This window comes from Chelon labrosus, assembly GCF_963514085.1.
Source record: "Chelon labrosus genome assembly, chromosome: 18".
Lineage (NCBI taxonomy): Eukaryota > Metazoa > Chordata > Actinopteri > Mugiliformes > Mugilidae > Chelon > Chelon labrosus.
Window position 1 is genome coordinate 11,277,611 of NC_140351.1, and position 124,027 is coordinate 11,401,637.

Consider the following 124,027-nt stretch of genomic DNA (forward strand, 5'->3'; position numbering starts at 1 on the left):
ATGAATGAATGAATGAATGAATGAATGTTGTGGAAGGACCTGAAGCAAACAGTTCATGTGATGAAACCAACTTAGGACTGAAACAATTCTGTATCGAGAAAAATGTCCTGCAGACGACTGATCAGCAGTTACCGGAAACGTTTAGTTGCTGTTATTTACACTGGCCAGCCACACCAGATACTAAAAACAAGGGTACACTTACTTTTGCCAGTCACAGATATGGACAGATGATTAATTTTCTTGAAATGAAAAAATAAAATAAATGCACAACTATGATATTTACGTTTCTTTTTTAAAAAAAACAGGGTTCTCTTTGTCTACTGTCAGGACTTATGTTAAATCCGCTGATGTTTTGATTAATTTTTATGCAGAAACTAAATAAATTCTGAGAGATGCAAAAAACTTTAAGCAGCGCTGTATAGCCTGATAAACAGTCGCATCTTTTGCTCTAGTCTCACTTTCAAGGCTGAGCACCTCCGTCACGGTGCAGGTGCAGCTGTATATCACCCCCCTCTTGTCGCTGTAATCACAGTTCAAATTTGTCCAGAAATGTCAGACGGTGGAAACCAATATCTCGCTCCCTGCATCAGAGCTGGCTCAGCAGCCAATACAACAGCTCTTCTATTTGATTTGTTAGAGCTGCAGGAATAAATCTGGGCCTCGTTTACAACATAAAACTATCTCACATATGGAATTAAAATCACACAGGTACTTCGTCTTATTTACGAATCTTTATCTTTTTATTGCATGTGAAACATTCAAAGTGTGCTCACAGGTATCCGCACGTTAGGAGTAGGTTGTCGGGAATCATGTCCTCTTTAAGAAAAAAAAAAAAAAAGAAAGAAAATTACAACATTTCTTCTTGAATAATGTGAAGCGACGTAATGACCAGGCTCGCTGGGCCCAAAGCCAAAACCCAGTCTGGCTGAGAGGCTCGCTGTCGTCGGTTCATTACATTCGTTTTGAGCCAGCAGCGGTGGGGGGAGGGAAACGCGATAGTCCTGCTGGGATCTCTTCTCTGGTGGCGATACAGTGATTCTTGCATAAATTTCACAGCTACCATCATCACCATCATCATCATCATCATCATCATCAGTGCATCGGCCCTGCAGCACAGTGGTCATCTTGAGAGTGAAGTTACAGAGAGTGAGGGACACATTCAAACATACAATATTGCACAATCCAGTGAGTATACACAGCTGTGAACTCTGGCATACTTTCACCACAACACACACACACACACAGCAGTAACCTTGACTGGCTTGTTTCGTGTGCGCGAGGAGAAGATTTCAGTGCATCATAAAAGCTGAAGAGATTTCTGAGCAAACCTACACTTTATCAGATTAGATTACTAATAATTAGCGCTTTCTGACCCCGAGTTGTACATAATGTCGTATTTCCTGGAACAGGCATGTCATTTTTTCAAACAGCCTCTGGTGGCCAAACGTGAATATAAAGCGTTGTAAATTAAACAGTAACACAAACAACGAGGGGTCCTGATAAATGGAAAAACCAGAGGAGGCAGATGAGGACTTATTGCTCTTCACCACGGCCAAAAGTCAAAACACAAACCATTTGTTTTAAAGTGTGTGGGTTAGGTCTGTTTCACCCGTGAGAGTTAACCTGATCTGTGTCCAGAATCCCTCTCTCTATTTTCTTTATGATGCAGAATACTTATCTTTATAGATTCAGTATGCATTCGTATGTCCAGGTTCTGACTTTGTCCAGTAAATTTGCACAGCGTAGCAAAGAAAAAGTACAGCATAGTGGTATTTCTGTTGCTGTGATATAAAACTTGAGGGTTTCACTGCAAAGTCCGTATTAATTACGGAATTAAAATCGTAAAAGTTGCTGTTCCTGGATTTTCTTTCTCTTAAAAAACAAATAAATAAATAAAATAAAATGTTTTCTGCTCTTTGGTCACAGTCAGTTTGAGTAGGTTTTGGTTTCCGTAAAGATGCTTTGTGTTCTGTCTGATTCCTAATCTACAGCTCCAGTGATTTTAAATGATACATGTGAAACAGAAACTCCTTAACAAAGCAACATTTTCACAAAAACGTAATTTCTCTCTCTGCAGATTCAACAAAGAGCTCACAAGTATCAGATTTTTCTGCTTATCTTTGGTGCCACAAACATTTGTCTACAGATTCTGGTCCAGCCAGTGGATGTAGTTGTTCATGCTCCTCTGTCCGACTCTTGACATCATTGGCAGGAACGCGAATACCATGCAGCCATGGAAACCGTCCTCGTAGTGGTCGCTGGTCACTGTGACACCAGCGTCCTGCAGGCGCCTGGCATACATCAGCCCGTCGTCCCTCAGCACGTCGAACTCACAAGTCATCACATACGCTTTAGGCGTCCTACCCAGAGCCTCCTGCTCTGCCAGCAGCGGTGCCGCCCTCACGTCCATCAGCCCTGGCACCTTGTCCAACACGCCAGGCGATCCCGTTTGTTTAACAACCGGCTGGAAGTGCTTCCTGCGTTCGGCCGGCAGCCAAGCCGTCCAGTCCAGGTTGGAGCGCGTCTTATCGCCGATGGCCGACTGGTCCAGAGAGCTGTGGTTGTTAGCGAGCAGCAGGGGCTCCAGGGAGGGGTCGGCGCCCAGGTACTGCAGCCAGAAACGGGCCATGATAGGCCGGTAGAGAATGGGCACGGCCTGGTTCTGCTGGTAGGACGGGGTGTAGAAGTCGAGCGCCTGCAGCACGGGGTAGATCAACGCCTGCGCCTTGAACTTCACTTTCACAGAGTCGTCTGAGGCGAGCTGTGGACACAAACACTTTTAACAGTTTTAAAGTGAACCTGCAACAGCATCTTTAGGCTGATTCTGATCATGTTCTGTTTTTTGTTGGTTGGCAACGTGGTGACACGTGTGAAATTCTTCAAATATCCTCTTTAAACTTCCTTGTTTTCATTCAGTGTTTGACTCAGAACTGAAACTCAAACTGCTGCCATCAGTTTGTGACTGAATTAACAGCCGATGTCAGACAGATTGGTGCTTCTTCCTAAGAGCAGGGCGCGGCTGATTAAACCAGGCTGAAGTGCTACAAACAGAATTCTAATACCAGCTTATGCACTAGCCTTATTAAGCTCTTAATTAGGCTGTGTAGCTCAAGAGACTATCGGGATCTGCTGTGCATGCTGCAGCCTGAAGAGCAGTTTGATTTCCCTAAAAGAGCAGATACAGAAAGCAGATGTGGCTAATTCACCCCCAGGCAGGAGACACTGAATGAAAACACCTCTCTTCATGCATTTAGATGACGAATTAACTCTACAGACTGTGGTTGCGTTTGTTTTTTTCGTACCCTCTGCGCCACGGCAGCGGCCAGGTTGCCCCCAGCGCTGTCTCCGGACACGCACACTCTCTCTGGATCGATGCTGTAGCGCTCTAAAACCTGGGCGGACAGGAAGGCCCGCGACGCCGCCAACGCATCGTGGTATTGATCTGGGAACACCGCCCCCGGAGCCAGACGGTAACTGTGGCAACGGGAAATAACGCCAGTTAGTGACAAAGTGACACGAGAGCACTAAGATAAAAAAACAAGGCACACAGGTTTGGGTTCACATAAATAACAAGTTAGAGGTACATTTATAATCACTCCTCTCCTAAATTTGTGTTTCTTGAAAAAAATAGTCTTATCACACTGAGTCCGTTTGAGTTGTAAATTCTAAACTTTTTATTATAAAAATTAAATAAATTTAATTTGCCCTCTCAAACTTACTCCACAGACATGATGACAGCGTCCAGATCCTCCGCCATTTTCCTACACAGGAGGTCATAGGAGCGCATCCCTGTGAAGCAAATAAACAGTAACAGATATGTCAGTCTCAGCGTTAATTAATTTTATACAAAGTTATGAATGCATCTTAAATATTTTAATTTGTGTAAACACAATAAAATGATTTTTAAAGCCTTAAAGCTATTTAAACTTGACTGAAGCCAAATAAAAGACACTCGACACTCAGACACTCGAAGGCGTCACTCACGTCCACTGGCGAGAGCCCACCCTCCACCGTGGAAATAAATGACTCCTCTCTTCAGCTTCTTCCCCCCCTTCGGCTGAAACACTCGGGTGGGCACGCCTCCCAGCGTGGAGTCCGTCACGTGGATGGCGGGGCAGGAGCGGGCCTCAATCACCTCCACCCAGGATACCACCCGGTTCAGCAGGTGGACGCGATGGCACATGCCCAGGGCATGAGCCACGTCACTCTGGAAAGATGAATGAAACTGTTAGAAGGACTCATTTAAGTTGTGTTGTTTAAGTTGTGGAAAAACAAACAGCAGCAGGGCGTGGAAACCTGTCTTATGCACTGAGGGCAGATGAAAACTCGTCGCACTGCATTTACGCATATGATTATAAGATTTGTGTGTGAACTGCTGTTGTGAGCAACTTAAGTTGAAACTAACATGACAGTTAGAGACAGCTTCATCACATGTTCCTGTATCAGAGAAGTACAGGTTAAAGAACGTTCAGCTGCAGGGTTAAAGGTCCTCCTCATGTCATATAGTCACCTGTGATAAACCATAAGGATTTTACACCTGTTGTATATGGAGGTCGTGATTTTAAAACTTTACTCCATATATTTGCGTAATTATTTTATATTCCAATCATTTCTAGTACAGCATGGTATACTATAAAACCTGATACCAATATATACTGTATATAAATATATTATTCTCTCAATATATACTACTCTATAGTGTTGAATACTACATTCAATGCTGTATTATTAGATAGAATACTGCACTGCAGCGTACATGTACAATATAGTATAGTATAGTATGTATATACTATACTATACTATACTATACTATACTATATTGTACTGTACAGTATAGTATGCTATACTATACTTGTTCAAGTAGTACATGAGTAGTAGTACATGTACTATATTATACTACACTAAACTGTAGTATAATAGTTTATTTACAGAACCACAATATAATAAACTTTATTAAATGAGCAGTGCCCTAAAGTACTGTATTGTATAGTGCAGTACAATATAGTATAGTGATGATGTGTCAGTAAGTTGTAGTACACAAAATAATCTATCTGCTATTTTAATAATTACTTGAGTTCTGTCCATAACCCTGCCATCATCATTTATATTCATTTATTCATCGTGACATGATGCTGTGCTCATATTATCTGTCGTTTAAATTGTCTCAAGTATCTGTTGCACATGTTTTTTCAGCCTGACAGCTCTCATCAACCTGTCCTCCTCTGCTCTCCTGTCGGTGCATCTCTTCGTCTCTCACCGCCTGCATGAAGCTCCTGAAAAGCGCATCCAGTAGCATCAGCTTCCACGGTTCGCACACCCCGCTCGGCAGCGGCAGGTAGACGTAGTAAGCGGCCGCCGACAGCAGCACGGCTCCGGCCAAACGGAGCCTCATCGCGGCAGAGTTGTACCTGCCTGGGAGGATACCGTTCACACGAGTACACACTCCCCCGGTGCAAAGCGGTCGGTGGGTCTGCCAGAGATCGACGAAACACGGAGGAATGACCCCAATTTCAAAATAAAAGCCTGTAGGGAAGTTTGTATACATCTTTTGACAACGCTGGAACGGGCTGTATCTTATTTTGAAACTTGATTTTAGGAAGTAGATTAAGGATTTCGTAACGTCGTTGCTCAAGGGAAATGTAGTCCATGTGGACAATAACACAAACGTCAATATAATCACAATCAATATACTACTACAAGCAATACTGATAACGAGACACAACATTTAAGCAACGTTTTTATTTTTATTTACGGAAAATATAATTTTCTGTACAGAAAATATACAATATGTATTGTATATAAAATATTAAATTAGAAAATATAGAAATATTACATTAAATCCAATTATTATTATTAGCTATTATTTTTTTTTAAGAAAATAAAAATCAGTCATTCCCCAGTTGTCTGTTTGATTAATTTGTGTCAACTTAAAATATCTAGAAAATACCAGGGAATTAATTTGAGAATTAAACAAGTTACACAACAGAAAACAATAATGATGACAAGGATGTTTACTGAACAAGTGATCCCCCTGATCATGTTCTGCTAAGTGGCCTTCATTACTACTTTTAGTAGCCAAGCTGCTGTACTGGCATTCTTGATTGCATCAGTTGAACCTTGTAGTTCTTTTTGTGAAAGACTCAGATCAGTCTTTCCAAGGCTGTAGAGGTCTTCTGTTGGATAATTATCCACCTGTCTCTTCAATCAGTCACAGCTGTGTCTACTTCAGTGAGAAGGATGAAAAGAGCTTCAGAGGGACTGTTTGCTAGTGAGTTTGGTGCTTTCTGTGGCAGAAGCCATGGGGTTTCTCTTGAGGTAAGTTTTTATTTTTTTTGTTTAGTTCAATAGTTTTAAATAAAATATTAAATCAGACAGTAACACTCATGTCATGTTTAGATGGTTGCTGTTTTCCTTGCTAGCTGTTGGAGAGCCTTTAGCTGATGGTAAGTTTTCTCAGATTAATCAACTTTTCTGGTTGTATGTATTGACTAACTTATTTGCACTGAAGCATACGGTATTGGATCAGCTGAGAAACCTGAGGATGAAGATGTGCTTCGTTACCAACCAGAGTCAAGCAGCTATGGTAGAAATTCATTTTCACGGAGCACTTGGCCACACTATCCTGATAATTCGAACTTAAATGTGAATGAGGCAAGTAGACTGAATGCACCACTGTCAATTGGAAGCTAAACTGATTTTCAACAAGTTGTGCTCAAACCCCACAGGAGGAGCAGCAGCCTCAGCAGTCCAGCTACGTGCCCCGTCCTCTGCAGCCCCAGCAGCCCCAGCAGCAGCAGCAGCCCGGCTACGTGTCCCCGCCGAAGCAGCCCCAGCAGCAGCAGCCCGGCTACGTGTCCCCTCCGCTGCAGCCCAAGCAGCAGCCCGGCTACGTGTCCCCTCCGCTGCAGCCCAAGCAGCAGCCCGGCTACGTGTCCCCTCCGCTGCAGCCCCAGCAGCAGCAGCCCCAGCAGCAGCTCGGCTACGTGTCCCCTCCGCTGCAGCCCCAGCAGCAGCTCGGCTACGTGTCCCCTCCGCTGCAGCCCAAGCAGCAGCCCCAGCAGCAGCCCGGCTACGTGTCCCCTCCGCTGCAGCCCAAGCAGCAGCCCGGCTACGTGTCCCCTCCGCTGCAGCCCAAGCAGCAGCCCGGCTACGTGTCCCCTCCGCTGCAGCCCAAGCAGCAGCCCGGCTACGTGTCCCCTCCGCTGCAGCCCAAGCAGCAGCCCCAGCAGCAGCTCGGCTACGTGTCCCCTCCGCTGCAGCCCAAGCAGCAGCCCCAGCAGCAGCTCGGCTACGTGTCCCCTCCGCTGCAGCCCCAGCAGCAGCTCGGCTACGTTTCCCCTCCGCTGCAGCCCAAGCAGCAGCCCCAGCAGCAGCTCGGCTACGTGTCCCCTCCGCTGCAGCCCCAGCAGCAGCTCGGCTACGTGTCCCCTCCGCTGCAGCCCCAGCAGCAGCTCGGCTACGTGTCCCCTCCGCTGCAGCCCAAGCAGCAGCTCGGCTACGTGTCCCCTCCGCTGCAGCCCAAGCAGCAGCCCGGCTACGTGTCCCCTCCGCTGCAGCCCAAGCAGCAGCTCGGCTACGTGTCCCCTCCGCTGCAGCCCAAGCAGCAGCCCCAGCAGCAGCCCGGCTACGTGTCCCCTCCGCTGCAGCCCAAGCAGCAGCCCGGCTACGTGTCCCCTCCGCTGCAGCCCAAGCAGCAGCCCGGCTACGTGTCCCCTCCGCTGCAGCCCAAGCAGCAGCCCGGCTACGTGTCCCCTCCGCTGCAGCCCAAGCAGCAGCCCCAGCAGCAGCTCGGCTACGTGTCCCCTCCGCTGCAGCCCCAGCAGCAGCTCGGCTACGTGTCCCCTCCGCTGCAGCCCCAGCAGCAGCTCGGCTACGTGTCCCCTCCGCTGCAGCCCCAGCAGCAGCTCGGCTACGTGTCCCCTCCGCTGCAGCCCCAGCAGCAGCAGCCCCAGCAGCAGCTCGGCTACGTGTCCCCTCCGCTGCAGCCCCAGCAGCAGCAGCCCCAGCAGCAGCTCGGCTACGTGTCCCCTCCGCTGCAGCCCCAGCAGCAGCTCGGCTACGTGTCCCCTCCGAAGCAGCCCCAGCAGCAGCTCGGCTACGTGTCCCCTCCGCTGCTGCAGCAGCAGCAGCCCGGCTACGTGTCCCCTCCGCTGCTGCAGCAGCAGCAGCCCGGCTACGTGTCCCCTCCGAAGCAGCCCCAGCAGCAGCAGCTCGGCTACGTGTCCCCTCCGAAGCAGCCCCAGCCCCAGCAGCCCCAGCAGCTCGGCTACGTGTCCCCTCCGAAGCAGCCCCAGCAGCTCGGCTACGTGTCCCCTCCGAAGCAGCCCCAGCAGCTCGGCTACGTGTCCCCTCCGAAGCAGCCCCAGCAGCTCGGCTACGTGTCCCCTCCGAAGCAGCCCCAGCAGCAGCAGCCCGGCTACGTGTCCCCTCCGCTGCAGCCCCAGCAGCAGCTCGGCTACGTGTCCCCTCCGCTGCAGCCCCAGCAGCAGCTCGGCTACGTGTCCCCTCCGCTGCAGCCCCAGCAGCAGCTCGGCTACGTGTCCCCACCGAAGCAGCCTCAGCAGCCCAGCTATGTTCCCCTGAGGCAGCCCAGCTATGTGCCCCATCCTCAGCAGCCTGGACAGCCTCGCTACGTGCCCCCAAGGTGGCCCCTGCAGCCCAGGTATCGACCCAAGTTCGCCAGGAGGCCCCAGCAGCCTGGCTTTGTGCCCAAGCGGCTACACATGCCCAGCTATGCAGCCAAACGGTTTAAGCAACACAGATTTAGGCCCCAGGCTGTTGCCAAGCAGCCAAATTATTTGCCCAAGATGCCACGCTACCACCCCAAGAGGGTGTAGAACAGTCCAAGCCTCATATAGGTAAGCTGTTATGATTGGCACATTGACATGGTGAGTTTTCAGTGTTTCTAACATCAATTGACAGTGCTGTGCTATGCAGATACTATGTAATCCATGTTTTCTCTTTCAGGCACTGCGGTGTTTACGACTGGCTGCTTTCAGCTAAACCTTTGTATTGACGGAAATAAATATTTTATGCCATCAACACTTGACTGTTCTTTTTAGAAACAATTTGGTGTTCAGTTTGTCCTAAAACCACTGATCTGTGTATCTCGGTTTACAGTATCATCAAAGTTTATCCACTGTGAGGCAGTTGGTTTAAACTTTCACTTATCTGAAAGGGCCTGTTGATTGGTGTAATGCAAAGTTATTCATTACTGCTAGCTTACCATGAAGAACTAGAAGTAGACTGCATTACAAGAAAGATTTGTTATAATGCAATCAACTCTGCTTAAAAAAAAAAAAAAAAAAAAAAGGCTACTACCTACCCTTCCGCCCATGAGGTTTACCGGGGGTTTGAGTAGTGCATGCAGGGAGTGACTGGATATCAAAATGGCTTCTGTGGATGCAAAATTATAGCATGTCTCAAAGGAGGTTTTGCAACCAAAATGCAGCTCCAGATAATTGAGATTTTGTGTGTGCACTTGCAAATGACAGGTAATTTTGGCTGTTTTTTATTAAGGAAACTCTGTGGGTGTGAAACTCCAAAGGGGTCTTTTATTGACCCAATACTCCTGCAATTAAAAGATGGGGAAGTGAGGAGGAAACACGGAGGAATGACCCCAATTTCAAAATAAAAGCCTGTAGGGAAGTTTGTATACATCTTTTGACGACGCTGGAACGGGCTGTATCTTATTTTGAAACTTGATTTTAGGAAGTAGATTAAGGATTTCGTAATGTCGTTGCTCAAGGGAAATGTAGTCCATGTGGACAATAACACAAACGTCAATATACTACTACAAGCAATACTGATAATGAGACACAACATTTAAGCAACGTTTTTATTTTTATTTACGGAAAATATAATTTTCTTTACAGAAAATATACAATATGTATTGTATATAAAATATTAAATTAGAAAATATAGAAATATTACGTTAAATCCAATTATTATTATTAGCTATTTTTTTTTTAAGAAAATAAAAATCAGTCATTCCCCAGGGGGGTATTCCAGAAAGCAGGTTTACTGGCTTAACTGGATATGTAAACCCAGAGTTAGCGGTAAACCTGGGATTTCGGTTCCAGAACGCTCAAAAATGATCAGGCTATGTATAGTAACATAGGCTCTGAACTTAACCTGGTAGGGGTAGGTTTTGTTCAGGTTATGTTCGGGTATTTAAGTGCACGTTCAGCCAGACCGCTGTTTCCACACTTGTCACACAATTGACATTGAAGCACAAATCATTGGGGCTATTCACCGTGAGAGGGTGATGAGACCACGACTTAATATCCTTTCTTTTCCTGATGAGTTTTTGCCAGAGCACTACTGTTTTTCTGCGGAATCTTTAATATATTTAAACAACATTCTCCATCCCCACATTTCGAACGTTACGCATCGTGGATTCGCTCATCGTAATTGTTGCGCGTGCGGGCTCCACCACTCCACCTCCACCTACAACTGAGAAGTTCATAAATTGGTCATTTTCGAACTTGCAAGGCTACACAAATTAGACATAAGTGATTTGGGCGTAGGCCTATTAGGGAAAATACATTGCACTTGTTAATTTTGCTCCTCCTGGGAGGTTGAGGGCTCCGATGACGTGCCCTCAGGAATCCCCTCCATCATCGGACGCCCTCGATTGATACTGATCGCCAACTCCTCCACAGGGGTGAGGGGGGACACCGCTGGCCCAGAACCGGTCTTCCTCTCCTCTGCTTTCTTCCTATTGGCTTTGAAATGAATGTAACTTGTTGCAATATGGCAATTCAAGAATATAATACTGGATAAGTGATGTCTAAGATGATGTACCCAGATATATCTTACCAACTTGGACAATGTTTTTATATTTTGTTTTGACCTGCGGCCACGTTCTCTTGAGGGCAGTCGGGTTACATCTAATTAAAAATAATACAATATATGACAAGGTAGTCTATAGTATAAGAAAGTCTCATACAAAGCAGTTAATATGTAGCCTAATATCTACTGAATTATTGTGCTTCTGACACATTAATGTGCTATAGCCTACTAAACTTACGCATTTACGCGGTCGGCAATTCTCTGCCAAGCAAGGTCTCGTTCCTTGGCAGACGCGCAAGTATTGCTTTTTTTCGTGATTATCGCTCTTTCCTCCTCGTACGCCTCGAGCAGAACTTGCTGCTCCGCTTCAGAAAAATAGGCTGCTCTGCGCTTTGCCATTTTTACTCATGGTTTCGACTCTCAATAGATGATGCCTTTATAACTTCGCCTTGATCGCGCACAACTCTAGGTTAAACAATCCGGGGTTGATTGAACTGATTGCTAACCGGTGTTTTGGAACCGACAGCTCGGGTTTAGTCGCCTCAGGTTCAGACAACCCAGAGGTTAAGTTTTATCTCAGTGTTTGTTAAACCTGCTTTCTGGAATACCCCCCTGTTGTCTGTTTGATTAATTTGTGTAAACTTAAAATATCTAGAAAATACCAGGGAATTAATTTGAGAATTAAACAATTTACACAACAGAAAACAATAATGATGACAAGGATGTTTACTGAACAAGTGATCCCCCTGATCATGTTCTGCTAAGTGGCCTTCATTACTACTTTTAGTAGCCAAGCTGCTGTACTGGCATTCTTGATTGCATCAGTTGAACCTTGTAGTTCTTTTTGTGAAAGACTCAGATCAGTCTTTCCAAGGCTGTAGAGGTCTTCTGTTGGATAATTAACCACCTGTCTCTTCAATCAGTCACAGCTGTGTCTACTTCAGTGAGAAGGATGAAAAGAGCTTCAGAGGGACTGTTTGCTAGTGAGTTTGGTGCTTTCTGTGGCAGAAGCCATGGGGTTTCTCTTGAGGTAAGTTTTTATTTTTTTTGTTTAGTTCAATAGTTTTAAATAAAATATTAAATCAGACAGTAACACTCATGTCATGTTTAGATGGTTGCTGTTTTCCTTGCTAGCTGTTGGAGAGCCTTTAGCTGATGGTAAGTTTTCTCAGATTAATCAACTTTTCTGGTTGTATGTATTGACTAACTTATTTGCACTGAAGCATACGGTATTGGATCAGCTGAGAAACCTGAGGATGAAGATGTGCTTCGTTACCAACCAGAGTCAAGCAGCTATGGTAGAAATTCATTTTCATGGAGCACTTGGCCACGCTATCCTGATAATTCAAACTTAAATGTGAATGAGGCAAGTAGACTGAATGCACCACTGTCAATTGGAAGCTAAACTGATTTTCAACAAGTTGTGCTCAAACCCCACAGGAGCAGCAACCTCAGCAGTCCAGCTACGTGCCCCGTCCTCTGCAGGCTCTGCAACCCCAGCAGCCCGGCTACGTGTCCCCTCCGCTGCAGCCCCAGCAGCAGCCCGGCTACGTGTCCCCTCCGCTGCAGCCCCAGCAGCAGCCCGGCTACGTGTCCCCTCCGCTGCAGCCCCAGCAGCAGCCCGGCTACGTGTCCCCTCCGCTGCAGCCCCAGCAGCCCCAGCAGCAGCTAGGCTACGTGTCCCCTCCGCTGCAGCCCCAGCAGCCCCAGCAGCAGCTCGGCTACGTGTCCCCTCCGCTGCAGCCCCAGCAGCCCCAGCAGCAGCTCGGCTACGTGTCCCCACCGAAGCAGCTCGGCTACGTGTCCCCTCCGAAGCAGCCCCAGCAGCCCCAGCAGCAGCTCGGCTACGTGTCCCCTCCGCTGCAGCCCCAGCAGCCCCAGCAGCAGCTCGGCTACGTGTCCCCACCGAAGCAGCTCGGCTACGTGTCCCCTCCGAAGCAGCCCCAGCAGCCCCAGCAGCAGCTCGGCTACGTGTCCCCTCCGAAGCAGCCCCAGCAGCCCCAGCAGCAGCTAGGCTACGTGTCCCCTCCGAAGCAGCCCCAGCAGCAGCTAGGCTACGTGTCCCCTCCGAAGCAGCCCCAGCAGCAGCTTGGCTACGTGTCCCCTCCGAAGCAGCCCCAGCAGCAGCTTGGCTACGTGTCCCCTCCGAAGCAGCCCCAGCAGCAGCTTGGCTACATGTCCCCTCCGAAGAAGCCCCAGCAGCAGCTCGGCTACGTGTCCCCTCCGCTGCAGCCCCAGCAGCCCCAGCAGCAGCTCGGCTACGTGTCCCCTCCGCTGCAGCCCCAGCAGCCCCAGCAGCAGCTCGGCTACGTGTCCCCTCCGCTGCAGCCCCAGCAGCAGCTCGGCTACGTGTCCCCTCCGCTGCAGCCCCAGCAGCAGCTCGGCTACGTGTCCCCACCGAAGCAGCCCCAGCAGCCCCAGCAGCAGCTCGGCTACGTGTCCCCTCCGAAGCAGCCCCAGCAGCCCCAGCAGCAGCTCGGCTACGTGTCCCCTCCGAAGCAGCCCCAGCAGCAGCTCGGCTACGTGTCCCCTCCGAAGCAGCCCCAGCAGCAGCTCGGCTACGTGTCCCCTCCGAAGCAGCCCCAGCAGCAGCTCGGCTACGTGTCCCCTCGTAAGCAGCCCCAGCAGCCCCAGCAGCAGCTCGGCTACGTGTCCCCTCCGAAGCAGCCCCAGCAGCAGCTCGGCTACGTGTCCCCTCCGAAGCAGCCCCAGCAGCAGCTCGGCTACGTGTCCCCTCCGCTGCAGCCCCAGCAGCAGCTCGGCTACGTGTCCCCACCGAAGCAGCCTCAGCAGCCCAGCTATGTTCCCCTGAGGCAGCCCAGCTATGTGCCCCATCCTCAGCAGCCTGGACAGCCTCGCTACGTGCCCCCAAGGTGGCCCCTGCAGCCCAGGTATCGACCCAAGTTCGCCAGGAGGCCCCAGCAGCCTGGCTTTGTGCCCAAGCGGCTACACATGCCCAGCTATGCAGCCAAACGGTTTAAGCAACACAGATTTAGGCCCCAGGCTGTTGCCAAGCAGCCAAATTATTTGCCCAAGATGCCACGCTACCACCCCAAGAGGGTGTAGAACAGTCCAAGCCTCATATAGGTAAGCTGTTATGATTGGCACATTGACATGGTGAGTTTTCAGTGTTTCTAACATCAATTGACAGTGCTGTGCTATGCAGATACTATGTAATCCATGTTTTCTCTTTCAGGCACTGCGGTGTTTACGACTGGCTGCTTTCAGCTAAACCTTTGTATTGACGGAAATAAATATTTTATGCCATCAACACTTGACTGTTCTTTTTAGAAACAATTTGGTGTTCAGTTTGTCCTAAAACCACTGATCTGTGTATCTCGGTTTACAGTGTCATGAAAGTTTATCCACTGTGAGGCAGTTGGTTTAAACTTTCACTTATCTGAAAGGGCCTGTTGATTGGTGTAATGCAAAGTTATTCACTACTGCTAGCTTACCATGAAGAACTAGAAGTAGACTGCATTACAAGAAAGATTTGTTATAATGCAATCAACTGTGCTTAAAAAAAAAAAAAAAAAAAAAAGCTACTACCTACCCTTCCGCCCATGAGGTTTACCGGGGGTTTGAGTAGTACATGCAGGGAGTGACTGGATATCAAAATGGCTTCTGTGGATGCAAAATTACAGCATGTCTCAAAGGATGTTTTGCAACCAAAATGCAGCTCCAGATAATTGAGATTTTGTGTGTGCACTTGCAAATGACAGGTAATTTTGGCTGTTTTTTTATTAAGGAACCTCTGTGGGTGTGAAACTCCAAAGGGGTCTTTTATTGACCCAATACTTCTGCAATTAAAAGATGAGGAAGTGAGGGTGGGGTGTAATGTCTTCAAGAAGACTCATCCAACTTGTTTTTGTTTTTTCCAAGAAGTATATATATTTAAATTTTTTTTTTTTTTTTTTTTTTGTGACCTGGATTACCAGCCCCCAGAAAAGAGTGTTACATTTAAAATGGAAACTGAGTTAAAATTTTTATTTTTTCCTCGTCATTTGCACGTTTCCTGATCTGACCTCTACGACCTCCACACCGCTTGGGGCGCACTACTTTACAACTTAAACACAATGGAACGGGCGAAGAAATGATTGGCAGGTTGCTGCTCCAATCAGATTACAGTATCTCGACATCCCAGCCAATCAGATGATCACATTCCGCTCTTGTAGGCGGAACCAGAAATAGCCACTGAACGCTTTTTTTTTTTATTGAGCTGTCAAGTGGAGCTGTTACTCGAAACAGATCTTTTGTCGGCTCTTTAAAACCTCCGTGAACAGTTATATTGAAAACCTTTGGTTAAATATTTGCTTCTTGGAGCTACGTTATCATTTTGTTGCCATATTTATCATCAGGTAAGGTTGAATGCCTCTCTGCTTGGTTAGCTTGTATGCTAATGCTAATACAGCCGGCTAGCAGCTCATTCAGCTATAGGCTGCTTAATGAGGAGACGTTTATATCTTCTTTTTCGGATAAATGTAGCGCTTCTGGTGGCGACAGCTTGTTCTTATATTTGTCAAACGCTTCATTGTTCTTTATATATGTCGCTGAGGTTAAATAATTTTGAAAAAAAAAAATCCCGTTGTTTCCTTGCAGCAGTCGTCATGGGTGAGGTGGAGCTGTCCTGTCGGGCTTTTGTGAAGATGTACCTGCACGCCTGCCTGTTTCCGCGGTGCAGCATCAACGGGCTGCTGCTGTCTTCAAGCCCGGCAGGTGGCGCTGTCTGCGTCACCGACTGCGTGCCGCTGCTGCACACGCACCTGTCCCTGGCCCCAATCACTCAGCTGGCCCTCACACAGGTATGCACAGGTCCAGCTTGATCAAAGATTTGTCCTCTGATTGAGCCACTGTCTCCTAATCTTCCACCACATTTTAAAGGTAAAGACTGTACTTCATACTCCCCTGCATCCAGCTTTATGTACCAATTAAAATTTAAAATTAAAGCGCATAAATCAGGCTGCAAAACTGAAACACATTATTCATGATTAAACCAAAGTTGCACTGACTTTTTGGCTGGAATGAAAGCCCCCAAAAATCACAACACATGTCCAGTTCCTGACTCCATTTCGCCTCTTTTCCTTCCTTGGATCACCTTTGATAGGTACCAATCATTGCAGACTAGGATCCCCACCATAGGAGCTGCTTTTTTTGGAAATGAAGTCTCTCAAATCCTTCAACTTGTCAATTTTTCCTGCGTCCAACATCACATTTTAGGACTAAATGTTCACTTGCTGCCTAATATATTCCACTCACTGAAAGAAGCTATGATAACTAGGTCATAATGTTATGGCTTATCAGTGTAATTTGCGCTATTATTAGTTTGTAAACACTTGAGACATTAAGACAACATGAAGACTGAATGCAGGAACCAGTGACTTTACTCTTTCACCTGAAGAAGGAGCTGGTTGTAGAAGGATAGAGCATGCTGGTAGTGAAAAAATACATCTGTCAAAATATCAGAGACTTGAATCACTAACATTTCAAACAGCCACAAAATATTTACTTTAGCAGAAACAACCTTTACTCTTGCTGGTTGTAATTTGCTTGTTATTTGCCTGTCCTCCTCTTCCTCCTCTCTCAGGTGGATGTGTGGTGTTCACAGACTCAGCAGAGGATAGTCGGATACTATCAAGCCAACGCCTGCGTATCAGACAACAGGCCAGTTTCCAGATTGTGCACATATATCGCACACTTTCCTGAAACGTTACAGTTTGTCCTTATTTATAAAATGTTTTTCGCTCTGCAGCCCGACACCGTGTGCGCTGAAGATAGCCGATAAGATTTCTGAGCAGTTTGACAATGCGGTTTTGTTAATGGTAAGAATAAGAGAAATAAAACTGTCTGCTTTACCTGTACAGTCATTGTAAAATACTCTTTAAGTTTACATTGTTGGCAAGCAATAAATAAAAGGACTGATTATGCTGTCAGTTTAATAAATGAGTTTCTCGGTTTTCACAGCTCGACGGCAGTAAGATGTCTCCAGACTATCGGGTTCCTCCCATTGTGATGTACGAGCGCAAAGATTCAAGATGGACACTCAAAGACAAACACACGTAAGAGCCACACCATATCTGATAACAGGTCTCCGTGTCAGATCAGTCTAACATCAGTAACCTAACGGCGAAGAGGATACATTAAAAGAGACGTGCGTTAAAAACTACTGCCCGAGGACTGTCAGTGTCACATTTTGATAAGACTTCTTCAAAGTGTTTGTTTGCAGGTAGTGTTTCTAGTACACCAACTAATTTTTACAACAACATAAGGTGCATCACCCAGAAAAAAAATCCCTCAATATTCACTGTAAATGTGTAAAAAATCCGGCAAATAACAATATCCTTGATACCCCGAGTGAGGGTAATTTTTCTGTGCCTATAGCGGTTGTTTTTGTGCAATCCCTTAGGGCTGAGTGATACCTGAACTAGAGACCCTTATTTCTGGAATCTGTTCCATTATAATGACACTGTGGGTGTTTTATTTTTAATTTTGAGGTCACATAAACATAGTAAACATTATCTGCTCAAAGACAAACACACATTAGAGCCACACCATGTCTGATGACAGGTCTCCGTGTCAGATTAGACGATTATAAAGTCATAAATTCATGATGTATCGAAAAACAAACAATAATACTTGCTGACTCTGAAAAGCCTTAAAAAGGAGGACAGTATCTTGAAGCGAATCGCTGACTCGGAAAGCACTGAGAAATACGAAGATATTCCCTCTGATGATCTAATCTTCGCATCATGTCTCTTTTTTTGTCCCTTTCTGAACATCTTTTATAACAAAAGCTTAAACAGTTTGATCTGCAACCTCTATAACAGTCAATGAGATGACACCAGTATTGCGGTATAATATTCTTGCCCCACACTCAAAATGTCCTCCAGCTATGAAGATATGTGGTCTGCTTTGGGATGTCCTGGCTGCTGGGACCAGAGCAGCAGATTGTAGTGGCCTCAGGCCCCCAGAGAAAGTCCCATCATCTGGCTCCTTGCATGCTACAGTATGTATGCTGGCGTCAACAGCCAAGCATCACCACAGATTAACATCTACCTATCGGAGCCAACTCTCTCTGTCTGCAAACCACTGTGTGCATCAAAGAAACAAACGTCGGTCCAAATAACAAGAATACAGAAACTCTTAAATTTGATCCCTGATTTAAAAAGAAATACCAGACACATCCTTGTTGGAAGTTGGAAGCAGCAATAATATTCCATCAGTTTTTATGAAGTTGTATTGATCAGAATTTTAAATTTAAGACTTCATTTGGTCCTCCTAAACTTAAATGTATGAAGACTGCAAAACTATTAATTGGAGGTATATTATTTCCATGTTTGTTTGTTTTTTTATGTACAGTGCTTGAATTTTTTTCCAGTGCAAATATGTAATCATGATTAATTTAAAATTGTCTCATAAATCCTTACACAACCCTGACCCAGTCCTCTTTCCTCTGTCCTGTTCAGGATAATGCTGAGACAGTGGGAGGAGACACGGGCGATAGCCAGCCAGATGCTGGAGTCGGGCGATCACGCGCTATTGGTGGACTTTGACAGCCACTTGGATGACATAACGAAGGACTGGACCAATCAGAAACTGAACACCAAGATAGCAGAGCTGGCCTCGCCGGCCAACGGGAACATCTAGACCGAGAAGTAGCTTTAGTTTGTACTCGAGCCCAGATTTATTTATGTCCTGACCTAACGTCCTCATAATGTGATTTTTTTTTCTTCCCTTTTTTATATATAACCCGACAGAGACACAAGCACCACAAAGGGTTTAGGAAGAAGTTTTATTATCTCGACTAAACAAAGACAAACATGCATAAATAACAAAATATTTACATCTTGATAGATCTCTCTTGTCTTCCACTCCCTCCCCCCCGTCAGAGTGTGCCTTTTGGTCCAGCCCTGCTGATTTAAAGGACAAATCCACCTGAAAATCACCTTCACTACTATACACTACACTACTATATCAAAATGTTTTTTTTTTTTGTTTTTTTTTTGTAACCGTTTTGTCTTTTTATTATGTTTTACTATTACTAGCAAGCAACAGAGGGTAAACAAATACAGCCGAAACTGTCTACAATATAAACGTCCTGTGGTAAATATGAATTTGTTGAAGCTCAGATTGTTTGGTTCCTTTCCGAGTGTCGGGTTGACAACCGTAAGTAGCATATAAATATATATATTGCATTGAAATAACATTCTGTAATCGGATTATTAATGTATTTGTCAAGACTACATTCATACAGTAAACATCTTCTCAAAGGAGCGAGTATAATTATGACAAACCTGAACTTTAGTTTTTTTATAACCTTATACCAGTGAACACAAAATAGATTAAAGTGACCTGAAACATTTAAGGTGCTAAATGTGAACTATAAAGTGACTTTGTACTTCTATGCTTAATCTTCATAACATGATAAACTACTACTGCAGAAACCCGTCTACACTAAAACCAGACATTCAGAGCTTCATCAAACTCTTATTTACTGCTAGATGTTTCTACTGTTAATGTGGGCTGTTTTGTTCTTTGCCAAATTCAACGCTAAACTCAAATACTGTGCAGGATTATTGGACACATTCCAGGGAGATGTGGACACGCTCGTGTAATTTAGACTAGTTTCCGATGTACTAAAATCAAATGTCTCTGTCGCGTGATTTCTAAAGAAGATGGATTTTTCCTTTAATTTCCCTGACTGATCACGACAACAAACCTGCCGCAGGCTGCTGCATCCTGCCACGCCAAGAGTATGAAACTTTTTAATCTATTAAAAGACAACTAATAACCTACATTGTTCTATGTCTAACATCAATAATCTAACAGCGAGGAGGATACATTAAAAGAGACGTGCGTGGAAAAACTTACTGCTGCTTTTCTGCTGAACTATTTTAGACTATTCTTGTCTATATTCCTCTATTATGTGGTTAAGTTGGGATTTACACAGTACTGTAATAGACACATATTAGTCATCACTTGATCAGAGCTCCGTTTCCAAACTGTTAAGCTTGTGAACAGAAAAAAACTCTAGTAACCCTCTTAATCTACATCCCAACCTTCCACAGGTTGGGAACCAAAAAAAAAAATAAAAAAAGCCACAGTCCGAGGACTGTGCCAACGTCACATTTTGATAAGACTTCTTCAAAGTGTTCGTTTGCATTTAGTGTTTCCAGTACACCAACAAATTTTTACAACAACAAGGTGCATCACCCAGAAAAAATCCCTCGATATTCACTGTAAATGTGTAAAAAGTCCTACATCGAATACACAAGCAAATAACTCTTTACGCTAAAAAATCCTAAAGAGTGAGGGTCATTTTTCTTGTTGTTTTTGTGCAATCCCTTAGGGCAGAGTGATACCCGAACTAGAGACTCTTATTTCTGGAATCTGTTCCATTATAATGACACTGTGGGTGGTTTTAATTTTGAGGTCACATAAACATAGTGATAATTAATGATAAATATGTTGATGTACGGCGCAGCTGCCTTTTATCTGCTATCTTCTAAGTTAAACTGGAGGAAGTCTTTTATTTTTGGAGTGACGCCCCCTCAAAGTGCTCCCAGAGTCCCACAGGTGGTCATCTCGGAGGTCGGCGAAGGCACCGTCACCAGGTTCAGGGTTATTTCTCCCAGTGGAGACTGGCTGGCCAGAGACTGGAGGATGGAGATGGACTCAAAGATGGACTGAGCGTTCTGGACCTGCTGTTCTGCCCACGGCAGAGTAATCTGAAGAGCAGACAGCAGACAAGGTAGTTTTACTACTTACTTGTGTTTAAGGGGTGCGTTCACGACCACTCCAGCCTGAAAGTATAGTTCAGGGTCCAGTCTGAACACTGAAACAAGTTTGTTTTTATGAATTCTGTTCACGCCGGCCATAATCTACTGTCGAGATTTGTTATTTAAGAGTTTATTTGAAGCTAAAACGTTTTATTTTTAAGGTTGTGACACACCAAGCCGATGATAGTTTGTTTTTGTTGTCGTCTGGACCGTTGCCACGGAGCAAACCTCTGTTGGCAACATTGATGGTGTTGAGTTGGCAGCAAAAAATGTGTCAGACTGACTGGTTGATCAGCTTTTAGAGCCAGTGCGGAATCGGAGAAACTGAAGTGACGCAGTAAACAAAACGACAAAGGACACACAGAAGGATCTTCTCATTTTTCTTCTTCATCTCATCTGAACATTGAATACAAACACACATATTTACACAAACAACATGATCATCTAGAATTAGCTGTAGACCAAGTGATCAGCATGAATCAGGAGAGGCCAGCGCTGTACGACGGTTTGAAGCTCTTCCTAGTTTTCTAGCCTCCCAGCTGACGTTAGCTCTTCCTGTTTCCTGCTGGCCGTTGGCCGTGGTCTTTGTGGTGTGTTCGAGCCAACTGTTCAGGAGGTGACAACCAGCCACCTTCAGTGCCGGTAGTTCTTTGTTATCAGTTTGGTGTGTCTGCACCTTAAAGAATAAAATTACCTGTTTTAACTTGAGGCTGGAGCTCAAGAGGGCATATTGTCCAAAGACACAAAACTTTTTGTACTATTTTGTACTATTTTATACTAGAATTAAATAAAATAATAGTTTAAAGGTAAAATATCACTATTGCATTTGGAATTTATGTGAATTAAGCATGGAAAATAACATGGCTGCTGTTTTTTTATTAAGGCATTCAGCTCAAACTATTATATGTAACAGAAAATGGAAAAAATCAAAGGTGGTTTAAAACTGAAAAGTACATATAACATCTTTTTAATGCTGATATTTTCAGGCTTTATAGATTTTACTTGCAGCCACAAACATCTTCATCAAGAGGTAAACATCACTTGTAAAATGAGCAAACTGCTGTGAGTAACTGTGCAGGCAAAACTGATGCCACCAAATTTTAATCTCAAAGCTCATTCTCACATCATTTGAGAGGTAATTTAATAAAAACATCTGCTGTCAGAAGAGGATTTTTTAAAAAGAATCTGGAAGGAGACTCCCAGTTAGTTTCTTGAACTGAAACACGTGACTGAGGTGCTAAGTATGTCGTTTTTTTCTTTACCTGAACAATGATCAGCTTTCTGGTCGGGTCCTCCGTGCTACTCAGTTCTTCTCCGAAGCAAAGAGTGAAGCCGGACTGAGGAGGCTCGCCGCCGTTCGAACGGAAGTGTTCCATCTCTGGATGTGAAGAGAGAAGAGAATAGTAAGTAGAATACACAGTGAAGCCAAAGCTTTACTTTTGCATTGATTATACACTACCTGGCCAAAAAACAAAAAAAAAGTCGCCACCTGGATTTAACTGAGCAAATGCATACGAGCCTCCTTTTGGATAATTAATGCATGGGCGGTTATCTTTCAGCTGGCAACAAGTTATTTAACCCCAACTGATGCAATGAGAAGTTTCTCATTTCTTAACCAACCATGTTGAAAGACACACCCTGTGGTCGTGGGAAAGATGTTAGTCTGTTTGAGAAGCGTCAAATGATTGGCATGCATCGAGCAGAGGAAACGTCTAAGGAGATTGAAGACACTACTAAAATCGGGTTAAGAGCTGTCCATTATTAAAAACTGGAAGGATAGTGGGGAACCATCGTCTTCCAGGAAGAAATGTGGTTGGAAAAAACAAGAGAGGCAGATGAAGTGATGCACCCATCATGCCTAGTGTCTACTGTACAAGCCTGTGGGGGCAGTGCTATGATCTGGGGTTGCTGCAGTTGGTCAGGTCTAGGTTCAGCAACACCTGAATATACTGAATGACCAGGTTACTTGTTTCTCCACAAAACTGAAAATGTTATCATTTGATTTCTCTGTCGTTTTGTCATTTTAGAGATTAAACGAAACGTGGAATTAAACCTAAAACATAGTGACTTATTGCTCCAGGCTTCCACTACAGTAAACTTCTTTTTAATTCTGTTTTAGACAATAAATGTTAACGTGGTCCCACGACGAAGCACATCGCGGTTTAATTCCCTGCCAGATGATGAACTTTTATTTTCTTTTACAATCTTCTACAGATGTAAAAGTGGATGTAAACTAGATTTTAAATTCACGTGTCTTGATAATTCTTTACGACTGTTATCTTTGCAGCGTAGCTCAAAACCGCCAGAGTTGCTGACTCACGCTGCTTGAAGGTGTCTTTGCTGAAGAGCAGCACCGGTTCAGTGTTCCTCTCCATCTTGTTCAGGTCCGGCGTGGTCGTGTGTGGCCCCGTCCAGAAGACCCGCCCCTGGCAGAACCTCTTGCCGTAAATTCCCTGCGGCGTGGAGGTTAGCACGACTCCTTTCTCCATGAAAGGGAGCAGGGTGTTCAAGGCCTGCAGCTCAGGGGTGGCTGGAAACGTGGAGGGTGGCTCTGGCAGCGGGATGCGTGGAAACCTCCCTTTCATCGCGGCCGGTGTCGGTGGGACGAGAGAAGAAGGAAGGTACGTTATCCGGACATCGGTGCCGTGGATTTGACGTCTGAGGACTTCCTTTCCTAAATAGTGAACTGCCACATTGAAGGAGTCCTGGACTGTAGAGACAGAAACAGAAACGGGAGGATTAAAACCTGAAGAGCAGAAAGTTTAGGTTAAAGAGTCAAAAAGATGACACAGACTAAACGTTCTAACAAGAAGTTGAAAAGTCATTCTGCTTATCTAGGCTACTGTACTCTCCAAACAACAACCTGCTTATCTGTAAAAGTGTTTTTATTACCTCTTGCAGGAGCAGGGACGCTCTCCTCGATCCGCACGTCCAACCTTATCTCATCGACTGCTGCAGAGAAAGGTGAGGAAGATAAGATGAGCTGGCTGGTTTAGAATAATGTCTCAGGTTTGTTTTGTCGGCTGATATCCGAACAGAAGACGAAGCAAGGACTCAGGTCATGCAGGACATTGTAGTTTTTTTTTTTTTTTATATTCTTGAGTAAAAGGTCGTTGAGATTTCTCCTCAAATTGTAAAAACCCAAGTATTTATTACTACACTTAAATATAAGTATGCATCACTGCTGTCTGCTTTACTTCCTGTGTCTGAAGTATGAGTCAGGAACATGTGAAAACAGACTCTTTAATAATAGCAACGTCTTTGTTTCCTGTTTTGATGATGTCATAGAAACATAAAAACTTGGTCTTTAAACTAAGTGAATAAACCTAAATCCCAGTTAGAAGCATAATCACCCCAAGTGCTGTCAAACTCACTGTCTGTCTGTATGATGGTGGTGCAGTGAACGGGTTCTTCTGTCTGGACTGGGTTGTCGCTGCGCAGCACAGCATCTTCAACGCACTGAGAATGAAGAAATCAGTGACTTTAGAGATAAACATGCAAAGCAAACCTTTAGATTTTTATGTGCTGTGAATGGACACCAAGGGGAACTGCTGTTTATGTCTGGCATAAAATACGATCGTTTACTCATCCATATAACTTCGGTGTCATTTGGAGTCGTTCGTCAGATATTTAGATCCGCGTATATCCATATAGTGGGAGTGACTGGGGCACCGAAACACAGCCTCTAAATAACGCATTATCTGCCTACGAAACCCGTTCATTTCACCAATATATAGATAACAGGTAACTCCGGACTCAACGGGGAATAGAACTAGCATATCATAACAAAATATTGGTGAAATGAACGAGTTTCGCAGCAGATATTGCGTTATTTAGAGGCAGCGTTTCGGTGCCCCAGTCACTTCCACTATATGGATATACGCAGATGTAAATATCTGATGAACGACACCAAATAAGTAAACAATCGTATTTAATGCCAGAAATAAGGTCTAGGTTGTAAAAAAAAAACAGTAGTTAACAAGTGTAGGAAGCAGTGTTGCCAGATCATGCGCAAAAGCCGGTAAAAAATAAATAAAAAATGGCAAAACGCACTCAAAACTGCCCGAGATATTAGATCAATACTTAGTTTAATACTTTATACACCCATATTGGTTACTCTGTTGTACACCTTGCATTAATATCCGTTCTGGGGAATCTAATCACAAGTGACCAGCTTAAAGTACAGGTGTGAACACACCCAGGACGCATTTGAGAGATCTCATTCCTTTGGTAGTGTGAGTCCTCAGTCGAATTACATGCTCAGTGGAGTTCATTCAGAAGAACTTACCCAACTACTATTAGAAGTGATGTTTGTTCATTAGTAATGAAAGCCTTTTAAAATATTCTATCTTCGTAGCTGTTAACCAACTAAATAATAATTAACATTAAAGTATTTAATATGAGTACACTGTGTGTGCTTCTGTCACTAAAAAAAACACGTACCGGCATCTGGTTAACTATTGATGCCATCCCGTTTGTTTGAAGAGCAGGGCGGAGTTTAGTTTTGTATTTCCTCAATCACCTGTGTCTTTATTTACCTTTATTACTGAAGATTGCAACGCGTATGGAAACTTTCAGGGTTGGTGTTATAATGCGTCTTTTGTGCAGGTTTCTAAACTAACTAACTTACGTCAGCGTGGAGATCAGTGAAATAATAACTTTATGTGCGGCCCAAGCCTTGATGCACACACAACAAACAGCTGATCATGGTTCTTTAGCAGTGGTAGTGATCCGTTAGAGACGGCCTGCGCCCCAGATAATAGTGTTTATTTACATACAGAGTGTGAAACAGCGATCGGATCTGGAGAGCTGGCCGAGGCACATTTTAACGCCAGGTGTGAACACAGGTACTTAAAGCTGCTTGTTGAATGATTGGATTCCAGGTAAGGTCTGAATAAGGCCAAAGTTTGACTGAGAATTACTGTCACACTTATTGGATCTTTTCCTCTCAGTATAAAACTGTAAAGTCTATTTAGCTTCTTCAGCCCTAGTGGAGAAAACAACAAAGTTTGGCCTAAAGGTGACTCCATGCCGCTATAAACTCACCAGCTGAGAGCTGACCTCCTCTGTCTTTATCCGTTTGTCCTGGCAGCCATCATCACTATCCGACTCACTGCTCTTCCTCCTCCTCTTCGACCTCCTGGGGGCTTTTTCTCTGCACTTCTTCTCCGGCACCGCGACCCCTAAACACACAGCAGGAACCCCATTAAATCACCTCAAAACATTCCAGAAACTAAATGGTAAATGATCAACGAGGCAGGACGAACGTGAACAAACAACTGCTTTTACTTGTCCTAGTTGCTAAATTGACATTGGCTGAACGTTTTGACCCAGCTGGAGCTAAAGGCCCGCCGTTCCAAAAGCAAGTCACTTGATCTGCTCTTTCCCTCTTTGTCCTTTTTCTGTTTAAACAATTTGGTGAATTTCCAGTTTGGTTTAGAGTCAGAAAACTGACGCAACTATTTAAAATGCTAAAGAACAAAGAACTCATTCATTTTAAATTCAATTTATTTCAATAATTCCCTCGGGTAATAGTTCTCACAGCAAGAAGGTTCTGGGTTCTGTCTCTCTGTGTTAGCCCTGAGACAGACTGGCGACCTGTCCAGGGCGTACCCCGCCTCTCGCCCAGTGAGAGCTGGGATAGGCTCTAGCAGACCCCGCGACCCTTCGCAGGAACAAGCGGTTACAGAAGATGAACGAATGAAGACTGCACATATTGGATTAATGTCTTTTAATAGTGTAAAAACACTCTCTTTAATATTGTTCCATTGGTTTTAAGTGTATTAAAATGTGACGTGGTAGAAAACTCGAACCATGGAGGCTTTTATTTTATAGCAGGACTGCTGCTGCTGATTCTGACTTATCAGAATATTTCTGAGCGTCTGTTGAGTCTTCCTCAGAGATAAGAGTGTCAGAAATTGTCATTAATCCTAAATAGGCTGAATAATCCAGCTCATGTTTTCCACAGATAGAGCCACAAACGAACCAAAAGAGTTGTAAAATGAAGTCGGTAGATTCTCCATCTTTGGCTTTTGGACTAAAAAAACTATTTTACAGAACAGATCTCCTTCATGTTTATTACTGAGCTTGTAGATGGTGATGGTAGTGGTGGCGAACTGCATTATATTGAAAAGTGTTCCTCATATTTTGCCACCTGCACCCCAAACATAAAACCGTTCTGACGATGTCAACACTATAAAGTATATCTCATTGACACGTCAATAAAGTCTTAATCAATGATTGAAATACCCAGTAACAGCAGCCATCCTATCAGTCTAAATCCACCCCACCTACCAACGTTTTAAACACAACAAACGATTGTGAAACAGTTCTGTGGTCAACACCCTTACCGACCGCATCCTTCATTTACATGATATACAGTATGTTGTGTATGCCAGGGTTCATCTGTTTGACCTAAGGAAGAATCAGGATGTAGTTTTCAACCTGTTCCCATGTATGAGAAGAAAAGCAGTGAATCCAGGGAATATTTTGGCACTTTTCTTTTAGTTTTATTTAAAAGTGACTGCAGGCTGTTGCAGTTTCAGCTCTAATTGAGTTCAAATGAAGACGGTTCTGTAAAAAGTGTATAAAAAATGCAGAAATTCAATCTAATACCAAATATATGAAGGAAAACAGTGAATCCAGAGGATGTTTGGTCATTTTTCTTTGATCTTTCTATAAAATTGACTGAAAACTGTTTCATTTCAACTCTGATGACGTTAAAGTGAATCCGTTTCTGTTCGTATAAGTTAGTTTAATCTTTAACATGTTTAAAGATATATCTTTTACAAAACATCTTTATTCAAATTAGAGAAAACAAGCAAATTTCTTTTACATGACTCCATCCTTCATTTACATGCTAAATGTAATGTGTGTGTGCCAGAGTTCATCCGTCTGACCTGAAAGCTAAATATAAACTGAAACAAACTTAAGAATCAGGATTTAGTTTGGCGTAAGGCTGTGATGGCGGCAGATTCGTCATTTGTTTAGTCTAAAAAAGCATAAATTCAACCTGCTACCACAAACAAGGAGGAAACCAGAGGATCCAGAGAATATTTCACAAAACTAGCCTTTGACTTGTCTCCATTTATTTTTAAATTAGCAAATTACAAGCAAATTTCTCCTTCTACGTGACTGCACCCTTCATTTACATGCTATATGTTGTATACATGTGCCAGAGTTCATCCGTTTGACCTGAAGAAGAACAGAGTCTGACTCTGTGATTGTGTCTAGGGCTGATTTTAACACAACTTCACCAGCCGTGTTCATTTCAGTAAGTAACTCGTACGCCTTTACATTTATATGAGTTGTTTTGTCACATTAATTGGAGAACAAATCCTCGCGTTTGTGATGCCGGAATAGTTTCAGCACTAGTTTGTGTCATTTTGCTACCAATAGAAAGAACTGAGAACCCAGTTTCATACCTACATTGACGTCAAAAAGTTCCAGATTTCTGACATATCTGAGATAAACGAACGCCTCTTTTCTTTCTGGCTTAAAAAACACGACATTTGCTTCTTTCTAACTTTGTTGTTGTAGTTATAACCACTTATTTTTATGTCCATCAGTGGTTAAAACTGTTTATTCTCTACCATAAGCCTAGAAATAAAATGAACCTTTGATTCAGAATGACTCTCGTAAAGTTCCTTAGAGCTAACCAGGGTGCGCTGAGTGCAGGGTGGGTTTGTTTAGTCTCACCTTGCTCGCTGATGGGGACCAGGCGGTACACCTTGTACGGCTCTGAGATGTCCAGCTGTGCTCGTTCCATCACCTCCTCAAATTCCGGGCTCTTGTTGAGGGCACAACGCAGACGGGTCTTCCAGGAGGCCGGGTTGTCTTGACCCCCGTCCGACAGCTTCCCCTTGAACTCGGCCCACGCCTGCGGAGGACAGTGTTGTCGATTCAGAGAGACAGTTTTTCTTTAACGTGCAGCTTTAATGTGCAGCCAGGAGGTGTGTCTCTACCTTGAATATGGCGGCGTCCTCGTCTTTGCGGAAGTCCTGCTTCCCTGCGTGTTTCCAAGGGATGCGGAACATAGTTTTGGCGTCGTCGTCCCACACCAGGCCCGGATATTTTCCGCTGCTCACCTGAAACGCACCAAAAAAGTTTGTCTATGTGAAGCTCTGAGATGATAAACGATTCTTGTGCCCTGGCTTTCTACTACAGATGATACTCGGGGCTTCTCATCATGCATGTTTTTGAGGCCAAAACACATTTAATACATTTGTTTGTGACACTATAATTAAAACATTGCTCAGTAATAAGAGAGAAAACACTTGGTGTTTGGTTTGCTGCAGCTCATCAACTGATTTGAAGTGTATTTGCAACTAATTTTGATCATTTTGAACTTTTTCTTGGAAAGAACAACAACATTTGGGTGTTCCAGTTTGGCTTTTTAGCTTCTACCTAAACCATGTTATTGGGCTACATTCATTTGTACATGTTATGACATATAAATACATTTAAAAGTCTTATTTAACCAGTTTATATAGTAATTTAAACATAGTTGTACTGAAGAATGTACATTATGTAGAGTTCAGTACAAATGGCCTGCAGTAAAAGGCAGAAGAATAACAATGAACTTTTATTTTTGCAGCATACCCTTCCCCTTTTGCAGCATAAACTTCCGGTTGTTGTCATTTTTAGTACAGTAATTTACAGTGGAGCCTATTTTTCCTCTCTTTCTCTTTTCCTTTCCTACTCCCCCCCTCCCTCCCCTTTTCTCTCACCCTATTTCACCCTTACACACACACACACATACACACACCTGCTCCACGATCCAGGACCGCAGTCTGCGAGTGGAGCGCATTCTCCCTGCTGCCATGGCTCCTTTTAAAAAAAAAAAAGACTGACACAAACAACCTTCATTACAGATTTACAACTCCTCCTTCCAGGCACATGTATTAAAAACGATTAAAAGGTGGACCAATAACAATGTTAAAAAATGAACTATAACGGTTTTACTAAAACTTTTAGTTTTAGTACGAATTATGTCTCACGAGGCGTGTGTGCAGCTTCAGCTCAAGAGAAATTAATCTGAGGCCACGCAAACGAAGATAGAACTCTATCCTTAAATCGGCTGTTTTGTAAACGGAGTCTGGTAGAGGAACAAACTCCATAACAGCAAAGTTACACACACACACAAAAAAATTCCAAGCTATGCAAACATCCGCTGCCTCCTGTTATATTTATAAGTTAATCAAATATAGACGCTAAGGTGTTAAATTAAGGAAGTAGATTTAAGTTTCGTTTACCTCGGTTGTGTTTCCTCCGCGGTGGCTGCGGACTGACGGTGTGACTGTCTCCGCTCTCCGTCTGTGCGCTCAGGACTGTGTAGCCGCTCCTTTTACAAGAAATCACGTGACTTCACAGAAACAACCGGTCAGCTGACCACCAGGGGGCGACAATGGACGCACACCCTCCAAAAATAAAACACACACATATATATTATATAGACTCTAACTTCTTTAAATATTATTCTTGATTCTTGATTAAATCAGCGTCCATTTAATAAGACTAAATTGTAAATATCCAACTGTAACGTGCAGACAATATACTGTAAAACAAAATAATGTTATTCTGCTGTTATTATTATTGGGCGAGGTGGTTAGCACTGATGCCTCACAGCGAGAAGGTCCCGGGTTCGAATCCATGGTGCGACTGGGGCCTTTCTGTGTGGAGTTTGCATGTTCTCCCTGTGTCTGCGTGGGTTCTCTCCGGGTACTCCGGCTTCCTCCCACCATCCAAAGACATGCTCATTAGGTTAGTTGGTGATTCTAAATTGGTCGTAGGTCGGTGTGCATGTGAGTGTGAATGGTTGTCTGTCTCTCTGTGTTAGCCCTGCGATAGACTGGCGACCTGTCCAGGGTGTACCCCCGCCTCTTGCCCGATGACAGCTGGGATAGGCAACCCTTAACAGGAATAAACGGTTACAGAAGATGAATGAATGAATGTTATTATTATGAATGAATATTATTCATTCATTCATCTTCTAAGCAATCTTCTATACCCGCTATATATATTCTATACCTTCTATATCCTGTTAAGGGTCGCGGGGGTCTGCTGGAGCGGGCGAGAGGCGGGGGTACACCCTGGACAGGTCGCCAGTCCATCGCAGGGCCAACACAGAGAGACAGACAACCACTCACACCAATTTAGAATCACCAATTAACCTAATGAGCATGGGGGGGGGGCCGGAGTACCTGGAAAGAACCCACGCAGACACAGGGAGAACATGCAAACTCTACACAGGCTCATGGATTCGAACCGGTGACCTTCTCGCTGTGAGGCATCAGTGCTAACCACCTCGGCACTGTGCTGCCCCTTGAATGTTGTTGTTGTTGTTGTTATTAACTGGATTTTATGCCTTATCCTGGATTTCTTTATGTTTAAAAAAACAAAATCCAAACCCATTTATATATTAAATGTATTTAAAGGTCTAGTTTCCCTTGCACCATATTCCTTTCAATATAACAATTTAGTTATACTGAAATAAAAACTTTAAACTTTTTGTTATTGTAACTTATTGGTGTGTAGACGGACACAGACTTGTAACCTCAATGAGACTTTTCTTGTTAAATATAGAACAAATAAAATATTTCCTCCTAAAAATATGGCGATTTTAAAGGTGATGCTCGTCTTTCTTTTCCTTCAAGCAAAACTACAAATAACATAGATGTATAAATGGTAAAGGCTTGCATAAAATTCTTGCGTTTAATTCCAAGTGTTTTTGTAACTAGAAAAGCTGTAAAAAGAAAAAGTATTTGTATATATATTAATACGTTACTTAAGCCTTATTCAGTGTGAAAGTACATATTAATAATAAATCTGAATTTAAAAGCGTAGAAGGATTAACTCAAGTCATGCGCCTGTTCTGAATAATCCCCTTATATTCTGCTTTAAGAAAGCCCGTTGATTCACAGATCTTGCGTCATCTGCTTACGTAATTGTGAGAGTCCTTTAACTTCTCGTAAACCTGGTCGCTGTGTTTGCGGGCGGCTTGGGTTACGCTCAAAATTTGACTAAATGAAAATGAGTTTCCCAAAATTTATTAGTAAAATGTGTCACGACTCTACTTAAGAGCTTGCTGATGTCCTAATTAATTCATAAACGCTTCATTATTCCCCCGAAAGACAGAATTAAATCCACATATCTTTTAAAATAGACATTTATTGATGTTTCAACTTGATTTACCCGGTGTACACAAAGATAAACGTGATTAGTTGGTGTTCATATATTTATACAATTCTATACTGAAATAAACCCACATTCTTCATTTGAGTTCAGGAGGTGAATCAAAACGTTCAGATCCTTCACATTACAAATCGTCTCCTCTGAGAGTTCAACGTTTGCGTCACTGTGACTTTAAGGCACACAACATTAGATAAACATCTTAAGCAATCAGACAGATGCTTCTTTACAGACCCCCTCTAAGAGATCAACTGATCATCTTTACGATTTGTGTAGGGGAAAAAAACAAAAAAACTGAGAACAGAGAAAAACAAAGCACCAAAAAAAAATGTCTCTAAACACAAACCAGACACAACAGCTTAAAGCCGTCACAACAATTTAATTTTCCTCTTGTGGTTTGGCACTCAGATGGAACGTAATTATCCTGCAGATGATTCACACCGGCTTGAAAACAGCAGAGGAATTTAGATCAATATTTATTTTTGTTTTTTAATCAAGGTGCTCTCCTTCCTGGATGATTTCCAGATTTTGGGCAGATTCCTGGGACGTCTTATTTGTTTCGAGGAACTTTTTCTCCAAGCGGAACCTCCATCAGTTTCTGTGAGGGGAAAAGAACGTAAAGAACAAACGTCAAGTTCAGGATTGTAAAGAAAAAAAAATGTTTGGTGTATATATATGTGTACAGGTCCATAAAACTCATACCATCAGACTACAGAACTTATTTTCCCCCCCAAGGCCACCCAGTCGCTCACACGATAAAACCCAACGGGATAATTAAAACGTCCTGTGCAATATATTTAAAATTTATTATGGTCTTACTCATCTTGGTCTAGTCAGTGGATGGGATTGTTTGTGAGTACCATTACACTGCTGTAACGGGTATTTTGCAGTTTCGTTGTATAATAAAAGCTTCTCTAGTTCATTTTTATATGAACGCAGATTCCCACCTTGAGCATCCGAGCATAGTAAGGCTCGTCCTCCTCGGCCTCTCCTCTCTGCGTGTTCACCTGGTACCTCTCACAGGCTCGAATCAGATCGTTGGGCTCGTAGAGCAGAGCGGGATCCAGGGAGTGAGCGTTTATCAGACTCACCAGGTACTCCTTGTAGTGCTTCCTACGCAAACAAACACACACACACACACACACACACACACCGCAGCGTAAGAAGTGAGCCAACTTGTCTAAATGTGATTCTTTTTCTAGCTGCTTGTTGAGACATAGTAGCGGCTCTGTTTGTGATCTCCACAAACCCCTGAGGGAGAAATCTGTTTCGATTAAATGCTCTACTGTGTTAAGCAGCTGCACCGAGCAGCTGCAAGACTGAAAACAAACAGCTAAACAATAATTAGAAGCTCTGTAAAACCACGGGCAGCTGATTCAACCGATGACTCTTTGTAGGTTCATCTGAATAACAATAATCTAGTCATCTTCAAGTGTAGACCGACCTGATAAGTCACTTGATGTACACGGATTCAAGTATTTAATCTCAATTAATCACCCCATCGTCCTTAATTAAACGTACATTAATGGCACTTTTTTTTAAAATTTCTGTTAATACTGACCATTTAATATTGAGTGTCGGCTAATCTGAGTCCTAGATCATGTGTGCGATTGTATTAAGGCCAATAAATAGGGCTGTCAAAGTTAATGTGGTGTTGAGAGTTACAGATTATATGTCCCGAATCTGTACCAACAGGGCAAAATAACCTGATGAGGAAAGAGTAAGCAAGTTTCTGGAGAAAATGCAGACCAAATCAAGAACCTGACTCTTTCCTATGAGTTGGCGAGGTTGAAGCACCGAGTTGCATTTCCCTTAAGAGCTGATAGAGGACAAAATTAGTGGTGAAGTGAGCTGATAATGTTTCTGCTTCCCCAGTGTGTGAGAATAAAATGCAGCTTTATTTAAAAAAAAAAAAAAAAAAAAAGCAGTACTTCGTGGAGATGAAACATTAAACACCGATACGTTTGTGTACTTCACTCACTCGCAGAGTCCGGCTTGTCCCGGCTGTGTTTTGATGCCGCACGGTGAATCGATCTGCTGGCCTCCTTCATCTTTCTGCTCCATCACACCACACGTGTCTGCAACAGAAAACATTTTTTTTTTTTTTTAAATTAATCAGTTTGGCTTTAATACAGGAAATAAAAACAGACTCAAAAATCATTTCACAAACCATAAAAAAAATATATATCAGCCCAGAGGAAATAAATACTCGATAAAAGAGTGCAGATCTTATAAAAGGTTGTTTTTTTAAAAGAACAATTTAATCTTCTTTAACTCCAGATACTTTATTGTCAGTGTACAGCAGGATTATGAATGACACACTATTCTATTCAGCACTGTTTTGTTTTATGTCTTGGGTAACAATATTTACGACGACTGCACTTCAGGTTCTGCTTGCTTTCCACAGCGTTACTGCTGCTTCCATCACTTCCTGATTTCTCAAACAACGTTTGTGTGTTAACAGCCCTAATTAGAACGCATTTGTTTTCACTAATAAAATAAAAATAATAAATCATTTAACCTTTAATTGTCCCGCAAAGGGGAAATTGCAGTTCCTGCTGTTTGACCCATCCATTTGTTCACACAGTAGTGTATACAGTTGGACAGCAGCCTGTAAGGATTGCGCCCGGGGAGCAATTTAAGGTTAGATGCTTGATCAGGGCACCTCAGCCAAGCTGCACCTCTAACCACTACTTCACAACTCCCATTAGTGTACCTAATAAAGTGGCATGCGAGTGTAGTCCTTCACTAATCTGATATCCTCAACCTAATGATGTTGGAGCAAGCCTACAACAAGGATGTAAACTCTGGGGCAAGAAAGAGTGAGTCTTTATATTTTTAGTTTTACCATTCTGAGTTCCATCAGAAGCGTCTGTGTTGTAGTCCACTGCACTCCTCTGAGGATCAAACCAACAAATACAATTTTAATTCACTTTTTTTTTTTTAAAGATTCGATTTACAATTAAATTACATTACAACACGCCACATACATTTATCCACTGTTGTATTCATTTAGACATGATATTTCAGAGCTTAGCTTAGATTTCAGCCACTAGAAACAATTCAAGCTGATGCTGTATCAAAGTGGGATCACGTCACCACTAAATAATGATCTGTTTGCTGTTGACCTTAAACAGAGAGTTCATTATACAACTTTGGTCTTATTTTCCTCTCGTGCAAGTACTTGATGACAAGGCCATGCGACCACATCCTCTTTTCCTTATCATTAATATCAGGTTTGTCATTCCACTGACTGTCGGACAATTTCCGACTATACAAGAGCCACTTTACCTGCAGCAGCGCCTGTAGCTTTTGAGGCTCCCAGTCTCTGAGATAGAAGAGACAGTCTCGAGGGTGGTGAGCGTGCAGGCCGGGGTAAGTGCACTGAGGAACTTTACATACAGTCTGCAAGAGAGAACAAAAAATAAATACAAACACATGAGGACAAGCATGTGTTAGCGACATCTGGAGTCCACAAACAAGCTCTTATCGTACCTACTGAGGATGCTTAGTATGTGGAAAGTTTTCCCACAATCAATACACATGGTTTAGATGCTGCTTTTACCTATAACCTAAGTATTGAGATATGTCAGTTCTGTGGCATCCTTGTGTTCTGTTCTGTATTTGAGGGCCAGACATACAGCTGAAAGGAGTCAACCATGCGACCTCCAGTAGATAAGAAGTATAAAACAGAGCCACACTGTGTGTTCTTTGGTCATTAGCCACTCTCAATGCTTCTGTGCCGTGAGTCCATCTGCAAATGTTGAATCAGACACACAGAAAGACCAGCATCTTCCTATTTCTAACAGAAATTTTACGACAGCATTTACTACTACTGCTCCCACGTCTCTGACTGGGACTGCTGTTGCATCTCTAGGATTGCATGTTTTGTTCTGTCTGTTGCTCTTTGTGGTCTGTGTTGACATGTGCTGCTGTTGTGCCTCGTGCTGCTGACCTTTTTGGCCAGGTCACCCTTGTGAAAGAGATCTTGATCTCAATGGGCTTTTATCTGGTTAAATAAAGGTTAAATAAAAAAAAATAAATAAAATTTAGAGCAGGTATTTTTCAGAAAACCTGGAAGCCAGCCTGACTTTTGATCTGAAGCATCTCTGTCGGGAACTAAATGTGCTCCAGCAAAGATCTGGGGCGGCTGTGGCTCAGCAGGTAGAGCGGGTTGTCCACGAACCAGGGGGTTAGCGGTTCGATCCCCGGAATGTGCCACATGCCGAAGTGTGCTCGAGCAAGACAATGAACCCCCAGTTGCTCTCAGTGCGTGTTGAATGGTGTGTGCTTGTGTGAGCAAATGGGTAGATGTGTCTGTGACTGCAAAGTTCTTTGAGTACCAAGGCCATTTACCATCTGACAGTCCAATTTTATTGGTTTAAAACACGTTACCAGACTCAACCTCTGATAAGAAGTGAGTCAAAACTGTAATAAGTAAGTAGTGACTCTGAAAACAAATGTTGCTCATTCCAACACTGTTGGCAACACTGTTATTTGCAAACGGCATAAAGAAAAGTGCTTGGCTTCTTCAGCTTCGACTTGGTGACAACCGAGCTCTCACCTTGTGGTAGGGGTTGTTGCAGCCGCTGCAGAACTCGTACCTGCACTGAGAGCAGCTGAAGTGCATGCAGCCACCTTTCGTCAGAGCGTACTGGAACCTGCAGTGAGGACAGGCTGCGGGACGACACCACATACTGGTAAATACATTCAGTCCAAATGTTATATTAAAAAAAAAAAAAAAAAAACCTGTCTGTAGCACAGAAACGTAAAAGAAAATGTCCAATGCCATTTCTTGCATGGGTTAGCACCATCTTCAAATCTCTAACAATCCCTCTAACGAATAGAGACAAATCGACGTACAAGAAGTTTGGCAGTAATTGTCCAATTAGTTTGGGTATTGTATTATTAGACCATTTTAATGTTGAACTGGTCAAAATAAAGAAAACTGTCAGTCTCTTTATACTTTTGTAATATAATTCAACCTTTTCTAAAAGCTCTTAAAGTTTCAGTTTTTGCTGAAATTGTGGGAAAAGGTGACAATTTTATTTTTGACATTATTTGGATTCCTAATAACGAACTCTGATAAATAAATGCACCACTGTGTTGCTCAATGAGGGCTTCAGCAGCATAACATTAACACCGCTCTGGGTGGAGCTGCCGGTAAAAACACTCATGTTTTTTGGGTGAAGTTTATGGCGAGCCTCACTGATGCCGTGGTCGCTCAGGTAGCCGGCCAAACCCTGTCTCTGGTACTCGGGGTCGTTGTCCCTCTTCCACTGTTGGAACTGCTCACAGGTCACGTCCTGGTGCTGAGGCTCCCACTGGAGCCAGAGAGAGACAGAGAGAGCGTTAATCAACGGACTGAAGAGCTGCCAGAGCTTCAAGGCTGAAACTCCCTCTGACCTGGGCGACTCCCACACATGATGGAAAACAGTAACAGAGATTGTACTCACAGGTTTCTTGCACTGGGCACAAAAACTCTTGCGGCAAGACATGCAGGTGACCTTCAGCTGGTCTCCATCGTTGATAAACCCGGAAGTGCACTGAGGAAGGTAGAAATTGGAGCCATATAAACAATCGTCAACGCTTCCCCCTCTATATTCACACCAAGAACAGCTCAAAATAACCAACTAACCAAAGGGAAGTGAGTACGGAAGCATGGTGTGCAGGTGGAGGAGGAAATCAGATCATCAGAGCTGATTAAGTAGAAATTTTTAATTGCGTCAAACTCACATGACAACACCACAGGAACTTGGGGTCTTTCATGAGAGCGTGCTCGGTCAGCTTTTTGTGGAACAGGTCGTAAACGTCAGGGTCCAGGCAGTCCCGCAGCTGGAGAGACAAAACCAAATACGTTACGACCAAGAACCATGTAAATTAAGCTGCTTTTTACAGTTTCAGTAATATCACAAAACACTCATTCAAAAGTTTGATGTCGGTTAATTAGTGTCAGCACAAATTGAAGTTAATTTTATTCCCTCTTTCTTGTTACCGGCTGAAATTTTCAGTTTTTCTATCTAAATAACAAATAACCTTTTTCCATTGTTCAGCAAAATCTTAATTTAAATGACCTGCTGCATTTTGGGGATACTGATCTTTCAAATCAGATTTTTTTTAAACCCAGACCTAGTTTGTAGTACTACTGAGTTGTACTGTGTTGCACCGACACGTTCCTAATATTCTGACAACCTCATTTTAGTTTCCTAAATAACAAACCGTCGTACAGAGCTGTCCTCTCTTGAATCACGCTGATCAGCTGGTCCATATTTTATTTACTCTAGATGAACACGCTGAAAATATTTGTGGCTCTGAATGTTCAGTTTGTTGTATTGTTTACTTTTGTCACTTCCTGTTTCTCTTGTCCTCTCTTGTCGCACAACCAATCAGAGTGACGTTCCTAGCATGTAGCGGTATTAGCACGTTGAAGGTTGCCCTTCGCGTTTCCTCTGGCCCCCAGCTCACCTGTATGTCCAGCGTGGAGAAGTAGCTGTCCAGCTGTTCGGGGTCGTTGATGTCGGGTTCGCCGCAGACGGGACACACCATGTCCCTGATGTGCTTGTCTCTCACAGCAATGGTGAAGTGCTGCCTGAAGCACTCGTGGCACACCGAGCACTGGCAGGACGTCAGCGACTGCATCTGGAGGGGAAGAGAAACTGGATTTAACAGCTGTGCATTAAAGGCTAACAAACTCTGCAAGTCCTCTCTGAATAAGAAGTACATATTAAAATCCAAATCACGCGCCACCTACATTTGCTCATTTTTACTTATATTTAAAATAAACTAATCCTACTTTTGTTTGTTTGTTTTTGAATGTTCACTAGGTTTTTCTGGGAGACATGTTTCCGTTCTACCCTCCCGTCTGGCTCAGATCTGTTTGGTTTCACCTTGAAGTTGATTCCTACCCTCCTACATAAAACTTTCTGCTATGTTTGAGTAGGAGGGATCCTTCCTCTGTAGCTCTTCTTGACATTTCTCACATTTTTTTTTCCTCAGTCATGGTTGAATTTTTTTATTTTTTTATTATCCTATTGCTTTACATATTTAATTTGTGTTCAGTAAGTTTAAATATGACATATACCTAGAGAAAAGGGAAGAACATTTTAAAATCATGATGGTGGACGGTCCAACGCTCTCCTGGACGACCCACCTTGCTGCGGGGGAAGATGCTCAGACAGATGGGACACTCGTTGTTGAGGAGACGCCGGATGAAATCCCTGTCATGAGACTCCTTCACGGCTTGCACCACATCCTCCAGCGTGTAAGTGACGTCCGGCTCTTGGAGCAACGACAAGACGAGCTCGCACCGCCCCCAGCTGGGCAGGTCGTGCAGCGCCAGCAGCCGCCTGCACATCCTCTGAGGGGAGCAAACGGGGACAAGATGATGGGAATGAAAACAAAACACGCCCAATAATGTTCCGGGATTATTTGTTCTCGTCGTGCCCACATCAGCACGCTAAGCCCTCAGGTGTATTTCCTGTCTGACCTGTTTGTCCGGGTGTTTGGGATCAATCGGAGCCTCGAGCTGGTCGGTCCAGATATGCTGGTGGAAGGGCTCCAGGAGGGGGCGCTGCAGCAGAGACAAAGCCCCCTTCACCTCACCTCCGCTCTGCCGCAGGGCCTCCTCACACTTAGCCACGTCACGGAAGCCCAGGGAGTACAGCTCCCTCATCTGGGGACAAGAGACAGACGTTAAATGTCCACCTGCCGACATCAGACTTTCAGAATCAGACAATGAGTGAATACTACAACCACAAAGCCAAGCCAGTAAAAACAAGTCACAGACAAAGAATAGAGCTTTTGAGCCTAAACAGGATTTTTTAAGGGGAGTTCTTGAGTTTGAGCAACTTGATACAGAATTTAAATAATTGGGAGATATATTTGAACTTGAAATTTACTCAGTGAAATTGCCTTGGTTTCACTTGTATCAGCTACCGTCACCTCAGTGCTTCCTCTGGGGTTTGCAAAGTGACAACTGATACTGATGTTGATTCTGCTCCTGGCTTCCTGACTTAAGCAGACTGATAAATCCAGTGCACCAATGATCCTGCACACTAATCGTCTGCAGAAAATCATAATTTGCCATCAAAATTCCTGAAAACCAGAGAGGTAGTCTCTTAATGTCTTGCTTTGACCAATCATCGGAACACAAAAATGTTTAGTGTACCATCAGAAAATGCAGAAAATCCTCACAATTTCAAGGTTTAAACTAGGGAACGTATAATATCTACTAGCTGCTGCACATATTGTACATTGCATTACACATAGATGCATTTTATAATCCTACTTTTATTTCATAGGGATAAAAATGTCTCCTGACAGCCTGAAATCACATCTAGACAAGCTGGAAGAGAGAGGAAGAAAGTCCTTACCCTGATTTGTCGGTCTCTCAGCAGCTGCTTCACGGCCCTGTCGGTGTCTCCTCCCGCCGCCAACCAGGCCAGCTTGGCTTCAGCCCTGGACAGCTTGATGCCGTCGCCCGCGGCGTTCGGACCGCTCAGCTCCGGCTCCTGTCCGTCTCCCTCCACCATTTGCAGCATCCCAACATTCCCCGTTTTGTAGTTTAGCTGGACAGAGGCGGCCATGGCGCAGATTTCGTCCAGCAGGTGCGGCAGCTCTGAAGTCAGCCAGTCGCAGGGGTTGCTGCCTCCACACATGCCCAGAGCTGCGTACACCTCCTCCGGGCTGACGCCTCGCTTTTCTGCTTCCTGGGAATAAGAGACACCATGTGTCTTCACTTCATAGCCTTTTAAAGCTGTAATAGTCGATTTGTTTGAATAAAAACTGGCAAAAATACCAAATATTTTCCAGGTTAAGCTTTTGAGTTGTGAGGATTTGCTGCATTTTTGTCTTGAGTGAACGTAAACTGAATATTTTTTGGCATTTAAACAAGCAGATTAATAAAAAATAGCTTAGTTGGAGCACTATCTCCTGCAGGTGAAGGGTTAATCTGGTGTTTAAATTAAGCAGATGACTTGGCTAATTTAACTAAGGAAGAAGAAACAGAAAGAGAAAGAAGAAAAAAAGAACAAGACGAAGAAACAGAAAGAGAAAGAAGAAGAAAGAAGATAAAGAAAGGAGGAGAAAGATTAGTAAGTGAAATAGATGCTGGAACTTCATGGAGAGTTTTGAACAGTTGGTTGAGCAAATAAAAGGACATTTTCTGATGAATGAGTATTTTACTTCTACAATCAGTTTCTTAAATCACAAGGAAAAGCTTTGGCGTGCGGCTGAATGAAATTCTCGTCCTACTCTTATCTGGTGGATGAGAGCCAGTCCGTCCTCCCTCATCGTATTCTGCCTCTTCAGCTCCAGGTTGACTCTGGGCTTCGGCTGCGGCTTTGGACCCGGCTGCAGTGGATCTTTGGCGCTGGGCGGCGTCTGCTGCAGGGACTGAGGCAGAGAAACTCCAGCCGTGTCTTTGCATTGGTTGCCGCACATCTCACACACTGTCGAGGGTTTTTTGTTGACGTAGGTGCAGAACTGGCAAGTCCACTGTAGACGGACGGAAAATAAAAGAATAGGTTCGGGTTAGTCAAAAAAAAAAAAAAGTCGTAAAAGTTTACAGGCTTCAATTATAAGAGAAAGAAACGTGGAATTTTAAACTACAGATAATTGAGCTACAGTAAATTTTGTTTTACAAAGGATCAGTAATGTTTCATCATGTCTTCTGTGTCTCTGAGGTAGCTCATAGAAATACCATTATTGCTACTGTCTTTAAACTACATGTCAGATTATCATGCACTGACTCATTTAATGCATCCTTAAAATGTCTCACAGTGGGAAACATACTCATCAGAATTGCTTCTTGAAGAGGAATGGGGGAAATGAAGAAGAAGATGGAGGAGAAAGAAAAAGAACCGGAGGAAAAAGAAGGAAGGAGGAGGATGAGATGGGGAAGGAAGAAGAAGAAAGACGAGGGAGAAAGAGGAAGGAAGAAAAATATGTTAAAAAAAAAAGTTAGGAGGAATAACAAGCACACCAGAGGAGGATGGAGGAGGAGAGGGAGGAAAGTGGAAGAAGATTGAAGACAAGGAAGAAGGAGAAGGAAGAAAAGAAGAAGAAAGAGGATGAAGTAGGAGGAGGAGGAGGAAGGGGGGTGGAAGAAGATGGAAGACGAAGAAGGAGAAAGAAAAAAAACAAGGAATGCAGAGCTTCTAATGCAAAGCTATTCCTCCTAGATTATCCAAGAGACATCTATCTAGACACAGATTATTCTGTTAAGAGCTGAAAACTAAACTGAACCCTTCCAAAAACATAATCCAATCCTGATTTACTTATTTTATTTGTCTTAACTGCAGCTACAGAGCTAATGTAAGTAACTGCAATGGCTCTTAAAGAAAGTACACACGAATAAAAGTATTCAGTGTGTTTGTAATCCGACAAACCTGTTCTCCGGAGGCAGACGGAGACGTGGGGCTGGTCGCCACCGGGGCAAGCGGTGGGCGAGTGGCAAGACGGGGGCGTTCACACACCTCACAGAGGATGCTGCTGCCTTGATTCACAACTGTGCAGCTCTTACACTGCCACTCTGAGAGAGCAAACACAACTCATATAAACTCCTCCACACAGTAAACAAATCACCTTCATTGGATCATTTATTATTTGTACAAAATTCATCTAAAAACTTCTTTATCTGCTGTGACTTTGCTTCGAAAACAAGTTGCATAGATAAGGTCAACTACAAATTCTCACCTGAGTTTGGTGACGTGGGAATTGACACAGGGCTTTCTTGAGCGGAGGATGCAGGTGTGGCGAGTCGAGGGCGTTCACAGGTTGTGCAGAGAGCGGCTCGCATTTGGTTCATCGTAGTGCAATAAGTGCACTCCCAGGGGGACAGAACTGGACTGAAGGACGAAAGGAAAGCAAAACCTTTAAAACTTTCTGGAGGAAACAACTAGTCTTGCATCTGGTTAAATAACAATTCACGACTCCCCTTTTAATCCAACCTGTGGCCATCTTTACGAATAAAGAACGAGCTCCTCACCTGGGCGTTTTGACTGGCGTGATGGTGGTTCTGCTGTGTCCTTTGCGGTCAGGGTGAGAGTGGAAGAGCCTGTCGCAGTTCAGACACAACCTCTGGGAGCAGGTGGAGCACAGAGCGTGGACAGCGGAGATGCCACAGATGCTGCAGCTGTCTGCAAGAACACACAAGAAGTAAAAACCTCCCCAGTGGCAACAAAAACAATCCGCTTTCCACTGTTGTGTTGTGATTTAGGCACACCTGGCTGGGTTTTCTGTATTTTGTCTCTCTTGTGATTGGCTCTGGAGGGGTGGCGGTGAAGGATGTCATCACATGCGTCGCAGAAAGGCTGGTAGTCACAGGAAGGGCAGTTCAGAGTCGAAGCGCTGCCACACAAGTTACAAACACTTTCTGCAGGAGAGACTTGAGACAAAGAAAAGAAAAACACACAGGCCCTGGTCATACATTGCATTATCATCTGTCCTGGGTGATCTAATCACACCAGCTTAAAGTATTGGTGTGAACACATCCAGGATCTGGTCTCAGACCACATATGACCTCATTCCTTTGGTAGTGTGAATACACAAGGAGTCCTGGGTCCAGAGATTGTTCTGTCACTGCTTCAAACGGCACAGAAGTAAACTTACGGTGAAACTTCCAGGGTTCAGTTATGATCTGAACTTGTCTTTAAAACAACCAACATCAAGGCAGAGATTAATACATAAATTATGACTTAACGTGTGTGAGAGACCTCACAACCGGTTCCAAAATATGCATCACCTCCCCCAAGTCATGACAGTTTGTCGAAGAAAACTGCTGCAGAAAACGGATTCATCTCCAGGTGTTTCTATTAACGTTGGCTGAGGCATGTTGTCAGATGTGTCAGCAGCTCACCTGATGTCAGGGCCCCGGGGGCGGGAACAGGTTCGGCTGAAAGAGGTGGGATCTGTGGTTTGTCAGGGAGCTTCTCTTCTCCAGGCAAGGCAGAGTCAGTCACAAGCGTACTCTGGAGAAAAGAGAAACGAGGTCGACACTTCGAATCGCAGCCAGCTCAAGACGAATGAAGGAGCAACATTTACAGATATGTTTCATTTTCTACTGTGGATCCACTTTTCCCCACATTCATCAACACAAACTCATGTGAACAGCTGATCTCTATTAATTAGTGAACAAATCCTGAAATGTGCGTACAGACCTGCGGGATGACAAATGGGATGATATCTTTGAAGTGTTCTACGTGGGGATGGGTGCCCTAAACAAACAAAGATATAAGAAATGGAAAACGGTGAATACTTCACAGGGAAACAAGCCACACACAGATGACAGGGGTAAATACACACCTTTACTATCATGTCCACCTCCGTGCGTAAGGTCATGACTTCAAGCGTGATCGCGGCAACTTTTTCGGAATCTGGTTCGGTGACCTCATCGGGGAAACTGAGGCCGTCTATCTGTTGGTTGGTGTAGCCGTAGAGATACAGGACTCTCCGGCCTCCCTGTGGAGGAAAACCACGCTTTAAGCGATTTGTTCTCAACTGATCTCATCGTCACAAAACTCTTCCTTGAGTTGCTCATCTTTGCTCACCTTGATGGCATCCACCGTGGTTCTGAAGACGGGGTTGTTGTGCTTGACGCTCCTCCAGTATCTGGGTCGGGTGGGGCAAGTCAGGTTACATCCATACTTCTCCAGGATGCTAAAGGCCTTGACCAGTCGACTCAGACAGTCCATAACCTGAGGCAGAGATGATGTCGCCAAGTTATCATTCAGTAAATAACATTCAGGGGTTTTAATAAATAAAAGAAGCAAACTAGCGTCTCCGGGCTTTCTGAGAGAGGACTTCACCTCCTGTCTGTTGCGACCCGTCGTGTTCTCCCTCAGGACGGCCTCTGCTGTGAGGTGAAGGTACTTCTCCGACAGGGGCAGAGGTATGGCGGCCATCGTCTGGACTTCAGCCTTCACAGCCTGGGCCGAACCAGAGGCGGAGAGGAGCGACTGGGCTCTCTTCCTCACCTCCTCCATCTGCTCAGACGCGGAGCTGCTGCTCATGGCTGTCAGAAAAAAACAAAAACAAATAAGGAAGAAGACAATGTCGACCTTTATTTTAATAATGGTAATGCTGTTCTGTTGGACTAAATAAATACTTGATATTGTGTATGAATTAAAAGATGTCAAGGAGCACCAACATATTTATATAGAGAGGAAAACTTCTACACACTTTAAAAAAGTTACAGACGACCTTTAAAGTTATGTTTCTGACTAATAGAAAGCAAGCCTCAATCAATCTTATCTACTGGGATCAATTAAATAGTTAATTATTCTCTAATGAACTATTTATAAAAGTAAAAACGCTGATGGCAGTTTCCCCAGAGGCAAAGCTGATGTTTTGATGGAAAACAGTCCCTGAATTCATCTTTACAACTTATGAAAACTAGAAACAAATACGAAAGATTTTCCCATAAAACTTATTAGCAGACACTACTAAATCAACATGTGATTAAATACGTTTTAAAGCATATATGCTAGTGTTTAGTTTGTGTGTGAAATAATCCAGTTATTCAGGAGTGCTCAGCCAATGCTTTCAAGCAACAAACTATAAATTCTGCTAACTGGGAAAGTCCAGGCTAATCATAGCTGCACTAGTAATCAGCTGACAATCAGATCACCACCAGACATCACTCCCACTCACCGCTTAATAACATTAAACCCGATTCTAACCGGAGACATCGGTGGCATTTACCGGCAGACTTTTTTTTAAAAAAAAGTCTGAAACATTAAGCTAGCTAGTCAACAACATTTCACGGCAGTTGAAACCGAAACTTTTACAGATTTACAACCAAAGCCATATACCTGCTGAGCTAAGTTACCGCCTTCGCTGCTTGGGCTTCTTTTACCGGTTGTGTTGTCCTCTCGCGTCCCGGAAGAATGTCGTTACGCTGACGTTAATAAAAATTAACATTTGTTTAAGTGAAATGAGCAAGTTAAGAGTCTCACCTGCGGATGATCTGCTACCGTCTGAAGCTAGCTTAAAAAGCCGGAACTACTGTTTGACGTTAGCACTTCCGGTACAACTTCCGGCCTAATGTTCGTGCTTCAAAATAAAATACCAACAGAAAAACTACAGGAGCACACTTTTCTTTTCTTTTTAAGAAAAGCAGTCGTCATTCCTCCTCCTCTTAACGATCTACTCCTAATATACTTTCAGAGTTTAAATTATGAGAGTTTTTGTTGTAAAGCATTATTTGGATATCGTCCAAAGTTACAGTCATTAAAAAAATAAATAAAAAATGAACAAGAAAACATGCAGTCATTGTGTTTTAGATATTACTTGTAAGGAAACTGAAACTAAGTATGTGTTTTTATTAAATTATAAATACCACTGACCACAAGAGGCCCACTGGACTGTTATCTTCTTGAAATGTTATCATGCATTTTTATTTTATGAAATTACATCTGAGCCTGAAATAGAGGCTATTTTTCTTTGTTTTAAATTAAATATTGATAAAATAAAATATGATTGTATGTTTATAGTATGCTGTTTGGGATATATATTACTAACGTATTGATAGTAGAATAAACTAAGCCAAACTAAAATAAACAACACTAAAAGCTACCTTGATTGTATATTTTGTATATTACTGAAATAATCACAGTAAATTCGATAAAGATGTTTATATAGGTCATATAGGACATTAAGACATTTCAGCCATTACGAGTAAGGGTACAGTATGCTATACTAAGTTGAACTTTGAACAAGTCAGAATTTAATTATAAATTCCTGACGTTGAAATTTTGCTATAGGTCAGAAAATCAGTACAGATATAGATAATACACAATATAATGCAGATCCTGTGGCATTTATGTATTTAAAAGGCTTACCATCAAAGTAATTGTTCGAACATTAAAGTCTTGTCGCACTACTTTCAGCGGAGGAGGGAGACAGTGGGAGGCGCAAGCTGCATCACCCGATCTCAAACCGAAACTAAACCGAATGAGGAAATAGGAAAGCCACACCAGCTCGACTTGTTGTCCCCGTGCTGCAGCCGTGTTCGTCTGAGTCCATTTAAAAACCCGACGAATATATTTATTATTTATTATAACATCATCTAAAGGGTGATAAGTTTGCGCAGTCATGTCAAAGGCATCGACCCTGAAAATCAGCACGGCGAGCGCAGGCAAGGTAAGTCCGTGTGCAGGTAGAGCAGATCCTCTCTGGTCGGGGCAGACTCAAAGAAAGGCTCTGGAAGTCTTTAGACCGAATTTTATACGGGTTGAGTTTTAAACGTCGAGAGCAAACATGTTAAAAACAGTCGGTTATAAGCGTTAGAGGACCGGAAAGTCCCCTTATGAAAACGAAAGTGAATCCAAAATGTTTTTACAAACGTGAGTCAGCGGCTTTAATGCTCCAAAACTTAATTTTCTTTGTTTTTTTTCTTTTGCAGGTGGCAAACTTCCGCCAGTCTCTGTACAGCGAGGTTTGTTGAGTTTATTCTTTATTGTTATGAATGGCTCTTTATTGAAATGAATCTTTAAATATATATTTTTTTCTTCTGCGTTTTATGGATCCAGGCAGAGAACCTGTTCTCCAATTACATCCCTCTGAAGATCATCCAGCTGGACGCTCTGCTCAGGGTACAGCCTTTAACATCAAGGTGACCTTTGACCTGTCGTTTCTGATCTTCATCCTTCTCATCCTTTTCTTTTCTTTTTTTTTATTCCAGAATGAATCCTTCAGCATCACAGACATGTCTTCGCTGCAGGCTCCTCTGGAGATCCCCATCCCTGACCCTCCGACCCCTGAGGACGAGGTGAGACTGTCTGACTGATTTACTCAGGCAGATCGATCCCTAACTGACTATTATCGCCTTCAGATTTGATGCTCCACAGCCTGCAACTCTTTGATTTTTTAATGTAAAGTTTTTTTTAACACAAATCTTATCTTCCAGGAAATGGAGACTGACAAGAACGAGGACGACGAGAAGAAAAAGAAGAAAGGTGACGCCTTTTTAAAAGCTGCAACATGCAACATGTGACGTCTGAGAGTATAAAACTAAAGCTCCTGCTCTCTTCTGTGATCCTCAGCTCCAAAATGCGGCTTCATCAAGGGGAATGAGAAGATTATGAAGCTTCTAGAGATGGTGAAGCCAGAGATAGTCGGTCTGCGAGAGACCATCATTGTTGTGAGTAAACCACAGTCGCTCCGGAGGCTGTTTACTGTTCTAAGACATTGAATTAAGTTCATACTGAAGCTGAACTTTTTAAAAATGATGTTGGATGTTTTGCTGTGTAGGTGTCCTGCTGGATTCAGCATCTCATTCCAAAAATAGAAGATGGAAATGACTTTGGAGTTGCCATCCAGGTTCACTTCTTCTTCTGTTCTTTCAATTTATTTTTTTAATGCATTACGTAAAGCCCCAGTGCTAATTAAGTACTTTCTTCTCTTAACAACAGGAGAAAATCCTAGAGAGAATCGCTGCAGTAAAGACCAAAGTCGACGGCTTTCAGACCAACATCAACAAGTAGGTTGGGTGTAAATGCGTTAGTGGTCTTTTTAGGGATTTTTAGACTCTTTCCAGCATCTCTGACCATCTCTGTTTCAACATCTAGGTACTTTTCAGAGAGGGGGGACGCTGTGGCCAAAGCCTCCAAAGATACACATGTGGTGAGTGATCACAGATCTTAGCGGATTTATCTGGTGAACTTATAGATTTTATTTAAGCCGAGAAGAATTCAAAACCTACAATAAATGTGTCCAGATTGTTTTTATCTCATTTATTACTGTTAGGCTGACTGACGGTAGTCCACAACAAATGTTTATTTCTGAGTCATGCTGCTAAAAACGCCATCTTTTTAAAGTAGGAGTGAAAGTAGGAAACCCAGGAAATATTCAGAAACCAATTCACTGGTGTTGGTTTTGGCTGTGAGAAACTATAGAATAATATGAGCCTCAAACCTTCGATAACAGGATTACAGATTTAACTTTGCTCCCTCTTGCCCTCAGATGGACTACCGCTCGCTTGTCCACGAGAAGGACGAGACCATCTTCTCTGAGATCAGGGTGATCGTTCTCGACATCCGCGGCTTCTATGTAAGTTAAAAATTCTGAGTAAAAGGTCCTCCAGTGCAAGACAAAGCCTTGTATTTAAATATTTACTAAACTACGTAAAGTTTCTGTATTATTTCTGATGGATTGAATATGTGAGCAGCTTTCTTTAAGTTGTAGCTGCTACAAGAGGATCTGCTTCAATTCTAAAAGTCTGTTAAAGGTTGTTCTTCTTAAATTCAATTAAAGAGATCTGAACATTTCAACTTTTTTTTTTTTATCCTTTAGGCTGAGCTTTACGACATCATCAGCAAAAATCTGGAGAAGGTGACCAACCCGAAAGGAGAGGAGAAGCCCTCCATGTACTGAAGCTGGAAAAGGAGGAGATGTTCTTGAGGCACCACTGGAACAGATTCATAAATCCTCGGCTGTATTGATCATCAGGTCAATTCAACACCAATCAACTCTCTCTGTTCAGCCGCGCTGCATGTGCGCCAGCCATAAAACATAAAAAAAATAAATGTTTGAATCTTAGAATCTCCTACTCAATAAACCTAGAGAAGCTCATCACTGCTGGTGTATTAACACTTTAAATTCTGTACCAACGTTTGCACTAAGTTGTTTGTCAATGAGTGAATAAAGAAAGACTTTTTTTTTTTTCAGTTTGTGTGAGATTCTCATTTATTCGTAACAAAAACAGCTTTTTGTCATGTGAGACATGTGATACACTTATCAAACAGTCTGATTACAAAAATATTTTCCTCCGTCATGGTAAGGAGGGAAAACTAATAACAGTAATTACATAATAAACAAAGGAACACAAACACAGAACAAGAAAAGGCATGAATCGACAACAAAAAAACACCTCTTCTTCTAGTGTCTTATACCTCTGGTCCTTCTCCTCCAGGGATGAGCTGCAGGAGAGAAAATATTTTAATATAAGTTACCCTGTGAAGATTTGAAAACATCTGTAAGACGTCACATGAAGCTGCTGCCACTCAGAAGGAAAATCATCCTTGTTTTCATACCATGGTGATGTTATTGCCATTGAGGAGGATCTGGTCCAGTTTGGTTATCCTTCGTCCCTCTGGTGTGATTTCACTGGAGCACAGATAAATAATGAAGAGTTAAGATAATTCAATTTTATTTATATACCGTCAATAACAGTACAAATTGTCTCAAGACGCTTTATAAAGTCTGGCATGAAACCCCCAGAGCAAGCCTGAAGGCTGAAAAACTCCCTTTTAACAGGAAGAAAGCAGAACCCAGCTCATATGCAGGGACCCATCTGCCTAAGGCCGGGCGGGTAGAGACAGAAAAGAGAGAGAAGAGAGAGGATAGGAAGAACGAGGTAAACATACATCTGACTAAAAGCGTACATGAGAATCTGATGATGATACGAATAAGGGCATAAACCGAGCAACAGTCCAGAGGGGCAGGAGTTTGACTGTAGGATAAAGATGCGGTACTTTAACTCTCCTCAAAACAAACACATCCAGGTAGTGCTGGAGGGACTGGGGCATGGTGGGAGGCTTCTCCCATATCGCTTGGGACAGACCTAAAATTGTAGATTATCGGAAAGGACTTTGTCTTTAAGTTAGATCCTAAATTCCAGAGTGTACTGGGAATTATTCCTGAAGAGCAGATAGATAATGATTTAAGGTTACTGGTTGAAAGTCCTACTTTTCAAATCATCACAGTCTCCTGGCATAAACTCCAGGCCTCCAGCATAGCGCAACAGAGAGAAAGAAAAGTTTAAAATATTTTTAAAGAATTATTTAATGGAGCAAATTAAAAGCCTGTACCTTGTTATTTATTTATTCTAGTATTAAATTATGTTGCAAATGGATCACATCAGTTTTCTGTGTGATTTCAGTTTTATTATCTTGTTTTCATTTGTCCGTGGAAAGAATAAATAAATAGGACAAGATAAAACTGAGCAATGAGCTAAAAACAATAATAAAACACTTAATAAACTGATAAATAATTAAGTTTAAAAAAGATGCACTTACAATTCTGTCACGTCCTCCAGGACCATGTCTGTAACTCTGAGTTAAGGATCAGATGAGAAATAAACAATACAATGATGCAGTACATTAAACAGGAGACGCTTTTAAAGAGAGGATACTGACGAAGTCATCGAAACCAAGCAGGGTGCCGACAATTTCTTTGTCGGTTTTCATGACGATGTGAATTCGTGAGCCGATGCATTTGTCCACGAGCTCTGCAAAAAGAAAGAGAAATTACACATTCACGTATTTAAGGTTTTAAGTTCTTAATTTATCAAATTCTCCGTTTCCTACTTTCATACTAAGATTTAATGTTTTGTAGACTGCCCTGATCATTAGGGACTTCTTGTATTTTCCCTTGATCGACTAATCATAGCAGTTTTATTATATACTGTGTTATGAAAGAGAAAATAATTATTTTATTTTCTTATTAGGTAAATAGTTTAAAAATTTTAGGTGTACTAGAATATTTAATTAATTTAATAAAATAATACTCACAGGTACCATTAGAGATTGATAAACAAAGAAAACTAGAGTTAAGTCGAATAAAATCAATTATATATTGTAATGTATAAATTAAACGGTCGTTTAAAGTATATATTATTAAAAATATATGTCTAATTTTGCCCCCCAAAAATAACAATATTCAGATGAAAAGGAAGAAATGATTGAACATAAAGAAGCTGGACTCAGAGAATAATAATCATAGTTTCTGATTGATTTATTATAAATAAATAAATAAATAGTTGTTTCTATGGATCAACGGCTCAATTTAGCTCTGATAATTGCTTCTATTTTAATTTTTTTCAGCAAGAACAGCAGGAAAAAGTTTGTATTCAGCAAACCTGAGGAAGACATGCTGAGCAGCCGCATCTTGTAACGTTAGCTAGCTACCTGCCAGCATGATGCTAACGCTATTTAGCAAAACATCGCTAACACTAACAGTTTTATCTGCTGCAGCTCAAACTCCAACCACCACACTGTGGCTTTTGATGCTGCACATTCTACACTATCTTAAACAGAAACGTAACGAAATTCAAAAATTACAAACCAAGCGGGAGCAGCTGTGACGGGTTTGTTGCTGGAGTAGCCGCCATGTTCAGTCAAAAAGACTTCCTGTGCAGTCAGAAACAATCGATAAAAGAACTTGAGTCGCCAGACTAAAGCAGTCAAATCGGAGTCAAACCTCGAACTGCACCAGTAAAATATAAATTTGCCGTGTATATTAGTAATTGACCGTGTTTCTATCGGGTAAACACAACACTCAATTTACTCAATTCATCTAACAGAACTGTGTGAAATGATTAAAGTATGTTATTCCGTTTAAATCCATAAGATGGCGCCGGTTATGCGGCTCGTTACCATGACGTAATTCTTTGAGTGTAACAAAGAGAAAAACGTCAAGGTCAAGATAATTCCCCACCAGCGATCCTGTACTATTTCTATTCATGCCACTTTCTTAAGAGAATATTGTTTTAATTTGTACTTAATTTATTTGATAGATGTAAATACAATTTACTGTACAACACACCCCCACTAAATACAAGTATATGCATTGATATAATATATAGAAATAGCTTTATCTGGGCTAAAAACAACATTTTTGCAGGATACATATTAATTCAGTAATAATTCCATGGAATAACATAACAAAACAATGACAGAGGTAATTCTGTCTAATAAGTACTATGACTTTTGATATGTAAGTGCTGGAGTTTAATAAAATACGGTTTCTAGAAACAGATCACTTCCTTACAAAGCCAAAACAATTAAATTAACAACAATAAAAGTGTATTTTAGTGCATTTTTTCCATGATCTTCATTTAAGAAGAAAGCATTCCCACTTACAGTTAGTATGTGCTAAATTATGTACTTTTTCCAGTCCAGTGTATTTTTTAAAAAAAACAATTGTGATTCCCCAACAGTTTAGTGATAGTTTATTATGATACGAACAATAATAATCAACTTAAAACATAATGAGGGGGACAAAAAGTAAAAATAGATAAATGAGGGATGCTAAAAACGTAATAGTTTACTTTAGCAGATAAGCAGTTAGGTGATTCTTGCGAATTGCAAGCGATTTTATTTGATTAAACTTACTTAATATTATATATTTAAATGTATTTAATTATTAATTCAAATGTGCCACAATAACATGGTTTGTTTGTTGATACGGCTTTAAGAATCAACTTGAAAGCTAAAGCTAAACTTGTGCTAATCTGTCAGTAAACCGTTTTAAAGCTAGTCTAATGCGGAAGTACGTAGCAGGGAATGCTCTCGCTCCGCTCGTACGTGCTCCGGCGCAGCGGGACCGAAGCGGAAGAGAAAAATCATCTCTGCTGCTGCTTGTCTGTCGGTCTCTGTCATCGATTCAGGGGCTAACAGATCGGCTCTGGTCGCTGTGTTTACAAAAACAACACCGGACGGCTGCAACGCAAGGGGGGGAATGGAGTCTCGCGGTAGAGACGAAGTGAAAGGGCCGGTGCTGCACATCGTGGTGGTTGGATTTCACCACAAAAAGGGCTGTCAGGTACGTGAACCCCTGCTCCATGCTAACACCGGCTAACTGCTAACTGGCTCTTATTATTGAACTCATATAAAGACACATTCCCACTACACGTTTTCTTTGAATGGAGCATTATCATGCAGCCGATTGGAAGTATTTTTTTGTATTTTACCTGCACACTGTCTATAGAATAATAATAACGATTATAACAATAATAATAGCAATAGTAATAATAATAACAACAGTGAGAATGATAGTAAAGATTGTCCTGGGAGTGGGTTAGAGACTGACATCAGCTGTTTGCTTTGGCCTCCCAGGGTTATGTAACATGTTCTCTGCTGCCAACTTGGACATCTTTCCACTTCTGTGTATTCAACAGCAGTGCTTTTCATGACAGGCTGCAGCTTCATTGTCCCAGTTTGTATCTGTGTGCAGGTGAAGAGTGAAACATTTACCCAATTAAATCAGTCAGTGCATGGGAAGAAAAATATCAGCAACTGCTCATGTTGTTTTTCAAGCAAAACTAGTGAGGAAATGTTAAATATGAGACTATTTGCTCCTTTGTTGTCGCATATTATTATGTGCTGAGCACTTTAAGGGGAAGATATTCATCTTATTGCAATTTGCATCACCCTGAAAAGCTAAACCTAAGTCTTCCCTGACCTTTTTAGCTACGTTACTCCCTAAAATAAAGACATTTCTGCCGGCAGCCCCTATCTGCAGGTTGTGTTTTTCTGCAAGGTGACTTTCTGTTTGTACGAAGCAGGCATCAGTTTTATATACTGCACTTGCATTAATAAAAGGCAACATTTATTTAGTGCAGGTATGTGTTTTTTTAAAAGGTGAAAGCAAAACAGAGATGCCTCATATTTCCGAGCGCAAATGTGAGAGTTTAGCGTCTTTTTCTAAGTTGGAGATTCTCTAGTAGATGTGCCAGAGAGTTTTGTTTTATGTTTTGTTTTCGAAGAGATAAAAACCATCTGCAAAACATGTCTTTGAAGTTTTTGTACATGTTCTCAGATGGTAAATGTGTACATGAGCAGCCTATGAGATGTTTGCTTCAATGAACTCAAGTCTAAAAGTTCATTTGTCTACAAATCAGAGCCAGATTTAGATACCTGACAGACAAAACAGATCCCCACTCTTGTCACATCAGCTCCACCTGCAGCTAAAAACTCAACCGCTCTTGAGACTTTGTCTGTTTAAACCTGTTCTGCAAAGATGAACTCGCTCACATGACGACCTTTTGCCTCTTGCGCAACAAGAGCTGCGTTTAACACTTGCTAATTAGTTAAATTATCTCATTCTTCTTCTGCTGCTGCTGCTGCTGCTTTAGAATGTATTAAATGTACGAGCTGGCAGCCACAAGACCAAACAGCACTCCCCCTTGTTGTCTCTGCTCTCCATCTGTTTTTAATTCTGTGGCCTTTCAAGCAGCTGCTCTGCCCGGCGGAAGATAAAACAGCAGTTTTTTGATGCAAAGATGAGACTGAAGCTCTAACAAAGCACACAGTGTACGGCCTTTGTGGGCCTGGAAATGGGCCTGTCGCCTCTGGTGGTGGAGGTTATCTGATAGGGGTCAGCGATCTCCTGCTGGGCATCAGAAGACTGTTTTCCTGGCTCTTTAATCCGTCTGCCTGCTTCTCTGTCGACCGCCTTCCTCCTCTCATTCACCTGCTGACCATCTGCTTCTCTGGCCGGATGGAAAACACTTTTGTCCTCATGTGTGTTTCAGCATTTTTTACTGGAAACATAATTCATGGATGCAGCAGAATACAAAAAAACATTATATTAAAATAATCAAAGGTTGTGACACACCAAGCGGTGGAGTTTGACTATGAATTGGACAAAGTATTGCACAGATATTATATAATGAGTAAGAAAAAACTCCCAAACTATAGCACAGAATGAAATTATAAGATTATAATTAAGAACATTTCTATGATACAGACAGAGTATACCTATGGTCTTTTAGGTGTTGAAGAAAAACACTCTGAAAGAGTCAAATATTATGTCACGATCAAATTCCAACAAGCGCAGGAAGTTTAATTTAAGTTCTTCCTACCTGGCCTTCGTCAAGATAGTTGGAATGACATGTGGCAAGGCTAGGCCAAGATCCAAAAAAAACAAAAATTATTCAAACAGGCTTGATGCTGGAGGACCATTTTAAATTTGTCATAATGCCAGAAGATATTGATATGGATTGGGGACTGATAAGTGTTTAAAATCCAGACATTGACCACAAAACTGCAATATTATAAATACTAAATATCCTGGAAACAATGGACACGTGTCTCAACAAAGACCGTTTTTTTCCTTCCTGATTATATCGTTAAAGATAAAACCAGAAGTGTCACTTCACCTCTACTCACGGATGTGTTTTTATTGCGAGCATCACCTGTGACAGGTGAGGAGCAGCTCCTTCGCCCCGAGGCAGTTCCCTCTGCAGGAGTCAGTCATTGTCGCCGGGCCTGTGTGGCGTTCAGGACCAGCAGGTTTCAGGTTAATCTTGTCAGAGGCTCTTAACGTCCGCTGCTAGCATGAGGCTCGGCTTTGAGGCAGAACTTCACGGTTTTAATCAGGCTGCTTTGTTGTCGGGTTTTTGTGGTGAATGAAGAACTGAAAAGGGGATGTTTGGGCTGCGTAATTTTGCAAAACAGACTTTTAAAACTTTGCCTTTAGGTTGGAAAGTTTCAGTTTTTGGACCGTAGACGACAGAAGATTCCTGAGCTGTTTTAAGTGTGGCTGGAGGAAAAACAAATAACAGCTCACTGTTCTTCAAAAAGCAACAAACAGGTTCTGTTGGAATTGAAAGGGAAATCCATTTATTTGGTATTTTGTAATCAGTCCCCGTAGATCTCTATGTTGAAATCTCTAACTTTACAGCGCACGTTTACAGTCTGGTACAAAAACAGTTATGGTTTCTCCAGCTAAATTCTACATTTTCATATCACTCACCTGTTTAAATTATATCAAGGCTTAAAGTTATGCACAGTTAAGGGCGTGGGCGCTTTTATTTATTTTAGCTAGCTGTGTTCCTCCGCTTCACTGTTCCTGAATTAACTGGACGTTAAATGGAGACAGGCTATGCCAAGGTGGCGCTGTCCGGTGCCACCCACACTGAGCTTCAAAACCTATTTTTTAGGAAATAAGTGGTAACAAAGCATTTGGATTTCATTATGGGGTGCGTTTCAACCGATACAGAGAGAAAAAAAATACCTCTGCATACAATTAGATAGTCCCACAACCAATCAGAGCTATTTATTTGTAAACTAAGTCAACTCCAGAGCACTCACATGACTATGTCACTGTTATTCTTCTGTCCAGTGTTTCATAAAACCCACCCAAAGTATTTGATTGGCCCCGCGGAAGCATTTGCTGGAGCATAATCAGTTCCCAACAGAGTCTCCAGATCAACTGCGGTGAAATTAATCTGGCCTCCTGGCTAAAAATCAGACACAGCTGACCCTACTTTGATTGATCAGGTAGCATCTGCCTCTCTTCGTGGCTTCATTGTCTTACAACCAGAGCCTTCTTGAGGATGTTTCTGCTTCCTCATTGTGTTCTTGGCGGCTTTGTTGCTCGCCAACTTGGCTCAATGCTTTGTTAGAGTGAACCTCGATGGGCTTTCACCCTCCAGTCACGCATCTAGCAGCCCATGACCACAAAGTTTGTTTTACTTCCATTTATATTCCGGTTTCTGGGCAGATTTCAGCTCACTGTATTTAACGCCGGCGAGTCTAATAACCTGAAACGCGGAGGGGAAATGTTCTGAAAGTTAAAGGAGAGTTGTGAGGCTTCATCTTTTCTCTCCTCAGGTTGAATTCTCATACCCGCCGCTGTTGCCACACGAGGGTCATGACAGCAACCTGCTGCCAGAGGAGTGGAAGTACCTCCCTTTCCTGGCTCTTCCTGACGGAGCCCACAACTACCAAGAGGGTACGTTACATCTACGCAACATCTGTGTAACTAAATTGAAAAATAGTTTGCACGAGTCCTGAAGACAAAGAAAACCATATTAAATTAATTGAAACAGGAATAATATACTTGTGCATTTATTTATTTATTGCATACTGGTGAGTTGCAATAATAAGTTTTGTTTCCAGTATCTGGTGTGACCCCCTTGTGCAGCAGTAACGGCAACTTAACATTTCCGGTAACTGCTAATCAGTCGTCTACAGAAGCTTTGAGGAGTTTTAACCTGTTCCTCATACATAAATGTTAATAAATTAAATCATTTGCTGAATAATTTCAGACCCTATCATTGAAATGTCTTAAAAAAATGCAAACTTTCATACGAGGAACCTGCAGAAAGTCAAACGTATTAAAAGAATTGAAAACCGTTCTTGTTTTTAATATTAGACCGAGTATCCAGGCTGAACTGGGTGAGTTATAGTGTGCTGACTTGTGTGTTGTGTCTGCTGTCATGTGACGGTCCTGTGGTTCACATCCTGAACCACATCCAGACTTTCAGCTCTAAAGCTCCACCCATCAGCTCTACAGTTACAACACAGAACAGGACTCTCAGACTTTCAGCTGCTCAACTCAGTTTCAGCAGAAGGTTTTGATTCAAAACGCAGCGCTTCTTGTCTCAATTTTACATTTATGATCATGGGAAAACCTTCGCTTTTGTGTCCTGTCCTGATTAAAAGATAACACTGGTGACCGACTCCCTCTGCTCTGCAGCTCGTAAAACCAACAGACACACTGATATGACTGGGTGTTGTTTGCAGAGGAATACAATAGAAGCTTATTCTACTGTTAACACTGAAACAAATACTGTCACGGATAAAGAGAATTATTCATGGCAAAGAAAAAGGGAAAGGTTTCTTTGCTAACTGCACATATAGCATGTTTGAAAGTGTCTGTAGGGATGTGTGTGTCTGTCTAAACAATACAAAACTTACAGAGAAGATAAAAATAGTTTGGAAATTTTAAATGTTTTCTTGGTGAAAATCCAGGAGGTCAGCAGTTTCAGGGATAATCAACCCAACCTGTCTGCCACCAGCAAGTTACTGGATACGCTTACATTGCTTACACTGGGCAAAGAAGATGAAGTGAATATGGTGAAGAAGGAAAAGATAAAGACGTAGATGAAGAAGAAGAAGACATAGAAGACGACAATGAAGATTAAGAAGATGAAAAAGGTGAAGAAGAAACCGTATAAGACAAGAAGACAATGACAAATAACAAGAGAAAGGTAAAAGATGTAGAAGAACAAGAAGTGAATGAAGACCGGGAAGAAGAAGAAGAAGAAGAAGACTTCAACCTATGCCCACATTGATTCTGGCTTCGCTCATCTTCTCAAACACGTGTTTGAACAGCTGGTTGTTTTACTACCTTCATGTTTCTGTCCTTCCTGGAATCTCATCACCTGTTGTTTGCCCCACATTGGGCAAACACTCTCAGGAAGAATGGATTTACGGAGGAACCACTAAATCAAGTGTTGACATTATAAGCTAATATTGAACACATTATCAAAGGTTTATACCACTAAATACCTGAATCCGATTTGATATTCCTTCTGATTCCTTTAGCTCCGTCTTTGGCTGAATAATTGCATGAATATGTATCAGTGAATGTACGATCAGAGTGATTTGTAGCTTTCAGATTTATGGCACCTTGCAGAAGTTCAATTATATGGTAGAAAAAAAAACTCTCACAGAAGGATATTTGAAAGAATAATAGTTCTGCATTTTTCTGCTCTCTTGTTGATGATCTTGCAGCCGCTCATATTAACGTTGTGACTCGTCAGAAAGAGATAAAATCACTTGTCTTTAGACATTCATGCCTCTTTTTGTTGAGTCCTGGCCTGTTGTGGTGGCCACTGTCCAGATGCCTGCCTTCCTCTTTAATCTGTGACATCCACTGTCTGACCTTTCAGCCTCTGCTGTCTTAACCACATTACAAAATGCTCTGCAGATGAAACGAAGGCTGACAGTTAAGTTGAGGTTTCTCCCTTTGGTCGGCCTGTGGCTTTATGTCCGCTCCGATTAGTTTAATAAGGATCCAAACAACATTTCTACTCACGGTTTGTAGTAGCGCAAAATTAAAACCCAGTTTAAAACAGAATGCTTGATTTAATTCTGCGCATTCATGTTTAAACATATACATTTCTTATCTGCCACCTTTATTTACGTTTCGTAAGAAGCAAATGGAAATCAGCAGCTGCTTAGAAAACAGGAAGACCATCTAATGTATAATGTGCAATGAAAAGGGCTCTGCAGTAAAATAAAACCAAGAAGAAGAAGAGGAACAAGAAGAAAATGGTGAAAGACGAAAAAAGAACGCAACGTAGAAGGAGAAGATGACAAAGAAGATTAAGAAGATAAACTGTGTGGGAGAAGGTGACGCAGAAGAAGATGACACAGCAAGTGAATGAGAAGAAGACGAAAAAGAACAAAGAAGAAGATGAAAAAGAGCAATAAAGAAGAAACATCAGAAGACAACGCAGATGAAGAAGATGGTGATGAAGAAGATGATGATGATGGAAACATAGGAGGAGAAGAAGAAGATAAACAAGATGAAGGTCCCCCTTGAGGCATGTTTTAAGATGTAAATACTCAGTTTTGAAACATAATTTCTGTCTTTTCGTCATAAATAAAGTTCCATTACATGGTCAGAAAACATCCCCACGACGCCTGCGGCACCTCGTTTGGTTAAAAAAATGACGATAAACCTATGAAGTGGCAAATAGAAGACGTCTCCATGCATCACTGAAAGCTCCACAAGCGCTCTCGAATCTTTCAAGTCTCTTAAAACTTTCTGCTGTCTTCTTTGTGCCAAACTCCGCACGGTGAAGCTCAGATGTCAAAGAGAAGTCGCATTTAAACGTAACCAGGTGTCACTTGTAGTTAATAATCCAAACCTGTCCCGGTTGTCTGAGCTGCTGCCGTAGAGGGAGGGAAACCGGCACCAATGAGCTGCTTGTAAATTCTGGCTTGGGCCTGCTAGTTTATCCAGTTTGGCAGCCGACAGGCAGCTGATTAAAATCCCTGCTGTCGATCACTTTAAGTCTCTCCTCTCAGTTCTTCGGTGTTTGATGTTGAATCTGTTGCTTCCCTCTCCACAGTCCAGACCTGTGGTCATATCTGGCATTAAAATACGTCTCACATGCGTCCTCAGCCAACGCTTGAGATCAGATCTCAGTTTTGCGCTCTATATGCAAATAAACAGCTGCTGTCTCTAACGGATCTCTACCTCCTGCAGTATGAGAACCACTAACAGAGGTTTATTGCGACGTATAGTTTTAACATACAGACGTTTATTTTACCATCTTGTTTTGCAGACACTGTGTATTTCCACTTGCCGCCGCTCAGTGGAGACATGAAGTGTGTCTATGGCGTTTCCTGCTATCGGCAAATAGAAGCAAAGGTCTGTCCATGTTTCACTTTCTGTCATTTTAATGGCACTATTTAGACACCATCATCGTGAGCATAACATCCATTGCTGGAGACATTTGCGCAGAGCTTTATTTATTAACTATTTTTTTGAATGCCTCCAGGCCCTAAAGGTCCGTCAGGCCGACGTCACCAGGGAGACGGTTCAGAAGAGCGTCTGCGTCCTCAGTCGAGTGGTGAGTCAGCCAGCGGGATAATGCAGTTATCTTAAAACAAGACGACAGAATTAAATCAAGAGTCAAGTCCCAGAGGCAGTAAAATCTTAACTGTGACCTTACTGAGATCAACTGGAGAGAAAGGGGAAGAGATTTATATGTTTAGTTTTTATTTCCCGGCATCTTGACTCCAGCGAGGCTCTGAAATAAACAACATGTTCAGATTTCTCTGTTCTGCGTCTCCACGGAGATTTATATGAGATTTAAATCAACTCTTTTTAAAGCTTTTCTGTGAGACCACGACGCTGTACTGTTAAGAAATTGTCTTTTATTCCTTTTTTCCTGCACTGTGCATGGATTTTAATGAGTTCAAGATTATTTGTTTAATTTTTAGATTAAATAATTAAAATTTGATTTAATTTATTGTTTGCTTATTGAAGTAAAAATAAAAATATCCTCTTCATGATAAAAACTACTGAAAATATAGCATTAAAGCAGAATTTTACTGCATTTTTCTTGTATTATCATTTTGAATTAACCATTTTTTATTGTTAATATTATTATTTTTTGTCAGAATTTATTAAAATAGTAAGAGATGCAATTAAGAGAACCCTGAGACAAGATAATCTTTTAATTTATCCCACAGTGGAGGATAATTTAAATGTTCACGTTGTCCAAATAACAATCGAAACTTCAAAATTTATCTGTTTTTAATAAAATAATTAAAAATCAAAAAGCATCACATTGTCTTTATAATAAAGATAAAGATCTCACGTGACTTCAGCGCTTAAATAAAAGAATCAACACATTTTTTGGTAGATTCTTGGTTCCCTTTCGTGCTGCAGAAGTTACCAGTGAAGTTGAGTTGATTGAAAGAATCTAAATGAAGGCAGAAATAAATCTGGGCTGCTGCTTTTAAACAATTTTAGTTGTTTTTTTTATGGCTCGTACTGTAAATGACGCTTGTTCTGATACACTTTCAGCCTCTCTACGGTCTGCTTCAAGCTAAACTGCAGCTCATCACGCACGCCTACTTCGAGGAGAAAGACTTTTCACAGATCTCCATCCTAAAGGTGAGACAACGCTCTGATCAAACCTCAAATTTTTCATTTATTTTATTTTTTTTAACCTTCCTGTTACTGACTCCTCTTACGTCCCGTTTCCTCCGCAGGAGCTTTACGACCACATGAACGGCTCGCTGAGGGGATCCTCTCTGGAGGGATCGCAGGTTTATCTAGGTAGATTGAACTGAACAGATGTTGTATTTCTACCTTTTAGCTCAGTTTAGCTCGATAAACCTGAAAATTGTCACTGTAGTCATTAGTAAATTGCAGCAGCCGTGTTTGTTGTCGTCATGATTCGTCAGGCGTGTGAACATGTGATTGCTCTTCGCTGCACAAAAAATGTGCATGCATTTTTCTCTGAGGGTAAATTCCTCCTCCTTTGTTGATTCTCTCTTCTCAGGGTTATCACCACGAGATCTAATACTGCACTTCAGACACAAGGTGGGAAAATGACGAGATTGTTTTAAGGGATTAAAACAAACATCCAGGTTCTTCTTTAAAACTTCTTAAAATCCTGTTTTTATCTGTTAAGGTTCTCATCCTGTTCAAGCTTATTTTGCTGGAGAAGAAGGTGAGACCTCAAACTGAAACGTATCTCTTCTCCTCTCTAGTCGCACTTTTGAAATCTGATCCTGCAAATCTTTTTTCTTTTTTTTTCTGGAACATGTTTGCAGGTCCTGTTCTATGTGTCTCCTGTCAACAGACTAGTTGGAGCTCTGATGACGGTTTTATCGCTGTTTCCAGGTCAGTAACTCCAAAATGAGGACAGAGGGGACAACTGTTGGCTGGTTTTGTTCTATTAAGTGGTTTCTGAGATGATTTCTAAGAGTTCAATTTGTGCAGGTATGATTGAGCACGGCCTGGTGGACTCGTCTCACTACAAACCTAAGAGCAGCGTGTCGGAGGACCTGAGCCTGGTGGAGAGCATCTCCGGAGCTGAGGAGTTTGTCTCCGTGTCCGCCACCGACATCGGCAACAACCCCCTGGAGCTGGAGGGGGTGGAGACGGCCCAGTCTGCCGCAGACGCTCTGTCCTCTGGGAACAGCACGGAGGGGGACAACAACCACCTCAAGCCGCCGACACGTACCTCCCCAGAGTCCTCCGAGAGCGACTGGGAGACACTGGACCCCAGCGTGTTGGAAGAAGCCGGTGCTAAAGAAGCAGCTGAGACGGAGACGGTGCTCCCGGACGCCTTCGACTCCAAACCCGGGACCCCCATCACTGTGCAGCCGCAGGCAGTCAGCGATCAGGGAGCCGTCACCCAGGGCCTGGTGTCGGGTCTGGATGAGGATCAGTATGGCCTGCCGCTCGCCATCTTTACTAAGGTAACCTCATCTACCAATGATTAATGTGATTTTACCAATCAAAGATGGGGTCTGTGAGAGTTACTGAGTTTACTAAGTTCTTTTTTAGGTTGTCATCTTCTTCTTCAATGTCTCATCTATTTATAGACGTCTGCAGACACCAGTTTGTTTGTGATCTATATTAGTTGATAAATAATCTCAGCTCAGTCACACTTTCGCCAGATAACATGCCCCTCCTCTGACACGGTAGCCTCAGATCAGACGGGTGGCGATAAGCCGCTGTCTGGTAGTCATTAACACAGCAACCTTTGCCTCCTGTTGTTGCCAGGGTTACCTCTGCCTGCCTTACATGGCCCTGCAGCAGCATCACCTCCTGTCGGACGTGTCGGTGCGAGGCTTCGTTGCCGGGGCGACCAACATCCTCTTCCGCCAGCAGAGGCACCTCAGTGACGCGATTGTTGAAGTAAGTTGTGTTGAATGTTTTCGCTTTGAGACGCAAGCGTTTTTTTTTTTTTTTTTTTTAAATCCCAACGGCCTGTGGCGCTGCAGGTGGAGGAAGCCCGCGTCCAGATCCAGGACCCCGAGCTCCGAAAGGTCCTGAGCCTGACGACGGCAGACCTGCGCTTCGCCGACTACCTGGTCAAACACGTGACGGAGAACAGAGACGACGTCTTCCTGGACGGGACGGGCTGGGAGGGCGGAGACGAGTGGATCAGAGCCCAGTTCACCCTCTACCTCCATTCACTACTGTCCTCTGCATTACAGCAAGGTAGCAGCACTCTTTGTATACTTAAAATCCAGATTATTGTCCCAACATAGGTAGTGAAAACATAAAAACAGGCTAAATGTTTTCAGCTGAACTCAACGCAGACAGAATAAATACAACACTTACTTTTCTGCCGGTGTTTCTGCATCTTCAAGTCATTTCGTCTTTCCGTCCCATCTAATGCGACGATGCCCCAGGGAGACTGTAATGAATCTGTAATCGACTTCGTAAATCCAGTTACATTCGCTGATCACACACTGTTTCCTGTGTCAGATAACGAGAGGCTGCTGGCTGATTATGGGGCGCCCTTCGTCACAGCGTGGAAGATCACACACAACTATCGGGTGTGGTACAGCAACAAGCACCACGCCATGACCGCCATCACTCCAGGGTAGGTGGACGGGAGGCATGTGTGGCAGATGTGGGCACAACACGATTTATGTTGTAGAAATCGAGCAGCCAGTCATACTGCACTGCCAGAGGACACACGCCTGATTATTTTCAATTGAAACGAACTTGTTTAAGTGTGACAAGAGTTGAGGCTTTCAGGGTTTCTGTGTTTATTTGTATTTCTCCTCTAAATAGGACGACAATACAACATCTTACAGTTGAAAAAAATAAAAATAGAGACATAAAAGAAAACAAAAATACAAAAATAAGATAAAATAGAGTGAATTAGAGGAATGAAAATAAATAAACAGTCACATAATGACCTGAATAGATTCCAGAGAAGGTTTATGTACCAAAATAATTCGCTAGATCATCTTATTTTTTTGTATATTAACAATGAGATCTCTTTATTCTCATCTTCTCTGTTGCAGTCACCCGTTCCAGGGCCAGTACAGTGTCGCTGACATGAAGCTACGACTCTCACAGTGAGTATTCCTCCATCCCTCTGCTGTGCGTCTCTGTCTGTTCACTGTCGCGTAAAACAAACACAACAGCAGATAGGATGCAGAGGCAGCAGCAGAGCTGTTTACCAGCTTTCAGGCTTCATCAGATCAGCTGCAGCTCAGCGGATTTGGTTTAGCACGTGTGTGCTGCTGCCCTCTGGTGGCTGGGAGACGAATCTGCAGGTGCAGCAGTAAAGGAGAATGTTGTTCTTGTTTTCAGCATCCTGCTTCTTAAAAAGAACATTTAAAAAAAAAAGTTTTATTGAGTTAGTACATTATCAATTGTGCTTTCACTTTTTTAGTAAAACAAAGGCAAGCTAGCAGAGAGACGGGAGCTACATTTGCCAGGAATATATGTTCAGTTACTAAGCTGCATTTAACTCCTCTAAGGGAGCACTTTTGTTTAGGATCCTGTTGTCTGCTGTTACCAGAAAGTAGCAGAAGACAGACGTACCTAACGTGAAGGAATGGGATTAAAAATATGCATCGATCAGCCACAACATTAAGACTAATATGCTTTTCTGGGAATACCGAACATTGTTGCAGAAAGAAAACATGATCCATAAGACCAGACCCCCTTCTTCCTGTTGCTCACCTGTCTCTGGTTCCTCGGGCCACTTTTGATAGGTATTGACCATTTTAGACCAGGAGCACGCCACAAGACCTGCAGTTTTGAGGCATGATCTGGCCCATTCATCAAGTCATCGCAGCTCGGTCCACGTCAAAATCTCTCAAATCCTTCGTCTTGTCTGTTTTTCCTGCTTCTGACATCAGCTTTGAGGACAAAATGTTCACTCGTTGCCTAATATATCTCACCCACTGACAGGCACCTATCAGAGGTCATAATGTTATGGCTGATCCTTGTATATGCTGTATATGAACAGACAAATTCAATTGATTCTGGAAAGCTTGATTTGAACGCAATTCAGTAAGTATATCCATGAATCCATGAAAGTGTGCAACTTTTTTTTTCTTATGCTACAAATATTGGCATTAAGTGGAAATAAAACAGATAAAATCTAATAAAAAGGGCTTACATATAAATTAAATAGGCTCTGAATAATGCTGATGAGGTTTATGGCAAACTGTCGTCTCGTTTTAGACCACCGATGATTAAATTTCTAAACGCTGTCAGGCTCGGTGCACTCGAGCACCCGGCTTCATTCTTCATGAATGTATGTTGCAGGGAGCAGCAGGCAGCGTGTTACTTCATGCTGTGTCTGTGGGTGGATATAGCAGCTCCCCGGACGGAGTTGACCCAGGCGGAGGGTCTCATATCAGCGATGGTCATTAATTATGAGCGAGTTTCATTCTCAAAAACAGAGCCGGAGACTTCTTCGGCCTCGCCTCGGGTTTCGTTCCAGGAAGCGTGGGTGAAAGGCGACTCCGTCCACAGCTGGAGCGCCGCTCCTAGTGTTACGCTCTGGATAAATGCCCCGCCGCAAACACACACACACACACACACACACACACACGGAGTCTCCTAACTTAGCTTTACGCTGAGAACACTGAGGCCGATCTGCTTGGCCGTGATACTCGGGGCTCTCACTTTACCTTGGGGTGTTGGGTGACGGGGCCGCTGTGAAATTTGTCGTGATGCCTCAGTAAACAAACACAGACAAACAACCTGCAGAGTTGTAGATTAGTGTTACTGCGTAGTATCAGATCAGAAGTTTTCCAAGTGTGTGGACGCACGCCTTCTTTACAGCAGACATGACAGAGTCAAACATGTAAGATGGGACATTTTTATCAGATTCCTCTATGTATTCAGGAAAAGGGAAGTGTTGTATGTGATTCAAAATAAGAGCTTCTGAACGCAATAAAAGTTCAGTTACACTTTGATTAAAAGGAGGATATCAGCTTCAGATTTCATTAATTATTTGATGTCTTGAGGAATTTTTATTAGTACAATGGAGGACTGGGGTCACTGTTACGGTGCTATGACTAGGACATGGGCCTTCTGAGGGTGTCCTGTGGTGTCTGGCAACAGCATGTTGTTAGTGGGGGTCTTTGGGTCCTATAGGTTGAGGGGAGGGGCCTCTGTGGATCATCCCACAGATACTTGATCAGTTTGGGATCTAGTGAATTTGGAGGCCAGGTCAACACCTTGTGCTGTTCTTCATATTTTTTTTTAGTTGTTCCTAAAGCGTTTTTGTGTGTGTGTCTGTGTCAGGCTGCATCCTGATGGGGATGGCTGCTGCCATCAAGGAGTGTCATTGCTGTGGGGTGGGGGTGCCTGGTCTAGGTGGGTGGTATGTCAGGTGGGTCTGACATACTTCACCCATTTTTCCCAGTGTTGTATGTAAAGGTCCAGTCTTAGGTTTAGCGAGAGGGTAATTTCCATTCATCTATCAAATAGTTTTAATTTCAAAACTCAAAGACAAAGGGCGGCGTTTCTAACTGTCTTTAAATGTTTGTATCTGATGTCCGGTGAAGCTGTTTATCCGAGAACACGTGTGTGAAAAGCTCACAAACACACACACACATACACACACACACACACACACTTCTTCTGTCAGCCTGAATATCCTCCTGTGTTAGAGCCCCGCTCCAACACAAAGCCGAGGCAGGAAATGAGATGCGTTTATTCCTGAGAAGCTCCCGTGGCCGAGTGCCAAACTTCCTGCCTGCACTCCCCCAACTCCGACCGCCGCACTGGCTGTAAACACAGTGTTATAACCAGCAGAGCTCCCATCTCCCAGAGCCCTTATTCTCAAAGGCAACGGTCTGAAAAATTAAAGCCATATTTTATGTTCCGATCAGGACATCCCAAAGTTAACTTTTCAATTTAAGGAAAACCCAACACACAGAACAGCATCAGTGGTACTTGACATCAGTTCTCCAAGACTGTAAAAGAGTTCTGTTCATCCCTCCAGAAGAAATTCAAAGCCTTTTTGTGTCTAAAAACACAACACAAGAGAAGAAGTCAACTAAAGATGTTAAAATTGTTGTGCTCTACATACAAGAAATGGGTATTTGATGAAGCCAAAGAAAACATGTGTAAAGGAAAGTACTGGGCTGTGATGCTCAGAGATTTTTGGGGTTTATTTATTGTGGAGTCCATCAGTCTCAGGACATTTTCCTCATCCCCAAAGCGTTGCCTTGTTTCCTCCCATCATTCGGGGACAGCAGAGCACTCTCCCTTGTTTTCCTGCATCAGTAAACACGGCTATTTTCCTGCAACTTGAGACAAGACGACAAGGGGGGAAGTCGGGGTTAGTGGGGCAGACGGTGACGTCTCTGATGCATCGCACTTGTCGGGATGTTGGTTGGGAAAGTAATAAAAAGTCCATCCACTCCTCTCAGCTTGTCATCGGATTTAAACAAGAACAAAAAAACAGAGCCTGCGCTTGTGAATGTGCTGTGTGTTACGGAGGTGCTGGGGGCAACATGAGGCTGACGCTTTTTATGTTCCCTCGGTGTCGGACAAAGAGCAGCCGGGGGCAGAGATGTTCTCAGGAGTCATGTGACGAGCTGCCGGCTGCAGGCGGACGCACACTGTTAGAGGATCTTTCTTTATTGTCAGTGCACCGCACTACGCTACATAAGGAGCTGTTTATTTGGGTCAGCCAGCTAGATAGAGTGTACTGAGGCGTTCAGGGGGAACTACTGCGTCCTGTTCTGTTGAAAACTGGGAGGCAAGTTTAGACGTTTCTATTATTTTACCTAGATTACCCCTTCAGACATTGAAAGTTATACATTGCTCGACAGTACGACATTCAAACCATGACTGTTTATCATTATATTATTATCATGCAATGAATTCAATTTGAGTTTTAGTTGGAAAACCTGTGTTCTGAGGTTTTTAAATCCGCCTTTGCTGCCAGTAGGTTCTCACAAGACACAGATTGGTCGGCAGTCAGCATGTAGCTTGAAGTCCTAATGATAGATTGTCATATAATTTTGTCAAATGTACCGAGGTACCAAAAAAATAAGACTGTTAGCCATTATAGACTGTAGGAAAAAAAAATGGACAACACGTCTCCTCTTCCTTCCATTGGACAAAGTGAAGCTAGTGTACAGGCGGCGCCATCCTGCGAGTTTGGAGTGCCACTATGGATTCAGACTTCAGACGTAAATGCTATACTACCAACTGACAGCTTTCCCCCCACATAGCTTATGTTGGAGTGTTGTTTTAGTTAGCTAGTTAACTAATTTACTTACAGTCCCACAAAACTAAAGTTTAACTAACAAGAAAAACTGCAACGTTCACTCCGATTCTTGATGTCAACATTTAATTTGGTTAGTTTCAAACAGTTATTTTTGACGTTCCTACTCTCAATACGAATCCTGAAAAGGAGTGTGCAAGTGGGGTTGTCAATGGCAACTGTCAATCACAATGTCACGTGTTGTTTTTAGAGCGTCAGTTAACTTATTAAGCAAAACTTATCAGAAAAATGGACACTTGAACATACATCAGCATTACATTAACTACATTTAAAAAAAAATATGTATATATATTTGACTTTAGTTTTTTATTTAGGCCCAAGTCCCATCCACTAACATGGAGGGGGTGGACCTTATGACCTATATTGCAGCCAGCCACTAGGGGGAGCTCCACATGTCTTGGCTTCACTTATGAGGAGCTGTCACGGTGTACACTTTTTTTTTACAGTCTGTGTTACACAATAAAAAAAAATGTACATATAATAACTGTGAAAAAAGAAAAGTCTTACACAATAGTCTGAGAAATATGTGATCTAAAGAAAGTCTTTGAAAATAGGCCCTGGATGCAAGTGTAAAACAAGATGTGACCAGTTTTTAATGCAATTCTCAAATTTTTCTATTCAAAAACTGTAGCGACAAAAACTGCTATGCTGGGAATGCCTGACAGCAGGTCTCTTACTTTGAAAGTGTAGACAAAAGGAAGAGCAGCGAGGACAGATTCTTGCTGGACGTGCAACCGAGGAGCCAGATTATTGATCCTAGCAACAAGTGCTTAGCAACCGCAGCTTGTTTGGTCGATCCACGCAGCGTCCTGTGAGCGATGGCGCTCCAGGACAGCCGTCTGACTCTGAGACGCCACAGAGTTGACGCTTGGTCGGGCTCGTTGTGCAGAGGGTGGTGTCATGCTGGTGCTGCAGTCAGATCTCAACACTGGATCTGTTGGTGGTTTGTAGGAATGACAGCAGCACGCACACGTCTGAGTTTCCCTCTGGTTTTAGGTTTCATATAAGGACTTCACATCCTGCCGGTCTCTTTTAGATTCACAGCCTCAGCAGAATTATTTTCCTCTATAAGGAAATCTGTAGTATTATGAAAAAAATAATCTTTGAAAAACATAATTTCTCATAATCTTTTAATTGTTAATCTCCAAATTATGAGGTTTTTTATCTTAACTAAATATTTTATCTGGCAAGAAAAAGAGCTGATGTGAAAACATTACGGGAAAAACCTGGAAAACATTACAAAACAGATTTGGAAAACATCATGAGATGGTTTGTTACTCATAACATTGTAATGTTGTAGATCTTAATTAGATCAGTTATCTCGCAGGAAAACATTACAAAAAAATCTAGAAAAAAAAACAAAAATAAAAACATAGTGTAGTAAATTTAGATCTTTTGTGAATGTTAAGGTCTTTCTTCACATTTACATATTTTCCGGAAAAAGCAGGAAAAAGATAACAAATATTATAAAAATTTCCTCTTCACTTTAGTGAAGTCCAACTTTTATAGGACACCAGGAGCCACCTCAATTCTATTGAGGTTTTTCCTACTTGCAGACCACCTGACTGAAGGATTCATGTGGTCACTCTGTCAGATAGGGTCATAAATTCTTGCGGAGGGACTTGGCAGATGACATGTTGGACTCTGACCAATCGTTGCCTGCCGTGTTTCATGATTTGCATTACTTACACAGGGACAGTTTGACCTGGCGGCACCGGCAACATCCGCCCTCATTTGCTTCTTTGTGTTTATACTTGTGTACAGAACAGTCCTCTGTGTTTTGTGTGTTTTGACATGATGAAGCTTCCCAGATGTGTAATACTGTTAAACCCAGAATTTTGTTCATTTCATACCACATAATTCTGCCTGTAGCGTACACAGAAAATACTTGAAAGGATCTAAAAGTTAGATTCAAGCCTGTTCAGTTTCATACATTAAAAAGGTGTGAAACTAGATCATTTATTTTATCAAAATTAAATTAAAATTATGGCATGCAACCATGCTATTCACCATTTCCTTTAGTATATCTTGTGAGTACTTCCGTATATTTTCTCCTCTTTACGAGATTTAGTGTTTATTCCAGTTTTTTTTATTTTAATTGTTTAAATTCAGTCCTGAAAGTCTCGATCCTCTTTTTTTTTTCTGTATCTTAGTTGGTTTGCTGTCCTAAAATAAGTCCTGAAAGTCTCCATCTCCTTTTCTTTTACTAAAATGAGCAAAAAACTGTGTAACTTTAGTTTTTCCAGTAGCCTATAATTCAGATTCTTTCATTTAATTTCCCGTTAGAAATCTCAGGTTTTGTTCATGAGCAGTTTTGTCTGTAAGATGAGTCACACTTTAAATATGGTGGAAAATAACTGGCTCATTAGAGGCCTGCGAGTGACGACCGTCTGCCCTCGGCAGCTGCTGACACGTATCCCCATCGTCTTTTTAACAACGCCGCTGTTCGCCCGGATGATGCAGGAGCGAGATTCCTGCCGTAGGTCAGGTCAGCGGGGATCCACGTGAAAGGTTGAGAGCTCAGATAAAGCCAGGCGGGGCCACATTTAGCCGCTCCGTTTGTTGTGAAACGTAGCCGTCTCGTTTCCGCTCTCAGGTCAGCTCATCAGATTCACCACCTGTGGCTGCTGCTCAGTCTCTCTCTGCTGTTACGTAATCCCCCCTCTAACAGGTTGGCGCAACATTTAGCAGCAGCACTTTTGTGTAGTTTGTTTCCTGGAAATGGAGGAAGAATTCCTGAAGTGTCACGCTGCAGAAAGGGAGGGCAAGGCAGCGGTTCTGGTTAGTGAACCTTTTGTTTTCTCTCTGCAGCTCGATGCAGAACAGCGAGCGAGGGAAGAAGATTGGGAACGCCATGATGACCACCAGTCGCAGCGTGGTCCAGACCGGGAAGGCCGTGGGTAAGAAAGGTTTAAGGTTAAACCCAAAAAAGTCATCTGAGGGAAGATACTGAGACTCTGTAAGGCTCAGTGTACAAGTACCAAAGTTCTTTTTTCTTTCAACTTAAATTGGATATCACGGCTTTTTACAGATATATCATGTTATTATCATATAAAACACAAGTCTACCATAAACATAAAGAAGCTAGCTTCATACTAACCTCTGGTGCATCACGGTTTGGTATCCAGGCCTCAAGGCCTAGACAAACAGGTATTAGTTAGCAGGGTTGGGTCAGATTACTTTGAAATGTAATCGATTACTGATTACAGATTACACGGCAAATTTTGTAATCAGTAACGTAATCTATTGGATTACCCAAAACATGTAACGTAATCTGATTACTTTAGGATTACTTTTTACACAACTTGTACAAGACATACACAATCTTATTTTCCTCTGTCTTTAATTCAAAGTTGTGGCGATGTTGCCAAGTACTGAACGTATTTTTGCCGACTGGAACAGGTCTTTTCCCAGATAGCAAGAGGCTGGCGGACCACCGTCAGCCCACTGGGGATAGACCTGGCAGTCCGCTGGAGTTTTGCTCATCGGTTCACTGGCGGTCCGCGAGCGAGTTGTCGTCAAATGCCCCAATATTTTGTCACTATTGGTCTAAAACCTTTTTCATTTATTCAGTTATACTTCATCCATCACTTTAATAACATTTCATGTATTTTCTTAATATTCATGATAAGTTAAATTTCAAGAGATGGTGGACCACAAGTGGCATGCCACCAGCGGTCTGCTATCTGCCAATCTGTTTTTTTGCTATCTGGGTTGGTTGACGTTGACGGTTCCTCCATCTTGGGTTTTGATTTGAACCTTTTTCTTGTCAAGAAACTACACAGGCAAATGGATGATAATGACATCTAGTGAACAAACAAATGGGCTGCTTGTCAAATGAAAACACTGGCTAGGCTATCATAAAAAAGTTGCATTGTTTGCATGATAAAATGTAATCAGGTAATCCCCAACAATGTAACTGTAATCTAATTACGCATTTTTGTATTGTAGTCTGGGCTTATTACAGTTACTTGATTTTTGTAATCTGATTACGTAATCTAGATTACATGTAATCAGTTACTACCCAACCCTGTTAGTTAGGTACTTCCAATGCACAATAAAATTTTCTGTAAGGAAAAGCTAGCTGTTAGTGTCATTTAAGCTAGTAGCTACGAGTGTCTCAAAGACCAAGATTAAAAGTGAGATCTCTTGGTTTTCCGCTCTCAGGTCAGTCAGTGGGCGGAGCGTTGACCAGTGCGAAGTCGGCCATGTCCTCCTGGTTTTCTACACTGGCCCAACCTGCGCCGATAACCACCCCGGCGTGTCCTGAGCCGGACACCGAGGTCAAACCGTGACTTTTGAAAACCCCCCAGTGACTCTGTCTCCTCGTCCTCTGTGCACCATGAGCCGGTTTTAATAAGGATGCGAGCATCTTTCTTCAAATCTGAGTCTGAACCATACAACCAGGGAGTTACCAATCCAAGATGGGAGATTCTGGACTATTTCCAGCATCGCATTAGCAGGACGCCACTCCAGGCAGCAAGGCAGCACTGCCATTATACTAACTGTACAGTCCATATCCACTGTGAGGCAGAAACTGCCACTGCTTTTGATCAAAACCAGAAAATTCAGCAGGCTGCATTATGTCTGAGAGCCTGTTTGTCACTGCTGCAGTTTCGTATTGCTGGATGCTTTTCTGTGAGACACTAAAGATGCTGTCTTTGGGTTTGCGGTGTTCACTTTTCGCTGCGTATTTATACAGTTTGTCTATATATAGCTGACTATTTTGCTGAGAATGGAAAAAATAAATCTGTGTCACAGGATTTGTCAGAATAGCATGAGCTACAGCACCTTGAAAAATGGTTTCTAGTTTTAAGTCCACTCTTGCTCATGTTGGTTAATTCCTCTGGTGAAACACTGCGGTTTTTGTGGTATTGTGTAATTTCAACTACTGTCGACTGACTTAAATATAGCTGCAACTAACAATTATTCAAGATAGATTCTTTTTCACTTTAATTTAGTGTAAGCATGCAAAGAATCCGTTACAAGACTGACAAAATGCAGCTGATGTTGTAGAAGTCAATTCATAATTGAATACATCAATAAAATATGCAGGATGATATATAAAAATATCATATTGGTAGCTGAAGCATTTTAGTTGACGAGAAAAGGTACACAACAATGTGCTAAACCAGCTTAACTACCATCCTTTTTACTTTTTAGTTTGAAAAGAAACTAATTTATGTCCAACAAAGTTTTGATGAGACCAAAATTTAAAGTTGTTACGAAGATTAGTGTGAACTTCCAAGTTGCTTTAGCTAGCTAACGTTTTTTTAGCATTATAAGACTGAATAAATGCTAAAGGCTTTAGCTACAGTGAAAAGAAAAAAAAAAGAAACTAGTGCTGTAAATTAGTGTTATCTTCCTAAAAAGGGTGATATTTAAACTGAGAGTTTTAGTTAGGCTAGCCAGCACAGAATATTAGTTAAGGTAGTTAGCTGTGAGTGTCAGTTAAGCTAGCTAGCTAGCGTAACCGTCTTCTTGACTGCTTCATTAAATGTGGTGTAAAAACAAATTAAATGTGTGCCAAGAACACAAAAATCTGGTGGATTAAAAAAAATATATAAAATGAGCCCCTGAACAATAGTAAAATAATTTAAATTTGAATAAAGCTTAATTTTAGCAACTAATGCACAGTTAAAGGAAACATGTTTAGCTTTATTTTAGCTTCACATTTAATATATATATATAATATTTTATAGAACAATATTACTGCATTTTGTTAGTTTCGGGTCTGAAATTAAACCTAAAATATTATAAAATGACATTAAATGCATGAAGAATATTTGGCATTTGCTTTTTCAAATCTTGTTCTAATTTATTATATTATTTAACACTGTTTTGCAGCCCTAAACCTAATTCACTCATATTAGATTGCTACACTACAAAACTCAAAAAATACAACAACAACACAAGTACTAAAATAACCACAGTGTTATCACAGAAATCCTTGTGAACCTAATGCCTGACTTTCCGATAAAACCTCCCTTAATCATGAAGGAACCTGCACCCAGCTATGTGTTTTGGGGTGTTATTAACCCTCACCCAGGCCTTTTTGTACTTTGCTGTCAGTATATATAAATATATATTATGAAGATCTATATTTAGTAAACCAGAAGATAGTTTAAAGGCAGATAATTTATTTATTTGTTGTGTAACTTGTTAAAATATCCATGTTTTGTCATGACAACACTGGAACAAGTCCCAGTCTGTGGACCACTGTGTGTATTTGCACAAAGCAGCCATTATATTCTTTCCATGTGCATCTTTACCCTGTATACCTGTAGTTTTGAGGTGCTTACAGGGTCTTTTCCCTCCATGCTACAAATCCTCGACAACAGTTGGATTAAAAGTGGTCCAGTCAGCATGCTTTGTCCAGTCCAGTTCAGTTTTACAGCTGTCATGAGTGTTTGCTTTTAAATGGTTGCTTAGATTTTGTTTTTTCTTCTTCAGCCATCGACTCACCTCTGGAATTTTATTTTTACTTCTGGATTAAGTACGGTAAAATTACAGCTGCTTTTTGTTTGTTTTTTTAAATCCTCTGGTATCATTTTGTATTTTAAAAGAAAATATGAATGTATTGTGAATTCAGATTCACACAATATTTTTCTTGACAGATGCTTTTAATGTATTGGAAAATCAAGTGATATTATACCTTATTGCTGTATTAAAAAAATTACAAAAAAATAGAGCAGACTTTTTTAGTGCAGGAGCATTCTTCTATCCCTTTGGGTTTATGTCTGGGAACAAATGTAGCTCAGCCAAACAAAGCAGAGGCAAATGTGCGTTTGTAGAGAGGGCTGTTGTTGTGGTCCCGACACATGGCTCGACAAAAACACACCCATGCGCTGTCTGACAACTATTCGGCAGCTTCACAGGGACCTCAGGAACCCAACGACCTCGGGGCAGGCAGGAATTTCACTCCCACTGATGCTGACTGAATAAATGATGAGTAGCCAGAAACTCACACAGAAACAGAAAAATGAAAGCAAATACTGGACATACATGTGTTTTCCCCACTATGAATCAACTAATTTTACTTGTTGTGTATTTTGACACATGCAACTGTATGAGACAAAAACCTGAAAAGAATAGGTTACAAAGATAGGAGTCTGAACTTTTTTATCGCTAGACTGCAGAATAAAATGCTAAATCTCTACACTTAATGAACATCATTAGATGCACTGACTGTCATAGTGCAAAAGTTAGCATCATCTTGACAGCTTCCTGAAAACGCTGATTTTTATCAAGTGTAAATTAGGTAGCTGTGAGTGTAATTTAATATATAAACTGTGTCTGTTAAGTCCAGCTAGTTGTGCCAGTTAGCAGATAGCTATTACCTGTGTGTGTCAGTTAACTAGTTTAGGTAAATGAGTAATGTGTTAAATGAACATATATATTTTTTTAACCACGTAGAACCATTTACAAGAACCAGAAAGATTTACTTTTGTAGACTTTTCAAAAACAAACCAAGCAGGAAGTCAGTTTCAGGAACGTTTTTGGTATGTTTTTTAATAAATTAACGTTCATTCAAAATACAGTGCCAAAGGAATATGATGCAGCCAAACATGCTAGTAAGGTTTGTCATGAAGCACCTGTGCTCATGTTTGTTTGTTGTTGTTTTTTTTGTTGTTGTTTTTTTTAAAAAGTAGGAGGAAGAACCCCTTCCCTCCCGAAAACCCGCCCCGCCCCCTCTCCACTACTGCTAGTGGTTGCCGGGACGATTTCCATAGCAACAGCTCTGGGCCAGCCCTCTCTTTCTCCTCTCACAACCCATCAGCAGCAAGATTTCTCAGTATTCACTCAGAGAAATGAAATCCGATAGGAAAAATGGACATCTACCCACAATCACACTACAGTAATGTCTGATATTAAATAAAAAAAAAAAAAAAGAAAGAAAAAAAAAAAGACACTAATACAAAATAGACCTGGTTATTTTCCCCCACACTAAAAACAGTTGTCTTTTAAACATATGAAAGATTATATATATATATCTATATAGATATATATAAAATTAATGTTCAGCAGCTTGGAAACAGAAAAAAAAACAAAAAAAAAAAACACATGAGCCCGAAACCTATGTTTGTACTGTGAGTGGAGATGTTTGCGGAGACCCTCGTGGAAAGATGATCATGTGACGATGGATAGAGCGAGGTGTAAACTGCTGGTTGTGTGGAAGATCTGTGTGCAAACAGACTTGATGGACAGGCTGCGGAGGCGCTATAGTGGACTCAAGGGTGGAGGGCAACAGAGTGGTGAGGGAGGAGGAGAGGTGACGGGGCGACTGGACCTGCAGTCACCCTCTTTTTAAAACCTTCTCCGCCTCTCACACGCCCATCAGCCCTTCCCACCCCGTCCCGTTCGTCTGGTCTGCAGGGCCTTATAAGGAAACAGTTTTTATTTTATTTTTTAAAAAAAAAGGAGCACTCAGCGGACAATCAAACACACCTGTAGGCTATGAAAAGGTTTGCTCGTTTGTGGTGGCTGGCATGATTAGAGGATGGAAAGACAATGCAACCGTTTTGATTGCTTAAACAACAACAACAACTCGCTCTCATTCCTCTGCAAACATATCTTAAAATATGGAGACACTGAACAGACTTCAAAGAATTAGCAGCAACGAAGGCCAACTGTGAACGTTGCCTCGCGTCGCTCGTACATGGACCGAACTGAATTTGAACGCACCACGAAGACGACAACTAACGGATAAAAGAGGTAGCTGGTATGGAGAGTTTCCTATTCTTTATTTAAGGAAGCGAGGAAGAGCTGGCCTCTCCTGAACTGCGATCCTTCTAGACGATCATGTTGTTGTGAAAAATACTTGTGAATTAATGCGAGGGAATATTTGTTTCATTTCTACTTGATAAAGAACGGCAAAAGCAAAAATCTTGTAAATGTAAAGATAAAATATTCTCTGGTTTCTGCTTCTTAAATGTAAAGAACTGCTGCATTGTTCTGTTTTCCAACACTGTAAACTAAATACTTCATGGAGTTTGACCTTTTTTTTTTTCCTTCTTCTGATATTTTAACGACAAGAAAACGAAATTATTACATTGCAGCCAAGCCGATATAACCGCTAACTTTTCAATGCCTACAGAATACGATCTCTAAACGATTTTCCGTAAGTTCTCCTTTGTCAGTAACAGAAGGGAAGAGAGGGAAGCCACAATCTTAAAAGGGGGCTTGGGGGGGATTTTGGTACAGTTGCCATTGTCATTTACGAGAAAGTTTACCAGTTAAGTGCATCGTCATCCTCATCATCATCATCACAAAATCAGCTGATGTTTAGATTATCACATTGTAGAAACAGTATGACAGATGTAATAATATCTAACAGATGTCACAACTGACAAAATAAGAAGGAAAATAAAATGGGAACTTTTCAGATTACTAGTATCTGGGGAGGGGGAGGGGTGGGTGGGCATCTTTTCGCTTTTTTTTGAGCCGCTCTGTTAAATCAGCTGCAGTCTCCGAAAGTCCGGTGATCCCTCCACAACACAGATAATGTCAAACCAGGGTGGGAAATTAGCGCCTGCCGAATTATGCTAGATTTAGACAAAACAATGATTTACTACTGAGTGGCTGGTGAATTTAAACTTCCGTCAGTGGCTGGTAGATGTTCACATTTTGAAATGGGTAATTTCCCACCCTGCATCAAACCCTTTTGTTTCTCAAATCGGATGTACCCCACTCCCCCTTCATGTTCATCCCTCAGTGTTAGAGAGTCAGAGAGGTAGGGGAGGGGGAGGTCAGGAGCTATACGTGAGGGAGGGTCACCAACTCTCCGTCTACCTCGAACTCCTCGGCTCCATCGGGGGAGAAGAGGTAGGTTGGGGGTTTCCAGGGGGACTCCTCCAAGCAGGAGGGGTACAGCTTCCCAACTGCACAGCGGAAGTCCTTCCCTAGATCCCAGAGCACGCGCTCGGACACGGGCTGCCGCAGGTACCAGCGGTCCAGCTCCACGTCGTACTGATAGATGGCGTACTTGGCACGCTCGTTCATGTGAGTTTCGCGCATGAAAATGCACAGTGAGTTGAGCAGCACGACCGCCCGCACGCATGGGTCCGAGTAGCGCTTGGCGGGGATGTTGGCGGCCAGGCGCCACTCGTTCTTGTTGACGTCGTAGATCTCCACGGTGACAGAGGAACCGTCGATGGTGCTCGTCGGCAGGCGGATGCCGGAGTTGCTGACCACGTGGAGGCCGCCGATGTAGAAGATGAGGTCACCGAAGGCAGCTGCAGACGCAAAGCAGCGGCTGGTCTTGCGCATGGCCATCTCCACCCAGGTGTCCGCTCGAGGGAAGTAACAGTACATCAGGTCGTGGGTCATCACGTAGATGCAGTCGTGCGCCACCACCGAGGTGCTCCAGTTCCAGGCGAAGGGCAGGGGGCTCATCATGCTCCACTCGTCCTTCTCGCAGTCGTATCGCTCCACCGTTCGCTTGTTCAGCTCCCCTCCGACGTTATCACCCCCGATTGCATAGATGTAGCCATCGCAGTAGACCAGCGAGGGCTTGATTCGGGCACACAGCATGGGGGTTTTGGGAACCCAGGAGTTCTGCTGGGCGTCAAACCAGAAGAAGCTGTCAACCGAGCGGAAGAGGGCCTGGAACTTTCCACACTTGCCGTGGTTGGTGATTGAGTTTTTGAGCGGGATCTGTCCACCAGCGATGAACACATCATTGTCTGGGGTAACAAGCGTTCCCATTTTCTGCAGGTCTCCTGGCGGGTTGCAGAGCTTGTAGACTTTCTCTGCCTGCGGGCTGTAACACACTACTGTAGTAGGCACGGACATGGACATGACATAGCCTTTGCCTTGACATGTTTCTGAAATGGCCTCCATGAAAATGAGCATCTCCTCCTTCGTCATGCCCAACCGAGGCTTGAAGAACTTGGGCATGGACTTGTAGAGGCCCTGCACCACCACTGACTTGTCGTTAGGTGGCAGACCTTGGAACCAGGCACGCTGGGTCACCTCCGACAGCGCGTCAATACGTATGTGACTGATGACGGAGGACAGGTGCTGCGAGCGCGCCTCCATGTTATACTCCAACCACAGCATGGCCGCCTCGCGCACAGTCTCTTCTTTCTCGACGTTGAGGTTGTCGCTGCTCAGGATGTCTATTAACAGCTCGTGGGAGAGCTGCAGGAAGGCCTCCTGTCGGTACACCATGGGGAACTTGTGCTCCACCATACGCTTGGCGCTCTGCTTGAGCTCGCTACAGCTGAACATGTCGCCAATGCTCAACATGCGGACACAGTTCTCAGCGTTTATCTTTTTTACCAGGTAGTCCCTGCACTGCATCAAGACGTCTTCAACCTGAATGGGACAGAGGACAAAAGGTGAATCAGGTTTTTTTTTTTCCCAACAAAAGTGGATCAATAACACACATACTTAAATATTTAAGTTTGTTAAATGCTTAAACAAAGATGTGATGGAGAAGAATATGAACATCTGCATGCTCTGGCTGAAGACTAGAAACTTCACGTCATTATAATTAATCTTTTTTGAGTGGTCAATTGATTTAAAGCCTCATAAAACATGTTGGCAGTAGACAAAAGGGGCAAAATAAACAATGTCACCACGTTTAATGAAGCTCACGGACATATTGATTCATTTTAGAAAAACGCCCAGTAATCTAGAACAGCTGACCATCACTCAAACATAAGGGATTAAACATAAAACATCTGTTTGGTCCACTCCCACTGACCTGTAGGAAGCAGGCGGTCTCGTAGAGCGGCTCCACCGTGCTGTCGCTGATGGCCAGGTTGCCGGTGTAGGCGTAGGTGATGATGATCTGCAGGGTGGCGGGGTCCACGTTCCTCAGGTGGACGTGGGTTTGTTTGCTCTCGCTGAGGCCGCTCATGAACATCGCCCTGCAGGGGAAAGACAACATCAGAGGTGCCGTCAGTCAACACGGCAGCCGCTCAAAGACGAGGAAGCGCAAGTCAATTGAAGTTCACAGAAGATTATAATCTATGTTTGTATGTTTACGTGGCAAATGTGTTGTATAATCAGTTAGATTTCTGTGTGCAAGTACATGTCAGCTCCTGCAACTGAAAGTGAATCCACAGTACTTGAAACGTCGCTTCTTTTCTGATTCAAATCAGACTTCATCGATCGATTCGTGAAAACCTTGGATCCAGTTTTTAAATATATGCAGTTTCCAGCATGTTCTGGTAAGAAAACATAACAGTATCCCTGCATCATCTTCTTAATCACAACTAAGCAGCAGATTTAAAAAAAGACAGAAGTCACAGTGATAAAGACAAGTTTATCTGATCTACCAAAATCTTTTTCTGTCTGTTGCCCAACAAATTCTCCTTTATTCTGACATCCACTGACGTCTACGATCAACTTTCACATTCAGAGTAAAGGTCCGACTTAAAAAACAAACCCACAGAGTGTGTGAAGAAACTTCTAATTCGGTCTTGTTCACCGTTTTTCTTTTAAATAAACACACAGCCCTCCTAATGACGGTTGGCCATTTGCCAGAGTAGCTGGAAAAATAGACAAAGTTACCAACCAGATTACAACCTGTAATTGGCTGCTGCAGCGCTTCACTTCCCACTGTGGCCATGTTATTTTACAGCAACATCCAGTAAAGACAACAATTTAGAGACACGTGCATCTTTATGATACTGAATCTGGTTATATGACAAGGTTTCGTCCCCTTCCATCTAACAGTAGCTCTTTCTGCACTATAGGTCATAACAGTAGCTCTTTATTAGCTTTGCAGCTAATAGCAGCCGTTCCCGTTTCCCTTTTTGAATGACAAACACAGACTACTGCCACCTGCTGGCATGAAGATTTACTTCCTCTCAGGTGCAGAATGCACATACGAGCTGTGTGTTCAAGTGAAACTTTTTGGTCCAGACAGAGAAGACGTGACACGACATCACAGTCGCCCTTCGCTGCTGGCAGCAGATGCTACTACTGGTGCACCGTACACTACACATGCGACGTTCATCATCTGGTTTCCGTGTTGCAGAAGGCTCAACGGCCGCACACACTTAAACGTTACCATTCATCAGCTCTCAGAGTCTTTGTCTATACCCGTTTGTCACATTTTATTCATCTGTGGAGCTCCCCCTTGTGGCTGGCTGCAGTATAGGTCATAATCTATATATACACAGTACAAACATGCAATCTGAAGCTGAAGGGAAATAACTCTTCATCAGCAGGGGGCAGTAGTCTGTATTCATCATTCAAAAGGGGAAACAGAAAGCGCTACTGTCAGCTGGTAGGCTAGGAAGCTAGGAAGAGCTACTAGTCATCGTACAGAACTAGGCTTGGGTATCGAGTATCGAGAATCGATTGGAACCGGGACTAGCTTTGCGATTTTCCCGGAATCGTTCAAAAGTTTAATTTTCGATTTCTAGTTTCGATTCCCAGTCCGCCGACCGGAAGAAGAAACCGCTGAACACCAACGAAGAAGCGTCCACCGGAAGTGTTGGCTTAACCGAATGTCTATGGTCGAACATGGATAGCGTGCGTCGGAGGTCGAAAGTGTGGCTTCACTTTTCTAAACAGAACGAAATCTCGGCAAAATGCAACAAGATTGCGACAAGATTGTTTCGTGCATAGGAGGGTGCACGTCGAACATGATAAAGCACCTCCGAATTCATGGTGCAGCGGAGGACGGCAAGTAAAACAATACATATACATTAAATAATATGTCTTGCGCCAACATTGAGGCAGCTAACAAATTAGCCCACGTATCGAGTTCATAAAAAGGAAAAAGTTCATAGAATTAAAATTGATGGAGAAGGTCAGACTATTTCCTTCAGAAAGACCGTTGGCTAGCTAGCTCATTCAAAATATCCTAAACTTTTTTTGACCCTGCCTCTTAAAAGAATCGGAATCGAGAATCGTTAGGAACCGGAATCGAAACAAGGAATCGGAATCGTTCAAATTCAAACGATACCCAACCCTATACAGAACTGGACTTGCCTGAACCATGAAGAACAAGAATGAGAAGGGATTTGACTGGTGCCAACACCGCACGACACGGCGGGAAAAACGCAAGCCCCAAAGACACTCGCCAACTGCCGCACACTGGAAAAACCATCGGCCATCCGATTACTTTAAAACTTTTTTTTTTTTAAATAGTTCTGACATTTTGTAAAAGAAAAAAAAATTTACTGATTATTTCCAGATATTTATTTTAAATCGTTGTAATGCAAATAATGATTAGTTGTAGTCCTTACTTTGGATGTGTCACTTTTGAGATTAGTTTTCTTAAAATCTTTATGGTTCGCTGGAGCTCCTACTTTTTAACAATACTTTACAAAACGGCTCTGCACTCCTGAACAGGGTCTTTTTGGGGGGGGTGTGTGTCTATATGTTGATCACAGCAGGGGCTAAACCTGCCAGGCTGTATTACGCAACCCTGCAGCCAACCCCCCTTCCTCTTTTTCCTCTTTCTTCCCCTTTTTCTCTCTCTCTCTCTCTCTCTCCATCTCTCACCAAGACCTACGTGACCAGACTTTCCCCTACAAGCACAGGCTCTCTCCAGAGTCCTCCCTCCTTCCCTGAAACAAGGCGAGCGTGGAGAGAGGAGCTGCACAGAGCGGCAACAGACCGAAAAAAAAAAAGAAAGAAAAAAGGATGGCAGTTTAGAGGAAGCGCTGCGACACCTCTAAACCCTGAAGGGGAAATGCTTTGCATGTTCGCACCAGATAACGAGTGCGTGGGAAACAGCGGAGAGAGCTGGGTGCTCGAAGCTGTCGGGACAGTTTCTTGGACTGGGTATGTGCAGAAGGAGACGAGGGAGGGGTTAGCAAAAGGTTCAAATGCCGCATGAGTTCCTGTCATGTACAGATGGACTCTTCCCAGAGTGGAAGCTGCTCCTCTGTCAGATTCAGTGCAGCAGTACTTAATTATGCAATGTTGTGCGTACAAATGAGGCCTCCCGAGGGCCAACGTCTGTGGAACTCCACATTAGAGATTGCTTCATTTGTTCCATGTATCAGAAACGGACTGGTGCAGAGGGCAGCTCCAGTCAGCAAGAAAACAACTTATTTACAATGTGGTGCATTATTCACTGTAACCGTAGGAGCTACACAATGGCAGCTTACAACCAGCTCATCACAAAGCATGGCCACAGGCAGCCCCGAAAAAATTAAATCATCAACATGTGCTATTCCATTCCCACAACATGAGGTAGCACTCACCTGAAATAGGAGCTACATGTGGCCAGGACCATCTTGTGACATGGGAACTCTGTGTCCTCTACCAGCAGCACAACGTCAGTCAGTAATTTCTGTTCATAAAAGAACTTGAGCTGCTCCAGCAGGGAGACAGCGTAGTCCGTGTTGACTGGCCTGCGCTCACTGAGATCCGACATGGTTGCATCCCATGAATCGCGCCCCAGTTTTGAAAAGTCACACGGCCGGCAGAACCGGACTCAAGACAACCAGGAGAAAAAAAAAATATATATATATATATATATATTCTTCAAGATCCAAGAGGATAAACGGTGGGGTGGACAACTCTTCAACACCTCCACTGGTCCGAGTGGAGGTGTTCAGCTCCTGTGTGAAAAAAAAAAATATTTGCCGCTCCTTCTGGTGGACATGAGCTGAAAGCTGAGAAGAGGTGAGAAGGTTGTGGGACCGGGTGTCAACGTCAGAGGGGTCCAGAGGAAGGGGTCCGGGGGTGTGGAAGGGGCCGTTTCGCCACGTGAATCGATCTGTTGTCTGAGGTGAGGCACTGGGGACCGGAGGTAGAGAGAGAGAGCGACTACTGTCACAACACCGCTACATCAGTGCTTATCTGCAAAACACAGGAGAAAAAAAAAAAGGCAGTGGTGAGTTTAGTCGAAACCAGCAGTACAGAAATATAATGCTGACTAGATCTCCAGAACTCATCTGAGAACTCTTATTTTATGTTTAACATTCACTTCAAACAACCCGACTATGGCACACATCACCTGCTGCCATCCAGAAACTGCACTTAAGTTTTAGGCACAAAAACTTAAATTAATCTTTGTGAAATACTGGATTATATTGTGTTGCACCGACACGTGTTTCTGATATTTTAACATTTCAGTCAGCAGGCGAGAGTAGATAACAGTTCAGTCCTATTTAGCAGCATCACAAGCTTCAACAAAAATCTGATCATTCAGTTCCTCATATGTGTGAGCATATTTGGCAATAAAGAGAAATCTGATTTACCGCCGTTCTGAGTCACGAAGGAGGATTTAGTGCATGACTGTTATATTATAATGTATTTGTTTTCACTAATCTGTCTGGTGACTGTATATTCATACACTGCGTGGCTAAAATTGCGCTTAAAAATTGAGGAAACCAAGTCACGCAATACAACAAAAGCATCTATATGACAATTTATCACGTTAAAAGTTTGATCAAAGTCTATGAAATATAATCTGACTTTAGGAAGGCCAAATATAACTACATCAACATAAATGCTAGTGTTCAAATGTACAGTAATAAAGTCTGATCTAATATCACCACGTGGGTTGAAGATCTGATAAATTTAGGGATGTATTCTAACAAACATCTGCACACCAGACTGGATCAGATCTGTGGGATTGTGATACCGGCGACCACTGGACACATACTCTGATCTTGTGTCATTTATTTTTTATTTTTTGCTTTGTGTTGTTTGTAATCACGCCCTGCCACAGCTGTCAACACGACACTCAGAATATATGCAAATTTCTATGAACACTAACGAATGCTGCACGGCTAGCATGAGCGGCTAGCTAGCATTTCTAGCATCCTGGAGCTAACCGGGCTGCTGCTGCTGCTGCCACACTGCGAAAACTAACAAACAACAGATTAGCATTGTTTAGCGGTTAGCTTCTGATACGTTTTTCTGTTAAGTTAATATTACATCTTCCCAACAATGTAAGGGTAGACGCAGCGCGGACCATCGTTCACTAAATGACATATCCTTCACCTTACCTACCGTTAGGCCATCTGCATACATAACTTCAAACACACTTAAATAGCTGTTTAGCTATATATATATATATATATATATCAAGCTAGCGATGGAGATTTGAAGACTTGCTCACATATAATGCAAAGAAAAATGGTTGTTCTCGAAGTGAAGGACAACATTTTAAGAGTGTTTTCATATGTTCGTACTAGCCTGATGTTGGCTAGCTACGTTAGCACGGTACCGTTAACCACTGCTGCACTTTCCACCATGTCCAAAACAAACCGTGTCTGCCTTCTCAAAACACAGCAAAGTAACATTAGACAGACGTGCCTGATAACTAAAAAATAAAACTCTCAAACACGATCGACTGTAACACTTCTTCACCCGGAGAGTTGTTTCAAAATAGACGTCCAACGAGGGGGTCATCCTCGTTTTTGAACTGACCAATACACCTAATCAGATAGCTCCCATGTAGCGTTATATTGCTAACACCCGCGGCAAGTTAGCAACTTTAGATCTCCATCGTCCCACAGTTCCGGGGTAGCTTAAACGTTAGCACCAGATGAAGCCGCTCTGCGAGGAATATTAATTAAAAGACAAGTGTCTGCTATCACCAACTCAGTGGTTAGTTTGCTACTGAGAGCAGCAGTCAAAAGAGAGAGCGGTCATGCTGTTAGCAAACACACAGCTAGGCTACGGCTAATATAGCTAAATAAACGTAAGCTAGCTCCCGTTAGCTACCTGACTTCTCACGTAAAACCATTACAACAACCGAAATCAGAATTCCTTACATTAATGGCGGGCCGGTTCCATACGCTGAACCGTCGCTGTGGCTTTTCTCGTCAGCAGAGAGTGTCAAGTGGGCTCCTCCAGCCGAACTGAGACATTAAATAGTTGTGTGTACGCGCTGGGCAGCGGACAACCTTTCAGCTCATCATAAGCGCCTGAAAGACCAGAGAGGCCAAACGAGGATAGTGCGCATGCGTCCGAATTCAGGCGGCCGCTCCTGTTGAAGAGATAAACAGCGACCTCTAGAGGACAGATGGGGACACAGCAGCTTGGGAAAAGGTGAAAAAACGAGAATCCTTTGTAAATAAATAAATAAAATTTAGTCTGATTCAAACATCTGCATTTTCTGATGTAATAAATAATTTAATTATTTGATTATTTATTTATATTTCGTATAGTATAAGAGAGTATAAGTTACCGGAGTCAAATTCCCTTTATGTGCACACATACTTGGCCAATAAAGCTGATTCTGATACATTTGTCTTATTTATTATTATTATTATTAATATTATGATTATTATTAGGTGGTGCCCTTTTTATTTTATTTTCCACCGTCAGTTTAATCAATTTAGGCATTTTTTAGCTGTATTTATCGACATATGTGTGTATTCTAACTATTTGGACCCCCAGTGAGAGTTTAGATGCCAGTTTTTCCGCCTGTTCCTGAAGTCCTCAGGCCCGGCAGAGCGGCAGCTGTTTCCTATTTGACTAACGAGCGGGGATGTTTCGTCTTTTGTTAGTAGGACGTCATGTGGGCCTGAGAGTGAAGCGTTTCTACTTCTGTTTGTTTAAAGAGAAATTGACTGTTTAAAAATAATAATATTAATATAAAAAAAAAGCTTGCCTTTAATTTTCAGAAAGTGAGGGATGTTTATTTTTTCATCCCTCTGCTGTGTTTTATTTCTAACAGGTTGAGCAAGAACGTTAAGGAAGAATGGACGGTAAATAATTTCCTCACGATTTAATGTCCAAATATTTAGTTGGATATTTAAGTTATTGACTAAGAATTGTGTATATCTGGTGCTTCCTGTAGATGCAAGCAAACAGTCTCATTCATTTGGGAGTGGACAACAGAGAAGTCCCCATCCCAGACCTTTTTTCTACGTCCAGCCACCTTCTCAACCTTACTGCCTCTACCAGCCCTGGCAGCTCAACAACCCTTACGGTCACTATGGTTTTCCTGGAGGTACAACTAGCCATTTAAACTCTTTATTGTTGCATTCAGTTTGTAGATATCTGCGTGTTTTCAACTGTCTTTGTATTTCCTAGGTTTTAATTTTGGTCGTCCCGTCATGCACCCTTACCAGTACATGCATTATCCCGGCTTTGTCTTCCCGCATGCTCCAGTATATCCAATGGATTACAGGCGAATGTTTGAACCTCGCTTCCATGCTCCGTCCTGGGGTGACGTGCCTCGCCAGCAGCATTACCCACAGCCCCACGGGCGCCGAGAAATGTCCAGCTCGGAGGCTCAGACGGACCCCAGCGACGCCATCACCAAGCTCATAGAGTGCCTGGATAAGATTCGAGTTGGCGAGCTGCAGGGCGCCGACCGAGAGCTCGACTCTGGTGTCGCATCCCAGTCCTCTGGAATGATTTCTCCTGGAGAGGAAAGGAAAAATGAAGAGCAGGGGAACCTCCTGGCTTCAGCGCCTCACGACAGCCATTTGGAGTCTACAGCTGTGACCTTTAGTGACTCCACGGCAGCGGTGTACGACGGGGAGTCCAGCCAAAGGAGCTTGGACGTCCTGAGTCCTCAGGTGTGCTGGTCAGGAGGACTTGGAGAGGTGCTGCCTCTTGATAGCTCCTCCGTTCACGAAGACTGTCCTGAGTCGGAGCACCCAGCAGCAAATGAACACTTCTTCCCCCTTGAGAAGGAAGAGGTCACGGATATCCAGTCAGATATCTCTGTGACTAATCAAAGTGTTGCCAAATGTGATGCTGAGGAGCCCTTGAAGGCCACGCTTTCCCCCAGTCATCAGGAGCTCAAGGAGACTAAAGCCAGCAGCAAAGTCTCAAAGGCAGAACATTCGCTTTTTGAGGAAGCCAAACTGGATCAGAGCTACCAGATCCTCAAGCTGCCATTTGATAGCGGTTTAACACCAGGAGCCGGCTGCCTCTCCTCACCATCCGCCTCATACTACTACAACTACCTATCCATGCAGACAACAGGCGAGCGGATGAGCGTCCTCAGTCCGTCTCTGGATGAGCTGTCCTCCAGAGATGAGATGTTCTCCACGGACCTGGACGACGTGGATTTCTTCCCCAGGCAAGTGTACGCAGGCAGGCGGCTTGCAGAGGTCAAAGGCGGATCCCCTCAGGTTGTGGGCGAAGACAAGTGGCAGCCAGGATCGAAGAAGTTCATGTGCGCCTGTTGTGGGAAAAGCCTAGCTAAAGGGACGGGCAGCAGGAGCAAGGTCCACAGCTCCAAGTTGTACAGGGACGAAGCTGGAGAGTCGGAGGAGGAGAGATATGGAAGAGGGTGCGAGCAGCCGGTCAGAGTGATTGTGAGGAAGCATTCTGCAGCCAGGAAGGCTCAGCCGCTCCCGCAGAGACATCCAGCAAAACTTTGGTATAAAAGAAGTCCTTACAAAGAGCCGTCAGATCCAGTGGAGCGGGAGGACGTCCATGATGTCTGCAAGCAGAAGCCGGCCGACGGAGAGACCGGAGACGGTAGTGAGCTGCAGTGCAGGACATGTGAGGGTAAGTGTCTGCTAAGAACTTCACTTTCTTTGTTATAATATTAGAACCATGCAGTAAATGTTCGAGCTCTCTCACAGACGGACTCTGCAGAGAAGATGTGACCACGTCTGACCGAGCCAGGTGGGCAGACGCTGATGTGATTCCCAGGAGGAGACAAACGGCCCCTCTCCAACGACAAGGTGAAGTTCAGACACTCGCATGATCACTTTGCAACATTAAGGGATCAATTAACAGCCGTGTTGGTGCACTTTTTGGTTAATATACAGCTTTAAAAGGGAACGGTGTCAATTTGATTCTACCCAAGTGTCAAGTATAGTTATGGAGATGATTATAAGCTTTTGAAATCAGATCAACCTAATTTGATGCAAGGGAGTTTATTAATTGATGGAGAGATGGAAAAGGTCAAAGGGATGGGTGAAGTCGAATGTAAAAATGGTGGATGATCTTCGGGTGCAGAGGAACCCAGGGAGCGAAACTCAAGCCAGGGGGACATGTCTCAGGGAGCCCCTTGTTGCCTCTGGTTCTGGTAATGAAGGAGGGAAGAGGAAGCAAAGAGAAGAGAGGACTTCATCTAACACCTGCCTTGAATTCCTTGAAGGACTGCCTCTCAGTTTAAAACCACTTGAAAACAAAATGGCTGCTGAAATCTCAGGCCAGACTTGTCACATCTACAGTGACTCCAGTGATGCAGACAAATGTAAATCAACAGAGAGGTAATGACAAGGGAAGAAATTCCACCAGTAAATTAACTGGAAACCGTTCCAGGTGACGACCTCATGAAGCAGGCGAATCTAAAACATGAAACATAATTTGCTTTATTCGCATTATTTTCACACTAATGATCTTCCTTTGGCCAGAATTCATTTGTCAAATTAAACGCTTTGTCCCTTTTCTTGTATCATCTGAGACAGAGATGAACACTCAGTGGAAAGCTCTGTACCACAGGCCAAGAGACGAGGACCGTGACGACGACGAGGACCGTGACGATGACGACGACGACGAGCCGCACTGGGAGAGAGAGGTTTGTGTCCAGTTAATGTGTTTTACTTCTAATATTGGTGGTTTTAAAAATGTTCTTTCTTTTGCTTTTCCTTGTCAGATTCAACAATAAGAGGAAAACGGAGATGTTGACATCCCTCGACTGACTCTCGACCTTAGTGTGTTGAACTGTAGGTGAAATAATTTTTGTATTAATAATTATAATTTCCAGATGACTGATCATTTATAATTAAACAGTGATATTTAAAGACAACTTGATTGTTTCTTTTTCAGGTCCCCCTTAAAAAAATATTAAGAGCACCGGGTGAAACTCACTGCACAAGAGGCCTCTTTATGTTGCATAAAAAAGATAATAAAAAAAAAAAAAAAGGATGAAGATTCTGCACTTTTCATAATGGATTTCACAAACGGGGAAACTGACTGGAAGGTCATGTTGCAGATGACGGTGTGCCACTGTTTGGGGCCAGTCCAATAAAAATATTGTCATTATTTAAGCTTTGTGTTGGGTCTTTGTTGTAAAATCTGCAAAATCTTCCAAGTGTCTTCTCTTAATACTGGTTGAAAGTGCGTAGACTTCAAGATTTAACAGAAGTGCAACAGGAAATTATAAGAAGTTTTCTGAGTCCAGATGTTGGGTATTTATCATCTACTGAGGTAAAGAGATGCATGAACAACCCTTGGAGGTCAGTGCAAGGTCTAAAGATTAATGTATTGCAGATTAGAAAATCTGTTTTTTCTTTTCTTTATAAGCTTATTTCCTCTGGTAAAGGCTCTCTGCATATATATCAAGTATAATAACTGTACTTTTTAAAGAATACCCATGCCATTGCTTTTATTTTATTTGATATAATTTATTTATCAGCCTCAATAAGAACATACTAATCTGAAAAGGAGTTTTCAATTGGACTGACAAGGGTGGTGTTAGCCTTTAATTATCTGTTTAACACATATATAGTAATAGTAGTGAAATAGTCATGAAAACACTTCATCTCATCATTTCTCTCTGATGCGAATAAATCTATTCTTTCTGAGCATGTAGGTAGAAAGATAACCAGATGTACAAACAAAATGTTTGGAAAGATGAATGAAACCGTAATCAACACGGACAGCAACTTTAAAAATGTGGAAACATCTTGGTCCTCTTATTCTAAATTCAGATGTTGTTAATAAACGGAGGGAAAAGGGTTCTGTTATATTTTTGATGCCGAACAACAACAAAGTTCTATAGTAATTATAGCGATTAATGTTTTGGGGTCATTTAAACGCATATCTGATCGTTGTATTTAGTGTCCATGTAAACTGTTAATTTGGATTAAGAATAATTTCAGTCAGGCAATCAATTTACTTCTCTCCAAGTAGCCCAAACCAATTACTGCTTTCTGCTTATTATAAATAGGCATTGCATCAAAATCTATCACTTCCTGTAGTATCACCCCTCTGATTGAGACCAGTCTGATGAAAATGATGATGACATGTATATATATATAGTAGTTTAAAAGTTTATTCAAATGAAAATAGAGTTCAGATTTCTCATTTCCTAATAAGGGGTGGCACAGTGGCGTGGTGGTTGGCACTGATGCCTCACAGCAAGAAGGTTCCGAGTTTGAATCCAGGCCGAGTTTGCATGTTCTCCCTGTGTCTGCGTGGGTTCTCTCCAGGTACTCCAGCTTCCTCCCACCGTCCAAAGACATGCTCGTTAGGTTAATTGGTGAGTCTAAATTAGTTGTAGGTGTGCATGGGAGTGTGACCCTTCACAGGAGAAGCGGTTACACAAGATGAATCATTTCATGAATCATCATGCTAGCTGCTTCCTACAGCTCCCCCTGGAGATCCCAAGACATTCCCAGGCCTGGAGGGATATGTAATCCCCCCCTCCCCAGTTGTACACACCCAAAAAATCTTTATTATACAATTAAAATATTCAACATTCTTAGAAATGTGAGAAAAATGAAAAAGAAAACTCCTTTTATCAACAGTATTCATTTAAACCACAGATAAGTCTGTTGGTTTATTCTAATGTCGTCTTTAAGTGTTGCTCCAAGCTACTAGACAGCATTTAACCTCATTATTTGTTTTTCAGCAGTCAAACTGAATCGTAAAACAGTGCTTATGGAGCTCTGCCTTTTAGTTTTGCTGCCCTCAGTTGCAGAGGAGTAGATCAAATAGGGGGGGAAAGCTGCTGCTACAAAGATGGTAAAAAGCAGAAGATGTACCACTCCAAGCCTCATATCAGACCTTCTCCCATTGAGCCAATGAGGCCAACGAGCTGCAGGTCTGTTTCATTTGAGCCTTCAGTCAGCTTCTCCTCTGTCGGTCGTTTCAGTCCGTTGAAGTCTCTCTCAACATCTCCGATCGATTGTCTGTCTTTCCTCAGGTGAGCTGATACATCACAGTTGGAGGGAAATCTGCTGGAGACAAACATCTTTCATTGGCTTTGAGTGCAAGTCATTGAAGTCTAATTGGACAACTCTCACCTGGAACTAAAACAAAACCAATCAGTGCAGCATTTCACAAGCCACTCATTTGATTTCCAGTTTGAAACATACAAGAAGACTTGTTGTTTTTTTCGTGAACATCTTCTTTTTGCGTGTAGGTACAATTTTTACTGTTTTCTTCAGAAGAAATGCATTAAAACAATCTGGTAGCCCGTCAAACTATTCTTTTGATTTGCTTCTCTTTGTTCAGAAAATGGAGGAAGCCACGTCTAACTTGCAACATTCCTATGGTCCTATGGGCCTTCGAGGTCCAAACCCACCACATGGAGCTCAGCAGTCCCAGGGGCCACATCCATCAGCTCCAGGGCCCTCAGGAGCTCCACGTCCTGAGGAGCAGCACCACAAACCTTTCTTCTACATCCAGCCCTCGCAGCCATACTTGCCTATGCAGAGTGTGCAGTGGCCCATTGCTGTGCCCATGCCTGTGTCCTACAACCCATACTATGGCTACCCAGGTTTAGGTAAGAGCCAGAAATCTCAAATCTTCTTGTGTATATTTGGTGCAACTGATTTCCAGTATTTTTGTTTTTCCAAAAATACTTAAACTATGGTGAAAGTTCTCTGGCACTACAAGACCTCTTAATATTCAATATGTGTGGGAATTAAAGAAGACGAGTTCTTACAAGCAAAGTGCCTTTTCTACTGAATGCTCTCATAGTTTCACCAATTGTTTAGTGGGTTGCTCATTTAAAAAACTATTTGTGAAACTATGAGATCATTCACATCTCATAATTATTTAACAGTAATTAAATGTGTAGAAAAACTGGGACCTGTTTAGCGATATCTATAATCCACTGCAATTAGTGCTAATATGAACACTGCTTTCACCACATATTGTATACATGCATATTTGTGCAGGCATTAATGATTCCCACACAACAAATCCTCATTACGTTCCTGATTATCTGACTTTTTAAGTGCTATCAGGAGTCTGAGGCTCAGCCATAAAAATATGTCATGAACCCTTCAGGATGAATTGCAACTTTGGTGCTCCCAACATCATCAGGTCACATATTTAATTTGACACCTTCTTTTATGACTAAATACTTGAAAAACTCAGGTGAACTTGAAGCTCTGAAATGTTAGCATTGGCATGATAAGATGCTAACCCCAACTCTAAACTAAGAATGTGTGCAAGGTGTGCACCATTTGGACGTTAGCACTTAGCTGTCATGCTCACCTAGCGGCTAGCATGATTGTAGATCCAATATTAATCTATTATCTGTAGCTTATTTTGTTCCTGCAGTCAGTATAGTTTCCATGCAGATTTAAAAACGAGACCTCCCTTTTACCAAATTTGTGTCTTGGAGGCTTATCCAGCCAAAGCTGAGATGCAGATCTAAAGCCACCATCCAGTGATAACCATTAGCATGCTAGGCTAACAGTGCACTTATCCTAAAAAAAACAAAACAATTTGAGCTGCATAGTACTCGCACTTCTATTAAGTCAGTAATCAAATGAGAGGTGTGTTTTACACACTGCAAGAATTAATTACTAAACCCAATTTTAAGGGTTATCTGTATGCAACAGATAACCTTATACTTTGTTGCGACCCATTAAGTCAGGCTGCAGTCTAGTCTACCTATGTAAATTAATAATTAATAGATTAATCTGTTTTGTTAGACGACAGAAACGGTATTTACAAATTTAACAGTTTAAAAACCTTGACATCCTTTCAGTTCTAAAACTTCTTTTGTCTCTTGTTCAAGGTTATGGCATGCCAATGATGCCCCACTATCAGCCAAACCCATACATGGAGCCACCGAGCTTCGTTGTCCCTCATACCCACCTTCATTTGATGGACTACAGACGCATGCTGAACCCCCAGTATTACCAGACCATGGCCTACCATGCCCGCAGGTTCCGCTACCAGCACAACTCCCCTGTCAGAGAAATGGCCACCTCTGAGGTTCAAACTGAGCCACTCACAGCGACCCAGAGGACCAGTACTCCAACTTCCAGTGCTGCCGAGCCCTCTGGTGTTCTCCCTGTTTGTAACAGCGACAACTCCCCCATCGCGCACAAGAGCCAGCTGCTCTCACCAGTTCTGGCTACGCCGAAAGAGGATTGTTCTCTGGAGGACATGGTGCCCTCTTCCACCACTAGAACACCATCCAGTGGCAGCTTTGTGATTCAAACAGAGGAGGTGAGGATTGAATGCTGCACTACGCCGGTGGGATTACAATTGCTGCATTCCCACGAGACTGCAGAAGTATCCCACAACTTTTCCCAGGACATGGTCCAGTGTAGCTCGATCCTCCAGAGTCATGTCCTACAAGACGAGGGACTGTGCCTACCTGCAGACCAATCAGAGCAAGCTCTCCAGGTTTGTCCTGAGATCCTCTTAGTAGGAACGCCCAGTACTGGTGAGACGATCCCCGCTCTGGAGGAGTCCAGGAATCAGACAGACCCAGTGACTGCCTCCAGTCTGGGTTCCCAAGAGGAAAATCATGTCAAGGCTGAGGAGAAGAGAATTGAAGAAGATCTGACTTCTAAGAATTTTCACTTCAAAGTTGTTCACCTGCCGTTTGATCCCCAATATCTGGATGAACTGAGGAAGAATGAGTCTGCTGTTTGGTCAGTGGAAGACACTATGATTCCCTCCCCTGAATCGCTGGTTCATAGTTGTCCCGCAGAGTCTAATGATGAAACACTAGCTGTTGTAGCTGAAGCAACGTCAACAGAGATGCTGACAATGAGAGAGGAAGCTTCTACTGAAGAGTCCATACCAGTGATTGAGATGCCTCCTCTGGCTGAGGTCGCACTTGAGGACATGGTCCCCTGTATGGAAGGTCTGGGGGATGTGTTGGTGTCAGCGGATATCTACCCTATGATGGATGACCCACATGTTTCAGAAGAAACTCATATCCCTGAGCTGACACACACAGCAGAGCTGGTTCTTGCTCCTAATTTGCATCTGTTGAATAATTCACCTCTTAATGTTGATAGAAACCAACACAGAAGAGAAATGAATGTCCAGGACCATCAGGACACCTCCTTTGAGTCGTTGCCTGCCTACCTTCCGTCAACAAGCTGGTTAGCTGATTTTGATAACATCTACTACTGCAGCAAGATGCCACTCCCCCCGAAGAAACAGAACAGACCTCTGAGCACTCGTGGTTTGGATGTTCCTACCAGAAGATGTAAACTAGACGTGGAGTACAAGGAACAACTAAATGTTGGCAAGCCAAAAGAGAGATACAAACCTAAAGGCAAGGTGGATCGACGGAGCCTCTCTGATCATGAATGCTGCCTCAGCAGAAGTTTCAATGAAAACATGTTCAGCCCTTGTGCGTCCAAGAGGGACACAGAACGACTTTGCTCCAGATGTTTGGCAAAACACAGACTCTGCACATCTGCCAGCCCGGGACTTGGTCAGAGCTTAAAAAGAAAAGCTGTTCCCTTCCAACAGTGGAACGACTTGCCGACATGTGAAGCCTGTAAATCTCATACCAAGAGGCGAGTGATGAAAAAAGGTTCTAATCCTGAAGGCCGTGGTCCTCATCACGGGCATGACACGGAGGGCGAATCCTCGGAGAACAGCTCATGTCGCACAGGCACGAAGTGGAGGTCAGGTGACGGACCCAGGAAGCTTACAGACCCCAAGAAGCCGCTGGTGTCCAAGCAGAACCTGGAGAAATGTCCAGCAGTGGTCTACCCAAAGCTCAGGGACAAGAACTGTGCATGTAATGAGCTGCAGCATCAGCTTGTTGCATGGGAGAGGATGCGCCACTGTCCCCATGGCAACGCAATCCGAGAAATGGATGAGAACTGCACTGTACCCATTTCCCTTCAGGACAAATGGAGGAATATGGACCAGATATATGTGGCACACAGGAGGCAAACGGGTAAGCAAAGGATTTCCACTTAGAATCGCCCTCTAACATGCTGGTGTACATTACATTTTTATTTTCTAACTTTCCTCTTTCCTCTAAGCAGAAAAGTCATGGAGGGATGTGATGACCAACAATGACAACTCCAAGAATGATGCCAGATCACAACACTTGAATAAGCACAAGAAATCACAATCACAAGGTTTGTTGTTCACATTACATCTCTCAAAAAAAAAAAAAAAGGCAAGGCATGAGTCCTTGTCAAGAGGAATTTCACTGCTAGAAAGATATATATTGTTTAAGTATAAAAGAGACATAATCCAAAACAAATGGATGGCTTTTGTGATTTGTTCCTTCCAAGGCTGTTGCTATTGTATGAGTTTGACCTTAGCTTCTGTGGAGGGCCTTTGACTTAAAACTTAGCTTCTGCAAATCTTCACTAGATGACACTCTCTATGGAAGTTTGGCAAACAAATTCAGATGATTTAGACACATCTTGGCGCTATAGAAAGTCTGTGGATGACATAAATTCATCGAGATTTATACAAGAAAAAATTAAGTGAGCAAATGGCAAAGGTAAATTTTGGGATTGCTACTATTCTGGATTGTAGCACATTAGAAAATGCAAGAAGTCAAGTGAGGGCCTTTTTCTGTTTTATAGAGGATTTGCACACCCTTTCTTCCAATCTACAGCTCTAGTACTTTATTCTGTGTATATCTATATCTTGGATTCTTAAATATGCAGGAAGACTATTTCCCATTTAGATTGGAAATTTTAGAGTCAAAGTCAGACTTTCCAAATCAAAATGTGAACCTTGCGACAATTAACTCCAAGAATTTAAGCTAAAAATCTGCTATGTTTATATCAATCATATCAATAACGGTGTTTTTTTTTTTTCTCTTTCTGCAGGAATTCATAGAAAAGATACACGATGCTGAATTGCACGAGCACATTTCAACAAAAGTGAAAAGCACTTATTTTTTTAAAGAAAACAATGTTCACTTAATTTAAATGTGTTCCACTTAATTTATTGTACAATAAATCACAATGTTCACTATTTATTAATATTCAAATAAACACAGATTTATAGTAGTTTTTCTTGTGCTTGTTTCTTTGCAGCTGCAGTTCTGTAAACCACAGTTGTTCTATGTGTCCACTAGATGGAACTATTTCCATATGAAGTGCTCAAACCTTCCACCATGATAAAATATTTCAAACTAAGACTTCACAAACATTCACAAATAATATATGAATGATTGACAAACTGAATTTAAATATAAATGTGTAGAACACTGTGAATTAAGATATGAAATGCTTTAAACTGACAGCTTATTTCCTCACATGGACTCTGCTGCAGGTTTCTTCCCTTGCACATATCTTATTTAACACGTTTCTTTCATAACACATTTACATGAGACCTTTAACTGAAACGCTTATCTAGAGTGACTCCAGGTGAAGGTTAAGGGGCGTGTTCATTGTTGTGTTCAGGTGAGTCATTGGTGGCCGTTAGGGGATCAAACCTGTGACCTTTTGATAACACGGCAGCCTGTATTTGACAGCTTCACCTGATAAGGTTGACAGTGAAAGACTGGGACACAAATTATAATATAATCATATATATTATACTGAATAAACCTCCAAATCTACATGCATTTTGGTTTTATTTCAGGCATTACTGATTTTGCAACCAGCAGGTAGATGTGTTGGGTAAAATATTCCAACAGTTATTGAAAGGATGATCACGATCAATTTGGTTAACATGTTAATATTTGAAGATGGAACTGTAATAACTTTGGTCTTTTTCATCTAGTGGGAGTTCATCAATGTGTATTCTTGTCTGTAGTTGTGAAATATCGCCAGTTGCTGCCCAAGTCTTGGTTCAGTTCAAAGTACACATCTGACCAAGTACGGTCCAAATACCTGAATTACTGTGTTGTGTCCTCCAGCTTCCAGTCTGCATACTAAGCTAAACACATCTACACTTTGGCATTGACACTTTAAGGGGCAAAATTAAACTAAAAACTTTCTAAAATCGATCGTCTGACTATTTTTTTATGAACTCAATTATAGCTATATTTAATTAATTAGACTTGTCAAAGGAGCTACTTTCAAATGCAAGAGAGCGACTAGCTCGACTTTAGGCTAGGACCTTTTTTTTCATCACGTCAGCAAAAGCCTGGGTGACTGGTTTGTTTGTGGGGGCAAAAACAATGTTTTGACATTCTATCTAATTAATCAGAAAGGACACCATTAGATCATGTGTATTTCTTATCAAGCTGTGAAAGCAACTGTGAACGCCGTTATTGACCATTAATACACAATGCTGCTCCCGACGGGTGAAAAAAAATACACAAATGTACAGAATAAATAATGAAGCATGTTGGACCAGCCCATTAGAGCTTGTGCAGTGTTCAGCAGGCCTTTGAAAGCGGTAATGAATCCAGTTTAACTGACATTGTTCTAAATGAAACATGTAATGTAATGTCATGTGCAGCGATAATAGCTTTCTTGGCTCGAGGGGAAGTAAGTACTCCGATGTAGAGTGCATGTTTCTGTCAGCTGCTTTATGTAGGAGCTGATATGTGATTTTTCAGGGTCTCACAACAGGCCACTTTGCAACTGCTTACTTTTCCTTTGCTTTCTTTTCTTTGTCCTCCGTGGAGACTTCTGCAGAGAAAATCCACAAATGTCGTCTTCAAAGGAAGAGAGAGGCCTGCTTTTGTGTGCAACTGAGACAGTCAAAGGCTTTTGCAATTTAAAAGTGATTTCTGGTTAACAGGGAGCTGTGGTTCTTTGAAGCTAACGGTGTGTAGCGAGCGAGGCCAGATGGGATGAAGAAAGTTGCGGCGGTGGAGCGCAACACATGATTTCCCCTCAGATTCGTCAGTTTCAGAGAAGAGATGGACGGAGCGGCTTTGGACGGTCTCAGAGCTCATATCTCAAAGACTCCTGCTTCACGCTGGCGCTCTATCTTCATGACGCCTGCATTATGGGTAAATGTGCAAGGCTTCAACGTGATTGGCTCTCACAGGGATTTACAGTACTCGGTGGTAGAGGGAGGACTTATGATATAAAGCAGGAGGAGGCACATATTTTTCATAGAGACATAAACAGTTGAAGTCTCTGTGGGTAAAACATTGAACAGAAATCATTTCCTTTTACAGGGTGGGTTTCAGACACAAAAATGTCCTATATAAGGATAGAAATATTTCACAGCTCCTGACTTTCTGTACACACAAGGCTTCAGAACTGGAATTTGCAGCTAACTGTGGAAAAGTGCGGTTGAATTAAGTTTTCTGATTGATTTTCTCTTCTGGATTTCCTAATTTTCAGACTTTATGCTAAGCTAGGCTGCCTGTCTTCCATCTACGTACCTAATGCACAAACATGAAAGCAAAAGTGTTGAAGTATTCCTTTTTGGGTCTAAATTTGACTAAAAAATATATTTCTACTCAATTATCTGACTTTTTATTTTTCATTCTTCATTACTCGTTCACAATACCCAAGCTTGCCTTGCTGAATAGCATTGTTGCTAATCAGACAACAAGTCTGGCTCGGAGACTTATTTGTATAAAAGACTCATATAACTATACAAACGACTAAAAAGAACTGTGGTAGTGGTTAGCAGGAGAGCAAACTGCCAGCACACTACTAGAACATGCTAGTGTGAGTAATTCACAGTAGCTAACTATCAGCTAGCTGACTAAGCAGGTTGCTAACCAAACAACAAGGTAAAAAAAAACTTGTATGAAAGACTCTTATAACTATGCAATCCACTAAAAAGAACCAAGATGGTAATTAAGACTTCCTCCCCTAGATTTCTCCATTTCCAGACTTTACGCTAAGCTAGGCTAACCCATCTCAGCTCGAACTCCACTGAATATACAAAAATTATAGCGAAAATGTTGTTCTATTCTTTAAGGGTCTAAATTATACTTAGAAAGACCTTTATAATCAATCATCTGATTCTTTTTTGATTAGGTTATTAATCATTTAGTCTATGAAACATCAAAAACACGTCAAATGAGCCAAAGAACGTTTTGTTCCATAATATTCTATTTACAACAAAGAAAAGCAATTGATGCTTATTTGAGAGGCTGATATCTGATACTTATATGAATATAAATATTGGATTTTTATGTATTATTGAGTCTAAATCTGCTATCAAACTACTGCCTTTTACAGGATTATATACTGTGTATACATTCCTCGAGAACTTGTCTGTAGCCTATGTGTATTTGAACCGCTTGTGTTAATGTCTGCGTTTGCCTCTGTGTGCGTTTCTTCTTGGGATGCCTATAAAAGCTGTGGGAGGTTAAGAGCATCCATCCTGCCTCCTTAACTGTTTGGAGTGATTCTGTCAAACTGTCAAGTCAGTTTTCCTGGAGAACAGCGAAGCTCGTGTCACACGGTTCAAGTGTTTTGAAACGCTCATCATCTACCGACGTCTCAGAGATGACTAAGTGGTATCAGAACACAAGATTACTTTGAGGAGAGTTTCCTCGAGTGCTCTCTGCTCTTTTCACAGAGAAATGAAAAGAGCCCTGGATAGAATTACAGTGAGAGATTATTACATTGGTAAACAGCTCAAAGACTGGGGGTGTTATCAGAGGGTTTAAGTTATCGACAATCCTCTGAAAACTATTCTTTATACCTGAAGCTGAGATTTAAAATTGTATAAATATTGAATCAAGCAACTACCATTTATTTAATGTGAAAAGGTACCCTGCCTATATTAGCCATAAAACCTCATACCGTGTGAAGAGTTTGTCTTGGAGTTGTCTTACGGTAACTGAATAATCTAAGCTCAACCTCTATCTAGTTTTTAGCACAGGGACAACATCCAAGAGGAGCCAGATTAGTGGTTAGATGCTAAAGAGTCTGGTGGTTTGCACTGATGTCTCACAGCAAGAAGGTTCCGGGTTCGAATCCAGGCCGACTGGGGCCTTCCTGTGCAGAGTTTGCATGTTCACCCTGTGTCCTTTCCGGGTACTCTGGCTTCCTCCCACTAATTGGTGATTCTGAATTGGCCGTAGGTGTGCATGTGAGTGTGAATGGTTATCTGTCTCTCTGTGTTAGCCCTGCACCGCCTCTCCCCGTTGACAGCTGGGATAAGCTCCAGCCCCAGAAGATGAATGAATGAGTCTGGAATTTGTAAAACAGGAATTTGCGGCCCCTCTGTGAGCTCACATATAATATTCGCAGTATGACCACTATGAGTATATCTCCTGGGTAGAGATCGGCATACTGTGTGTGGGTACATGCTGAATGAACGGCGTGAGTCGACGGACACGGTCGTCAAAAAAACTGTCTAACATCGCAAAATAATAAGAAAAGTGCGTCTCGTCTTCCATCTTCTCCATCTCCTGCATCTCCCACAATGCTTAGCGCGTATGGCACATGCTGCAGTGGGTAGGCCATGTGAAGACTTCCCCAGATTTTGGCACTTGAGTTTCTCGTGAAGAACAAATAACCTGGACAAAACAAACTTTTTTCTTGTTCTTGCTCACCTCGAGCACAAGAACAATGTCTCGCTTCTCGCGGAGTATGTAACAAGCGTCACTCACAGGAGCAATGCTGCTAGCTGGATGTTAGCTTGGTTGCTAACTGCACAACAAGGTAAAAAGTACTTACAGACTGTTTTTTACAAAATACTGTAGTATTTAACAACTAGTGGTTAGCTTGTTAGCAGCTATGGTCAGAAATGTGTAAATGCCCAACTAGTACTAAACTGCATTTAATTTTGGACTTGGGAGTTTCTCTACTGAGCTAATATGCACATATTTGCTACCATGATAGCTGTAACAACTTTATAATCTGGTAGCATGTCAGTTTATTCTGTATTTCCTCCTCTTCTCGATGTTAACCCTCATGTTTTAATGAAAAAAGAGATCTGCATTCAAATTCTATCTTAAATGAAATATTGCAAATATCTACTCATAGAGCAGACGTCTCCCCATCTCCTGTATTTCATGGTGTACAACGGCTTTAAATGCAGATGTGAGGATCATATCATCTCTCCTTTATCAAAAGATGAAGACAAACACTCGGCCGGTGTCCTGACACAGCCGTCTGGTCTCTGCTGCTCCTGGAGGACATGATGGATGCATCTCTGAAGGATCCCTTCTGTCATCCAGATGCCCAATTAGGGTCTCGGCTACGGCTGGCCACTCTGGACTGTGAGGTGCTAGGGCAGCATCAGTCACTCAGCGGACCACACCGACTTTTTGGCAGTTTAGCCCATCCGTCACCTGACGCAGCAACAAAAGCAGCTCTGTAGATGCAGCAGCTCTGTCCGATAGCTTTTGCAAACAGCACACTGAAAATGTTACGGCGAAACATGTGTGTGGTCATTTTACAGCAGGTCCCGTGTAGCTCGGCGGCACTAACATCGACGGGGTTGGAGGTTTGATTTCCACCGGGGCTGACCACGCTCAGGTGTATGGACTCAATTAAGCAATAGCACAGTCAAGGTCGGGCTGTGTGGCAGTTATTGGCAGCAGTGAGCGGCAGCTGGAGGAAATAGAGATCAGCCGGCATCCAGAGTTGGAACACGACCTTCACTGTGTTATTGCTTTTTTACACAACAATGGCTGCATTTACACTGGAGCTCGGAAGCGATGCCTGATTAGCTGTTTGTAAAGGCGAGGAGTAGTTTGCTGTAGCCGGTGAGTGACAGTTTATTCAGGGAAAGTTATTTACTTTCACTTGAATGAACTTGACTTCTTGAGCAGTACATATCCAAACTGTGGATAAAAACTATACAGACACCTCAACATTACATCCCTGTACCACTGTTGCTGGTTACAGTTCATCCTAAAGGTGTTGTGAATGGAGTGTTGTGAATGAGACTGATGTCAGACTAATGTCATTGTATCCTGTAGCAGTAAACGATCATTCCTGGTGGTTTCTATCTGACATGTCCCATTATTGTGCCATTAATCTGGTTTGCTGTTTCTCTATTGATCATGCTAACTTTCCACTTTGCTTCCTGTAGCTTTTTGGAAACTCTTACTTGATACATGAATCATTTTAAACATTCATTTCTGGGTCTGGCTGAAAGTAAACACAAGATTAGCCACCGGGAACAGCCGTTTTGCGAACTGCATTGGGGATCCCCACCAAGAAAAACACTATCCAGTGTCTTCCGAAACATAAAATGACTATTACCCTGTAATAGCTTTTACTGACTGTGTGGAGAGCTGAGCATTTGGGTTTGGTCAGTTTTGGTCTTTTCTTCCAGTTGATTTTTGGGGATGTGATTTGATTTAGCTCGTCTGTGGACTCCGGTTTTGACCATCGAACTGGAATGATTTGCGATCATTCGCCAAGTGGTAATTCATTGTTTAAGCAGTTAGCTTTAGCAAGTATCCACAAACTTTCACTGAACCGTCTCTGTCGTCATCATCTGCACTTTATTATATTTTAATGTTTTCTGCAATTTCTGCAATTTTACTTGTTTTGTCTAATTTTCAGCTTTTTTTATTCAAAATCTGCTTTCAGTTAGGATTGAAACACAAATCTGATCCAAATCCTGGATTGCACGACTTAAACACTGAATATCATTATATTTCCAACTGGAACATCAAACATAGGAATAGATAAATGGCAGATTTTCATCAAAACAATGGTGAAACTCTGAACAGTGTCTTGGTCATGCTTAACCTTTATGTTAACAGTTAACCGTATAATGTTAATCAGTATCATCCTGTTAACTGTTTAGCCCATTTTATTTATTTATTTATTTTTTCTGCTGGAGCTGGAAATGTAAATGCTGGCACGCTGGAAACATGCTAATGTTAGTTGCTCACAGTAGCTAAACTCACTGCTAGCTGGCTGTTAACACTGTTGCTAGGTTTACATTCAGGGCCTGGTTTATAAAAGAAAAGACTAACAACCATGTAAACCACTAAAAGGAACCAAGTCTTTAGCTTGTTGGCCGCTAAAGATTCAGGATTTTATAAAAACAGAACTTCCTGATGCTAGTTAGAGGATACCAATGGAATGCTAACATTTCTCCAATGATACACTAGGGCACAAGGTTGCAAATAAAGGCTGATCACTTATTATTTCAGCACGCTGACCTTCAATTCTAATACTAAGTGGAAATGGATGAATATATTATATATTGTGTCTATAGAAACTGCCCGCCAAACTGCATCCACTCCTGCAGAGATTTCTGCATGGCCTACTGCTGCGTCCAGAGCTCTAATGACCTCGTTATGAGACGCTCTCCAGGGAGGAAATCTCATGCATTTTGAGATGAGCTGAACCATAACAGCAAATGTGTGCACTTTCACACCTGGATGGTGCCTCTGCCCATCGGCTGCACCTCCTCCCCACCTCTGATTCTAATTCATCTCTTTATGTTTCTAATTTCGTTGTCCAAATGTGCTTTATTATTTGCACACACCTTAGTAAAAGACAAAAAGACTACAACAGAAGCTGGATATCATTATATTTTCCGACAACGTGTCAAACAGAAGACACCCGGAACATCTTTTTCTCAAAATGTTGGTGAAGCTCTGAGCAGTATCTTGGATATGCTTTTTTTTTTAATCCTTATGTTGACTGTATAAATCGCTTTATCCTGCCCTTTCTACCTTCACGTTCCTTATTCTCCGGATGAGTTCACTGTCTTCACAGTTTGAAATTAGAGGCTTATAATGAATCAAAAAACCACGCCTCATTTCAGAAAATTATAACCTTCACAACAAGTGTTTATCGAGAAGGTCAGACTGAAAAGCCGGCAATGCTTGGCTGCTCATTGAAATGTCAAGGTTTCATGTTTGTTTTTTCCTTCACTATCTTGTCGCTTGTAGCTTGAGGAGCCGTGACCCAGGAGCCCTGCTCAGATACAACATCATAACTACGCTAGAAAATCCTGTCTGCCAGTCGTCAGCAACACAAACAACACAGCCTGATATTGAGTCAGCGTGCTGTAAAAAAGAATATGGTGTACGGTGTCCAGGCGGCGTGTGCGGTAATGGCTGAGCCCAAAGGGGAAGCAGAAGCTGCAAAGTTCAGCATGTCCACTTGTTAGCTGCACGGAGAAACAGGTCCATCACATGGCCGAGGCAGAGAACGAGTCAAGGCTCCCCTCGCTGCAGGCTCAGCATTTCTCCACCGCAGAGGTGACGGCAAATAGATCAGCCAGTGCTCTGCGGTCTTAATACCTGGGGCTTTTACACTTTAATGTCTTTCAATTGACAAACGACCTGTGTTTATGAAGTTCACCCCGCAGGACTTATGGAGGAGCCGGTGGCGGTGAACTCCGGGAGAATGATTCAGGTTTTACAGGAAGCGAGAGGAGCATTTAATGGAGCAGGGCGATATTGATGATGTGATGGCAAAGCAGCTGATTACTGCTGGCGTTTCTAAGGCTTGTTCTGTGATAATGCAAACTGCTGCAAGCAAGATTACATCACCTTCTCGGCCCAGGATCATTCCAGTTTATCTCAACCCGCCGTATGTCCCGTTAATGTTGCCATTGTGCATCACGCACTCTCCATCTCTGCAGCAGAGATTGTGGAAATGAGACAGTGCTAAAGCCATACCTTACATTAAATGAATCAGAGGAGGTATTTCCTGCAGAATGAGTACTTTTTTCTTCAATGCATTAAGAACATCTCATTGGTAATAGCTGATGTATAAGAGAAATGCTGCTGCATCACATTTATACATTTATACATATACATTTATATAGTGATTTATACATCACTATTAGTGTCTGCTAGTAATGCGAGCAATTTAAGGACTTCTTGACCATTAAAAGCCGAGATAGAAAGCTTGTTTTTGGCCTCAGAGAAAAGTAGATGACAAATGAGTCTTGCCACAAGGTTCATGGGGAGTTTTGTCGCTAAAAATCCGTGAGCTGCTTCATTTCTTCAACAAGTGACTATCCGAACCCAACAGAAAGTTGGTTTTTGAACACAGTATGTGCTTCTCATTACTCAGTAGTTGCAGACTCTTTATCTTTGCTTTAGTGAACAAATAAGAATAATTAAAGCTGTATAACCACTTGTATTCTCGCGTCGGCCAGCAGGTGTCGCCATTTTAGACGCAGTCACTTCATAGTGATTCAAAAAGATTTATTTCCACCTTATTGACAAAGATTTAAAGTGCTTTTAATGTTTGCTCATGCAGTATATTTACTCTTTTAAAGTAGGTCCATTGCTGCTTTACAGTGCCGATTACTGCCCATTTTGACCAGTCGAATAATGGGAAGCTGTTACACCAGTTAATGATCCATTCACATATTTTAAAGACATCTCAGTGCATTTTTACAATTTATTTAGATAAAGCCATCGTTATCCTCAAGTATCCTTTGATTTATTCTACACAAATATCCGCTTGAGCCCCTACACACATGCCGCATATGTGTCCTGTTGTGTGTATCGACTTGTTCATCTATAGTCAATCAGGAGATATTTAGATCTGCGTATATCCATATAGTGGGAGTGACTGGGGCACCGAAACGCAGCCTCTAAAAAACGCATTATCTGCCACGAAACGCGTTCATTTCCCCAATATTTTATATTTACCTGTAATTTGCTACTGCTTTTTTTTTTTGCAGCATGGCTGAATATTTTTCAGATTCTGAGGTTGTGGACGAACCATAGCTGTAGCAAATTACAGGTAAATAAGCCGACCATCACGGGTGCGCTGCGCTCAGAGATGACATGTCCAGGTCAGAAGACATCATCCTGATATGATGATGATAACAGGTAATTCTGGACTCAACGGGAATAGCACTAGCGTACGACAACAAAATATTGTTGAAATGAACAAGTTTCGCGGTTGATAATGCGTTATTTAGAGGCTGCGTTTCGGTGCCCCAGTCACTCCCACTATATGGATATGAGCAGATCTAAATATCTCCCGATTGACTACAAATTACACAGAAGTTATATGGGTGAGTAAACGATCGCATTTTATGCCAGAAAAAAGGTCCAGGTTGTAAAAAACTGTAGTTCCCCTTTAAAATAGGCATCCTTGTGAAAATGTTTTGCACCAGATAAGGACTGATTCTTAGAAAAAAAATAAATGAGCCACAATTTAACAGTAATACATGATTTAAGATCAAACGTTTAATCACAAATCAGTCAAATGTGTAATTTTTAATTTGAAGCAATACCCAGCTGGGATTCTATTTCATGCACCAACAAAGTTTTTTCTCATAATTAGGAAAACACGATGATAAAATGGGTATCCAACAAACCAAAAACAAAACAGGATATTCACCTCATGTACAGGAATTATCTTCAGCACATGCCTCAGATCTGATTACACCTTTTTACCACACATGAAATTTATATTCAGCAGCAGTACGTTATCAGTAAAATTATCTGCCCGTGGATAAAGAGTCATATTCAGCTGCTGATTAAGCAGCCTGGATTTGCTGTGGGAATCATATTTACTTGTTGAACACACCACCTCAGCTCAGATTCCCACACTAGCGGAGCATTGAGTTCCTGGGCTGCGTTCTTGCCAGTGCTGTTGCTCCACCCAGAGGTAATCAGCATGGCATTTGGGGCTTTTCAGGCTAAACCTCTGCAGAGGGACATGACTGAGCGCAGGGCGTTTTACCCAAACAAACACAGCGGGGGGAATGCAAATGACGACCAAATTCAGGAAGAGGGAGATTGCAAACACGTGTAGCGGGGGGCCCCTCAGAGAGCTCGAAGGAACGCTATGTTCCTCTAGAGGCCTAATTGCCAGAAACACACTCCAGATGTGGCTATCAGAGGAGGAGTGTTTGTTTGCAGAAAAGGATTACAGGATAGCACTGGTTAGCAAACAATAACATGCGGCACGGAGGAATGAGCTAATCCTAGTTATGTAACGTGGTGGGGAAATGAGGTGGGGCACTGCAGAGAAGAAACACACACATATCTACCTGTGAGACAGTTTCTTTACCTCCTCCTCTGCAGGTTTAGAGGCTTATTATAGTGTGACATGGGGAGATTTGAGTCAGGAAACGCAGAATAAGCTGCTTTCTGTATCTTGACTCTTTGATCTTTGTATTCTGTGATTTAAATCTGAAGTGTGATGCACTTTACAAGCTTATTCCCTCTGAATAAAATGTGTTAGAATAACCCCTGTAATCATCAAACCTGACATACATTAAATTCTTAATAGTTTACTTATCTCAAAGGCAGTGACAATGCTGGTTTTTACTGTTCTGTTCCTGTTGTACTTGCATCTATTTGTGTTCATTTTGTGTCTGTTTCAGTCCGTTGTGTTCTCTGTTTATCTCATCTGCATCTCGTACTGGTCACTTAGTGCCTCACTGCTGTCTCTTCTGCATCTATCACTTTTGTTTTGCATTGGTGTCCTTCTCCTTCTGTTGTTTTCCTGTGTCCTCTTTATAGTTGTTTGACTCCATGCGCATCTCTTTCGACTTGTTTTGAATTTATTTTTCTTTGGCAATGTTTTGCACCTTTTTTTAGGCAGTTTAGCCTGTATGTAGGCATTAAAGCCCCCTGTAGTCCCTGGTGTCTTGAGTCTCTCTGTGGTTGTTTTGAATCATTTTGAGTAGTTTTGTAGTCGATTCAAGCCTTTTCGTGGTCATTCTGCATGTTTTTGTAGTCATTTTTTGTCACCTTGTAGTTGTTTTCATTCTCTTTGTAGACCACTTTGGTCACTTTTTATTGAGTCTCTTTGCAGTTGTTTTGAGTCTGTCGGTATTTTAGTCACTTTGCAGTTCTTTTAAATCTGTTTTTAGACGCCTTGTGTTTGTTTTAGTAATTTTGAGTCTATTTGTAGTAATTTTTGTGCCGCTTTATTGTTGTTTTGATTAATTTTGAATATCATGTCCATTGTTTTGCATGTCTCTCTTTGTAGCCAGTTTGTAGTAATTTTAAATCATTTTGAGTGTTATTGAGACTCTAATCGTTTTGTGTTTCTTTGTGATCGTTTGATTAACTTTTAATTAGGGGTCGGACTTTAACGTTAATTATGATAAATTTATTACAAAACAGTTAATGCGTTAAAAAATAATGAACGCATTTAATCGCAGTTTGCATTCCAAACAACGCGGGACTTTTGTCAGTGCATGATTTCCTGGTACACTGATTTCACTGATGCAAACGTCAGAGCTCGGCTAACAGCTACCAAAATGGAGGAATCCGATGAAAGCACATTGGTAGGACTGATGGAAGGCAAATTTTATTTAAAAAAAAAAAAAAAAGAGCAAAAGAGTTTACACACCACCGAAGCACTTCAACCCTACGGTGCCATCTAAATGCAAAGCATGTTGCAGTGAGCACAGAAACCGCCAGAGCTGTTAGCGCTAGCACTATCGGTCCAAGTACGGAAAAGACGTGTCGGCAGCACAAACTTAAATGACTTAAATTAAAAAATGTTGCTTTTTGGGGCAAATATTGTTAATTACAAAGCCTCTAATTAATTAGATTAATTGTTTTTAATCGAGTCCCACCCCTACTTTTAATGTTAGCCATCTCTTCAAGCAGAGTCTCTGGAGCAGCTGCTCTTGACCCCTTCGACTGTTCAGTAAACCTTCCATGATTACAGCTCGAACAATCACAACATCCAATGAAGCAATTGCAAGTGGAGTCCAACAGAAGGAAACTTTGCTATATATAAATTATACACTTTACCAACAGCTACAATTGTATTTTTAGATCCCCAAATGCTTCTGGGAGTTGCTGTAAAGATACGGTTACTTGAGAACCAAATCTGTGACTCGCCTATATATAAAACTGCTGCTCAGAGTCACGATACATCCAGAACACTGAGATATGAAGACTTCATACGGTCAGATACCATCGTGCCCTCTTTCAGCTGAGCTCTCTTTGTGCCTCTCCTGCGATAAGCCCTGTTACTTTCCGCTGAAGATGATGAAACCGAAGCACAGATGGCATGAAAGCTTCCACCATGTGGTCTGCTAAGAGAATTGAACAGAAACTTCTACTGTACGCTCAGACTTTCATTTTGAGAGATTCACGCTGTGAACAATCGGGCCGGCGCCGGTGCTTCCGCTGCAACACACACTCACTTTTCACAACCTAATTAAATCTGTGATACTCAAACTCCCCGAATGATTTATTTCGCAGATGCTTCACTCAGCTGATGGCGTGATGTAAAGCTCCAAAGTGAAAGGTGGCCTCACTAAATTTTATGCTTTTCCCATAAAATTAGCTTATCCTTTTAACTGTGATGAATAAACCTCAAGAGCGGGGAAAAACTTGATCCCCTGCCTGCTTTTCAAGGCCTGTGAACACAAGATATGGAGGGTTTTTTTCTACTTCTTCTCCTGCTTTCCCGAGGCAGGCTGAGATAATCCCTCATGGATAGGAAATATCTGACCCAGCCGCTGATTTCTGGAGACCCCACTGTGCCTCCATCATGGATTAGTGGAGATGAATTGGAATCAGAGGTGGGGAAGAGATGCAGCCGATGGGCAGAGGTATCATCCAGGTGTGAAAGTGCACACATTTGCTGTCATGGTTTGGCTCATCTCAAAATGCATGAAATTTCCTCCCTGGAGAGCGTCTCATAACGAGGTCATTAGAGCTCCGGACGCAGCAGGAGGTCGTGCAGAAATTTCAAAAAAGAAAAAAAATACCTCTGCCGGAGTGGATGCAGTTTGGCGGGCTGTTTCTATAGACACAATGTATAATATATTCATCCATTTCCACTTAGTATTAGAATTGAAGGTCAGCGTGCTGAAATAAGAAGCGGTCAGCCTCAAAATTCAATTTCTGCTCCATTTCCAGGCAGCCACACCGATTTTAATACAGCCGCCGATATTTTCATTTCATACACTGCACACAACGGGCGCCTGCTGCTATGAAACCACCACCTCTGACTCTGCCACATAGCACCCAACATGCTCTTTATGTGCTGCCAACTAAATTAGTGAGAGATCACTGATCACCCTGAGCCTGAGAGGGATGAGAAAAATAATTAAAAAGAGAGAGATCAGATGACGAGGAAGGGAAATATGTGAGGACAAGACAGGAGTACGAGTAGGAGACTAGATATTTGGGTGAGAAAGTGGCGAGACAAAGTGAGTGAATAATACTGCCTGCGGAGTGAGATACTGCTGAGAGACACACAAATTGTGTGGATTTACAGCTTTTTTAAACGGCGCCCACGCTCAGACTCCTCATAGTGTGACTACTGGCGGTGTTTAGTCGTCCTCCGAGCCTCGGAGCCTAAACATTGTGATGAGACGGTTTCCTCTCAGTACAATCTGCGTGACATGTAAAGTGGAGCATGTTGTCAAAGTTTTTAACATATATCTCTGGGATTTATTCCTCCAAGGAAGGCTGAAGGATTTTAATATCACCAGCCCCGGTCAGTGATTTTAATCCATTCTGAAGTGTATGTGGGTAATTTTTCACCCCTTTTCAACAGTAATAATTTCAGTCAAGTCCAGATTTTCAATGACCTCTGCGCTCTCCTTGAATAATTCTCTTTCTGCAAGAACATCCTCTTGCATTTTAACTTCTCAGAATGAAATTTGTCTTTTGTGTTAAAATGCAGGAGGTCTTTCTGACAAATTGAACACATTTAGGAAGCCCAGACCAGCCTTTGCCATTGCCATTTGCCCAGGTACAAGAAAGTACAGGTACATTGGAATGCTTGTGTAAGGTCTCCTGCTTTAAAGCTATGTACAAACCAAACCAGCATCCAAGAATTACTTGACTGTGTCTGGACCAAAAACTGCACTTGAACACACCACAAATACCTTTCCATTCCAGCAGGTGGCGGTAGTCCGTTTTCCTCGTTCAAAAATGAAAATAAGAAGAGCTACTGTTAGCTGGGAGGCTGGAAAGTGCATGATGGGACTTTCATTCCAACTTTTTGCTGCTATTGATTGGTATGAACGTGAACTCTCTTTTTTTTTTCACCACCATTTCTGACACTTCTTGGGTAGACATGCTGTAAATATGAAGCAACCAGCTAGCTTAGCTTACTTTAGCATAAAGAGGGTAAACCAGCACAAACTGTTAGCGTTGCTAAGTCAAGTGTTAACCCTAATTCTCAAACATTCATCTCGGAGCAGAGAATCAAAGAAAACGGGTCAGTCTGGGCCTTTTGCTTTACCTGGAATAAACTCACGACAGAGTGTATCCTATTATACAGATTTGCCAGCCTCATTCAGAGCGGGGTCACCTTAACTCCTCCATCCTCATCTCTTCTATCTCTTCCTCATCGAGCGGAGATAGAAAGGGGAATTTGATTGGACGATAGCGTTCGAGGCGGAAGGTGGCGATTGTGGATCAGCTAAATTCTCATCATTGCCTCCGTCTATCCTCTGGGAAAGAAATGCTTGGGGAGTAAAACAGGGCCAGGGAAGCGATGCCAGTTAGAGTGAGAAGCAAAAGGAGGTAGTCAGGTGGTCAGCTGAGGGATGAGTCAGCAGATGTCTTTTCAGCCTGTTCTTATGTCATTGTGTGTGCTTGCTTGCAGATTTTGTGTGAATAAGGACCATAAAAAAATGTGCACTTACGTTTTTCCCAGTGGTACATCTTCATTTATATATTTACTGGATTAAATAAAGGATGAGTATGAAATCAATAAGCAAATGTTATCCCAATTTGAAGGTTTGACCTCTGTGACATCAGTTATAGGTTCCCTAAAGAGCATTTTGGTAGCTTTCATCCACAAAAAGTGCTTACAACGTCATACAACAACAGTTTTACTGTTACGTAATTTAGGGCTTGGCAACTTTAAGTGACAGGTGGGTGTCCTCAAAGCTTGCTAACTGTCTTCCTCAGCTCCACTCATGCCCCATTCAGCCTCTGCCGAGATGGCAACGGCCAGAGACACTGCATTGAACTTTCTCTTTAGGAAACTTGTAGGTGAGTTCATGAAGAGTTCGTCCACTGATATATACAGTCAATAGTTCTGTATGCAGAAACATACATATAATATAAAAAGTGTGACAGATAGAGGCAAAGTGGCAACCTTCATGACTTAAAGATGAAGCCAACACCGAAGTGCGGTTCCTCAAGTGACCACTGGAGGTCAGCTCCAAAATCGAGTCAATCTCCATAGATATTGTCAAACTTTCCAGCGGAAATAAACATGGTACAAAAACAGTTTAGGTCTCTCTAACTAATGTGTTCATTTATTACAACTGTACCAGGGGTAGTTTTTATATAACTCAGATGTATGAATTATATCGAGACTTTATGTGAAGTTAAGCTAGCTGTTTACTCATGCTCTTTGACCATTTTTGAATAAACCAGTAGAGTCAGGCTCTGCCAAAATGGCGACAGCCTGAGACATCACACTGAGCTTCAAAATTGCTGTTAAACATATGGGTGAGGCCAATGGTTCCTGTGGCAGTTGTCACTTGATACCGGAAGGCTATGAACTAACATATAATTGGCTGGAACGACTTGCAGTTCCTACAGTGACCACTACACCATGTTTCCTTCAGACGTTTCCCTGAATAAATTTTTTTTCTTACTTAGGTCGCCCAGATGATCACACATCTTTAGACATTTTGCATATTTTTCCTTACTTATCACTCGTGGCCGAAGTAGCTTCTTTGAAAAGAGTAAAGATGCACAGCCCTTTGTAATTCTTTTTATCACGCTGTTCATGAGACCAAGTTGTAACGTAAACACCAGGAGAAAATGTGCTCGCTGGTAAAAGTACAACTTGGACAAAGAGAACTGTGTTTACTGCAAAAACAGTAAACACTGTTCACACAAACCTTTGTCCTTAAACATACTGAACCTGGAAAAACAGTACATCAGTCTACGCATGTTCATTAGTCAGGCCTCGCTGTGTCAGGGCTCAGCTTCAAGGCTGATTAGCTCATTCCAGAGATTTCCAAAGTATGGAAAATGTACAATGTTATGAGAAAACAGCGGCTCTTCTCCTGATCCCTGATAACAGGGGACACAACATGGATGGGCAAACACACTGCCGCTCAGATCATAAAAAAAGACGAGCAGTGCTTCACACAAGGTCAGCCTCGGCCCCCGGGTCCCGCTAACTGTAAATCAATCTTGATGCGGCCAAATGCTTGAAATGTAAATGTCCTCATCATGGTGGCTGAACCTGGTGCCAGGCCTGTAGGGCCCCATCAGTCTGCGCTACGGTGGAGCTGGCAGGGAGCAGATGGGGGACGGAGCAGATCCCTCTGACGAGCTGCTAAGAGGAGTTCACCGATTACACTAATTTAACGGATGAGCTTCATTTCAGTCTGCTGGATTTGTGGATGCTGTACAGTTTCCCCTCCTCTGTGTCCTTTTGTCATCTCATCATGATGTTGTCTACACATTGCTGACCTCAGTTGTTTTTGCATTGTTGTTATCAGTAGCACTGGGCATCGGGGGGATTGTAGCAAGGATTTTAGGAATCTGCCAAAAAGACTGCTTTACTACTGTTTAGCTTCAAATGTTTTCGGTGTCCGAATTCCCTGCTTCTTTCTTCTCAAAACAACAACATGCAAATTACCCACTGCATGTCTTTAATGTTTAAATTTCCAGATTGTCAAAACCAGTTCACTTGGGGTGGATGTGGCTCAGTAGGTAGAGCAGTTGTCCACAAATCAGAAGCTTAGTGCTTCAATCCCAAGTGTCCTGGAGCAAGACATTGATCCATGCTTAGCTGAATAAATAGGCAGATGTGTCGTTGTGACCGTAAAAGCACTTTGGGCCGCACAACAGCATATTCTTTTCCATCTTCAAACCCAACCAATTGGGTACACATGCTAAATCTCTCTTTATGCACTCAAGTGCCAGTCCAAACAGAAAAGATAAGTTGCGACACGTCTCTACATCCGTGGATATGCATACTGTATACAGTTAGGTCCGTCTAGAATTGGACAATAGAGAAAATATTTAAGTTTGTCAGTCCTGTACTAAATGTTTTTTTTTTAATTTCAACTATTTGTTTAATCGATCTGAAGTTGTATGTATATTTGTACATGTGTGCTCAGAACTTTCTAGAGCAACATCATGCCGGCCGGTTAGCTCAGTTGGTTAGAGCGTGGTGCTAATAACGCCAAGGTCGCGGGTTCGATCCCCGTACGGGCCACAGAAATTTTGATAAATGCAATCCGATATACACTTAATTGCCATTTCATTAGGTACACTTGAAGGGCACAGTATAGTTTCAAATAACTGAGAGAGTCACTGACATTTTGTATTACCATTGAATTCTATTACGTTACACAGACACATATTTCTATAATTTTGACAACTCCATTTTAATATATAGTCTATAGGCCAAATACCAGAAACACTTTAGTGCTTAATTTAGTCCAGTTAACAACACCACAGACGACATCCTCCAACATAATCAGACGGTTAAATGATCATCTTTCTGACACTGTTTCCACATAAACTGAACATTAGAGCAGCCATGAACGAGGATGTAGAGCAGGACTGTTATATTTGAATGCATTAACTGGAGTACGTAACGAAGTGGCAAGTAAGTGTATAAACAAGCCAATTCAAATTTATTTAAAAAAAAACAAAAAACAGTTCCCTTATTTTTCATTTTATTTTGATATCTGGATGAATTTGAAGATGAACAATGAATCACTAAACACGTTTTTACCCTTTTTGAGATATTTGTTCCAACAAATATTTGAATCTGCGTATGTAAACTCCAGATGTTTGCGATATAATGTTGTGCACAGAAAAACTGCAATTTCCCCTTAATTCTGAATCATTTCTTGCCAACAACAGCCTCCGGAATACCTGCATGAACCGCCAGCGAGTGGGTGAACATGCTGAAATCACTGGACAAAAGGTCATCATGACCCTTTTACATGAAACCAGTGGCCCAGGAAATTACACACTGTGACTTTGAAAGGCTCGACCTAGTAAATAAACAGTGTCTTGTTCGGCGCTCGCCATTTCAGCCGCCGCATTTCCCGACTGAATATATTACAACAGGTTGACAAGGCCTGTCTCATTTTAAAGTGCGGCCAAGAGTTGCAGCCTCCCTCTTACCTGGAAGTCCTCAGGAGCTCAACGATTGTAGACGTGAGGTCAATCACGTGCCATCCTGTGCAATCAGCATCAATCACAGAATAGGACTACAGCAGAAGAAGCTTCGGCATTCCTAACAGACTCATTGTTTTACTTTATTTGGACATGGTTACAGACAGACGTCTGCCAACAGAGTTTCGAGTGTTTCGATTTGAAGGTTTGACTTGAAACAGGAAATTTAACTGGCACCTTTTCATTCGTTCAGCTCCACAAGGGAGTTTTAGAAATGTCTTCAGGAGGCAATAACCAACTTCAGCTTGCATCATTCATCACGAAATCTCAGAATTAGTCTGGTAACACTGCAGGTCATTAAGCAGCATGTTTCAACCAATACAGAAAAAAATACTTCTGCAGCAATTGGATAATCCTCCAACCAAATATCTTCATCGCTGTTGTCTTTAGTTTCAGTAATTTTGCTCTAAATATCATGTATATCTACTTCACCAACGGCAGCCATTTTGTTGTGAACAAATGTAATTCCACGGCGCTCAGATGATGTGTCAGACTGCGTCGCTGTTACTCTTCTGTCCGTTGCTGCATAATACCCGTACAAGCGATTTGATTGGTCCGGCAGATCTTTACAGGAGCATAATCAGTCCCCAACGGAGAGACTCTGACCAATTCTAGAGGGGGAAGTTGGTCTGGCTTCTTTTCAAGGATTCAAGGATTCAAGGATTCGTCATTATGTGTATAAATATAGGCGGTAAAAAAAGTGTAAAACAAGTGCCAACACTAAAAATGAACAATGAATGACCAGTGATATTCAGTCCTGTACCACTGAGGTAGTGTGCAAATGGAGTTAAAGCGACAAGTACAAAACCAACTGCAATCTGGCAGATGTGTCCGTGGGTGGCTGTTGGAGGGGGGACGGGGGCTACGGAGGTCCTCCAGCGTTCAACAGTCTCACAGCCTCCGGGAAGAAGCTGTTCCTCAGTCTCGTGGTCCTGCTCTTAATGCTCCGTAGCCTCCTGCCTGAGGGGAGAGGGACGAACAGTGTGTGTGCGGGGTGGGTGGGGTCTTTCCTGATGCAGGTGGCAAAAGACCCCACCCACCCCGCACACACACTGTTCGTCCCTCTCCCCTCAGGCAGGGCATTTTATCTGTAATGCAATGAGCTTATCGCTTATTTTATCAATTGACAGTTTTTGTCTTTGTAGGCTTCACCTTACCTGCTTATACGAAAGTTAAATTAAATAAACAGACCTGTTGAAGTGAAGAAAAACAAGCAATTTTGTCCTCAATGTTACAAGTAGTGCAGAAGCCAACATCACGTACATGTCCGGGTGTATCTTTCCCCTGCTGTGCATCATTCAACAGCACAAAGCACTGCAATTTAAGTGATATAAATAAAAAACTACAATAGACCTGCAGTTTCTTATCTTTTGTGTTGACTATAGATAAATCATTATGTGCCAGACAGTCAGAAAACAACTTCCAAGCTTTTAGTCTTTAGTGAGACCACTTTAAAAACTAACTGTGCAAGTTTACGAGCCGTGACACACCGCTTCCGGTGTTGTTCCATCTGTGAGCGTTTGTGGCTCTAGTTTTTCCTGTTCTTCTTGCACTAATGGCGCTACTCGAACCCCTGCTTTTCAGCTGATTCATCATGTTTAATCAGAGAGATCACTCTGTTCATTGAACCGGTTCACAAGAACGGAAATTGAAGTGACAGAACAATGAAGTTATAAAAGCTACACTGAAGGCCCTTCTCAATTTTCATCTTCATTTCATTTTAACGTTCAAATCCAGGAACAACACGATCATCGCAAAGGAATAAACTGTAGACCAACTTATTCAGGAGGGGCCACCTCTGTACGACGGTTTGTAGCTCTTCCTAGCCTCCCAGCTAATTGTAGCCCTTCCTGTTTCCCCTTTTGAGTCATTGAGTCTTAATTTAGACTTCTGCCGCCTGCTCGTGTGAAAAAGTTATGTGCCAGCCGGCCTTTGGTCTTTGTGGTGTGTTGTGTTCAAGGGTAACTCTGTTCAAACACAAGAGACGTGAGGCGACGTCACAGGCGGCCTTCGTTGTTGGCAGTGCTGTGTGCCCGTACCTTTAGAGGCAAGGCTAACTTTTGTTCTGGTTTCCACTTTTAATGCTAATGTTAATGCTGCTTCATATTTCAGATGAGGGAGACGTGTTAGTGTTTAAAAACTGGGACAACAAACACTTTCAGACGGTCTACCCAGGAAATGTGTCACAAATAGTGAAAAAACTGCCACACAGTTGACCACTCAGAGCAAAGAGTTAATGTTGGCTCCTTTGCTCTAGAAAGTTACAGATAATGGACACGAGTATCCTACACACATCGAGCTTCACTTCTGTTATATACGGTCAGTTCAATTCTACAAAAAACGCAGCAGCATTCCTTTAATTTTAAGAATTTAAATCTGTGTTTAGATTCTTTCTCAGCAGTTAAACTTATCAGATTATTATAGCTAATATCCTTCTTCTGAGAGGATAAAAGGCTTCTCCTCCTCTGTTGTATCGTTCCTTCCCAGACTTTTCACCCAAATCAGAGAACAAACTTCTGTGACAGAGCAACTGGCCAAATCCTCAGCCTTTTCTCGTTTGCTTTTTTCATGCAGCTGATGCAGGAACGAGATGCTCGCTTTCCACTCGACATACATAATGCTTCCACTTGACATGTACTTTACATTACGAGAGACATCAGGGAGGAGGAGGCGATCTGCGTGGGAGAGAAATCATGTGAGAGACATAAAGCTCAGGGGTGCACGTCAGTTTTTTTATTTTTATTTTGGAGGATGCGGCTTGTCACTACACATCACCCAGACTGCTGAGCTGCAAGCACAATAGCCAATTAGAAGCTCCCATGGAAGCAGAGGAGACACTGTTTATAATGGGGAAAATATGGGGGAGGACAGGGGGAGGACAGGGGGAGGGGGGTGTTGTTGGCAGGAGGAGAATCACCTTTATTTACTTGTTGGGAACAATGGAAGCTTGAGGGGTTTTGGTTTGTGCCTTTGTTGCTTATGAACACAATTACACAACAGTCACACTCTCAGCTCTGATAACCATGCTGAAGAAAAGAAGAAGAACCCCCAACCACCCCCATCACCACTTCCTCGATTACTCCCTTTTCAGCCTTAAGTGGTACCAGGTGATTCATACTTTGTGATGTAAACATTGACAGGAGTGTGTTGGCTCTCATCTTGGCCGCCGCCCCACTTGGAGTCTTCAGCGTCTGACCTAATCGTTTCCAGGAATGCGAGCGCCTTGTGTTTTTACCATGAATTCATAAAAGGAAATGAGAGGCAGCCGTCGATTGACAGGTTGCACACTGACATGTTTGTTTTTGTCTCTTCAAATTCACATTGTTCTATGCAAACAAAAGACAGCAAGCAAAAGTTTTCATGACGCCATATGGGAGGGAATCTGATCTGGAATAAAATCCATAAAAACATCATGCTGAAGTCAAAGGCCCCGTTCAGACCTTGCATTAGATTCAAGATTCAAAGAGTTAATTGTCCTGTGTACAGTGAAGAAACATGTTTCCCCATAAAATAAAATTCTTCTTTTGCCGACCTCAAGACTTCTTCAGTCTTGAGGTCCTACATTTCACACTCCTGTACCTCTGTCCTGAAGGTAGGAGTGTGAACAGTTCATGTTGGGGGTATGTGGGGTCCTTAGTGATGGAGGCAGCTCTCCTGTGGACTCTATGCTTGTAGATGCTCTGCAGAGAGGGAAGTGGAGTCCTGGTGATCCTCTCAGCAGTCTTCACCACTCTCTGCAGGCGTTTTCGGTCCTTGGCTATAATGCTGCCGTACCACACAGTGATGCAGCTGGTCAAGATGCTCTGAATGATGCAGCTGTAGAGGTTGCAGAGAATCTTAGGTGACATGCCGAACTTCTTCAGTCTCCTCAGGAAGTACAGCTGCTGTTGAGACTTCTTCACCGGCTGTGTGGTGTTCAGTGTCCAGGTGAGGTCTTCGGTAATGTGGACCCCTAGGTATTTGAAGCTGCTCACCCTTTAAACTACAAGTTCTCGGATAAACGGTGGATGATGAGGGCTTCTCTCCTTCGTCATATCCTCTATCATCTCCTTGGTCTTGTCTGTGTTGAGGGTGAGGTTGTTTTCCTCACACCATGCGACCAGACTACCCACCTCCGTTGGGTCCGATTGCAAGTGACCAGCTTAAAGTCTAGGTGTGAACACACCCAAGATGCATTTTGTTGGTATTTGACAGATCCGATCCAGATTTGGAGGTAGTCTGGGTCGCATTTGTCCACATTCCTTTGGTAGTGTGAAGACACAGTCTGTCTTGAGTCACATTAAGAACAAGGTTACTCTTGCGTCAGTTGAGTTTTGCCTCATTCATTTTGAAAAATAACACACAGTCAGTATTATAAATGATTCTCAGAAAAGGAAGTAAATGATGTTTGTTCATTAGTAATGAGAGCCTTTTAAAATATTCTGCCCTTGTGGCTGTTAACTCACTAAATAATAAATAAATCTAAACAGGAATTAACAAATGAAAGTATTTAATATGAGTACACTGCGTGTGGTTCTGTCTATAAATATCAGCATGCGGTTAATTATTGATGCGATCATGCTGAAGTGTGGTAGTGTGGAAGACGTATGGAAGCTTCCAGGGTTGGGGTTTTGTGCCGCCAATTAAAATATTCAACTGCGCCCCAAATGATGTCAGTGTTTATACATGAAGAGCTATCTTCAGCCTTGAGAGGATCAAGGAGTCCTTTAGGAGATGGTTTAGAGCCCTGATAGCAAAATCATTAGGTCGGTTTTTTACTAATCACAAGTTTTGTACAGCCCCACACAGACAGCCACAGAAGAAGAAAGATTACATAAAACAACTGAAGAAGTTAGACTATATTTACACTGTTACCTTATCCAGATTACCTGAACCAATGTGACTTGAAGGTGTAACTGAAATGAAACCGTGCACACCAACAATTATGTAAAATAAAACCATAAACATAACAGTTAGCATTAGCATTTTTCTTTGTTTCTGCAGATCTCTGTGTATTGTGCCATCACGCCCGACAAAATGTCTCGTCAGGCAACAAAACGCGATGATCCTTTAAACTGGTTGAGGATGTACGCTTTGCTTCAGGTGCGGTGAGACATGAAACACAATCCAGGATGTACAGTTTGATTAACAAACGCAGGAAACAGCGACCTGATTCACTCCTGACCGTTAAGCACTGCGCAACAGTTTATGACACTGGAGATCTGGATTTAAAAGTTCTCATAAAGTCAAGACTTGATATTGTAGCAACTGTAAACTGTGGTTAGAAATAGCAAAATGTCATTTAGGATTATGGGCAGGAAATGCAGCGTTGCAAACACGGTTTTAGCTCGGTTAATGTGTAACTCTGGACTCTAGATATATAATGTAGAGACTGGTGGGAGCTGGGTTTAAAGCCCAAATATTGTTAGACATGAAACGTCCCCATAAAACAGCTAATAGAGTGTTTCTGTTTCTGTATATTTATGTGTTTCATGTCACTCGAGTAGCTGAAGTATCTAGAAACCACGGACACAAACCTGCATTTTTTTTCTGGCGTCAGACTATGAAAATCCTTTAATTTCAGTGTAGTCTGGCCTATTTCAATATCATCTAGAGTGGTAATGTTAACATTTACACATCATAACTCGTTTTATACCCAGAGGTTAAATATATCTTCTCCAAAAAAAAAACGGAGGGAAGGTAAGGCTTGAACGTCCATCTCTTTTCTATCTTCTTGTTGACCTCAAGGTCTTCGCCTCCATATTCTTAACTGCATCAGTATAGTCTGTTCATCAAGTCACGGAAGGGATGTATGCATCCATAATCGTCAAATCTGACAGCACCTTATCAGACAGAATTTTACGCAGTCTGAACCCTGCTGACGACTTTTAGCAAGTTCCGTTAGCGAAACACCCACTTTCTCCTCGGACGAGGTTTGCAAGTGTTATTAGGAGCTCCCTGATTTGAATTTGTAATTGTGTCAGTCGACACGTGCAGTAAAAACACAAATGAGCTCAGTCAACATGACGTTGCAGAGGTTAAAAAAGCGCTCCTGTGGCTGCTTCAGAGTTATTGATCGAGAGAGATAAGGACTGAAGGTTGCATCCTGTCTGCTTGTGTGTTTATTTAGTCTACAGTGAGTAGAGCATGTCCTCCGAATGCCAATTAAGCCGGTGATGGTCAGATCATTGTCACGCCGCGCTGATGACTGGCAGGCCTGACAAGCTGGCTGAGTGGTGCATGTGGTTCTTTTAATTAATTGCCAGCGGCTCCGCTGCACGTGGGTGGACGAATATGGATGTCGATGGAGAGCATGCTTTGTATAATTATTATTTTTTTTTAAACAAAGGGTTAGAAATTAGGGCAGAGAAGAGCGTCATCACTCTCAGATAGAATGAAATGAATGATGAATGAATTTCTTTTTTTCCCCCCACACAATTGATGTGAGAAGCACAGTTTGCTGGTTTCTCCAGAACAGTTAAAGAAAACAGCATTTATGTAAGGCTAAGTTAAAGGTTAGCTTTGCTCTCCCTTGAGAAGACACACCGATGTGTTTGAACCGGAGGGTCCCACGGGCTGCAGACATTTTTAGGCACCAAAAGTCAACATTAGCATTTCAGCGGCCTATCTATTTTCATTAACTCAATCTTGTGTAAGATTTCCCAAACTCCCCCAGGAGCCCGAAGCAGTATCAGGCATTTGCGGACCCCAGGGGCGGGTTGCCATTTCAGCGCCTTGATGCATCACAAATTTAAATTCATTATCCTCCATAATTAAAGCAAATATATCAAAGGCTGCTTACACTGCAGTGATACCGTCAGCGAAATCCGGAGGGACCGAGGCTCGGCCTGCAGCCCAGGTGGCTTCCAAGACACAAACACACACCCTCAGGGTTCCTTTCAATAATTTAACCCAAAAACTGTGAGCCCTCCTTGCTCACGTTGCAGTCATATTCGTCTGAAATGTAATTTGCTGCTCCTTTTAATCACACTCTCGTCATTACGTTTAATTATAGTGTTCAGTCTGACAGCAGTTTTGGAGAAAGTCGGAGCTCCTTCATTGGCAGAGGGGCGTTATAATGCTCCTGTAATGCTCTCAGACAAACAGAACATTGACTTGATCGTTATTTGTGGTATTATTTAATAAACTATGAGGGGTTATCCCACTCTTTTCTAATGTATTATATATGTATTATATTCTCTTTTACATGCCTTATGTTTTATATGCAGCCTTTGTCTATGGTTGACAACTAAATAAGGTACGTCAGCCTTGACATGATCACAG

The 124,027-nt window shown here is 42.4% G+C and overlaps 12 protein-coding genes across 24 annotated transcripts; 7 read left to right on the top strand and 5 right to left on the bottom strand.

Annotated features, from left to right (window-relative positions):
- Positions 1-721: 721 nt before the first annotated feature.
- On the bottom strand, positions 722-5,531 carry LOC311503201 (neutral cholesterol ester hydrolase 1-like). Its single transcript, XM_084565782.1, has 5 exons — positions 5,258-5,531; positions 3,985-4,207; positions 3,720-3,789; positions 3,303-3,474; positions 722-2,761 (listed from the first exon to the last, which is right to left on the bottom strand). Exons 1-5 carry the CDS (start codon positions 5,390-5,392, stop codon positions 2,141-2,143), a joined length of 1,221 nt encoding a protein of 406 aa, XP_084421908.1. The 5' UTR covers positions 5,393-5,531; the 3' UTR covers positions 722-2,140.
- A 642-nt stretch (positions 5,532-6,173) lies between these two features.
- Positions 6,174-9,042, top strand: LOC311503595 (uncharacterized protein). Of its 3 annotated transcripts, XM_084566409.1 has the most exons (6): positions 6,180-6,315; positions 6,397-6,443; positions 6,509-6,651; positions 6,726-8,413; positions 8,492-8,858; positions 8,968-9,042. In XM_084566409.1, the coding sequence occupies exons 1-5, from the start codon at positions 6,299-6,301 to the stop codon at positions 8,835-8,837; spliced, it is 2,241 nt and encodes a 746-aa protein (XP_084422535.1). In that variant the 5' UTR covers positions 6,180-6,298; the 3' UTR covers positions 8,838-8,858; positions 8,968-9,042. The 3 variants fall into 3 exon arrangements, 2 of the variants coding, with proteins under 2 accessions (XP_084422535.1, XP_084422534.1); XR_014699591.1 differs by having other exon boundaries at positions 6,174-6,315; positions 6,726-8,888; XM_084566408.1 differs by having other exon boundaries at positions 6,726-8,858.
- A 2,658-nt stretch (positions 9,043-11,700) lies between these two features.
- Positions 11,701-14,065, top strand: LOC311503757 (uncharacterized protein). Its single transcript, XM_084566631.1, has 6 exons — positions 11,701-11,824; positions 11,906-11,952; positions 12,018-12,160; positions 12,235-12,594; positions 13,162-13,881; positions 13,991-14,065. The coding sequence occupies exons 1-5, from the start codon at positions 11,808-11,810 to the stop codon at positions 13,858-13,860; spliced, it is 1,266 nt and encodes a 421-aa protein (XP_084422757.1). The 5' UTR covers positions 11,701-11,807; the 3' UTR covers positions 13,861-13,881; positions 13,991-14,065.
- Positions 14,066-14,927: 862 nt separating this feature from the next.
- emc9 (ER membrane protein complex subunit 9) lies at positions 14,928-19,661 on the top strand. Of its 2 annotated transcripts, none has more exons than XM_084565858.1 (6): positions 14,928-15,152; positions 15,397-15,596; positions 16,379-16,455; positions 16,544-16,613; positions 16,756-16,850; positions 18,258-19,661. In XM_084565858.1, the coding sequence occupies exons 2-6, from the start codon at positions 15,402-15,404 to the stop codon at positions 18,436-18,438; spliced, it is 618 nt and encodes a 205-aa protein (XP_084421984.1). In that variant the 5' UTR covers positions 14,928-15,152; positions 15,397-15,401; the 3' UTR covers positions 18,439-19,661. The 2 variants fall into 2 exon arrangements, with proteins under 2 accessions (XP_084421984.1, XP_084421983.1); XM_084565857.1 differs by having other exon boundaries at positions 14,929-15,152; positions 15,394-15,596.
- On the bottom strand, positions 18,524-29,908 carry irf9 (interferon regulatory factor 9). Of its 6 annotated transcripts, none has more exons than XM_084565855.1 (10): positions 29,825-29,897; positions 29,338-29,418; positions 28,535-28,657; positions 28,269-28,449; positions 25,617-25,753; positions 23,924-24,029; positions 23,463-23,519; positions 22,891-23,280; positions 21,833-21,948; positions 18,524-20,519 (listed from the first exon to the last, which is right to left on the bottom strand). In XM_084565855.1, the coding sequence occupies exons 2-10, from the start codon at positions 29,392-29,394 to the stop codon at positions 20,343-20,345; spliced, it is 1,344 nt and encodes a 447-aa protein (XP_084421981.1). In that variant the 5' UTR covers positions 29,395-29,418; positions 29,825-29,897; the 3' UTR covers positions 18,524-20,342. The 6 variants fall into 6 exon arrangements, with proteins under 6 accessions (XP_084421981.1, XP_084421977.1, XP_084421980.1 ...); XM_084565851.1 differs by lacking the exon at positions 18,524-20,519 and adding an exon at positions 20,533-21,246 and having other exon boundaries at positions 29,338-29,399; positions 29,825-29,908; XM_084565854.1 differs by lacking the exon at positions 18,524-20,519 and adding an exon at positions 20,533-21,246 and having other exon boundaries at positions 23,945-24,029; positions 29,825-29,896.
- Positions 29,909-31,719: 1,811 nt separating this feature from the next.
- Positions 31,720-45,747, bottom strand: LOC311503415 (E3 ubiquitin-protein ligase RNF31-like). Of its 2 annotated transcripts, none has more exons than XM_084566116.1 (24): positions 45,716-45,747; positions 44,567-44,772; positions 44,309-44,455; positions 44,064-44,219; positions 43,919-43,975; positions 43,618-43,729; positions 42,985-43,146; positions 42,748-42,898; positions 42,456-42,607; positions 42,149-42,291; positions 41,013-41,255; positions 40,133-40,468; positions 39,247-39,432; positions 38,911-39,117; positions 38,226-38,399; positions 37,497-37,595; positions 37,217-37,306; positions 36,970-37,084; positions 36,325-36,437; positions 35,052-35,165; positions 34,609-34,657; positions 33,742-33,838; positions 32,708-32,873; positions 31,720-32,358 (listed from the first exon to the last, which is right to left on the bottom strand). In XM_084566116.1, the coding sequence occupies exons 2-24, from the start codon at positions 44,768-44,770 to the stop codon at positions 32,311-32,313; spliced, it is 3,321 nt and encodes a 1,106-aa protein (XP_084422242.1). In that variant the 5' UTR covers positions 44,771-44,772; positions 45,716-45,747; the 3' UTR covers positions 31,720-32,310. The 2 variants fall into 2 exon arrangements, with proteins under 2 accessions (XP_084422242.1, XP_084422241.1); XM_084566115.1 differs by having other exon boundaries at positions 45,572-45,729.
- Positions 45,748-46,693: 946 nt separating this feature from the next.
- psme2 (proteasome activator subunit 2) lies at positions 46,694-49,426 on the top strand. The gene is made up of 11 exons (XM_084565783.1): positions 46,694-46,901; positions 47,164-47,196; positions 47,291-47,353; positions 47,443-47,529; positions 47,668-47,716; positions 47,804-47,901; positions 48,012-48,080; positions 48,173-48,240; positions 48,329-48,383; positions 48,723-48,809; positions 49,053-49,426. The coding sequence occupies exons 1-11, from the start codon at positions 46,854-46,856 to the stop codon at positions 49,131-49,133; spliced, it is 738 nt and encodes a 245-aa protein (XP_084421909.1). The 5' UTR covers positions 46,694-46,853; the 3' UTR covers positions 49,134-49,426.
- Position 49,427: 1 nt separating this feature from the next.
- Positions 49,428-52,035, bottom strand: lsm5 (LSM5 homolog, U6 small nuclear RNA and mRNA degradation associated). Its single transcript, XM_084565784.1, has 5 exons — positions 51,825-52,035; positions 50,893-50,988; positions 50,777-50,804; positions 49,793-49,865; positions 49,428-49,678 (listed from the first exon to the last, which is right to left on the bottom strand). Exons 1-5 carry the CDS (start codon positions 51,868-51,870, stop codon positions 49,646-49,648), a joined length of 276 nt encoding a protein of 91 aa, XP_084421910.1. The 5' UTR covers positions 51,871-52,035; the 3' UTR covers positions 49,428-49,645.
- Positions 52,036-53,031: 996 nt separating this feature from the next.
- On the top strand, positions 53,032-75,697 carry avl9 (AVL9 homolog (S. cerevisiase)). Of its 2 annotated transcripts, none has more exons than XM_084566520.1 (16): positions 53,032-53,303; positions 57,098-57,218; positions 60,568-60,653; positions 60,784-60,855; positions 61,818-61,907; positions 62,006-62,072; positions 62,299-62,339; positions 62,431-62,469; positions 62,573-62,642; positions 62,742-63,223; positions 63,531-63,665; positions 63,752-63,971; positions 64,242-64,359; positions 64,790-64,843; positions 71,842-71,930; positions 73,198-75,697. In XM_084566520.1, the coding sequence occupies exons 1-16, from the start codon at positions 53,220-53,222 to the stop codon at positions 73,323-73,325; spliced, it is 1,896 nt and encodes a 631-aa protein (XP_084422646.1). In that variant the 5' UTR covers positions 53,032-53,219; the 3' UTR covers positions 73,326-75,697. The 2 variants fall into 2 exon arrangements, with proteins under 2 accessions (XP_084422646.1, XP_084422647.1); XM_084566521.1 differs by having other exon boundaries at positions 63,564-63,665.
- Positions 75,698-75,833: 136 nt separating this feature from the next.
- On the bottom strand, positions 75,834-87,048 carry kbtbd2 (kelch repeat and BTB (POZ) domain containing 2). 2 transcript variants are annotated; one of them, XM_084566118.1, is made up of 4 exons: positions 86,733-87,048; positions 84,207-84,744; positions 80,741-80,906; positions 75,834-80,349 (listed from the first exon to the last, which is right to left on the bottom strand). In XM_084566118.1, the coding sequence occupies exons 2-4, from the start codon at positions 84,377-84,379 to the stop codon at positions 78,787-78,789; spliced, it is 1,902 nt and encodes a 633-aa protein (XP_084422244.1). In that variant the 5' UTR covers positions 84,380-84,744; positions 86,733-87,048; the 3' UTR covers positions 75,834-78,786. The 2 variants fall into 2 exon arrangements, with proteins under 2 accessions (XP_084422244.1, XP_084422243.1); XM_084566117.1 differs by having other exon boundaries at positions 84,207-84,807.
- Positions 87,049-87,535: 487 nt separating this feature from the next.
- On the top strand, positions 87,536-90,926 carry LOC311503457 (bucky ball-like). Its single transcript, XM_084566182.1, has 7 exons — positions 87,536-87,671; positions 87,764-87,916; positions 88,000-89,433; positions 89,511-89,612; positions 90,345-90,454; positions 90,533-90,602; positions 90,706-90,926. The coding sequence occupies exons 1-6, from the start codon at positions 87,665-87,667 to the stop codon at positions 90,542-90,544; spliced, it is 1,818 nt and encodes a 605-aa protein (XP_084422308.1). The 5' UTR covers positions 87,536-87,664; the 3' UTR covers positions 90,545-90,602; positions 90,706-90,926.
- A 1,900-nt stretch (positions 90,927-92,826) lies between these two features.
- Positions 92,827-97,853, top strand: LOC311503562 (uncharacterized protein). Of its 2 annotated transcripts, none has more exons than XM_084566358.1 (5): positions 92,827-93,021; positions 93,118-93,388; positions 94,637-96,775; positions 96,864-96,962; positions 97,671-97,853. In XM_084566358.1, exons 2-5 carry the CDS (start codon positions 93,121-93,123, stop codon positions 97,697-97,699), a joined length of 2,535 nt encoding a protein of 844 aa, XP_084422484.1. In that variant the 5' UTR covers positions 92,827-93,021; positions 93,118-93,120; the 3' UTR covers positions 97,700-97,853. The 2 variants fall into 2 exon arrangements, with proteins under 2 accessions (XP_084422484.1, XP_084422485.1); XM_084566359.1 differs by having other exon boundaries at positions 92,869-93,021; positions 96,867-96,962.
- Positions 97,854-124,027: the final 26,174 nt, after the last annotated feature.

Excerpts from the sequence above, each read along its gene's own strand:
- emc9 (XM_084565858.1), top strand. The coding sequence starts at position 15,402 with ATGGGTGAGGTGGAGCTGTCCTGTCGGGCTTTTGTGAAGATGTACCTG. Across the intron at positions 15,597-16,378 it reads CTCAGCTGGCCCTCACACAG|GTGGATGTGTGGTGTTCACA; the intron begins GTATGCACAGGT and ends CTCCTCTCTCAG. Across the intron at positions 16,456-16,543 it reads GCCTGCGTATCAGACAACAG|CCCGACACCGTGTGCGCTGA; the intron begins GCCAGTTTCCAG and ends TTCGCTCTGCAG.
- LOC311503457 (XM_084566182.1), top strand. Across the intron at positions 89,434-89,510 it reads GCAGTGCAGGACATGTGAGG|ACGGACTCTGCAGAGAAGAT; the intron begins GTAAGTGTCTGC and ends GCTCTCTCACAG. Across the intron at positions 89,613-90,344 it reads GGCCCCTCTCCAACGACAAG|AGATGAACACTCAGTGGAAA; the intron begins GTGAAGTTCAGA and ends CATCTGAGACAG.
- kbtbd2 (XM_084566118.1), bottom strand. The coding sequence starts at position 84,379 with ATGTCGGATCTCAGTGAGCGCAGGCCAGTCAACACGGACTACGCTGTC. Across the intron at positions 80,907-84,206 it reads ACATGTAGCTCCTATTTCAG|GGCGATGTTCATGAGCGGCC; the intron begins GTGAGTGCTACC and ends TTTCCCCTGCAG. Across the intron at positions 80,350-80,740 it reads AGACCGCCTGCTTCCTACAG|GTTGAAGACGTCTTGATGCA; the intron begins GTCAGTGGGAGT and ends TGTCCCATTCAG.
- LOC311503757 (XM_084566631.1), top strand. Across the intron at positions 12,161-12,234 it reads CAAACTTAAATGTGAATGAG|GAGCAGCAACCTCAGCAGTC; the intron begins GCAAGTAGACTG and ends CAAACCCCACAG. Across the intron at positions 12,595-13,161 it reads CACCGAAGCAGCTCGGCTAC|CCCCAGCAGCAGCTCGGCTA; the intron begins GTGTCCCCTCCG and ends CCTCCGCTGCAG.
- LOC311503595 (XM_084566408.1), top strand. Across the intron at positions 6,444-6,508 it reads TGGAGAGCCTTTAGCTGATG|CATACGGTATTGGATCAGCT; the intron begins GTAAGTTTTCTC and ends TTTGCACTGAAG. Across the intron at positions 6,652-6,725 it reads CGAACTTAAATGTGAATGAG|GAGGAGCAGCAGCCTCAGCA; the intron begins GCAAGTAGACTG and ends CAAACCCCACAG.
- irf9 (XM_084565851.1), bottom strand. The coding sequence starts at position 29,394 with ATGGCAGCAGGGAGAATGCGCTCCACTCGCAGACTGCGGTCCTGGATC. Across the intron at positions 28,450-28,534 it reads AGGACGCCGCCATATTCAAG|GCGTGGGCCGAGTTCAAGGG; the intron begins GTAGAGACACAC and ends TGTCCTCCGCAG. Across the intron at positions 21,949-22,890 it reads CAAAGACACCTTCAAGCAGC|AGATGGAACACTTCCGTTCG; the intron begins GTGAGTCAGCAA and ends CTTCACATCCAG.
- lsm5 (XM_084565784.1), bottom strand. The coding sequence starts at position 51,870 with ATGGCGGCTACTCCAGCAACAAACCCGTCACAGCTGCTCCCGCTTG. Across the intron at positions 50,805-50,892 it reads TGGTTTCGATGACTTCGTCA|ACATGGTCCTGGAGGACGTG; the intron begins GTATCCTCTCTT and ends TCAGAGTTACAG. Across the intron at positions 49,679-49,792 it reads ATGGCAATAACATCACCATG|CTCATCCCTGGAGGAGAAGG; the intron begins GTATGAAAACAA and ends TCTCTCCTGCAG.
- LOC311503415 (XM_084566116.1), bottom strand. The coding sequence starts at position 44,770 with ATGAGCAGCAGCTCCGCGTCTGAGCAGATGGAGGAGGTGAGGAAGAGA. Across the intron at positions 42,899-42,984 it reads AATACAGAAAACCCAGCCAG|ACAGCTGCAGCATCTGTGGC; the intron begins GTGTGCCTAAAT and ends GTGTTCTTGCAG. Across the intron at positions 37,307-37,496 it reads AGTTCCTGTGGTGTTGTCAT|TGCACTTCCGGGTTTATCAA; the intron begins GTGAGTTTGACG and ends TACCTTCCTCAG.
- LOC311503562 (XM_084566358.1), top strand. The coding sequence starts at position 93,121 with ATGGAGGAAGCCACGTCTAACTTGCAACATTCCTATGGTCCTATGGGC. Across the intron at positions 93,389-94,636 it reads CTATGGCTACCCAGGTTTAG|GTTATGGCATGCCAATGATG; the intron begins GTAAGAGCCAGA and ends CTCTTGTTCAAG. Across the intron at positions 96,776-96,863 it reads GGCACACAGGAGGCAAACGG|CAGAAAAGTCATGGAGGGAT; the intron begins GTAAGCAAAGGA and ends CTTTCCTCTAAG.
- avl9 (XM_084566520.1), top strand. The coding sequence starts at position 53,220 with ATGGAGTCTCGCGGTAGAGACGAAGTGAAAGGGCCGGTGCTGCACATC. Across the intron at positions 61,908-62,005 it reads CACAGATCTCCATCCTAAAG|GAGCTTTACGACCACATGAA; the intron begins GTGAGACAACGC and ends TTTCCTCCGCAG. Across the intron at positions 62,470-62,572 it reads TTATTTTGCTGGAGAAGAAG|GTCCTGTTCTATGTGTCTCC; the intron begins GTGAGACCTCAA and ends ACATGTTTGCAG.
- LOC311503201 (XM_084565782.1), bottom strand. The coding sequence starts at position 5,392 with ATGAGGCTCCGTTTGGCCGGAGCCGTGCTGCTGTCGGCGGCCGCTTAC. Across the intron at positions 4,208-5,257 it reads TCAGGAGCTTCATGCAGGCG|AGTGACGTGGCTCATGCCCT; the intron begins GTGAGAGACGAA and ends TCATCTTTCCAG. Across the intron at positions 2,762-3,302 it reads CCGCTGCCGTGGCGCAGAGG|CTCGCCTCAGACGACTCTGT; the intron begins GTACGAAAAAAA and ends TTGTGTCCACAG.
- psme2 (XM_084565783.1), top strand. The coding sequence starts at position 46,854 with ATGTCAAAGGCATCGACCCTGAAAATCAGCACGGCGAGCGCAGGCAAG. Across the intron at positions 47,197-47,290 it reads GCCAGTCTCTGTACAGCGAG|GCAGAGAACCTGTTCTCCAA; the intron begins GTTTGTTGAGTT and ends TTATGGATCCAG. Across the intron at positions 48,241-48,328 it reads TTTCAGACCAACATCAACAA|GTACTTTTCAGAGAGGGGGG; the intron begins GTAGGTTGGGTG and ends TTCAACATCTAG.